At 42.0% G+C, this 142,917-nt stretch overlaps 2 protein-coding genes across 2 annotated transcripts; both read right to left on the bottom strand.

Moving 5' to 3' along the window:
* Positions 1–32,064: 32,064 nt before the first annotated feature.
* Positions 32,065–96,007, bottom strand: LOC145397151 (glutamate receptor ionotropic, delta-1-like). The gene is made up of 10 exons (XM_080270348.1): positions 95,970–96,007; positions 95,477–95,599; positions 94,869–95,043; positions 85,099–85,251; positions 58,064–58,149; positions 57,404–57,588; positions 56,108–56,344; positions 45,011–45,189; positions 41,981–42,119; positions 32,065–32,187 (listed from the first exon to the last, which is right to left on the bottom strand). The coding sequence occupies exons 2-10, from the start codon at positions 95,595–95,597 to the stop codon at positions 32,065–32,067; spliced, it is 1,398 nt and encodes a 465-aa protein (XP_080126474.1). The 5' UTR covers positions 95,598–95,599; positions 95,970–96,007.
* A 23-nt stretch (positions 96,008–96,030) lies between these two features.
* LOC145397152 (uncharacterized) lies at positions 96,031–118,667 on the bottom strand (the record flags this gene model as incomplete). Its single annotated transcript, XM_080270349.1, has 3 exons — positions 118,483–118,667; positions 98,785–98,931; positions 96,031–96,160 (listed from the first exon to the last, which is right to left on the bottom strand). Coding segments are annotated over exons 1-3 (462 nt in total), but the record flags the coding sequence as incomplete, so codon positions are not given.
* Positions 118,668–142,917: the final 24,250 nt, after the last annotated feature.

Genomic DNA, 142,917 nt, shown 5'->3' on the forward strand with positions numbered 1-142,917 from the left:
CAGTAGTACAAAGGTAAAGTATGCTAGTTGTAGCTAGAGGGTGGTGGTACTGATAGACAATACCAGCTGGAGCCTGCTTGCCCGCGGTTATTCAAAATTTACTAGAATCGCAAACGCGACGACCCGCCATTATGTCCTTTTCGCCGAGCGTCTCAAACGCAACGATCCACGTTTAAGGGGTTAATCGGGTGGTGATCCCGAGTATCTATACAATGCTCAACCAGATCAGTGCACCTCAGGTTCTCCCGTGGAAAGGACATCGGCAGACTTCATCAGCAGCTGCCTCAACCTCAGCACTTGTGAGCCATCCAGACATTGGCAACTCCTTGAAAACAGGTCTTGTAAGTGGTCGGGCAGATACCCACCTTCTTTGACTACACTCCTTTTACAGGCCTTCCTCTGATGCCACTCAGGGTCCACCACCTGGCACAGTCCCACAATTTTTCCCTCGTTGATCTTCTGTGGCTCACGGGAGAAACAAGCCACCACAACCGGCACTTCACCTGCAACTGTTTCCACCAGAGTTCTCCCCACCATCACTCCAGCCTTTGTCTTGCACCGTACATTAGGCTCCACTACCCCTAGATAGCTCTCGAAAGAGCCACTCATCTTGCACTGGAGCAATAGTTCTGATTTTGAGTGATCACTGTAGAGCAAAGTGCCTACCTCACCACCAGAACTAGTATGTCTCACTGTTGTGACAGGAACCGACTTTCCCTGAACTTTCAACTATATGGAGCAGAAGTCCAGCTCTTATCTCATGGACATCAGATGGTCCAAACCAAGAAGCCAAGGATTCTCCATCTCGGCTACACAGACTGGAAGCGTGGCCTCTTGCCCTGCCACTTCAATCTGGACATCCAAAGGTCCTCTCAGTTCTGCGCAGTGCTCAGTTATGCCACACAGTTGTCCTAATGACACAAGCAGACACCAATGATGTAACACATCAGCCCTCAAAAAAGTTTGCTCTGAGGCGTAATCAATCACCAGGGAACACTTATTTCCATCTATTATTCCATCTGCTGGCACACTGTCGATTGCAGTTGTTTTGCATTTTCTCGGTGATGGGGCTACTTGGGAAAAGCCGGCTAGTGGTTGCCCCTTAACACCAGCCTCCACTAGTTTTCTACCTCATTCTGGGCTTCTGCAACCTTCTACTTATCCTCCTTTTCCTTCTTTGGACACTCAGAACTGAAGTGTCCCACCTCACTACATGTCCAACATGCTTTTGTTACAATTGAAGATTTCCTTGCACTACTTTGTTCTTGCTCCTTCTTCCATTTGTAACAATCCTCCTTCGCACTTCATCATTTCGCACTCGATCCATACGCGTCACTCCACACATACTCCTCAGACACCTCATCTCCATTACATTCAAACTTTTCCTCTCTGCTATACCCATATTCCATGTTTCAGCCCCATATAACGCAGTTGGTACCACAACACCCTCATACAGCCTTCTCTTTACATCCATTCTAAGTGAACGACATCTAAACACTTTCTTCATTCCTCCCAGCACCTTACCTACTTCATTCATGCTAAACTTCACTTCTGCATCTATTCTTCCATCCACAGCAACATGTGACCCTAAATATTTAAAACACTCTGCCTCCTCAAGCAACTCACCATTCAAAACTATATTCATCCCCCTACCATCTACCATCCTCGTACACTTCATCACTTTATTCTTATTCTCATTTACTTTCAATTTCCTCCTTTCACACACCCTTCCAAACTCCTCTACTAACTGTCTCAATCTCTCCTCTGAATCAGCTACCCCGTGCAGTATCATCTGCAAACAGCAGTTGCATCAGATTCCACTCTCCACCATCAACATTCACCAGACTCAGACCTCTTGCATTCACCTCCCTTACAACACCATCCATATAAATATTAAACAACCAAGGCGACATCACACATCCCTGTTGCAGCCCCACTCTCACAGGAAACCAATCACTCACAGCATTACCCACTCTTACACACGCTCTACTATTTACATAAAAACTTTTCACCCCTTTTAGTAACCTACCATCAAGTCCATACAATCTTAAAACAGTCCACAAAGCCTCCCTATCAATGCTATCTTATGCTTTCTCTAAATCCATGAATGCCCAAAACACATCCCTGCCTTTCGCTAAATACTTTTCACACACTTGTCTCACAGTGAACACCTGATCCACACATCCCCTCCCTCTCCTAAAGCCACACTGCTCATCATGAATCACTCCCTCTGTACCCTCTCTAACACTCATAATTAACACTCTGCCATACACCTTACCTACAACACTCAACAGACTTATACCCCTAAAGCTAGTACATTCATACTTATCACCCTTGCCTTTATACAACGGGACCATACAAGCACTTGCCCAGTCAATTGGCACCATACCTTTCACAAAGCACACATTCAACAATCTTACTAACCAGTCAACAATAGTCACTCCACCACCTTTCAGGCATTCCACAGCACACCCATCCATACCTGCAGCTTTACCTGTTTTCATCTCCTTTACTGCCTTCTCCACTTCCTCCTTCGTGATCCAAGAATCATTCAACTCTCCCAACACATTTATTCCTTGCATCCTTCCATCCACCACAATCTTAGCCACCCTTTCCTCCTCTACATTTAACAATCTTTCAAAATACTCTGCCCATCTCTCCCATACTGCATCAATCTCAATTAACATCCTTCCATCCTCTGCTTTTACTCTCTCTTCCTTCCCAGACTCTCCCTTTCGCACCCTTTTCACCTCCTTCCAGAACATTTTCTTATTCTGTCGAAAATTCTCAGTCAGTCGCCTACCCCACCTTTCATCTGCTGCCACTTTAGCACCACGCACAGCCCTTCTCGCCCTATTCCTCATTTCCTTATACCTCTCATATGACACCTCATCCTTCCTCTGCAGCCACACTTCATATGCATGTCTCTTCTCAGCCACAGCCATACTTACTTCCTCACACCACCATTCACTTCCCTTTCTTACACCACCACCCACACGTCTCACACAACCAGCTCTTGACAGTATTCTCTCCAACCCCCCTCCGTCTCCCCGATCATCACGCTGATGCAGAGGTGAAGAGGTCACAAGATGCCTTGCCAGTAGTTTAACAAAATATTGATGCAAACAATCTTCCAATTTCTATGACGAACCAACGAGCTACAACCATCCACGATCAACTACAAGTAACAAGTCTACAAGACATCTCCACAATCTTCTACATGCACCTACAAGTAGTGGCAGTCTTCATCCCACAACGAGTAAATCACAAGAGGAAAGGACCGAGAATACATTGAGAAAGTAAAACAAAACAAGCAAACGAAAAGCAAGACAAAGCAACAAGAACTAGAACCCCAATGCTCTCTCCTACCGCTCCCCAACCTCCACCGCTAACACAGGAGTGCGAGGTCAAAACGACGACAGCAAATACCAAACCCATATTCACAACTCATCTTACCCACTCATCTTCACTCAAGTTACTCATCGCTACTCATTTACTCACCACAGCTACCAGTGTGGGAAGTCGACGTCACCATGTGTATTTGCTGAGACGACGCCACGTCAATCAACTCGTGTGTGACACCACCACTCACACCATTCCCACCATGGTAAAAACTAGTGAGTTACATAGTTACTTCATTTATACAATACACAGTGATAGACAACACATTTTGCACAAACACATAAAACGTGCTGTATAGTTACAACTTACGTACACATACTTACTTCAGTTATCTGCATAATTCAATCACTAAATAATCACCAGCGATAAATATTCCGCACTGTATATACTCATTCATTTATTATAGCATTTATTTACTACCAATGAGTGTTATCATTTATATCTACATAAAATACGTGTTTCATACATACAACTATACATTCACAAAGTAATACAGAAAATATACTATCACAGTTACTTTGTGAACGATTAAAAGAACTGTATTAAACATTTATTAATTAAAGTTACCTAGTGGAAACAGACAAATTAAGTTACAAGGAAAACTAGAAAAAAAACAAAAAAAAAATGGCCAACACAAATGACGTTAGCAAGAATGAATAACATCTTCCACACAATCGTGAAGACAAAGATTTCCACACAATGCTGACACATATACTGTCCACGATAGGTACAAGTGAACAACAAGTCAGTGTATATAGTTAATACTGTATATAGTGTATATATATATTTTTATATAAAGTAACAAAATATGTGGCTATATAACATCATTTTCAGTAATATCTGTGCAATATAAACTAAACCTTAAAAAATGGTCCCAAGGGAATTAGCCAGCAATCATGCAACCAAGGACAATACCGAAAAAAAGTAGACAAACGAAGAAAAACATACTACAGAAAATCAATATATATATATATATATATATATATATATATATATATATATATATATATATATATATATATATATATATATATATATATATACACACACACACACACACACACACACACACATATATATATATATATATATATATATATATATATATATATAGAGAGAGAGAGAGAGAGAGAGAGAGAGACCGAGGATGAGATGGAGGGATGGGGTGGAGAGGTATATGAGAGAGGGGGGTGTGAGTTGGGAGCAGGGCAGTGAAATGGCGGGGGACAGGGCGACTTGGAGGCGATTTGTTTGTGGCCACCCCAAACGGGATTGAGGCGTCAGGCAATAGATAGATAGATAGATAGATATATAAGAAATACAGTAAGATTGCATAACAAACAAATGAAAATACCGGTAGGTGTAAGTGTTACTACAAATGCCAAAACATCACATAAACTCTTTCTATAAGTGAAAGAAAAAATAGATTATTGTTCTCCACGAGCCAGTGGCAAGACACATCATCACTATCATCGACCGGAGCATGAACGGTTTAGTAATGTCACGACTGCAATCATTACAATGATGTAACAACAAACGATACGTAACAAAAACAATACAGATATGTAACAATTCATACAATGTTACAATTATGTATTACTACAATGTTACTACAATATTATGTAACAATTCATACAATGTTACACACAATTCTGTATTACCAGAATTATCACACAAGTTAGATGAAATATTAGGCGTTACTAAAGGGATAACTCCATATGTAATGTAATTACCTAGCAATATTACCATTGCACAATTATATGAGTGTCTGTTATACATACACATCTTGCAAAATGTCATACAATAACCAATTTAACCATGTTGCATTTGTTCAATTATGTATACAACTTGTTTAAAATGTAATGTTACTGAATCATTGCAATATTAACATGAATATTATATGTGTACAATATTATAATTAATGTTATGTATTAACAGATTAGCATGTGTCAATGATGATTGCTGTCGGAGGACCGCCAGCTGCGTAAGCGAGCAATGTCACGACTCTAAAATATCTTAATAGATAATAGCTAGCAACATACATACATATAGTCTAGAGGTTAAGTCAATGTCAAACCTAGGGGCCGAAAGGAAATGATATTAGCACCTCTCCAGAATTTCTCATACCAGCACAATAGCCCACAAACAGCGCCTCGTGACCATACACACACATACACACATACAGGCTTCTAGAACAATTCACGACAGTTAAGCACACGTGACACGACCCCTGCTAAACGAGAATGTAGGAATCAGAGCTCAGAAAGGGACTGGCCATAGAACCGGCAGGTAATGGAGAGCGCAAATAAGAAGAGGCATCCGACTAGACTTAGTATATTAAGTCCCTGTATAATACATACACTGCTCAACTTAGACTTTCTTTGAAGATAATAAATCAAGATCAGCTCCCTGTATTCACCTTTAACTCCTCCTGCTCTTCATTTACCAAAATAACTTTAACCAAAACTCAAGACTCACCTATTACAAGATTAAAGAGTTACGTATGTATAAATGGTGGCTACGAAGTTCCAACACAAGAAACATCGGGAATACTCTAACTCTCCCTAACTGGAAAATCCCGCTTCTCGACGGTACTATATTATTATTGTTATTATTATTATTATTATTATTATTATTAGCACAAATAATGAGTAATAATAATAATGATAATAATAGTAATAATAGTAATAATGCTATTATTACTGTTGTTGGTGCCTAGGTTTAGTCATGCAGTAGTCATGCAGTACTATAGGGTATTGAGTGTTATTAATGGTGCCTAGGTTTAGTCGTGCAGTACTATTGTGTAATCCGTGTTGTAAGCTTGCAAGGCTTGTTGTTGGCATAACTGTAATTAGTAGTAATAATAGTATTATTAATAATAATAGTAATACCAATAATGTGAAACTCAAAGAGACATTATTCGTTTGCGTCAAGCACAAAGATTACATTACTGTTGCATTAATGTAGCGCGTTGCTACGACAGTATTAATAATATTGTAATTTGTAATGTTATTAATACTGATGCATTATTAAGGGCAGTAATACTTTGGAACATTTCACAGTGTGTGCTGAAATCATTCGGATTGTCTTCCCTCTTGTATGCATTATTATTGTTGTTGTTACTATTGTTATTATTGTTGTTATTATTATTATTATTATTATTATTACACAACTTTTAGCGATATTTATATGAGTATTACTATTATAAAGAAGGAAACGTTATTGATCTAGACAACGATTATTGGCGGAAAGCAAGTATTGCCAGAAAACGCACTTGTAACCTTTGTCATGTGAATTAGCGCTAATGTCCCTTCCACTTTCCAGATCATGGTTCACTGTTATTAAACATTTTATTCTTGTTAATATTTTTCTTTCCATCATTAATAGTGATGAAACGTCAATAACTTGTACATTAAAAATAGAAAACGCAATCAAAATTCGATCTAACTTCCAAAACCATAACAGACGTACTTAGTTATTTAATTACTAATGAATTAGTATTGGGGAGCCTCCTTACCCGACAGGAATACTATCCATCGCAAGGACAGCACGTAAATCTACCCCTACATAAGACCCTTTCATTGTAATCCACTATATTTTTTCTACTTACAGAGTATGTACCGTCCATTATCTTTCACTACAAGGACTCTACATAACTGAACCAAAAGCAACTAGAAACAGTAGGAACAAATATACAGCACTCAGAGTGATCATACTTTTGCCAGTGCTTAAAACAGACAGCTCAGATTGCCACCAAAATTTACTTAACTCATCCTTCTCCGATGATTCACATATCCACAAAACTTCATTGAAATCCATCAATAACTTTTTAAGATCTTGTGGACAAAAAGCAGTCCTGAACAAGGACTCCAACTCTAATCATCACCCCCCCTCCCCTGTGGACAGCCACCTTGTCGTGGTGGGGGGACTCGCATGCCCCTGTGATCCTACAAGCCTGCCTGTGGATGTAACAGCATCTGGCAGAGTCTCCCATGGGGTAGGGTTGTGGGTGAGGGGTCTGACTAAGTGGTGCCCGAAACGTAGGTTACCCGTATGGGTCATCGGTGCTGCCCTCCAGAGGGGTCGCCTTGGTGCTGTCCTGAGTTGGTTGGTTGGGTGTGTGGGCTGGGAGGTGTTGGGGAAGGGGGTCTTTGCACTGAGGGGAGCAAACTTTCACATCACAGGTGTCCTTTTTGGGTCACCCTCTGGGGACGAGGTATCCCACTCCCAACAGACTGCACTCAGTCCCCTCACTCCATAGTAGGCAGTTTTTCTTGGCTCCTGGTGCCATTTTATCTCTCACTAATGTACATACGGATACATTAAACACTTCTTCAACCACTCATGTGGTCAGTGACCAGCTGCACGACGTGGCATCACCTGGTCATTCTCTGGCCGATGACTCTATACCCTGCGGGTCATCTGCCAAAACTGCAAATCCAGATGTCCCTTCTATCGAGCTGTTACCTGGTGTGTTTGTGAAATACTCATACAAAATAAATAGTACTCAAAACGGTTGATGGTAGTTCTTTCTGGAACCTGAACTGTTCTCTGATTCACAGTGGTCTAGTTACAGCATGTGGATTTGCCCCCAAGGTCTCTTTGCAGAGCGACGGTTCTCTGTTGCTAGAGGCCAGGAATGAAGAGGACAGTTCGTGCATCCAGTCTCTTACTATGGTTGCCGGCTATCCAGTCGCTGCCTCTCATCACTTAGTCCTAAATCAGTCTCGTGGGGTTGTGTATTCTCATGACTTAGCCTCTTATTCTGAATCTTCCCTCTTGGAGGGGCTGGCTCCTCAGGGAGTTGTAGCAGTAGAGAGAATTATGAAGAAAGTTGATGAGGTTTTAACACCCACGCCCACTCTTATCTTCACATTTGATCGTCTTACTTTGCCAGAGGTTGTCACTGCTGCATGGTGGAAGCTTAAGGTTGAACTTTATGTTCCCCGAGCTAGAACGTGCTATTATTGTCAAAGATTTGGTCATATTTGCCATTCTTGCTGGTGGGAAGCGTCTGGCCTTCCTGAGGTCTGTGGAAATTTTGGTGTTTCCCATGGTATGGTTGATTGTTCTTAACCTTCTAAATAATTGAACTGTGAAGGAGAGCATGCGGCCTTCTCAAGGGATTGTGATGTATACAAGTTTGAGTATGAGATTATTTCTGTCTGAACGAAGGAGAAAATTTCCATTTTCTGAGGCAAAGGCCAGAGTAAGGGAGAGGTTCATTCACCCTGGGGTTACTTTTGCTGATGCCTTGTCTTGCCCTAAAGCTACCCAGCAGGTGCCCCTGCCATCACACAATGCCCCATCAAATTCTCTGAGTTCTACTTCCTGGCCTTCTCAGCCGAGGAGGGGGGGTTCACTGAGGGAGTGCAGCCTGGAAGAGGCTGTGCTTCTTCTGAGGGGGCGGCTCCTGTCTCTTAGGGTGTCACCTCTGGGGTGGTAAGTCCTGCATCTGGGAGTGCCTCCCCCATCCCAGTTCCTCCGGTTCTTCCTGTGGCAACCAACCATGTTGATGCTACGCCATGCTTTGACACATCCAGAACTCCCGATGTTCTTTCTGTGCATGGTAAGCATCGCCGTGGCTCCTCAGAGAGCTCAAAGACTGAAGCACTGTTACCAAAGACCTCTGCAGTGGAGCCCACTACTCCTCCTACTTGGGATGCTCAGGGGTCAGGGTGGGTGCAGTCTGAGGATGGCATTTCACTGACGACCCAGCCACCACGAGACAGTGGTCATTGATGCGCCTGCTCAGCTGCATGAGGCCTTTCCCTCTCAGGGTTCCAGAATTTGTGGGATGCACTACCGATCGTGCTCCTTCTTGTAGTGGCACTGCCTGCTCTATTCCAGCTAGGGCAGCTTGAAGTCCCCCTGCCAAGCCATCTCTTGCTCCACCACAGAAGACCATTGTCCTGCCCTCTTCTTGCATTTTATCTTCTGCAGGTTGGCACACTGTACACCATATCAGTGCTATGTAGTCCTTTTCTAAGGGCAGTTTTAATCAGCAGTCTAAATCTGGTTGCTTGTCAGGGGTAAGGTTGTCTCGCCCCTTAACCTGATTCTTCCTTTACTGTGGGTACTATGGCATTCTCAGCCAGTATACTACAATGGAGTTCTCATGGGCTGTGTGGTAAATGGGAAGAGCTCTGGACCCTCCTGACTCATTCCCCTTTGTGCATGTGTCTCCAGGAAACTCTTGTAGGGTTATCACTTCTCATGCTGAACTTTTTCAGTGTCTCAGTAACACAGAGAGTAGGCCAGTGTGCTCTCCAATACAAGTTTCTCTAACTATCAACACCAAACTACATGCACAGTACATGCTACATTTCCTTTTCCAAAATTTAAAAAAAGTCATGGCAGCACTACACGTGGCCTGGAGTCCCCAGGGTGGGGACCATAAATGCTCCCACCTTCCGCCCCTATCCTGGTGACAACTCGAGCTGCGTGAAACCACTGTTCGACTCTCTTCTTCTTCATTTCTGCAACATTTGCGGCCTTTCCTCTAACTTTCGCTCTGTTGAGCACCACCTCTCCTTTTCTAAACCTCACCTCCTTTTTCTAACTGAGACTCAGCTATCTGAGGCAACTGACAGCAAACCCTTTTCTGTATCCTCCTACTTTCTCTATACTCATCTCAGCGCCAAAGGTGGATGTTGCATATATGTACGCAACAACCTATCTTGTTCTCGTGTTCCTGAACTCGATTCTTCTGAATTGTCTACACTCTAGCTTCGGCTTTCCTGTCATTCTCTGACTAAATATATCTGCGCTGTTTACTTATCTCCTAGTTCTAATGACTATCAAAAATTCTTTGACTGTCTTACTTCTACGATGGAACACATTCTATCCATTTCTCCTTTCTAGGACATTCTAGGATATTTCAAAGTTCACCACCACCTTTGGCTTTCCTCTCCTTTCACTGATCCACCTGGTGAACTAGCCTACACCTTTTTTATCCTTAATGACCTAGAGCAGCTTGTACAGCACCCTACCTGTATCCCTGACCGCCTTGGAGAGAGCTTCGACATACTTGACCCCTTCCTTACTACTAATCCTTCTGCTTACACTGTTAATCTTTTCTCTCTGTTAGGCTCCTCCGATCACAACCTTATCACCTTAACCTGTCCTATCACTCCGGTACGGCTTGTGGACCCTCCAAAGAAACGACGTCTCTGGCACTTTGGAGATGCGGATTGGGAGGCCCTCAGGCAGTACTTCTTTGATTTTCCCTGGAATGATTATTGCTTCCATGGCCGGGAGCCATCTGGGTGTGCCTTGCTCATTACGGAGGTTATTCTTTCGGGCATGGAAGCATACATTCCTTTCTCATATACTCTGACTAATGCAAGAAAGCCTTGGTTTAACCCGCCCAGTCCCGGCCACTTTTCGACCACTGGTACCCCCCAATCCCGGGCAATTTTCGACCTTTTTTTTTTTTGCTTAAACTTTCGCTTTTGGTGAGAAACATCGAAAATTCATAGAGAAATCGCTCACCTGAGGTTTAAAATACTCATTACAGGTAGGAGAGCCTCCTTACCTTACTGGGTTTTCTATCAGGCTGGCACCAAAGAAAACGAGTTCTATGGGAGGATAACTATTTCACACCACTCATAAACGGTATTTATTTATTTACTGTTACGAATTTATATGTAGTACAAGAGTATATTGGTTTTCAAGCAGTAATATAGGCATTGTAAGCATTGTTTCACTCACTAATACCTGACCTTTTTTTGCCACATTACCTGATCATCATTTCTAACTGTTTCTTTCTCTAATGCTATGTAAAGTTTGTCCTCCACATTGTCATTGATTGGGGAATCACTCTGGCCCTGAATTTCGTACCGTGGCATGACATGGCTATACTGGCCAGGTCACTGATAACAGGTGAATTGCTGAGAAAAGGGCATGCAAGGGGGGGGAGGAGGTCATGCTGGGTAAGGCATTGTCTCTGCCTGGCATCTTGTTGAGGCAGGTGTCCCGTGTATACGTACCAAAAATGACTCGCGAAAATTGAAAATTGTGGAAATTATGAACCTTGCAATTGCAGGACGTTGAAGTACGTCCTCGGGATTAGCTGTGACAAAACGTGAGGACGTGGAAGTACGTCCTCGGGACGGCGCGGGTTAATCATGCTTGACTTAATGCTGTCCACAATAAGGAGAGGGCCTATAAAAGGTACCAGAGCCAACCCACCCCTGAATCACATCTTTTATATATTTCTGCCCGGAATCGTGCTAAGTCTGTTCTTCGCTCTGCTAAAAATGATTTCATCCATACTAAATGCTCTCAACTCTCCAACTCGAATTCTTCCCGCTCCTTCTGGCACCTTGCCAAAAACATTTCAAACAACTTTACCTCGTCATCCTTCCCTCTTCTTTTCTACTCTGATGGCTCTGTAGCTATTTTCTTTACTGATAAAGCAGATCTCTTTGCTCAGACTTTCTCCTCCAATTCCACCTTAGACGATTCCGGTGCTGTTCCTCCATCACTTCCCCCCTCTGACTTCCTTATGGCTGACATTAAAATTTCTTTAGCTGATGTATTTTCTGCCATCACTGGCCTCAATACTAGCAAGGCATATGGGCTGATGGAGTACCTCCTGTTGTTCTCAAGAACTGTGCTTCTGTGCTTACACCTTGCCTAGGCAAACTCTTTCACCTTTGTCTATCAACTCATACCTTTCCTTCTTGCTTGAAGTATGCTATCATTCAGGCAGTCCCCAAAAAGGGTGACCATTCCCAACCCTCTAACTATCGTCCAATTACTTTAACATCCTGTATCTCAAAAGTTTTCGAGTCAATTCTTAATAGAAACATTTTAAAGCATCTTTCCTATCACATCCTTCTTTCTGATCATCAGTATTGGTTCCATCAGGGATGCTCCACTGGCGATCTTCTCACGTACCTTTCAGACTCCTGGTCATCCTCCTTTCGGGACTTTGGTGAAAGCTTTGCCATTGCACTTGACATCTCAAAGGATTTTGATCGAGTCTGGCATAAATCTTTAATTTCTAAACTGCCCTCTTACAGTTTCTATCCTTCTATGTGTGCCTTCATCTCTAGCTTCCTTCTGGTCATTCTATAGCCGCTGTTGTAGACGGCCTTCGTTCTTCTCCTAGATCTATCAACAGTGGTGTTCCTCAGGGCTCTGTCCTATCACCAACTCTCTTCCTTTGATTTATCAATGACCTTCTAAGCTGTACATCTAACCCTATCCACTCATATGCTGATGACTCCACCCTTCACCTATCCATTCGGTTCCCACAACGTCCATCTCAGCAGTTACTTCAATAAGACGAGGCTATGGCACATATAATGTCTGACTTGGCTCGTATCTTTGATTGGGGTAAAAATAATCTGGTTGTTTTTAATGCATCAAAGACTCAGTTCTTACACCTATGAACCCGACAAATATTCCTCAGGTATACCCACTAATGTTTAATAATATTCAGCTAAATCCTGCATCATCCCTGAGCATGCTTGGGGTTTCATTTACTCAGGACTTGTCTTGGAAAGATCATATTACATCTCTTGTAAAATCTGCTTCCAAGAGATTAGGTGTGCTAAGCCGCCTCCGTTCCTCGTTTGCCCCTGCACAATTGTTGGCTCTATACAGGGGTTTTATCCGCCCCTGTGTGGAGTACAACTCTCATGTGTGGGGAGGCTCCCCACATACAGCCCTTCTCAATAGGGTGGAGTCAAAGGCTTTTCGTCTCATTAACTCTCCTCCTCTTACTGACTCCCTTCAACCTCTGTCTCTTCGTCACACTGTTGCATCTTTATCTCTTTTCTATCGCTCCTTCAATGGTCACTGCTCCTCTGAACTGTCTGCATGCATTCCTCCACCTCTACGACGGGCGCGTAGCACCCGTCTAGCAGCAAACTCTCATCCCTCGTCTGTCCAACTCTCTAATGCAAGAGTTAACTGTTACTCTCAGTCTTTCATTTATGCAACAGGTCAACTCTGGAATTCTGTCTGTATTTCCTGCTTCTTAAGATCTCCAGTCTTTCAAACGCAGTGTGTCCACGCATCTTGAAGTAATTGGATCTTGAATTTGGCTGTCTCTTGTTTTTGTTTTTTTCTCTTGGATGGAACAATAATTGCGGGCTTGCAGCCTTTGGTTCCTTCTTCCTCGCATAAAAAAAAAAAAAACTGGGTACAATGCTTTTTACTCAGCACCAGCCCAGGGTCCTGTTGGAGGTGGTGCTGTTTTGGCGAGGGCTGACATCCGTCATCGGCCAGTCCACCTCCAGTCTGACTTCCAGTGTGTTGCTGTGCAGTTGTATGCGCACCGTTGGTATTCAGTTTGTTCCATGTATTTACCGCCCAACACAGCAGTCGGTAGGGTGGAACTTGAGAACCTTCATGGTCAGTTCCTTACACCCTTTCTTCTTTTGGGGGACTTTAATGGTCACCACCATTTGTGGGGTGACTGTCATATTAACCAATGTGGGAGTTTGTTGGTGTCCTTACTGCAGGATGAGGATCTTGCCCTATTCAATACTGTACTGGGGCGTTTATGCATTTTCATCCCCAGTCAGGTTCATTTACTGCAATTGACCTCTCTGTCTGCTCTCCTGACTGTCTCCTGGACTATACCTGGAAGGTTATGGAGGATCTCCATGGAAGTTATCATTTTCCCATCCTCCTTAGTGCAGCAGTATCTAGTCCCTGTTCCCGTCTACTGAGGTGGAGATTGGATTAGGCAGACTGGTCTCTTTTCTCTTCTCTGATCTCTGTTGAAGTCTCAATTGAAGACTTTCCTCATATTGATGAGGCTGTTTCGTTCTTTACTTCCGTTCTGCATTCTGCTGCCCTTCATGCTGTTCCTAAAACCTCTGGCAAGTATCACTATCGACCTATCCTATGGTGGAACGAAAATTGCAGTGTTGCTGTACGTGATAAGAAGTTAGCTTTCTCCCGTTATTGTAGATGCAGGACAGAACATTATCTTGTCAAGTTCAGAAGGGCGCAGGCTAAGGCTCTTTGAGTACTGAAACAAGCTAGGCAGGACTCTTGGATGACTTATGTCTCATCTGTAAACTCAAAGATACCAGTGTGGAAGAGGGTGCAAAAGATCTCAGGAACATTAACTCAAGGCAGGTCCCCCATGCTGATGTCTAATGGTGAGCCTGCTGGTAACCCTGCAGCTGTGGCCGATATTTTTGTGCCTGCCTTTGTGGCTGTCAGTCACAGAGATACTAGCTCACCAACTTTTGCCAGACAACGGGAGATAGAGGAAGCAAGGGTGCTGGACTTCCGTTCAGGCAATGTGGAGTCCTACAACCTCCCTATCTCTTATTATGAACTCTAATCCGCTCTTTCCCTCTGTCATGACACCTGGATGATGATGCACTGCCTTTTCTCCTCAGTCTTTTTTTTTTAAATCTGGCGGGAATCTTCTCTTCCCACTTCTTGGCATGAGGCTATTGTCCTGCCATTCCAGAAGCCGGGGAAGGCAGGTTACAGTCCCCTGGAGTATCGGCCAATTGCCTTAACATCATGCTTATGCAAACTATTTGAGAAAATGGTCAACATGCCCCTAATGTGTTTCCTAGAATGGAATGAACGTATCTCTCAGTGTCAGTCTGGTTTCAAAAATGTCAGTCAACAACAGATGCACTTGTCCATCTTGAGGCTGCAGCATGTGATGCTTTTGCTAGACAGCAGCTTCTGGTGTGCACTTTCTTTGACCTAGAAAAGACATATGATACTACATGGCGGTTTGGAATCTTCCAACTCCAATCTTCTGGTTCACGTGGCAGGCTACCCCTATTTATATTAAATTTTCTGCATGACCATTCATTCAGGGTTAAGGTTGGTGTCACCCTGTCTCCTTTGTACCCTCAGGAGGAAGGGGTGCCTCAAGGAAGTGTCCTCATGTGACCCTTTTTGCAATAGCTTTGGACAGTATTGTGTCCTCTATTCCAGAAGGGATGTCGATCTCACTGTATATCGATGATTTGGCTCTATGGTATGGTCCTTCCCGAATGTCCTTGGCTGAACATCGCATGCAGCTTGCTCTAGACAGGGTCACTCGGTAGGTCACCATGCACGGCTTCCGTTTCTCCCCCAACAAAGACAGTGGCCTAGCATTTCTGCCGCTTGAGAGGAGCTCACCCTGACCCAGACCTCCAGCTTTATGGCCACACGGTGCGATGTGTGGACGAGACAAGGTTTCTTGGACTTGTTTTTGACAGGAGACTGACGTGGGTACCTCATATCCATTCATTATGACTATTTATCATGCCTCCGTGCCCTGTCTCTCTTACAGACCTTATCTCACTTGTCTTGGGGTGCTGACAGAACCATCCTACTCCACATAGTAAGGAGCAAAATGGGCTATGGGTGTGTGCTGTACTCTTCTGCTACTGAGGCACAGCTGTGGCCACTAAATTCGGTCCATCATGCTGGGATTCGTCTCTCAACTGGGGCTTACCGGTCTTCCCCAAATGAAAGTCTGTTGGTTGATGCAAACAAACCACCACTAGATCTTTGCCGGCAGTCCTTGATGGTGCATTGTTGCCATAGCCTTCACCACCTTCCGGCCTCACTGAGTTGTAAGGCTGTCTCTGTGCTCGCTCTTCTCCATTTTTATGACACCCACCCTTGCTATCCACACCGGTTTGGGTACAGAGAGAGGGCTGCCACAGGGGAGTTGAATGTCTAGTCCTCCCCTGTTAGCCCTATGCATGTCCCCCAAGTGACTCCCTGGCATCTCCCAGAGGTACAATCATGTGATTACTTCCTTGAGAGGAAGGCCTCTCTTTCCTCACAGGCAGCTTTGTGTTACTTTTTAGAACATGCATCTGCTAACAGTGACTCGATCCCTGTATATTGTGATGGCTCTGAATCCCATGTGGGGACAGGTTTTGGTGTCATTTTTTGTGATTATAGCCGTGGTGGAAGTCTTCCTCTTTCTACATCAGTTTTTACCACTGAACTTACCGCCATTTTAGTTACAGTTGAATTGATTTTTAGTTTTCCTCCAGCTTCTTTTACCATTTTTAGTGACTCAGTCAGTGCCCTATAAGCTTTGTCTCGTGGCCACCCATCACATCCCTTAGTCCTGTCTGTCTCGGAGTGGCACTTCTTATTATGTAGGCAAGGATACTCTGTACAAGTGTGTTGGGTCCCTGCACATGTGGGGATTGTGGGCAATGAGAGTGCTGACTCTTTGGCTAGAGCTGTTGCCTTTTGCCCTTCCTCTTCACATTACCATGTCCCATCCGAGGATTTATGTGCAGCTTCTGGGGAGGCTGTCCATTTCTGCTGGCAGAGGAGGTGGGACGCAGCAGGGGCAAACAAACTCCACAGCATTCGTCGGAACCTGGGTGATGGGGGTATGTGGGACTGGCCTGACAGTGGGAAACAGCTTTGGCCTGTCTCCGGATTGGCCACATTAGGCTGACTCATAGTTCTTTAATGGAGAGGGCACCCCCTCCCTATTGTGATGGATGTCTGGTTCCTTTGACTGTGCAGCATCTCCTTGTTGCATGCCCCAGTCTTGGGAACCTTCGTCGGTGGTACCTTTCCGGGTGCCGAGCTGGCAACAGATCGTACCTTCTCTCCTTTGTGCTTGGGGAAGATGCTTGTGGTATGGGGGGAGGCACCTGCTCCTTTGTGTTGAGTTCTGGCCTTCTCCACAAGCTGTAGGGCTTTACCATATTTTAGTTTGTGTTTTAACGATAATGTTCTAGTTTTAACCTCAGTCTTTCCACCATGTTTTTAGTTTTGGTTGTTTCTTTTATACTGTTGGTTTGTTTTATGCATCTTTTTTCTCTTTGCTTTTTATCGTTTTTTTAAAATATATTTTTACTTTCTTTTAATGCTTGTGTTCGGCGGCATATGACCTCTGGTGTTGTGCTGCCATGTCACATTTTCGTTCATTCATTCATTCATTCATTCTGATCATCACCATTTATTAATCAACTCCTCCTTGACCCATGACCAACATATCCACACAATTTCATTGAAATCCGTCAATAATTTTTTAAAGACAAATAGATTGAAAGCATAACCTCCTCCATTTTTCGTTGACGGAGGTAACAGATTAATCAATTTGCAATCGGACTAGTTTTTTTTTTTTTTTTTTTTTTGGGGGGGAAGGGGGTACGATTAAGCGTTAATTAATTCCTTGTCTCTTTAGATTATTTTAACACTGGTAAACATCTTTCAAAATCAATGGGTTAATTATTTGGTACACTCATAATCACTAATCTCTGACCAGAGAGTTAGCCAAAGTCGTGGCCAGGCGTAGGCTGCACAGTCAGACACACTCCACCGTCGTTTCAGAAAGGTTTAGTGCTTCAATGAACAATTATCTAAGCGTCACTGAAGCACTTTTGTTTCACAGATATATTACTTTCTCAAGTAATATATGCATGGTAAGAAATAGAGAAATTTGGTCCTAGCTGTTATTTTTAGTCTATAATGAGTGCGTGATATTTGAATTTCATACACTGTTTTATTCATCTGTTTATTATTTCACTGACCTATTTCTTGAGGCGAGCCCTTAACCGACCTGTTAGTCTGTGCTATCCACGATTGCCACAGCAGCTGGCATTCACGCGACATATTCTAAGTAAGAGTGCTTTATAATACTTATATCGTTGACAGAAATTTACTATTACTACTACTTTGAATTGGATGTTTTTCTCTAGTGATAACAGGCCCCGTTGCCCATAGATATAAATAAGCCTAGATGCCACATGACACTACTTTAGATGCGTCGCGCGGCCGACATCTTGGAACGGTCGAGGCAGACGATGTGTTCCTGGCGATGATCAAAGCTGACCACTATTTACCTAAAAATGCAACAGAACTGTGCTGCTTTTGGATGTAGAAAGCGTCGGAATATATCTATGGTGACACCGATAGCACGTGCGACTCAACTGTCTGGTTATGCAAATGTCCCTCAGCTGCTTCTCTATGGTGTGTTGCAGAAGGGAAATTTAAGCCTGCAGTCCACCGATTTCACGTTTCAGATGAACCAGGAACCACAACCACAACCACCACAACAACATCCACCACCATAACAGCCACCACCACAACCACCAGCACACCCACCACAACAGCAACAACATCCACATCCACCACCATAACAACATTCACCAACACAACAACAATCACCACCACAACCACCACCATCACAACAACAACCACCACCATCACAACAACAACCAGCACATCAACCACCACCATCACAACAACAACCACCACCATCACAACAACGACCAGCACATCAACCACCACCATCACAACAACAACCACCACCATCACAACAACAACCAGCACATCAACCACCTCCATCACAACAATAACCACCACCACAACAACAGCCACAAAAACCACCACCACAACAACAACCACAAAAACCACCACCACAACAACAACCACAGAAACCACCACCACAACAACAACCACAAAAACCACCACCACAACAACAACCACAGAAACCACCACCACAACAACAACCACCACAAGAAAAACCACCACAACAACAACTACCACCACTACAACAATTACCACTACCACCACCACCAACACAAGCACCATCACAATAACCACCACCACAACAATAACCATCACCACAATAATAACCATCACAACAACAACAACCGCAAAAACAACCACCACCATCACAACAACCACCATCACTACAACACCACCACCACAACAACCACCATCACAGGAACAACCACAACAATAACCACCACATCAGCAACTACAACAACAACCACCACAACAATAACACCACCACAACAACAACCACCATCACGACAACCACCAGCACAATAACAGCCACGACAACAACCACAACAACAAACACCACAACAATAACGACCACCATAACAACAACAACAACAACCAACACAACCACAACCACCACCACCACCACAACAGCAACAACGACAAAAACCATAAAAAAACATCACCGCAACGAGCACCACCACCACTACAACCATCACCACAACCACCGCCACAACAAAAACAACAGCAGCAACAACTATAACCACAATCACATCAATGACCACCACAACAACCACCACCACAACAACTACAACATCCACCGCCACCACCACCACAACCACCACAACAGCAACAACAACCACAATCACCACCACAACAGCAACAACAACCACAATCACCACCACAACAGCAACAACAACCACAATCACCACCACAACAGCCACCATTATAACCACCATCAAAACAACCACCACCACCACAACAACCACCAGTAACACAACAACAACCACAATTAACACAACAACAACCACAATTAACACAATAACCACCACCGTCACCACAACAACAAAAAACACTATCACCACCAACACAACAACCACAACAAAAACCACCATCACCACCACCACCACCACAGCAACAACCACCAATACCACTACAATAACCACCATCACCACCTCCACAACGACAACATTCATTTTCATAGTATGAATTCGCTCTAAAAATAAAAACCCCACTATTACATGCTTGGCCGCTCCAACATGGCGGCCGCAAAGACGCATTGCCGCTGTACTGAAGAATGGGCGAAGCGGCATCTAGTCTTATTTATATCCATGCCGTTGCCATCCAGTGGGAATGGTTACCCTAATCCTACGCGACGTCTTAGCTGCATGCCCTTCTGGTCAAAATGTACCAGTTAATGCCGTTAATTCATAAATAATTAGTACGGTATATATGATGCCAGTACCCACTTATTGTGGCACATGTTTTTTTTACTTCTTGGAAACTTCTAAATTGCAGATTGATTGAAGAAATGTCGGCCCCTGTCCATAAACACAGATTATTATATTATGGAGGAGAAACCATAAGAATATGGTAATATCAATGATATGAGGAGTAGTACGCTTCAGATCACCGGGTTACAGTTCTTTGCCCCGCCCACTAGTGCGGAGGCTGTGTTCGAATGCGTGGCTCGTGTGTGGTCATAACACTGCCCGCCACGCGTCCCTGGTCAGAGATTAGTAATCATGAGTGTACATGCAATCCTCCACTTCAAAAGATCTCTTAAACTGAATAAAATAGTCATTGTAATGCACGGTTTAAATTTTAATTATGGTAGAGAGAAGACGAAGGGGAGCTGCTACGCTTGGTGGATGAGTTTGGGAAAGTATGTAAGAAACGGAATCTAAAGGTTAATGTAGGGAAGGGTAAAGTTATGGTCGTCGAGAGACGTGAAGTCACTGAGTGTACAGTGAGGTTGGATGGGGAGGAAATGGAAAATGTGAGTGCATTTAAGTACTTGGGTAGTGTGATGAGTAAGGATGGAAGTTTATATGGTGAAGAGCTTGAAAAGGTACAACGAAGATGAAAGGTTGCTGGTCCTTGGAAGCAGTGATAAGAAACAGGGAAGTGAATAAGTTACTACATGATAGTATTGTGATACCAACTCTAACGTATGGAAGTGAAGCTTGGACCTTGTTGGAGGGACAAGAGTGAGAGCTGTGGAAATGAGTTACCTGAGAGGAGCATGTGGAGTCACATGGGGAGACAGACTGACAAATGAGGAAGTGAAGAAGCGTTGTGGTGTGGGTGTGATAGGTAGCGTTAGGTGGTTTGGCCATATGGAGAGGATGGAGAGTGAGAGACTGAGGAAGAGAGTGTATGTGAGTGAGGTGAAGGTGAGAGAGGGGGGGGAGGCCAAGGATGAGATGGAGGGATGGAGTATAGAGGCATATGAGAGGGGTGTGTGGGCTGGGGGGAGGACAGTGAAATGGCAGGGGACAGGGCGGCTTGGAGGCGATTTGTTTGTGGCCACCCATTTCGGGATTAAGGCGTCTGGCGATAGATAGATAAACAGATGATAGAAAACGGATTTTAAACTAAATGTAATTAACGGAAAGGCAGAGCACAGGAACACCTTATATGTCGTCTATAGATTGTGCATCATTTATACTTTCTGGAGCTTATAATATGCATGAGGTTGCCTCTTTTTTCCTTTACCTTCACTCATACAGCTACTTCGTAGTTCAGAATCAGAGGGCATACTGAAGAGGAACAATGCTGTCAAAGAACATTAACTGTGATAATGACTAATTGCAATGGAGACATGTTAATCGCAAACATTAATTAACCCGTGCTGCCCAAAGCATCTTGTTGATTTTATTCATGCTATCTACCAGCGAATTACTTTCAGCTTTGTGAAATCTGAATAAAACGTTTTGAAAATCACCACCATCACTCCATCACTACCATTGAGGGTCTATTAACCACGTAAATCGAGGAGATGTTATTTTAGTTTGTTTGTGCTGCTACCAGACGACTGTATTTACCTTAGGAATACTCTCCCATTGAACGGATATGTTAAAGTATTATAAAATCCCTGTTCTTTGAAAGTCAGTCCCAGGGTAAATTAAATCGTCAGAAGATGGCACGAATAAAACTAAAAAAACACACTCCTTCAGGTCAGTGGGTTCAACTGAATGATAATGTCCAATGTCATTTATACTGAATGGGATTGATGCCCTTTGGCGGAAGAGGCTAATATCAGTTATGAACACTGTCACCGGCACAGTCTTGAGTCACAGTTTCTTCTCACCCATTAAAGCCCCTGTCACACATACGCGACTCAAGGGCCGACCGCGGAGACTCAAGGTCGCGTCCTAGTTGGCTCCCACGCATCCCGATTGACCCCAAATCTGCTCTGCCCATGGCTGCCTAACGACCGTGTCAGGACTGCCGCACAACAGGTTGTGACGTCCTCAAGAATGCAACAAGATCACGAGACGACCACAAGGCAACAGAGCTATGAGTCTTCAGATTTGAAATTTAATGAATTTTTGTCAGCCACAACCGTGACACAACGGCCCACGAACAAGACGACTGCATGACGCGTTTGGGGAATGCACCCCTACCCCCCCACAACATCCCCACGTCCCCCCCACGACCGACCCATAGGGCAGGGCATCACACCTAGACTACCAGTGACACCCAGCGAGGGGTGGAACATCACACCTAGACCACCAATAACACCCAGTGCATCACCATGGACCTTCCCTATATCTAGTCAGTTGATGAGGGACATGCAGTCATAACGGTTTTTTTGCTGGCAACAGCATCACGACGGGCAATGATCACATCGCAACACATCCAACTGAGTTAAGACTGTTTCACAACCGATGTACACTTCCGACTGCAACGCAATTGTGACATGACTTTTGGCAAGTCGTGAGGTGGCCACGATTTTTTAACCCATGCGTTAAAAAATCGTGGCCACCTCACGACTTGCCAAAAGTTGTGTCACAGCTGCACTGCAGTCGGAAGTGTTGTACATTGGTCGTGAAGCAGTCTCAGCTCAATTGGATGCATCTTGATGCTGTCACCAACAAAAAAACCGTTATGACTGCATGTCCCTCATCAAGTGATTAGATGCAGGAGAGGTCCATGGTGATGCTCTGGGTGTCATTGGTGGTTCAGGTGTGACGCCCCGCCCCATGGGTCAGTCGTAGGGGGGTCGTGGGGGTGTCCTGGGGGGTCGGGGTGCATTCCCCAAACACATCATGCAGTCGTCTTACACTCGTGCGTGGTCGTGTCTCGGTCGTGGCTAACAAGAATTTGTTTAATTTCGAATTTGAAGACTCATAGCTCTGTTGCCTCGCAGTCACCTCATGATCTTGTCTCGTTCTTGTGGACGTCACGACTGGTCGTGAGGCATTCCTGACGCGGTCGTTACCCAGTCATGAGCAGAGCAGATTTGGGGCCAGTCAGGAGGCGTGGGAGCCAATTAGGACACGACCTTGAGTCGTGCCGCGGTCGGCCCTTGAGTCATGAATGCGTGACAGGAGCTTAAGGTTGCTTTCACACGAGCGGTTCTTGCATGGTATAGAAATAAAATTAGTCTAATGGGACAGTTGATACAAGGCAGGAGTGGCAAAATAGCCGCAGCGGCAGCCACCACTGACAGCCTGGATCGCTAGATTGCAGTGGCCGTAAAGCAGCCAGGCGGGCACATGAGCGGTTTTGCCCACGGTGGAAGTAAGGTTTCATCTCTGGGACAGACAACACCCAACCAACTGCTCTGCAGTATCAATACCTGGCATGTACTACAATCGTGCAAATATATATATATATATATATATATATATATATATATATATATATATATATATATATATATATTTTGCCAGATGCCTCAATCCCATTTGGAGTGTTCACAAACAAATCGCCTCCACGTCGCCCTATCCCCTGGCATTTCACTGCCCTGCTCCCAACTCACACCCCCCTCTCTCATATACTTCTCCACCCCATCCCTCCATCTCATCCTCGGCCTCCCCCTCCCTCTTCCCCCCTCCACCTCATTCACATACACTCTCTTCATCAGTCTTTCACCCTCCATCCTCTCCACATGGCCAAACCACCTCAGTGTATTCCTCCTAACGCTTCCTGTCACATCCACATCCACACCACAATGCTCCTTTATATCCTCACTTGTCAGTCTGTCTCTCCATGTGACTCCACAGGCTTCTCTTAAATAACTCATTTCCACTCCTCTCACTCTTGACTTGTGTCCTTCCAGCAACGTTCAAGCTTCACTTCCATACGTTAGAGTTGGTGTCACAATACTGTCATGTAGTAACTTTTTCACTTCCATGCTCACTTCCCTGCTTCTTATCACTGCTTTCAAGGAACCAGCAACCTTTCTTCCCTGCTGTACCCTTTCAAGCACTTCACCCTCCAAACCTCCATCCTTACTCATCACCCTACCCAAGTACTTAAACGTACTCACATTTTCCAATTCCTCACCATCGAACCTCGCTGTACATTCACTGACTTCACCTCTCTCAAAGACCATCACTTTACTCTTCCCTACATTCACCTTTAGATTCCGTTTCTTACACACTCTCTCAAACTCATCCACCAAGCCTTGCAGCTCTCCTTCGTCTTCACTCAACAACATAGTATCATCTGCAAACAACAGTACAGGGAGTATCCAAACACTACCCTCTCTCACCAGGGCCACTTCAACATCCACTACCCTACCTTGTACCTCTTTTATTACCCCATCCACGTACAGATTGAACAACCATGGAAACATGACACATCCCTGTTTCAACCCAACCTTCAAAGAGAAAAATTCACTCAGTTCACCATCCACACGCACTGCAGCCTTAGCACCATCATACACACTCTTCACAGCATTCAACTTCCCATCTACTCCATATATTCTTAATACTATTCACCCTGTCATATGTTTTCTCCAAATCCATGAAAGCCGCATACAACTTCTTTCCCTTCTCTAGAAACTTTTCCACTAAGGATCCAAGAATGATTATCTGATCTACACAACCTTTTCCCTTCATAAAGCCTCCCTGTTCTTCTCCAACTAATTCCTCTGTTCTTTCTCTAACTCTGTCAATAAGTATCGTACCATATATATATATATATATATATATATATACTGTGTATGTTATACATACAGTAGATCATCTTCATCATCATCATCATCAGCCATTACAAGTCCACTGGTGAACAAAGGCTCCCCCCAACCTTCTCCAAGAATTCCTTGACTGAGCCAATCTTTCCCATGTTTTCCCTGCAAATTTCTCTGTCTATCATTCCACATCCTGTCTGGCCTTTTTCTGCTTCGCCTAGAATCTCTTGGTGTTCAGTCAGTCAGTTGCTTGCTCCATCGGTTATCTCTTATTCTTGCTACTTGGCCTGCCCACTTCCATGTCTGTTCTTTTACAACTTCTATAATATCTTCGATTTAAGTCTGCTCTTTCACCCAAGTCGATCTTTTCCTGTCTCTTGAAGATATTCCCAACACTGACCTTTTCATTGCTCTCTGAGAAAGAATTAATTAATTTTCCATCGATTTTGTCAGTTTCCAGGTCTCACAACCATACGTCATAGTCCCAATTATGCATTTGTTATATAATTTTTGTTTAATACAAATTGGCAAGCTACTTTTCATAGTGTCCCTATGTACACCGAAAGCTTTCCATCCAATTGTAATGCGTCTTTTGATTTCGCTATCATGATCTTTCGTTAACTTTAGTATGTGCCCCAAGTAATTGTACTCCTCGACTTGTTCCAGAATTTCTTCGCTTATTCTGATGACGCTCTTTGGTGCTTGTGGATTAAACATTAGTTTTTCCCCGGTACATCTTTAGCCCTACTTGGAGACTTTCTCTGTTCAGGTCATTTAACTTTCCTTGCAATGTCTCTGCTGTTTCTGAGATTAGGACAACTTCATCTGCAAATCTTAAATGGTTTAGCTTATCTACATCTATGCTCACTCCTTTGTTATCCCAGTCTAGCTTTCTGAAAATACTTTCTTGACATGCTGTAAATAATTTGTGGTGAAATTGTATCTCCCTGACGCACGCCCCTCTCAATCATAATTTTTTCCGAGTCCTTATGTAATTTAACTGTAGCAGTTCCCTCTTTATATATGTTTTCGAGCAGTTATACAATGTTCTCATTCACTCCTTGTGCTCGCAATGAATATTAATTGCTATGTGCTCCACTGCGTTGAAAGGCTTTTCGTAATCAACAGAACCTAAGCACAGTGTTTTTATTTTTTTTTTTACATTATGTAATTTTCTCAGTTAGCTGATTCATTTGTGTGTAGATGATCGGTAGTAGAATACCTGCTTCGGATTCCTACCTGTTCACGAGGTTAGTTTTCCTCCAGATTTGTTGTTATTCTGTTCGTAAGGACTTCAGTGAAGAGTTTGTAAATGGCTGATTATGAGCTAATGGGTCGATCTTTTGAGTCACCTTTTTTATAGAGTAAAATAACTATTGCATTACATCATGTTTTGTGAATTTTCTTCTGTTTTATACAGTGGGTAAATAAGTGAGCAAGCCTATTTTGTACTTCTACTCCTGCACCCAACAGTAAATCTGTTACTATTCCATCTTCTCCCGGAGCCTTCCCTCTTTTCATATTTTTAAGACAAATTTTTACTTCGTCTGGTGTTACCTCAGGTATTTCACTTGTGTCAATTGAAAAGTGAGCTATTGGTACTGCTGTCTTTGATGCATACAGTTCTTTGTAAAATTCTTCATCTCTCCTCACCATCTTATCTGCATTTAATGATGTCACCGTTCTTGTCTTTCAGTGATGTAATTTGTTGCTTTCCTAGTGTCATTTTACTTCGGACCTGTTTCAGACTTTTTCCTTTTTTGATGGTTTTCTTGATCTGATCCATATTTCTCTTTTATTTTTCTTCTCTTTGCCTCTTGTTGATAAGCTTAATTCCGCTCGTTCTGTTTCATCTTTCTTTGGTTTTACTTTCATTTCCTTTATTTTTTTCATAAGCTCGATTGTCTTTTCTGAAAATTTCTTGGCTTTGGCTGTAGTAGATTATCATACTACCTCCGGTGCTGATTCTCTTAGCACATTTGTTAGTCTGTCATTTAGCTCATCAATGTCACATTCAACAATACTTACAGCCTGAAATCTGTTCCTTAATTCCAACTGAAAGGCTGCTTTGTTTTCGTTTACTTTTTTGGGGCATATCTTTTTATCTTGAATCATCTTTCTTTCACTTCTGAATTTGATTCTGTTGTGCAACCCACCATTCTATGGTCACTTTCTATATTTACTTTGTTGATAACTGTGACATTTGTGCTCGTGTTATTCTTATCTGCTATAATGAAGTCGATTTCATTCTTTATTGCTCCATTTGGGTTCTCCAGGTCAACTTTCTCCCTGTTCTTTTGTGAAAGAATGTGTTCATTATTTGCATAACTTCATATTGAAAATGTACTACTGTATATAATTACAGGCTTATTAACCTTGTAGCTCTATGTTTTATGAACACTGATGACTTTAAATTGCAGAACTGTCATGACATGATCAGCTTTCGGATCTTCATGCAGAGTGTAAATTGCACCGTGCAGGAGTTGACTACTGTTCAAGGGATGGATCCAGAATTTCCGATTTTTTTTTTCCTGACCTTGTTCATTAAATAAACTCATACAACTCTTTTTCCTCACGTCCTCCATCATGAAGAGACACTAGTAAACTGACACGCATTGGTTAAAACCGCCTGTGTGAAAGGCTGACCAAAATCGCACATCCAAGCGAGAGGGTAAAACTGCCGTGACAGAAACTGCTCGTGTGAAAGCAGCCTATGCCTGGCGCTGGGGAAGAGTCAACACGTGCTTTCGCTGTCTCTCGGATGGAGCTTCGGCGTCCACCCGGGAGACAAACTTCCTCATACTTCCTTCAACTCGCCGTGGGAAGGACCCTGGTCCAACCCTGGTCAAGCTGTGTCTACCAGAAGGGGGCGCAGGATCCCTACATGCCATATGTATGGTACTGTATATGTAGGACGGTCCCACATAAGCGGTTGCTTACCTGTGGTTGATGGGCCTGCTCAGCCAGACAGACCAAGGTTAAGCAACAACAAGAACACAGCAACCCTGCCCCTGGCTCTTTGAAAGTCGTAGCCACGGTTCATATTATACGACGACCTGTTGTGCAACAGTACGTGGTTGTTATGACATTGCTAAACACTACAGGAGTAATTTGCGACGATAATGCTACTCATGCCGTTGTACTTAACCAATAATAGGACTTTGTTCTGCGGGAAAAGGTGGGTGCGAATTTCACTCAGGGATAATATTATAGGGTGAGCAAATAATATGACTAGTGAATATGGCCGTACTAAATCCGTAGACACCCATTACCTGATTTATTGCAGTAGACAGAACAGCATTCACCATGACAGTTACGTCCTAAGTGACTAATCATGGGTTTTAAACTTTAGGCGTTAGAGGGTAAGATTAGAGGGTTAGCAAATACTGTAACGTAGGAGAGTACGTGAACAAAATATCTGATCACTTCCCTAACCTTGAACATTGCAGTAATTAGAACAGCAGTTAGCACGAGAGTTACGTCTAAGTGGTTGGTCATCGGTTTGACGAAGCGCCTGATATGTTGGCGGTAGAAGGGTAAAATTCGAGAGTTAGCAGCTAATATACATCGCAAGTGTACGTCTGTCCTGTAACTCTTATATAATGCAGTGAACAGGACACCAGTTACCACAAAAGTTATATCTTGAGTGCCAGACTTTTGGTACTGTGGAAAGTCTTTTATGTAGGAAGTAGAAGGACAAGATAACAGGCACAGCAAACACCATGGCTCAAGGGTAACTCCCCTCACCTTATAGATTGCGGCGGCCAGAACTGCAGACACCGTGGGAGCTAGGTATGGAGTGAAAGTCACTGGTGCTGTGGAGCGTCTTTTAAGCACTGCAGCCTGGGGAGTCAACACGCGGTCGCACAAACAATGTCACGCCCCGTACAGCGATTCAATTATGTAAACACCCGACCTTTCTCACTAGTACATGGAACTATTTTGGCGGGGTAGTTCTTGTATTGATTTATGTGATTTGGTAGCTTACATAACGATCTCTCTCTCTCTCTCTCTCTCTCGATCTCTCTCTTTCAGTTATTTTTCACGATTGCCAAATATACTGTGCAAACATCAGCACGCTATGGAGCTGAACTTGGACTGATAAACACCAGAGTCTCCGCCTCCAGGATACGGTATGCCAAGACGGAACCCAGGAACAACAAGTAGACTATACTATAGTCGGGGCTCACGGCTGAGGTTGTCATTATCGTACCCTGGCAACCCACTAGTCAACAGTGCGTCCGATTTCGTACTATATTATACATGAATCATATTGTTATACACGAATGTATTATACACAAATATTATCATACAAAAACATATTATACACGAATCACATGTGTATCCTATTGTACACGAAATCTGATGCACGGTTGACGAATAGGCTGCAAAGGGTACGACAGTGACAATCTCAGAATCGTTCACCGCGACTATAGGGAAGGTGATGAAAGCTACACGCAAAAATTCTATTTCGAGAAGACTTCCTTAATAAATATTATGTGGCCGATTTCAACCGCACAGCCATTAGGAAATTCATCAGCAGCCCATGGTAAGACGAGCTTTGAACTTACTTGCAAAAATAAAACAGCATTCATTTGGTTGTATTGGTAATTCTGAATGTTTCGTCCATATGTCCAACAGTATCACATCACAAAGGTACCAAATAATTGTCTGGAGAGTGTGCAGTCTGCATCAAAAGTCATGTAACTTCTGCTCTCTCTCTCTCTCTCTCTCTCTCTCTCTCTCTCTCTCTCTCCGCGGACTTGGAAAATCAGTGTGGTGGACTTGCACCAAACGACGCTCATGACACAGAGCAGCCATCAGTTACTGCGGATTCACCGCACCGATTTCACAGCGCGTGGAAAAAAACTCAGGAGAGGCGACAGAAGAAGAAGAAGAAGACGAAGAAGAGGACGACGACAACGACCACAACGACGACGACGACGACGACGACGAAGAAGAAGAAGAAGAAGAAGAAGAAGAAGAAAAAGAAGGAGCCGATGAAGAAGAAAAAGAAGATGGAAAACGAGATGAATAAGCGATGTGAATGTGTGTTTATTAATTCTGTGATCGTTTGCGTTTCTTTGTGTGTGTGTGTGTGTGTGTGTGTGTGTGTGTGTGTGTGTGTGTGTGTGTGTGTGTGTGCGTTAATTTTCTATTGTGCATGTGTGCGTGTTTACGTTTATTTGTGTGTTTACCTTTATTTGCGTGTGTATTTGTATGTATGTGTTTGTAAGTTTATGTTTATGTGTGTTTGTTTATTGTGTTTGTGCCTGGTTATTTGTGTTTTTTATATTTACAGGTGTTTGTGCTTTATTGTGTGTGCGAATTTGTCTTTATTTCATTTGCGGGTGGTAATGGTTTTTGTGTGTGTCTCTGTGTTTACATGTGTGAATGTTTTTGTGTTTATTCATGTGTGTATATGTGTGTGCTTGTGCGTGTGCGTGAATCTGGGTGTGTTTGGGTTTTTGTGCGTGTGTGTGTATTAGTTTATTTGTGTGTATTTGTGTTCATTCTGTGTGTTTGTGTGTCTGTATTTGTTGATGTGTGTGTGCTGGTGTTTTTTGTGCGTATGTGATTGTTAATTTGTGTGTGTATGTGTTATTGTTTATTTGTGTGTGTGTGTGTTTACTTGTGTATGTATGAGTATGTGTGTGTTTGTCTGTGTTTGTCTGTATGTTTATTATATTGGTGTATGTATGTCTTTATTAGCGTGTGTTTGTGTTAACGCGTGTGTGCTTGTGTTTTTTGTGCGTATGGGTTTGTGTTTCTGTGTGTGTGTGTGTGTGTGTGTGTGTGTGTGTGTGTGTGTGCGTGTGTTGAATTGAGTGTTTAATTCTGAGTGTATGTGTTTGTGCTTTTTTATTCGTGTTTATGTTTATGTTTGTGTTTGTATTTATGTGTACTTTCTTTATTTGCGTGTTTTTGTTTATTTGTCTATTTGTTTTTTGTTAATTTGTTTGTGTTTTTGTTTGTATGTGTGCCTCTTTGTTTATTTGTTCTTTTTTTTTATAATTTTGTACGCTCTCTAGTGGGTAGGAGTCCTCAGTCAAGAGAAATCAACTTCATTCTTCTGTCTTTCCATCCTACTACGTCACTCCTTTCTTACCTTGCCATTTGTCTTTTTAAACTCATGTTACGTCAAATATACGCCTTCAGAACTTCAGTATCAGATCTTTGGTTCATATGCAGTTCTAAACAATTATCGCCGATTCTTTCTATGGGTCACCAGCATCATTAGACGATAAACTGGTTTAATCAGTCTCGACAGAATACAGTCGTCATCAAACTTGATATAATTTTACCACTTTTCCTGTGCATCATTATATAGAACAAAGTTAGTGTGTAACTGTAGGCCATCAACATCATCATCATCTGCAATGTTGTCGTCATCGTCGTCGATCTCATCGTCATTATTAAACTGATGATCTATTAAACAGTTATATTGCAATTGCCATCATGATCACCTTCACCCCAACCCACTTCGGTTAATTAATGGCCAGAGTTTCTACAAGACCTGTTGCTGTTGTAGAGTAATCCCGATATATCTGGCCTACCAGACCCATTAACCGCAGGCAAGCACCTCTCCCTGCCGGGCCTTCCCGTGCAGTGAATCGATGTTCTCTTGCGGTGGACACTGGACAGCACCTCGCCACAGCGAGACGCGAGGAAGAGTACTCAGTTTTGGTTTCCGGATGGACAGCGCAACTGCGTCTCTCCGTCCAATAAGCAGGGGCAGCATAGTAGGCTCCACATTACAGCGTTATTTGGTTATATGGTTACCACCCAGTGTTGTAAAGGGTTTCCTGTGTTCCAGGAAATCATTAGACTTTTCATTAAGCGTACAGCCACCTACTGTGACAGGAATGATGGAAGAAATAAGAAAAGAGGTGGATAGACACAGAAAAAACAATATTAAGGTGAAGAAAGAAGCAAGTAGCACTACATCAAGTGAGTAGATAAGCCAGGCATCAGGTCAGAATCTAAAGAATATAAACGCAGGACAATTTTTTTTTTTCTCGCACATTCCTTTTAAAAATTAAAGAGAATTATACAATAGCAGTGTGTCGAGAAAAAGGGGTCATAACTGAGTCGGGACAGAAACACTAAGAGGTGCGTTTTGCGAGGCCACCCCCCACCGGATGCGGCGTCAGGCAATAGAATGACAGGCAGAAGATCCATGTCACAGATCGACAGCCATATTATCCACAGTGTCGACCAAACAACAGCACAAAGGCAAAGATGAATCGACTTCACTGTTGGGTCTAGTGTATATGAGCCAGGATCTCAGCCAGCAGGGTGAGGGTGGCCAGCGTTGAGCCCAGGATCAGCAGGTAGAAGGCGCCCTGCAGGTGGTTCAGGCCCAAAGGCTGCTCTCGAGACTCTACCTGAGGTAAAACAAAATATTAATAATAATTATAAGAACAATCTAACGGTGAATGTAGGGAAGAGTAAGGATGTGGTCTTTGAGAGAAATGAAGTCACTGAATGCACTGTGAGGCTGAATGGTGAGGAAATGAAAATTGTGAGTACAGTTAAGTACCTCGGTAGTGTGAGACGTAAGGATGGAAGTTTAGAGGATGAAGTGCTCGAAAACGTACAGCAGGAAGAAAGGTTGCTGGTTCTCTGACAGCAATGATAAGAAATTTAGAAGTGAACGTGGAAGAAAAAAAGGTGGCTGAATAATAATACTGATACCAACTCTAACGTATGGAAGTGAAGCTTGGAGCCTGCTGGAAGGACACAAGTCAAGAGTTGGAGCAGAGGAAATGAGGTATTTGAGAGGAGCAGGTGGAGTAACACGGAAAGAGAGACTGACAAATGAGGAAGCGAAAGACAGTTGTGGTGTGGATGTGGATGTGATAGGAACCGTTAGGAGAAATACAATGAGGTCGTTTGGCTATGTGGAGAGGATGAAGGGCAAGAGACTCACGAGAAAAGTGCATGTGAATGAGGTGGAGGAGGGGAGAGGGAGGGGGAGACCGAGGATGAGATGCAGCGACGGAGTGGAGTAGTAAATGAGAGAGGGAGGTGTGCACTGGGGGTAGAGCAGTGAAATGGTGGGGGACAGGGCGACATGAATGCGATTTATTTGTGGCCATCTCTTACGAAATTAAGGTGTCTGCCTATAGATGATGATGATGATTATGATGATGATGACGATGATGATGATGATGATGATAATAATAATAATAATAATAATTATAATAATAATAATAATAATAATAATAATAATAATGGTGGCAGGTGGGGGCACACACCATCCACTCACTCCATGTAGTGCTGCTTTAGGTGTCTGCCCTTTCCTCTCGTCCTTCCTTCCTCTTCTGTCGATCTTTCTTTCATTCTATCCCTATCCTTCTGCCTACGGGTAACTTTACATTCCCTCTTGTTTTTTTGTTTTTGTTTTTTTTCATTCTTTCCCCTTCCTTCAGCCTATGGGCGACTCTACACTGAGTAACAACTCAAATGGTTTCCTGTACACCAGGAAAACAATTTACTACGCTGGAGGATAACGATATAACCAAATTATGGCGCCTGGCGGTTTGGTGAGTTATTAAGGCGCTTCAGTCGGATTGACCCTGTGTAGGTTTATATCTAAGGATTGGTTGGGGTTAATTGCTCACGTATTGTTACTCAGGGATGAGTAAGGCTGGTCACTCTCATCTTAAATGTCAGGACCAACTTTCCTAACCCAGGCCTCCTTCGCTCTTCACAGGGCACCATAGGACTGGATGATAATATTCCTCTCTTTTAGTAAACAAAAGTACCAGTTCTACAGGAATTCACTTACACTCGAAACCACCAACGCTGATGAGGAAGGTACAGTACAAGTAGTGGCGCTGTGTACCTTGATTGGGGCACAGCTTCCTCATAGTTTCCTGCACCTCGCCGTGGGAAGGACCGTGATCCTACCCTGGTTAGGCGCTGTCTGCCACAAGAAGACGTCGGATCCCTACACAGTGTTTGTATTATACTGTACATGTATTGCGGCCCCACAGAAGCAGTTGCTTACCTTTGGTCGAAGGGTCTGCTCAACCAATATTAATAGGTTTAAGGAACAACAAGAAGTTTGCACCTATGCAATAACAAAAGGTATCTGCAGAAGTGATAACAATATTATAAGCAAATTATGGGCAGATCATTAAGGTTTGACAAGATGCAGGGGTTTTGAGTGAGTGATGAAAGTTTGTCTAATTTCAGTTGATCTGTTGTTCATTTGTTCATAAATCTGCAGAGTCGTACTTTCCCTTTCCTTTTTTTTGGATTCTACCCTACCACATCTCATCGTCAGGTGGGAAATTTTCTCTGTATTATGATGCTATAATACAATGAAGAAATCCAGAAAACCTGAAAACTGTGTCGTTATCACTACAGACTAATGATTTTATTAATATCCTTGATGAATTCCAGAAAACTGTATATAGCACATTAATTATAAATCTCTTGAATCAGATGACACTTTTGAGCTGTTGATTAGGACGCCCTCAGGAAGTACTTCTTTGATTTTCCCTGGAATGTTTATTGCTTCCATGGCCGGGACCCATCTGAGTGTGCCTTGCGCATTACGGAGATTATTCTCTTGGGCGTGGAAGCATACATTCCTTTCTCATATCCTTTGACTAACGCAAGCAAGCCTGGGTTTAATCACGCTTGTTCTAATGCTGTCCACAACAAGGAGAGGGCCTATAAAAGGTACTAGAGTCAAGGCACCCCTGAATCACAACTTTTTTATGTTTCTGCCCGGAATCATGCTGTCTGTTTTTCGGTCTGCTAAAAATAATTTCATCCGAACTAAATGCTCTCAACTCTCCAACTCGAGTTCTTCCTGCTCCTTCTGGCACCGTCCCAAAAACCTTTTTAACAACTTTACTTCATCATCCTTCCCTCCTCTTTCCTACCCTCATGGCTCTGTGGCTATTTCTTCTGCTGATAAAGTAGATCTCTTCGCTCAGGCTTTCTCCTCCAATTCCACCTTAGACAATTCTGGTGCTGTTCCTCTATCATTTCCCACCTCTGACTTCTACATGGCTGACATTAAAATTTCTTCAACTGATGTATTTTCTGCCATCACTGGCCTCAATACTAACGAGGCATATGGGCCTGATGGAGTCCCTCCTGTTGTCCTCAAGAACTGTGCTTCTCTGCTTACACCCTGCCTAGGTAAACTCTTTCGCCTTTGTGTATCAACTTGTACCTTTCCTTCTTGCTGGAAGTTTGCTTTCATTCAGCCAGTCCCAAAGAAGGGTGACCATTCCCAGCCTTCTGACTATCACCCAATTGCCTGAGCATACTGTGTCTCAAAAGTTTTGGCGTTTATTCTTATGAGATAAATTTTGTAGCATCTTTCCTATCACAACCTTCTTTCTGATCGTCAGTATGGGTTCCGTCAGGGACGCTTCACTGGCGATCTTCTCACCTACCTTAAGACCCAGGGTCATCCTCCTTTCTGGAGTTTGGCGAAAGCTTTGCCATTGCACTTGACATCTCAAAAACTTTCGATCGAGTCTGGCATAAATCTTTTATTTCCAAACTGCACTCTTACGGTCTATCCCTCTATCTGTGCCTTTATCTTTAGCTTCCTTTCTGGTCGTTCTATTGCTGCTGTTGTAGGCAGCCATCGTTCTTCTCCTAAATCTATCAACAGTGGTGTTCCTCAGGGCTCTGTCCTATCACTAACTCTCTTCCTTTTATTCATCAATGGCCTTCTAAGCTGTACAGTTGGCCACAATGAAAACATTACACATTTTTCAGAAGTTGTGGATGGTTGCGACTTACGGCAACTCCCACTTAGTATCTCCCACCCCCTGTTGTATGAGCTTGTAACAGAGTTGGTGATTGGCTGACACACAAGCAGCCGTTTCTGTTATTTATTTCGACATTTGGTATTATGATTACATCTCCACGCTAAAGTTTACGTCTAATAATCAAAATCGAATTGATTAATACACAACATAAGATGGATACAGTGAAAAAACTGCATACTATATGCAGCAAACTCCATATTGGAATAAAATATTCGTCGGCACCAACACTGCCTGCCCCATACCTGAGGATCAGCTGATCGATAACTGGAGCCTCGAACTCAGTAATGACACTTGATGCTATAAATGCAGAGAGTCTTTGATAAATGTGTTTTTAGCATTATCAGTATTACAGCATGTGATATTAAAATAATCAGTAACTTTAATAAGCTCACTGAAAACTTTGTTCTTGAGAGTGTTGGTGCATTAAGTGTTCGTACTGACGTCTACAAGGACAGAAGGAAATGGAACTATAAAATCATACTGGTGTGTCCTTTATTTCGACTAATATCGTTCTTTTTAAATAAAAACTTGTCATGGAATACGACTTTTGTATGTAACAAGATCTATATAACATTGTGTATGTGAAGGATTTGGCTTGTATGACGATCTGTGAAGTGTTAGAAATTGATATGTCGACCCCATTTGTGTAAACCAGTTTGGTCATCACGTGCTCCATCCAATGTTTTTTCACCAATTTCGTCAGGACTATTCCTTTCCAATATTCCTCCTACTCTTCCCTCTATGCATGGCACCCTCTAACCCTTATCAAGCCTGTTGTCGCTCACTGACCCGTGATACCATCATTACGATAGTGCGTTTGTGGTATCCTGCTATTTTGTAATGAATTATTCTTGATGTAGATAGCTAATCTAACTCAGAATAGGCGGACGCCCAATTACTCAGGTTATTAACGTTTCCTTCCTGCCGTCTGCTTCCGAAGACGAATGTTTTGATGAGAAAAGAACATTAGTCAATCTTTATCGTATTTGGTCATGGTTAGAATATGATAAATATTGAAAGACTGATAAATTATTATGACAGTGAAAATTAGCACCAGGTCGGAATTGAACCATCTGGCACTGAAACACCGTAGTGTCTCGGGGATCATTAGACGGGAGAAAAGAAGGTGGTCGGAGACACTAAATAAGGGGTAAAAGGCGGGTATATTTTGATATATTAACCTGTTATATTACAGTTAATATGGGTATGCTTATCCCTTTTCTATCTCGTTTTTTCATCAAAACAATTTGCATAATTATGTATCGGCTACAGATGTTGCAGTAATTTATTTCACTGATATTCGGTGGTCAGTATGGCTCAATCTGCACAGCGTCTTGATCATTCAGACTTATTCATTATCAGCTGTGACGCAGTGTAGTAGTCTATAATTCCCTATTATCTCATAAATGTTCACCAATAATTTTTCAGTAGCTGAACACGGTCACATGGTATTATTTTACGTAGAAAGTGGGGTAATAATAATATCCTTAAAAAATATAACTCCACTAACTTTTTTAAAGATGATCATGAAAAATGATGGCAAAAATACAGGTATGCTTTGTAATTTTCGGATTTTATTCATCAAAATTGTATTCCCTACACCAACAAAAACAATTAGATTACATCAAAGCAAGGCAGTAGGCATGATGGAAACTGATGGAATCATAGCAAGGGACTCTGAATATATCGCCCGACTGTTTATCACCGATAAGGTGACCCATATCAGGTGGCAAGAAACACAGCTGTAACTTTCACCAACGCTGTGGCAGTAAGAGAGGAGCTGCAACTTGAAGTGTCGGCTGCGACCGTGAGACGAAGGATGCACAAGATGGGGTATCACCACCGGTCACCGGCCAAGTAGCTGACGTTAACCGACAGACATCGCCAACAACGCCTTCGGTTTGCCCACCAACACGTGAACACTGGACTTGAATTTTGGGGCGCAGTCATATTCTCTGACCAGTTGCCTAGTATCGTGTTCATCCACCGATGTTGTAAATGACGCTCTGTTCCCACTGTGGTAACGAGGCAACATGGTTATATATTAGTTGAGGCTTCCTTTTCATCATCTTCCACTCGTTCACCATGTGAAGCATTAATTGTTGGGATGTTCTCTCTTGTGCCAGCTCCCACACGTGGACGATGTTAGCCCATATATTTTCAATGGGGTTGAGGTCACACTGTTACTGGGCCAGTCGAGTAGATCGATGTGTCTCTGTTCCTCAAACCATCTTCTTACAGCCCTGCCAGTATGAACTGGACAGTTGTCTTGCATGAACAAAATTCTCTCAAGGAAAGGAAGTGCATACACCTGCACACTGGGTACCATCACTTCTTCCAGGATTTCTAAGTGCTGGTCCATGTTAAACCTTCCCTCAATCTTAGTCACTTTTCCAGTGCCATACAGTCCAATCCAACCCCAGACGTTGCATGTAACGTGACCACTTCTCACTTTCTCGTAGATGTTTTCTCTAGCATATCTGAGAGGCGAAATACTATTGAAAATATTAGAAAAATCTTAAATACTATGAATGTGTTGACAAATAGAACGAGTCAATAAATTATAGATTTTTACTGGAAACCTCTCTATTGAACCACTTCAACTTATGTGAACGAATGAATCACTCATTTATGGAACATAAGTAATGAACACTGAGCACATTTCCACCACAGGTCATTGACATTCTCATTACCGATCATAGGCTGCGAATCTGACGTGTGACTACTGTAGTTGACAACCTGCTACAACTGGATTGGAGTTAGCAGGCAGTGAAACCGGTATTCAAATGAAGACAACCCAACACTTTACTTTTTTATTACATGTTGATTTCAGAATAGCAAAGGGTTGGGTTTTCTTCAGAGTACCGCATTCGCTCCCTACATCTCCAATACAATAATCGCAGGTTGTCATTAGTCAGGATCGTGGGTTATGATCGGTAGTGAAGGTGTCCACGACCTGTGGTGAAAGTGTGCTCAATCGTCACTATACAGCATATGCACAAGAAATGAGCAAATCATCCATCACTTTATGTTGAAGTGGGCTGATAGAAAGATGGGTTTGTGATAAAAGTATGGTCCTAGATGTTTTTTATAGATAAATAAAAAGGGAGGGCAGGACTACCCACTTGTGGATGTGTCGGGAAAAAATGAGGCATAATATTAAGTGGTTACCCTCTATATAACATCTTTATTAACAATTATTCGGGGAAGTAATGTGTATGAGCCTAAAGGGGGGCTACAAACAGCAAAAGGTCATGACACAGTTCTGCAGTTGAGATTAGAATATATTATTTTTCATGATGTGCTAGCCTGGGTTTTGAGTAATTCATTCACCTGTGAGTGTTTACTGACAAATTACGCGAGTTAATAAAGTTAATAGAATTTGTCACCTTGTGTTGTTCAGTGTCCAGCAATGAACTTTCCCATGTGATGTAGACGAGTAACTTTTCTCGTCGGTGAATATCACTGTGCCCCAGAAGTCATGTCCAGCGTTCCCGTGTTGCTGGGCAAACTGAAAGTGAAGCTGGTGATGTCGGTCGGTTAACTTCGGCTTATTGGCCGGTGTCTGGTGGTGATACCCCATCTTGTGCATCCTTCGTCTCACAGTCGCAGCCGACACCTCAAGCTGCAGCTCCTCTCTTACTGCCACAGCATTGGTGAAGGGATTGTTAATGATAGCAGTCTTTATCCTCTGATCATCCTCAGGAGTTCTTTCTCTTGCAATCCCTGCTCTTGGCTGATCTTTCAGGTCTCCTTCCTCTTCCCACCCACTCAACCATTAGTAAACAGTAGTACGAGGGATTCCGAGTTCCCTTGCAATGTCGGTGGGTAACAGACCACTCTCCTTCATCCCTACTATTCTTCCCCGTAAAGCTAATTTGTCGTGTATATCCATGGTCAATATCTTCGTGTGTTGTGTCTGTGCTGGGGTGAAATGGGCTAGTGAAGCAACCTCCCAGCACCATCCTTCACTATGCCTCGTTTCATTCATATCAGTGAATACCAACACTCGGGATTGAATACTGGAATCTGTGAATACAAATCACAGCTTTGATGACGTGTCGTATCACAAATGTAAACTGCGTGATGATTGGATTTTCCAGCGAATATAATTGTAAAATTTTTATTTATAGGTAATTATTCATAATACTGCAGATGATGTCCTATACTACTGTATGACTACGATGATTCCATGCATTTCATAATTTTGAGTTATGAGTCATTGTAAATTAGATACATAATTTGCTAATTTTTAACATTAATATTAATGGAGAAAAACAGTATTAAGCACAGTCTGGTTTCGTAACGCATCAAGGTATGGGTGTTAGTGATGTGGCGGGGAAGGCTGGCACCTCAAGGATTGACAGCACTATCATTCACATGTTTTAGAGGCAACAGTTAACTTTACGCTACCATGGGCAATGTTAGTACTGTCATTGCTGTGGGCAGTAACTTAACTGCAATCCATTAACATGCTAATGATAGAAGGGAATCCGTGAAGTATTTTTCTCTACATAAGATCGTTAATCCTGTATGAGCTATAAGGTGTGGAATCAGGCGCTTTGGGGTGTGTGGAGGGGGTGGAGGGCAGATCTTTACGCAATACACACGAACCAGAATATTAATCCTCGAAAGATACTTCATATTCTGTAGGAGAGACTGTCTAGGTTTTCGTATCAATGACTTTTCCCCTTTAATGAGCAAAGTTTTCAATGATCTTATGAATATTAGTGATTCTTATGAGCAAAGTTTTCAGTGAGCTTATGAATGTTAGTGATACTTTTAATGTCACATACTGTAATACTGATAATGCTAAAAACACACTTATCAGAGACTCTCTCCATTTATAGCATCAAGTGTCATCACTGAGTTCGAGGCTCCAGTTTTCGATCAGCTGATCCTCAGGTATGGGGCAGGCAGTGTTGGTGCCGACGAATATTTTATTCCAATATGGAGTTTGCTACATATAGTATGCAATTTTTTCACTGTATCCATCTTATGTTGTGTATTAATCAATTCCATTTTGATTATTAGATGTAAAGTTTAGCGTGGAGATGTAATCATAATACCAAATGTCGAAATAAATAACAGAAACGGCTGCTTGTTTGTCAATCACCATCTCTGTTACAAGTTCATACAACAGGGGGTGAGAGATACTAAGTGGGAGTTGCCGTAAGTTGCAACTATCCACAATTTCTGAAAAATGTGTAATGCTTTCATTGTGGCCAACTGTACATCTAACCCTATCCACACGTACGCTGATGATTCCACCTTTCACCTTTCCATTCGGTTCCCGCAACATCCATCTCAGCAGTTACCTCAACAAAAACAAAAGAAGAGGCTCTGGCACACCTAACGTCTGACGTGGTTCGTATCTCTGACTGGGGTAAAAATAATCTTGTTGTTTATAATGCATCAAAGACTCAGTTCTTACACCTATTAACCTGACAAAATCTTCCACAGGTATACCCACTAATGTTTAATAATATCCAGCTTAATCCTGCATCATCCTTAAACATACTTGGGGTTTCATTCTCTCGGACTTATCTTGGAAAGATCATATTACATCTCTAGTAAAATCTGCTTCCAAGAGATTAGGTGTGCTAAGCCGACTCCGTACCTTCTTTACCCCTGCACGTTGTTGACTTTGTACACGGGTTTTATTCTCCCCTGTGTAAAGTACAACTCTCATGTATGTGGAGGCTCCCCACATAATGCTCTTCTCAATAGGGTGGAGTCAAAGGCTTTTCATCTGATTAACTCACCTCCTCTTACTGGCTCCTTTCAACCTCTGTCTCTTCGTCGCACTGTTGCATCTTTATCTCTTTTATCTCGCTACTTCGCTGGTCACTGCTCTTCTGAGTTGTCTGCTTGCATCCTTCCACCTCTATGACAAGAGCTACAACAAAATCTCATCCCTTTTCTGTCAAACTCTCTAGTACAAGAGTTAACCGTTGCTCCCAGTCCTTCATTTGTGCAACAGATCAACTCTGGAACTGTCTCACTCTGTCTGTATTTCCAACTTCCTATGATCTCCGGTCTTTCAAACACTGTGTGTCCAGGCATCTCGAAATGAACGGATCTTGAAGTTGGCTCTTTTTTGTATTGCTTTTATTTTTTTCTTGGAAGGAACGGTTTGCGGGCTCCTGGCCTTTGGTTCCTTCTTACTTGCATAAAAAAAAAATCGGTTGTTCTTGTTACTTCCCAGTGATATTATTAACACAGGAAAGACATCTTTGTACTGAACGCATATTGAGGCTGTATCCAACTCCACTACTAATATAAACAGAATTACAGAAGGAATGTCACAAGATAACCATTAACTTACTGGAGAGGTAAATTATTCAGTACTTACAGTAATATCCTCAGCAACAACAGGAGCCAAGTCAGCACTCTGCCTGTTCTCCTTCACACGCTGATCAATCACCTCCTCTGTCCAGTACTCTATAATACCAGCGTCTTCCAATCGGCGCATCAGTGTTTGGAATGGAGAGAAGAATGGTGCACCTTTTCTAGGGAAGGCCAAACATTAACAATATAATTATCACTGAGGCCTTCGAGTGTGTGTGTGTGTGTGTGTGTGTGTGTGTGTGTGTGTGTGTGTGTGTGTGTGTGTGTGTGTCAATTCTAGATCATTTTTCTTTAGAGTAGGAGAGACTTCCAGACTTAAAATCTCTAGATATAACCTTCATTAGCTATTCATTACCACAAATTCTTCATAATATAAATTCATTCACCCATATGTAGCAAGACTCAGCACACAGAAATAAATCCTCGCCGTTCAAGAATTACAGTGGAAAACTGTATATATACCGCGTCAAGTTTTTATTTTATCATTCAAGTCAACAATCATGATCAGCTATCTGACCATTTTGTTCTGTTTCGGGTCAGGATTTGACTGTTACGTGTTGTATTAAGTGAGAAGACTGAGCCTTAGCAATAGCTGGTTGTCACAGTGACCCTCGTGTGGGGACTGAAATGTCATTACTGCTGATGGTATGTACCGGGAGACCCAAAAGATTATTCAGAAACTCGAGGAAGTTATTTCAGCGCCAGACTGAAGCAAAAAATGAGTCAAAATCTCGGTCGTAATGGAGCAGACTTACTGATGACCTTATGCTTTGATTACGAAGGAAACCTTTTTATCCCAGCGATCATCACTAATTATGGTTCTGTAACTCTTTGAGAAATGGTCCTCTGTGATTTTCCTCTTATGGAATAAACACTCCTTGCAGGTTCTACCTTCCATCATTGCAATTACTTCCTGGCATTGTATTGGTGTGGTAAGACTTCCAACATAGCAACTGAGCAGGCAACACATCGGAAACTGAACTATTCCTACCACAGCAGCTAAGGTTGTGGGCCAGGTGAGGTGGTACCACATCCGGAAGGGCTCCGGCTTCCAGACTAGCCGGGACATGGAGCTGAATGTGTTTCCACACTGCTCCTCCATCCTGGCCCCCAACCTTGCCCACCCTTTGCCTTCTACTGCTGCTGGCGAGGTGGTGGAATTAATTATGAAGGAGGGTGCCATGGGTCCTCCAGCTGCCTCTGTCACCGGTTTTGCACGCCAAGTGGTGCAGGGCTCTCACCTCGCCCTCCCCTGTCATCGGCGTCGGAGTCAGCCTCTGTCTGCTGCACCTGCCTCCTTCCTTGCCTCCTCTGCCTCTGCCATTGTCACATTGTCACCATGTGTATGGAAGTTGCCAAGGCCTTCTCGGGGGAAGATTTGGCAGTTTCGTTCAGCGACTGCCTATCATTTTCCAGGTCAACGGACTCACTGCCATCTCCATTCCCGAGTCTTTTCCTCCTCATCCATGGTGCAGAGGAGGCCTGGGAGGAGGACTCCTCCTCGTCGTCCTGGGCCCTCTGCGACCCTCACCGCCCTGGTCCTGAGGATGCTGCAGTTGCAGCCCTCGACTCTCCCAGCGAGGATGAAGTTGCTGGGGCGTGCTATTTCCCGCAGGTCTGTCTCTCAGCCCCCACCTGAAGTGCCAATGGAGGTTGGGCAATGCCCTCGTCACCACCTGCACATGCACCTGCCACCCCTGTGTCTCCTGTGGTGCCTACTGTCGTGGCTCATATTCCTCCTGTGGGGCAGGCATTGCAGGGTCCCAAGCCCTCTAGCTCAGCCTGACGACTCTCCTGGGGCGATTTTGCCCCACTATCCCAGTCTGGCCTCAACTGTTTGGAGACCCAGTTGTGCCATAATTTAGATTCTGCGCCTCTGGAATATAGCAAGGAGTACAGCAAGGGGGACTTACAGCTATGCCCTCCTTAACTGAGCTTCAATGGGGGTTCCTCCAGGATGTCACCGACCCTGAAGTGTAATTGATCCTTAATTACACTCTTGAGGTCATGCAGTCTTTGTTCTCCAATCACGACTCAGACTCTGCCTTCACCTCAACTCATGATTAAGCCAGCCTTCAGCCATCAGTCTCCTTGCCATTGTTTCCGGTTCTGTCATCTATTGTGTTTCCTGTACCCCTGATTTGTGTTTTATATATATATATATATATATATATATATATATATATATATATATATATGGACCTTTTTTTCTCTCTCTCTTCATGGACTCTTTGGCTTAATGGTCACATTATGGCCGATAGCCAAAAACACCAGCCAAACAAAGCAAAATGACCTCTGTTGTACTTTTTAAAACCCAAAATTATTCCTAGAATAACCTGAAGTTCCTCAAAAATTTAGCGGGACATTTTGTATAATATTCTACCTTTCAGTTAATCAAAAGTGCCTGTTTACTTACTACACATTACTCCCATGCCATCATTTACTACTGACCCTTTCAGCCCATGTCTGTCATTATAATCTGCCATCAAACAACATTTTAATGGGAGTGAATCATGGAAGCCTGGGACTTTTAATACTGTGACTATTATTTCTGTCGTAGTCTTGCCAGTTATTCCATTTTATTCTAGCTAACGTCAAATGATTTTTGTTCATCTGAAATCGAGCTATTCGAGCCTGAGTGTTTAAAAGTATCCCCTCTCCTGAATAATATCGCACATAGGCATCAAGAATAAATTATAACAGAATATCCTATAGGCTGTCATTCATTTTGTAACCCTGAGCTCATCTGGACGTGAACCCAGTGGACTGCAGGTTACTGGTCAGTTCAACCGGTCGCTCCCACAGGTCTTTCGCTAAGGTTATGTTGAAGGACTATTTTGTGGAGTGATTCTGTCATGCATGAAGTGAATATGTGTGTGTGTGGGGGGGGGGGCGGCGTTGCAGTAATGTGGGCATAGTCCGTGAGTCCTGTTTTATAATGAATTTGTAGCAGGGAAGGGTGGCAAAGGGATATATGTGCTTGGACTGTCCATGAATTCTGTTTTGGGTTGGCTTTGTAGCAGAGGAGTGGTGAAGGAATATGTGTACTTACCTTATTGCCCACATAAAGGCAGGGAATACTGATATATCATTGTTGCTGATGTAATAAGGTGTGTTGCCTTTGGAGTCTGTGTATCTGGAGCCCACGACGACTTTAATGTAATTCTTAGTGGCAATCAGGGAAAAGCCTCCATGTTTCATCTCCTGCAGTGCTGTATCTGCCACCATGACCTGGATAATGGGAAACTTTTTTGGTACTGTGACTGATCCATTGTGGCGTGTGGATCTTTTAGGTGTGAAGGAGATACAGGATAGACCTTTAAGTCCTTATTTTCTCTAATGTTTCTAATGGAGACATTATAGTCCCAAATAGAAGGGATGATAATGAATTCAAGCTCTATCCGATTTGCTCTCCCACCCAATTTATTCAAGTTCTATTCTGTGTTCATCTCCAATTCAGCTTATTCAAGCTCTATCCCGTGCCCCTGTCTCACTTAACTTATTCTTTCGGTATTTTTCTTTGACCCTTTTCTTAACCCAAGATAGACAACCTAACCAACCATGACACTCTACATAACCTGCGGAAGGATATACCCCGGAAAGAAAAAAAAAAATGTTATGCATTTAATGAGCCGCAAAATTACAGGGAAAGCTTACAACCATTAAGCTTTCTTATGAACCTAACACTGAATATCAGATCATTTTCTAAGTATGAAAAAATCTATACAGTATGTAATTTGTACAAAAACTTAAGAAATTATTTTGCAGACATTGCAATTGTAAGAGGGAGCTGAATCACGTCGTTGCTGGTGGTGTCGCTGAGATTCAGAAGGGGTCTTGCAGCAGACAGAGCTAAGCTCTCAAAGACACACAGGAACATCTGCACAAGAAATAAAAATTACGCATTACGAGAAAATGGATGTTTCTCGTGTTACACAGTGTGATATTGTAAGCACTTTATGTCCTAAAAATCTTCATGAAAATATGTGTGAACGTTTCCTTGTGATATATGATAGATAAGATCTGAAATAAGATACATATTTGTTCTCACCTAACCCTCCTGGCAGTTCAAGAAGGTCAAGTGGCTTTGCACCTCACAGACAGGCTGTTGGTAGACGTGACAGGGGTTGCGTGTCTTCTCTTGTCTCCCCTGGCACATGAAGCATTTCTTGTAGCTAGTGGAGGGTGACGTAAGAGTACCAGGACAGCTGGAGCGTGCCTCAATATTGTACCCTGCATATTGTGGAGGCAATGCTTCTCAGTGTTGTTGGGAAACTCATACGTTTTTCGGCCCATGGCCTGACGAGAGCTGGGGCATGGTCCTTCATGAACTCTCTTCTTGATGGACATGGCATATTCAAGTTGGTCTTTGTGTCCTTTTCCTACTACAGGAGTAAGTGCCACACATTTGGTCTAACATATCGACTCCTTTGATATGATTCTAACTATCTATCTATTGCCAGACGCCTTAATCTCATAAAGGGTGGCCACAAACAAAACACTTCCATGTTGCCCTGTCCCCCATCATTTCACTGCCCTGCTCCAAGTTCACACCCTCCTCTCTCATATACCTCTCCACTCTATCCCTCCATCTTAACCTTGGCCTCCCCCTCCCTCTCCCCCCTTCCACCTCACTCACATACACTCTCCTACTCAGTGTCTCACTCTCCATCCTCTCCACATGGCCAAACCACCTCAGTGTGTTCCTCATAACGCTTCCTATCACATCCACATCCACACCACAACGCTCCCTGACTTCCTCATTTGTCAGTCTGTCCCTCCATGTGACTCCACATGCTCCTCACAAATAACTAATTTTCACTGTGTTCACTGTTGACTTCTGTCCCTCCAACAAGGTTCAAGCTTCACTTCCATACGTTAGAGTTGGTATCACAATACTGTCATATAGTAACTTTTTCACTTCCATGCCCACTTCCCTGTTTCTAATCACTGCTTTCAAGAAACCAGCAACCTTTCTACCTTGTTGTACCCTTTCAAGCACTTCACCCTCTAAATATCCATCCTTACCCATCACACTACCCAAGTACTTAAGCACTCACATTTTCCATTTCCTCCTCATCCAGCCTCACTGTATATTCACTGACTTCACCTCTCTCGAAGACCATAACTTTACTCTTCCCTACATTCACCTTTAGATTCTGTTTCATATGCACTCTCCCAAACTCATCCACCAAGCCTTGCAGCTCCTCTGCGTCTTCACTTAGCAACACAGTATCATCTGCAAACAACAGTACAGGGAGTTTCCAAACACTGCCCTCTCTCATTAGGGTTGCTCCAACATCCACTGCCCTACCTTGTATCTCTTTTATAACCTCATCCATATACAGATTGAACAGCCATGGAGATATGACACATCCTTGTTTCAATCCAACCTTCAAACAGAAAAATTCACTCGGTTCACAATCCACATGCACTGCATCTTTAGCACCCTCATACATACTCTTCACGGCATTCAACAGCTTCCCATCTACTCCATATATTCTTAATACTTTCCACATTCCTTGTCTGTCCATCCTGTCATATGCCTTCTCGAAATCCATGAAGGCTGCATACAACTTCTTTCCCTTCTCTAGAAACTTTTTCACTAAAGATCTAAGAATAAATATCTGACCTACACAACCTCTTCCCTTCCTAAAACCTCCCTGTTTTTCTCCAACTAATTCCTCTGATATTTCCCTAACTCTGTCAATAAGTATCCTGCCATATACTTTTCCTATTACACTAAGAAGACAGATGCCCCTATGATTACCACATACTTTTCCTTTGTACATGGGAATAGTTATACCTGACTTCCAATCCTCGGGATTCTTCCTTCCTCCCAGGCCAATCTGCACATCTTCCACATCCATTCTACCACTATCTCTCCCACATGCTTCAGCATTTCACTACACAGTCCATCTATTCCTGGGGCTTTCCCCATTTTAACTTTCTTCAATGCTTCCACAACTTCCATCCTACTGATTTCTTCCTCTTTTCTCTCATCCCTCCGTCTCCCAGCCATTCTCCAGCCACTTATACTTGCATTACTTTCATTCTATTTTCAATAATTCCTTAAACTGTTCTCCCAATCTACCCACTTTTTATCCCATCTCCACTAGTAACCTACCATTTTTATCTTTCACTCCCCAATTAACTTCTTTGGCACCCTGTCTAACACTCTTTACCTCTTTCCAGAACATTATCTTACATTCCCTCCACTTGACACTCAAATTCCTTCCAAATTCCTCATCCACTCTCTTCTTACTCTCTCTTACTAATCTTTTCACCTCTCTCTTCCTCTCTACATATACCTTTTTCTTCTGTCCCTCAACTTCTTCCATGCTGCTGTTTCTCATCCACTCACTATATTCTTTCTTCTTTGTGCCACAGCCTCTCTCACCTCTTCATTCCACCATGCTGTTCCCTGCACTCCTTTTCGTCTTCTCTTCACCCCACACACCACCTCACAAGCTGCACAGGTTCCTTCTGTGAATATCTTGCACAGACCTTCCACGTCCCACATCTGCTCCAGTCCATATTTACCCAATCGCTCCTTCATTTCCCTCTTATATTCTGTCCTTTTTCCATCCTCTTTCCACCCTCCTTGTATGAGCTACTTCCTTTTGTCCTTCTGTTTTTCTATTTCTCCATTTCATTTGGACATTGATTCTGACCACCACCAAGTGGTGGTCAGAAAGTCCACTCCTCCACCCTCTGTATACTGTACTCTTGCATCCATTACACACCTTCTCATCCTGTCATCCACAAACACATAATCAGTCATTGCCTTCCATTCATTCAGTTCATCATCCACCCTTCTCATCACTTGCCATGTATACCTATGGATCATTCTTTGCCCGAAGAGGGTATTGGCTATCACCAACCCCCTCCCGGCACAAATGTCCACTAAAGCACTGCAGTTCTCATCCATCTCTGTAGGCACACCCCATTCACCAACTACTCCATCCACCTTCACATTCCCTACTTTTCCATTCATATCTCCAATCAAAAACACTCACATTCCTTTTAAACTTTTCCATGCACACTTTCACATTTGTCCAGAACTCTCCTCTCACTCTGCTTGCATGATCTTGCATTGGCGCATACATGTACACAATCGTCCACGTTTGTAGTCCAACTTTCAGTCTTCCCCACACAATCCTTGAGCCAACTGATCCATACCCTCTTATATTCTCCTTCCATTTGTTACTCACAACAATACACACTCCTTCTTTTCCCCTCTGATTCTCACCTACTCCCGTTCATATATCCCATCCATACTCGTATTCTCTCACTCTTTCTTCTCCATTTAGTTTCAGTTAGTCCACATACATCGATCTTCGCACCCTCAAGCACCTGGACAATCTCTCTTTCTTTCACCTAATCATTTGCACCCTTTACATTGTATGTACCTATCCATGCCATGTTCTTTGTTCGGTCCACAAAAACAGGAAAACAAACTTGTTTTCCTGTTTTGGTGGTCTGTTGGAGCACAGTGTAACATCCTTCTGGAAGAAAAAAAGCAGATGAACCACTGGGGATGACTTGTTTATCAATCATGAGAGGTTGAATGTAAGGCTTGTTTGCTCAGTGTGTTCCCACTAGTATCATTCCATAACTGTCCCTTAGGTCAGTCCTTGTCCGAAGCTTCTTGGTCGTATTTTTAGTAGGTTGTTTTCCGGGGAGGGGCACTAACCCTCCACCAATCCACTTGTTGTCATGCAGGGAACACTTGTTGGTTGGCTATAAGGTTACCACCCAGCGTTGTAAATGCTTTCCTGGTTTACAGGAAATCATTTGGCTTGCCACTCAATGTAAAGTTACCCTAAAAAACAAAGAGTACCACTACACTAAGTGTGTGGATGATGGGTGCCCCACCTGGTGTGATTGTTGAAGAGATCATTCTCTGTCCCTCTAGTTCAGGAGGAAGGTTGCACAGGGAAGTGTGCTAAGTGTTCCTTTATTTGCTGCAGCCATCAGTGGCATAAATAATTCCCTGCCAGAGGGGGTCTCTTCTTTCTTTTATGTGGATGACCAAGCAATATGGTTTGCTACTCCTGGATATAGGCTGCTGAGCGGAGGATTCAGCTAGCACTGAATAGGGTCATCAACTGGGCGAACCAGTGAGGTTCCAGTTCTTCTACCACCAACACCTTAGCTATGCAGTTTTGTAGATTCAAAGAGGTTCATCCAGACCCTTACTTAATTATATGTGGGCGCCGACTGTGGTGCATGAAGAAGACAATGTTTCTTGACTTAAAGTTTGACTACTGACTTACTTGGGTTTCACATTTTAAAATTCTTTGAGTGCAATGCATGCAAGCAATGAATTTGTCGAGGGTATTATCTCACACGTCGTAGGATGCTGTTCAGGGGACGCTCGTACACATATACCAAGTCTTAGTAGGATGTAAACTTACCCACGGTTGCAACTCCTCCGCTACTGTACCGCTGTTTAGTGTTCTCGGTCATGTGCATCCTGCTGGTTTGCGTCTTGATACTGGTACTGTCAGATCCTCCCTGATTCCTAGCTTAAATCATTTGTTGCTGGAACCGAGTGAGGTATATGCCAGATTCGCTTACTGCTGTTTGGGTATCACGGCAGTCATATTTCCAGTATTACATTTCTCATCTTTGCACTCCACATCCTCTTGGGTAAAGGGTCAGGCAAATTATCGAGGATTCAGATCTCTCAGTGGACTCTGTCTGCCCCATCCGGCTCCTAAAAATCACTCCATGGTACCTTCCAGAGGTACAGTTATGCAGGAGTTTCTAGGTTACCAGGTCTACTGTCTCTTCCCTGGCTCTCCATCCGTTATTTTTGGATCATTCGTCTGTTCACAGAGGCACCATTCCTTTATATACAGATTATTCATAGTCAGTCACTGGTGTCGGGTTAGGGGTGGTTTTCCCAAACTTTGTGAGGAGATGAAGTCTTCCTTTAGATTCCTACATTTTAATGCACAATTGAAGTTTTTTATTATGTGAGGAAGAAGGAACCAAAGGGCACGAGCCTGCAAAAGCGTACCTTTCAACAGAAAAACAAAATACAAGGGAGAGCCAAATTCAAGGTCTGATCATTTCGTGATACCTGGACACACTGCATTTGAAAGACTGGAGATCATAGGAAGCAGGAAATACAGACAGAGGGAGACAGTTCCAGAGTTGACCTGTTGCATAAATGAAGGACTGGGAGTAACGGTTAACTTTTGCATTAGAGTTGGACAGAAAAGGGATGAGAGTTTGCTACTAGACGGGTGCTACTCGCCCATCGTAGAGGTGGAGGAATACATGCAGACAGTTCAGAGGAGCAGTGACCATTGAAGCCATTGAAGTAGCGATAGAAGAGATATAAAGATGCAACAGTGCGGCGAAGAGACAGAGGTTGAAGGGAGTCAGTAAGAGGAGGAGAGTTAATGAGACAAAAAGCCTTTAACTCCACCCTATTGAGAAGAGCTGTATGTGGGGAACCTCCCCACACATGAGAGTTGTACTCCACACAGGGGCGGATAAAACCCGTGTTTAGATTCAACAACTGTGAAAAGGTAAAGAAGGAATGGAGTCAGCTTAGCACACCTAATCTCTTAGAAGCAAATTTTACAAGAGATGTAATATGATCTTTCCAAGACAAGTCCCGAGTAAATGAAACCCCAAGCAAGTTCAAGGATGATGCAGGATTAATCTGAATATTATTAAACATTAGTGGGCACACCTTTGGAGGATTTTGTCAGGTTGATAGGTATAAGAAGTGAGTCTTTGATGCATTAACCCTTTAAACGCGGATCGTCGCATTTGCGACGCTCAGAGAAAAGGACATAACGGCGGAGTGTTACGTTTGCGATTCTAGTAAATTTTGAATAACCGCGGGCAGGCAGGCTCCAGCTGGTATTGTCTATCAGTACCACCACCCTTTAGCTACAATTAGCATAATTTACCTTTGTACTACTGACCTCCGTTGTTGCCAAGTATCGCGTTTTTCCCCCCTCCCCCCCCACCACGGCCCGGCCAGCCTGGCTGTGATACATGGCAGCGCTCTGACTGCTCAGAACTGTAAATCTGCGCTCTCCTCTCACAAGCAGTTTATGCTAATAGGAAATGCTTGTTTCTCCAGTTGTAACACTAGCTTTTTCTCGCACGGTTTGCCCCTGTCTAGCGTCAGTTTACTGCAGGCTTTCAAAGTGACATTATGGCGAGATCTAGCTCTTCCGAGTCAGTGCAAGCAGCCGACAGGAACGAGAATAAAGTGACAGGCGTAAGGCAGAATAAAAAGCGCGCCGTGGTGATCTTTTGGGAAGTAATATGATTGAAAATAATGTAGTATACATGTTTTTAGCTGTGAAAATGGAAATATTTGTTGAGTGACGGGAAGACCGCCGCCGCGCTGCATGTCGGCCGTACGCTCCGTTGATTTTAGCCTTATTTTCAGTGCTTATTGTACAAATATGGATTCCAAACTACCTTTACGTTGTAGTATAAAGTTTACTGTGACAGAATGAGGCTGTGGTAGAGGGGAAACCGGGTTGCTGGAGGTGTGAAAGTGAAGATTTGGTTACCCAACGTTGCAAGTCTCCACAAGTCCTTGGGTAGTCCACGAAGGCTCAACACCTGTCTCTGGGGTAAGCTGAATGTAAGTACTATCTGCCATACCAAGTACAATGTTCTAGGGTTAATCTCTGATTTTTGGCTATTTTCCTACAGGTACTCAGACCGCAATACAACCCCGCCACTCGGGGGGGTTCGACTGTTCACGGCCGCGTTTAAGGGGTTAAAAACAACAAGATTATTTTTACCCCAGTCAGAGATAGAGCCAAGTCAGACATTAGGTGTTCCATAGCCTCATCCCTTGTTTGTTGAAGTAACTGCTGAGATGGATATTGCGGGAACCGAATGGAAAGGTGAAAGTTGGAGTCATCAGCATATGAGTGGATAGGGTTAGATGTACAGCTTAGAAGGTCATTGATGAATAAAAGGAAGAGAGTTGGTAATAGGACAGAGCCCTGAGGAACATCACTGTTGATAGATCTAGCAGAAGAATGATGGCCGTCTACAACAGCGGCTATAGAACGACCAGAAAGGAAGCTAGAGATGAAGGCACAGATAGAAGGATAGAAACTGTAAGAGGGCAGTTTGGAAATTAAAGATTTATGCCAGACTCGATCAAAAGCCTTTGAGATGTCAAGTGCAATACCAAAGCTTTTGCCAAAGTTCCGAAAGGAGGATGACCAGGAGTCTGAAAGATAGGTGAGAAGATCGCCAGTGGAGCGTACCTGACGGAACACATACTGACAATCAGAAAGAAGGTTGTGATAGGAAAGATGCTTTAAAATTTTTCTATTAACCCGCCCCATCCCAACCACTTTTCCACCACTGACTCCCCCCAATCCCGACCATTTTTGGAATTTTTTTTGTTTTGGCTCAAACCTCAGCTTTTGGTGAGAAACATCGAAAATTCATAGAGAAATCGCTCACCTGAGGTTTAAAATACTCGATCCAGGTACCAGTACCTCCTTACCTTACTGGGTTTTCTAACAGGCTGGCACCAAAGAAAACGAGTTCTATGGGAGGATAACTATTTCACACCACTCATAAATGGTATTTATTTATTTACTTGGTACGAATTTATATGTAGTACAAGAGTATATTGGTTTTCAAACAGTAATATAGGCATTATAAGCATTGTTTCACTCACTAACTCATCACCATACCTGACCTTTTTTTGCCACATTACCTGATCATCATTTCTGACTGTTTCTTCCTCTAATGCTATGTGAAGTTTGTCCTCCACATTGTCATCAATTGGGGAATCACTCTGGCCCTGAATTTCGTACCGTGGCATGACATGGCTTTACTGGCCAGGTCACTAATAACAGGTGAATTGCTGAGACAATGGCATGCAGAGGGGGGGAGGTCATGCTGGGTAAGGCATTGTCCCTGCCTGGTATCTTGTAGAGGAAGGTGTCCCGTGTATACGTACCAGAAATCACTCGCGAAAATTGAAAATTGTGCAAATTAGGGACCTTGCAATTGATTCGTGTTTATGTACGTCGATGGGATTGGCAGTGACAAAACGTGTGGACGTTAATTCACGTCGACGGGACGCCGCGGGTTAAGAATTGACCCAAAAACTTTTGAGATACAGGATGTTAAAGCAACTGGACGATAGTAGAGGGTTGGGAATAGTCACCCTTCTTTGGGACTGGCTGAATAAGAGAAAACTTTTAGCAAGAAGGAAAGGTACAAGTTGATAGACAAAGGCGAAAGAGTTTGCCTAGGCAGGGTGTAAGCACAGAAGCACAGTTCTTGAGAAAAACAGGAGGGACTCCATCAGGCCCATATGCCTTGTTAGTTATGAGGCCTGTGATGGCAGAAAATACATCAGTTGAAGAAATTTTAATGTCAGCCATGAGGAAGTCAGAGGGGGGATGTGATGGAGGAACAGTACCGGAATCGTCTAAGGTGGAATTGGAGGAGAAAGTCTGAGCGAAGAGACCTGCTTTATCAGTAGAAGAAATAGCTACAGAGCCATCAGAGTAGAAAAGAAGAGGGAAGGATGATGAGGTAAAGTTGTTAGAAAGGTTTTTGGAAAGGTGCCAGAAGGAGCGGAAAGTGTTCAAGTCGGAGAGTTGAGAGCATTTAGTATGGATGAAATTATTTTTAGCAGAGCGAAGAACAGACTTAGCACGATTCAGGGTAGAAACATATAAAAGATGTGATTCAGGGGTGGGTTGGCTCCTGTACCTTTTGTAGGTCCTCTCCTTGTTGCGGACAGCATTAGAACAAGTGTGATTAAACCAAGGGTTTCTTGCATTAGTCAGAGGATATGAGAAAGGAATGTATGCTTCCATTCCCGAGAGAATAACCTCTTTAATGCGCAAGGCACACTCAGATGGCTCACGGACATGGAGGCAATAATCATTCCAAGGGAAATCAAAGAAGTACTGCCTGAGGGCCTCCCAGTCTGCAGCTCCAAAGTGCCATAGATGACGTATGTTTGGAGGGTCCACAGGCCGTACTGGAGCGATAGGACAGGTTAAGGTGATAAGGTTGTGATTGGAGGAGCCCAACGGAGAGAAAAGATTAACATTGTAAGGAGAAGGATTAGTAGTAAGGAAGAGGTCAAGTATGTCGGAGCTCTCTCCAAGGCTGTCAGGGATACGGGTAGGGTGCTGTACAAGCTGCTCTAGGTCATTGAGGATAGAAAAGATGTAGGCTGCGGTTTTAGCTCTAAAGCTGATTTGGACACAAGAGGAGGTTTCTATTAGTTTTTAGTGGTTTGGAAGCATTCATTTGTCCCTAATCTTTTAATTCAGCTTATCCCTTTGTCTTTGCCATTCTCGAGTGACTTTTCTTTATTCAGAGAACAGGTAAACTAGTTTGGGCGTGTGTGTTGTTAAGGGCAATGAGACAGTGGATACATTAGCTAATGCTGCGTCTTCTTGACACCACTCTAGCAACCACCCACTTTCTGCTTTTGATATGGCATCTTCCTTGAAGTCTGCGATTTATACTTGGCAGAGGCAATGGGAGGTTGTCATTAATAATAAATTAAAGGAGATTTTTCAGAAGGTGCTTGTACCAAGGGTTCTCTCTTCCATGGCTCACCGATTGGAGGTGGCTGCTGACTGCCTTAGCATTGGACGCTCACTTCTTACTAATGGGTTCCTGATGTGTGGTGGGACTCAGCTGTTTTGTGATGACTGCCTGGTTTCCCTTACTCTTTGTCACTTGTGGTCAAGTGTCCGAGTCTGGGGGACCTGTGTTGGAAGTGTCTCCACAGACATACGGAAACGGATGGAGTCTGCTCTCTGTCCTTTATGCTTGGAGGAGCCATTGGCTATCCAGCTGATATTTTTAGCTTTCTTAAGGATGCGAGTTTCCCACACCTTCAATAGTTGACTGGTATTAATTATTTTGTTGCCATTTTTAGTTTTAATTATTCCTAGATGGAGATATTGATTTTATTTTAGTACTCAGGTTTTAACATGTATTCGGCGCCATATAACAGACTTATTGCGGTGCTACGATTTTTTCTAACAATTGAATTCAATTCAATATGGATCGCTACGAAGTAAGCACCAAAAACATTTTATACTGCGAGAATGCAGGCCTTCTACTCAAGGATGTAAATAGCTTCTTTGTTCCGCCTTACCTCCATACCACGGTAGATTTCATTGACCACAGAGTCAGTATGTTTGGCAAAGTACTCGAGAACTGCACCAGTGTAAAACCAGGGTTCTATACACCACCTCCAGTTCTCATGGTTCACAAGGTCTTGGTATGTGTCTAGGGTTGAGGATTTGCCCTGCACTGTGAGATGGGCAATGAGGGAGGATTTGAACCCAGTGGAGATGATCAGAGAGAACACCAGCCACCAACCCATCAGCATCTGTAAAGCATAAGGGACGTGTTATGTTTATTCCTGCTACCTTCAGTAGATGTGTGTTCATTTTTAAGGGAGATATTCATGGGTCATATTAAACATGGCCTGCATCATCTTCTTTAATCCCAAGGTGCAAAAAGGATTGTAAAAGTTAAGAAATTAGTTCAGTCACGAGAAATAAAAGTAAGTAACCACATTGTTTAGTTGCATTATATGGCTTCGTTTTTACCGAGATTCTTATGGGTGGATTAAGGTGATATTTAATTGCCTTTTCATTGGTAGAGTGGTAATCCATACACTGAAAGAAATTAGAAGGTACACTATATCCTCGCAAGTATAAACACATCTGGCCTATGATGGTCCCTAATACGTTGAATAAAATCACCTGGAAGAAGAAAAATTTTAACAGACATCCCTGAGGAAAGCATTTTAACACTCTGGATCGCATATTAACTGCTTTAAAGAGCTGATTGACCCAGAAGATAATAAAGCCCATATTCTCGAAGGATAAGGAAGCTCCCTAACACCTTTCTCTCGGCGATTTGGTTTGCTTGTTGCCCCGTACTGTCTTGTTATGTTATGTAAATTCTTCTAGTGTCGTCTCACTTTACATACATAACGTCCAAATGGATATTAATAAGCCATATCTACAAAAAATGTTTAAGGAAGATATGTTAGGGAGCCTCCTTAACCAACGAAAGAACCTGACTTACTGATGAGACGCCTTTGCTGTACATTACTTGGGTAAGTTACCAATCAGCCTTCATTTATGGACTGTGGTGGGACAATGAAGGTGTCAGAAATCGAAGTACCAATAACCTCCTACAAACTATTCAGGATAACTAAAAAATACGCTATATCAACATTTTCGAACCTGACTTAATATTTTGCTAACATATATTTTACATACAACTATGGTGAGTCTGATCCCAAGGAAGTTACATATGATGATGATGGTGACGATGACGATGATGATGATGATGATATTATTATTATTATTATTATTATTATTATTATTATTACTATTATTATTGCGAATACGGCTGTAAGTGATGTGTTCAGTACCTGCCCAGATGCACTGACTGATGGGTCTGGTGGCGGCCGTTCCAGAAGGGCGCCCCAGCCATACAGGAGGGTAGTGCTGAACTCAGCTACACGTCCACCGGCCGCCCACTCCCACGCCCGCTGCAGCACCCACACCGTCAATCCCCACGCCACCATGCCCACCAGTAAACTTAGCCACACTTCACCTAAAAGTAGGTTTGGTGAGAAAAAGAATATCTGTTTCAGACATAAAGTAACATATGATGTAATCAAGAAGCAGATCGAGATGGTGATGTTACAAAACTGTAGTGAATTATGAACACAGTAATTATTAAAAAGGAAAATAAAAAAAGCAATTGGAATCAAGAATTTCAAGGAATTTGGTGAGTGGATGGTTATACTGTATGGTCCATACCCAAAGAACACAGTCAATGGCATGTCTGCTTTCGTTCTTCCTTTTCCTGTGGTGATCGAGTGGTTAGCATTGCTAGTTATGACAGTGCCGTCCTAATAGTGTGTGGATTTGAATAATAGTCAATGCATCTGGCGTCATTCAACTAGTGTGCATCCATTCTTTATAGTTTGTTAAGTAAAAAGAGTAGCAAGGGTAACACCTAGGGGAGTAACATGGTAACTGGGTAATGCAGTGGCCCTGTATCCAAAGATAGTGGAATGACTCACCAGAGAAGGGTCTTACGAGTGCGAGGTGCGAAGGTAGAAGTGCGGGCTTCAGTGACGTGATGACGAAGACGTCTGGAGGATACGTTCTGGGGAAGCAAGAAATATCATGATTGTGAGTGAATTTTAGAAATACTTCCTTTTTTTTTTTTTTTCAATATTCTAAAGAATTGGTGGTAAGTTGGGGTGATCTTCATCTACTCACTTGATTTATGTTGCCTTCAGGTGACTCCACACTAGGGTGGGTCGAATTCCTACGAACTTAGAGTTGCTAGTTTGAAACATGGTGGGAAAAATGCTCCATCATGGTCACTACGCCACTGCACAAACGGTTTTTTATATTATGTATGCTCACTCCAGCAACTATCACTCCAAAATTGAGGAAATGATGACAAAAATGAAGAATTTGAATGATACGTGTTAGAGAATTTCTCGCACGATTTAGCTTTGAACGAACCATAAAATCATCTGCTTGCCTGTATTCAATATATACAAACAGTATTCTGCCAACATATAGAAAAAACTGCAAATTACATATGTATATGAAACACCAAACAGTGACAAACGACTTAACACATTCCCAATCTTTTCCTTAGGAAACGTAATCACGAGCCGGACACATATGTTCTGATCAGAAGTCTTGTTTACTCTAACGCCTCAGGAAATCTTTTCGAGACCCCTTACATTGCAGAAACATGCCATGTGGAGCCTGGTGCCTGTAGACTTTTTGTGTGGTCGATGTAACATCTTTGATGCAACGCTCCACACCTTGAGAGTGACATGAGTAGCGCTGGTCCAAGATTGTGAGTTGGCTGTCGTCCACTGTGACGTTCTTGTAAAGTGTAGAGATTTTGACAGACAATTTGTCTAGCTGCACCTGCTCGGTGTAGTTCTTGGCCTTGAAATCTGTCTTCAAAGTAGATTTGTCAAACAGTCTGATAAAGTCGCTGCTGTTCTCCAGCACTCGCTGAATGAGTGCAACAGCCATGCAACGTACGTGTGTATCTTTATCAGTAACAGCCGACAGCAGGATATTTTCAGAGTGACAGAAGTAACTGTTATTGCTGAGTTTTGGGCGAATGCTGCCCTGATCTTCTCGTGGCAATTCTCGCAACAGTTCCATCATACAGAAGATATTTTTGGTGCCATCCTGACACGAACTGTTTGCTCTCACTTTGAACCAAGCTGGCGCGTAAAAGTTGAGAATGAATGAAACAAGTGGTTTCAATACTGGACATGGCTCTTCTGACAACATGTACAACCACAGTGTATGTTTGGCTTTGGTTAGCCATCTGGAATGGTTCAGTGACCTTGCTGCACAGATGGTTTCAGAACTGCGTCTTTGGCTCCTCCAACCTGCACTGCCAGACATGCATGGTGCAAGTATCACTGTTCTTTGCTGAGATCTTTCTCAACTTCATCTGGTAAAGTGCAAGTTCTTCCATACACCCGTTCATAGTCCACAATTGTCAGATCCATTACCTACTCCCCCTCTTGAGCCAGTTGGACCCATCGTTACACTGTCAGTGGCTTCAAAATACCGTCTGAAAACTACTTCGATGAGATGTAACAAGCAGACAAGTCATTAAAATGGTCTTTCCAGCTGGGTTTCCAGCATATGAATTACCACAATCTTCTTGCCAGTGTTTACATTCGTGCCATCACAAACAATAACTCGCAGTGATTCTGCTGAATCGTTCTCATGGACAACCGACATCATCTCCTTGGCGATATCCACTGCTTTTCTACTTTCAGGGGAGACTTGACCTTTGTAAGCTGCATCAGGGAAGCCAGTACTGAGTAGTGGTCTTCCTTGACGATGACCCTTTCACCATAAGGGGTTTTCCTCAGAGTCTTGTCACTTTTACCATCAAAACCCTGACAAAATACCTTTGTTATGGTGCTTTGATGCTGTTGAATGGCAATATCCCTCCAGTATCTTCTTTGACACCGAAGTTTGCTAGGATCAAGTTGGTTTTCTTCAGCAAGAATACCCATGTCCTTCAGTGCAGCATTCACTTTGGAGCATATATCTATTGCTCATTTGGCATTGGTCTGATACACGATATAGTTCTATATGCCGATCTATTCTAACCCTGCTTGCCTATCACTGCATCATCAGTACCATCATCATCATATTGATCATCAGATACATCACAGGGGCACACCGAGAAATTGAGTCATGGAGGTTTCCGAAATACTGACAAGTCGTTGTGAGTGAAGCAAACCAATACAGCTGTGGTCCCAAGGGAGGGGTACTGCATGCCCCCAGGATTTTTTTTTTTTTTTTTTTTAGCTAACGAATTATTGATGAATTGATCACTGCACTAAAATAATTCAGTCAGTGGCAATAGTGATAGTGGGGCTGCAACTACAGTAAACATGTAAATCAACTATTTGCCACAAGGTGCAATGGTACCAAGAACTAAATGTTCGATGGAAAAACAGAGGAAGTTAATTTTCAATATCTGAAACTGTATGGCAGTGCTGACTTGCATTCAAATGATTCAGGTGTATGAAAGCTATCATGGCGTGGGATGAAGTCTTACTGTCGGAATAGGCCTAGTCGGACTGCAAGGGGGTTTCCGGGCACCCCCTTGGGTGCGCCCCTGCATCACAACTAGTATCATCAATATCATCCCTACATGCTGTTCCTGCATCTTCATAATGCATGGCTTCCTGAACTGAATATTCATGAAGCTTTCTTTTAATTTGTTTGTTTGAAACAAGTTCATTTTTTGCCATCTACTTTGCCAATGTACGTTTCCTACAACTGGTTTTGTCCATGCAAAAGGGCCACTCTTCAGGAGGTATCTTGAAAGCCCTGGCACAATGACACTCAGACCTCTCTCGAGCATCAAGTTGCAGCATTTACAACAGCAGATATCAAATAGTACATCATAGCTGGCCAACTTCCTCCAAGTAGGTGCTTGAAGTCCTTTTCATTGCAGAGTATTTTCATACCTACTGAGATTTTGTTATCGAACATTTCACACAGATGACGATGCTCTTGTAGTCAGTTATTTGAAATGATGCCTTCTCATATATTTCTACCACTTGGTCAGCAATAGTTTCAGCATGGGCTTGTGTGCTTGGCAATAGATGTTATTTTGTGCTCTAAGTATTTTCTTATGACATCTTTGCATGTAGGTATCTGATGCACTGGACGACTACAAGGTAAACCAAATACAGAATCTTTGACTTTTCCGCTCATGCTGAAGGTAGCCATCATTCCAACGCAGGGTTTAAATGAATGCAAAAAGCTAAAACAAACAACTGACAAGCACAGTGTAAGTAGATGCAGCCGAGGGGTGTACTTATCCAGGGAAGGTTATCTGGCTACCAATCTCGATAGCATGGTTTTAGGTACTTGTAGTGAGATAGGGCACTTGATTATGGATCGTTAAGCTCAGCCAGAATTAAGTAGTGAGACGTAGTGTCAACGAGGTGAGTTACAGTACTCTTGGGTTACAAAGTTTATTGCACAAAGTTATAAAAAAGATGTGTTACAGTTAAGTAGAGTGTGATACTAATGTCGGACCTTTTCACTAGCCCTTCTCTCCCTTTTCTCTGTCTAACCCCCTTCTCACTGTATCTGACCCTCGTGTTAATGGGCCTACTCTCCAACACCTTTTCCTGATCTAAAGGGAATCTCTCTGACATTAAATAGAGCATGGGGAGGATGTGTATGGTAAATTTCCTATCACGTGGACTAACTGACTAGGGCTGGTTACTCCACGTGTTTGGATATGTCATGAAATTCTTGTTCGTCTGGCCTACGAGGAAGTTTGAGATACATCATATAGTTAAGAATTCTTGATGGTCTGGGACAACAAAGGTTGTGGATATACATTAAGTGAAATGAACATTCTTGGTTCGTCTAGGCAAGGGGATGTGTTCTCTAATTCTTCCTAGAGGACTCAGACCTGTTTTACATATTCTTATCGATAGCTATATAGTTACATGTAGGATTGTGTTATATTATGCCTTCATATCGCTCGGTCATGTGAAACTAGCATACCATCGACAGTAAATAGTCATAACATATTAATACATATTATATACAAGTTACAGTGAACTTATGAGCTAATTAATCCTCTCGTGCACGATAAGTTTCTGTAAGTTTTCCGGCGCACAATTTTATCTGCGAAGCCGCCTGGCCCAGCTGCCCGCACGCGGCAAATAACACGTATTCTCTCCTTATTTTAGCAACCCAAACATCAATATACTGCCATGAAATTTATGACATCTTATTCGTCGATGTTTTTTCTAGCTGATAAGCACCACAAAAAAAAACCGGAAAACACGAATAAAACAACATCAGGCGGCCGTGAATAAACATTTCGCTACATCACGTTCACTTCCCAATATCACCATTCGAATGTTTTCCATCATACAGGAAAATGTTATAAAATGATTTGATAGAGAATTTCATCAGCTTTCTAAAGAGAAAAATCCGGTTGTGATACGATTTGAAATTTTCGAGAAAATAACCAAGAACTGAAAGCCATTTTTGAAAAAATAAAGGAGCTCTAATTCTGAACTTTTCTCACACATGTTATGTTTTTATTGCATAATATTATGCAGAATTTCACGAGCTTTCTAATGACCTAAAATGGTTTCGATACGCCTCATAGTATTCGAGTAAATCGCCAAAAACGATTGGAAACTCAAGTCCGTACGTCACTTTCATGATGTGTGCATAGCATATGCAATATTCCCGCCTACATAACAACGAATTCGTATCATAGATATTACATTGTTATGTCTTGTACATACGTAGAAATTACTACTCTTTGTCAAGGTTCTTACAGGAAATCGATACGTCCAATAATTTTTGAGTAATTGGCCGACAAAGTGAGATTACTCCTCCGAGCACTTTCGACTTTACCAAAACAGTCTGTTCCCCCAACTTTTCCAACAGAAAATGCTCCCAAAGGCTTATATTCTGCAAGTGAACATATGTAGAATTTACTGCTCTTTATCATGGTTCTATGGGAAATCTATACGTCCAATAGTTTTGGAGTAACTGGACAACAAACACAGAATACTCCTCCTCACCTACTGTACATGCGAGATAAAAAACATTCTTTCCACACCTCACCCACGGCTACATATTTTCCCTCGTTACGTTTTATTTTTTAATTATTTTTACTCAAAGTATACACGTAAAATATCATAACGTTTTTGATAGTGCTGTCAAAAACTTGACAGGACCACTAGTCTTTTTGCTAGGTTCTGATACTGAAACTGAACTTTCTTCCATCTCATATGTGTGTGTGCAAAAAACATTACTTATTTGTATAAAAATGATTGAACTATAGAAATAGGTCAATATACAAATCAACAAAATACGGGTAACTCACTTCATCCAGAGGTGTTGAGATGCTGGCAGTAGCTTGAAGATGAGGAGTTATGTAGTGTGTGAGCATGCGCGTGTGTGGGTGAGTGTGTGTGTGGGGGGGGGGTGGCTGGGTGTGGGTGAGTGTGTGTGCGTGTGTGTGCGTGTGTGTCTGTGGCTGTGGCACATTTTCTTCTCTCCTTGTGATACATTTGCCTAAAACACATGCGATGCACACAATAGATTTCTCCATGATCATTCGCTGCACAACATACGTATGTATATGTGGCTGTGGCATATTTCTTGTCTCTGATACTTGCACTATGTTTCAGCTAAGTCAGTCAATGCATGAAATATTTCTCTGTGAACACTCGCTGCACTATTTTATATGTATATTTCACACTAAACCATACGAAATTTAAAACACTATCACATGATTCCATCTCAACCTCGTCTATTATTCCCGACTTTATGGCGTACTTGACTGCCTGTTTCCTTAGCGACTGTTGCATATCTCTATGGCTTGCATAATGCCTGCTATGGTAGGTCAGTTATTTCACCAATCCAGGCACTCTATGTTTCACAAATATAAGTATTGGCTTCACTATATAAAGGTAAAATATTCACATCATTTATTGGCTGGGGTGATGCAGAGTGGAAACCCCATTATAACAAACCACACTCCTGCCTGTAGGCTTAATGGCTGATAACGGGCCCCAATGATTTACAGACAATGTATCTATGTTCCATAGACACAGTCACTTCACATTATAGTAAAAAACACTGTACAATCACAATATTTCAATAATGGCTTCTGCCTCGGGTGGGAGGGGGAAAATGGCGGGTTTAAAGGGATGCTGACAGTTGCGCTACTCCTCCTGCCTGGCTGGTCGTGAGATACTGAGATATTTCTGCTATGCATTGTCTCATCAGAGCAGTTACTGTGTTGCCAAATGCTTACCTCGGAAAAGAGATGCACACACCAGAACGCACTAAAATTTGATGGTAATTGGCCGAAAACTTTTCTTTTGATGGCGTTTTTTCTGCTTAGGAACGCTATTCACGTGACTGTGCTTCTTTGTAACAAACTGCATGGAACGCGAATCATGTGACTATGCCTGAGAGGGTTAAGTGAAATACATAATATTCTAAAAGTAACATAATTGTCTGAATATTGTATAATTGCAGTTACATCGTGTTAATGCTATTGTAGTTGCATCATTTTAATGCAACTGTTATGCAAGTGTGACTGTAACATAACATTGTGTTACTGCAACTGTTGCCATAAAATTGTAGTTACATTTGGTTAATGCAACTGATACATAATTGTGTTGGTCATAAAATTGTGGTTACATTTTGTTAAGGCAACTATTACATATTTGTGTTGGCCATAAAATTGTGGTTACGTTTTGTTAACCCGCCCCATCCCGACGTTTTCTGGGCAGTGGTATGCCCCAGTCCCAACATTTTTGGACCTTTTTTATTTTTGGCTCAAACATCTGCTTTATGTGAGAAACATCGAAAATTCATAGAGAAATCGCTCACCTGAAGTTTAAAATACTCGATCCAGGTAGGAGTACCTCCTTACCTTACAGGGTTTTCTATCAGGCTGGCTGCAAAGAAAACGAGTTCTATGGGAGGATAACTATTCTACACCACTCATAAACGGTATTTATTTATTTATTTGGTACGAATTTATATGTAGTATGAGAGTATATTGGTTTTCAAACGGTAATATAGGGATTATAAGCATAGTTTCACTCACTAACTCATCACCATTCCTGACCTTTCGTTGCCTCATTACCTGATCATCATTTCTGACTGTTTCTTCCTCCAATGTTTGTCCTCCACATTGTCATCGATTGGGGAATCACTCTGGCCCTGAATTTCGTACCGTGGCATGACATGGCTTTACTGGCCAGGTCACTGATAACAGGTGAATTGCTGAGAAAAGGTCATGCAGGGGGGGGGAGGAGGTCATGCTGGGTAAGGCATTGTCCCTGCCTGGCATCTTGTAGAGGAAGGTGTCCCGTGTATACGTGCCAAAAATCACTCGCGAAAGTTGTGCAAATTAGGGACCTTGCAATGTTGCCGCGTTAATTTACATCTCCGGGATATGAGTGCACATCATGTGAGGACGTGAATTCACGTCTCCAGGACAAGGCGGGTTAATGCACCTGTTACGTATTTGTGTTGGCCTTAAAACTGTATGTTAGGACTCCATATTATAATTACAAATCATAATAGACAGATAAATAGATAGATAGAGAGACAGATAGAAGCAGGAAGTCAGATGATGAGAAGGTACTGTGTCTGCGAGAATCGAGCAATGCTAAACATGCTTACACACTCTTAACTCAAGGACTGCTTTATAGGCACACAACAGCGCCTCGTGACCATACACACACACACACACACATACTCACACACAGGCTTCTAGAACTTTCCAACCACAGTGAACACACTTGACACGACTCCTGCTACACCAGAATTTAGGAAAGAGAGCTCAGATGGAGGCTAGCCATAGAACAGGCAGGTCGTAGGGAGAAGGGCTTAGCAACATGGAGAGAGAGAGAGAGAGAGAGAGAGAGCGAGACAGGAGGTAGCTAGCGGGACTCTACTTTATACTTCACTCGTGTGAGAGATTTTGTTAATATTTCCAAGACAAATAAAAGTAGTCCCATACTATTCTTTACCTCTCCTGTCATTGCATGACAAATGGGAACCAAGATTATCAACGTACAAACAACTCAAGTATAACAACCGCTCGTCCACAAGTCTAATATATATAACTTCTCTACAAGTAACTACAAAGTCTTTTTATGACAACTGTAGTTACATTTTGTTAACCCGCCGCGTCCTGGAGACGTGAATTCACATCCTCACATGATGTACACTCATATCCCGGAGACGTAAATTAATGCGGCAACATTGCAAGGTCCCTAATTTGCACAATTTTCAATTTTCGCAAGTGATTTTTGGCACGTATACATGGGACACCTTCCTCTACAAGATGCCAGGCAGGGACAATGCCTTACCCAGCACGACCTCCTTCCCCCCCCTGCATGACCTTTTCTCAGCAATTCACCTGTTATCAGTGACCTGGCCAGTAAAGCCATGTCATGCCACAGTACGAAATTCAGGGCCAGAGTGATTTCCCAATCGATGACAATGTGGAGGACAAACATTGGAGGAAGAAACAGTCAGAAATGATGATCAGGTAATGTGGCAAAAAAAGGTCAGGAATGGTGATGAGTTAGTGAGTGAAACAATGCTTATAATCCCTATATTACCATTTGAAAACCAATATACTCTCGTACTACATATAAATTCGTACCAAATAAATAAATAAATACCGTTTATGAGTGGTGTAGAATAGTTATCCTCCCATAGAACTCGTTTTCTTTGCAGCCAGCCTGATAGAAAACCCTGTAAGGTAAGGAGGTACTCCTACCTGGATCGAGTATTTTAAACCTCAGGTGAGCGATTTCTCTATGAAATTTCGATGTTTCTCACCAAAAGCGGATGTTTGAGCCAAAAAAAAAAAAAAGGTCCGAAAATGTCGGGACTGGGGCGTACCACTGCCCAGAAAACGTCGGGATTGGGCGGGTTAATGCAATTGTAACATAATTGTTTTGGCCATAATTGAAGTTAAAGTTACTTAAAAGTTACGTCTTGTTTATGCACCTGTTACATAGTTGTGTTGGCCCTAAAATTGTAGTTACATATTGTTAATGCAACTGTTACAAAATTGTGCTGGCTATAATTGTAGTAATGCTATCGTTTGTAGTTACATAATTGTAGCAACTGTAATTGCAGTAAAGCAAGGTAATGCAAGCGTCTGTAGTTACATAATTGTAACAAGTGTAACATAATTGTAGGAATCACAAGTGTGGTCATTGTAGCTATATAACTGATACATATATATAAAATTAATACAATAATAGCAATACAGTCATCTTATGTATCAACCATATATGATGTGCTTATTTATTTGAGACACCATGGGCATATTGGCTTAGTTATATGAGACACCATAGGTGTATTGGCTAAGTTATGTGAGACACCACAGGTGTATTAGCTTAGTTATGTTGCACAGTTTATTTTAGACATCATAGGTGTATTAGCTTAGTTATGTGAGACACCATAGGTGTATTAGCTTAGTTATGTGAGACACCATAGGAGTATTAGCTTAGTTATGTGAGACACCATAGTGTATTATCTTAGTTATGTGAGACACCATAGGTGTATTAGCTTAGTTATGTGAGACACCATAGGTGTTTTAGCTTAGTTATGTTGCACAGTTTATTTGCGACACCATGGGTGTATTGGCTTAACTACGTTGCACAGTTTATATGAGACACCATGGGTGTATTGACTTAGGTAAGTTACACAGTTTGAATTAAGATGATATATGTAATCCATAATTTGTTATTTCATATAAAATTATATATACAGTATTTACAATATGTTCAGTGTTCACTAAGTGAACACTGAACATTTGACACTATGGCCCTCCAAAGGTTGTGAAGTCACTTGATAATGTTTCCCTATTTTAAAATTCATCTTTAGGTATTGGTTGCAAGTACTAAAGTGTGTGGCTGAGTATAGTACACTGTTGCTAGCTCCATTTTTGTTAGTCATTTTCACTTGATTTTCCTTGTCACTGTAATATGAATAATACATGTGTACTTATATTTTGATTCTCTGGTCTTGCTTGTTTTTCATATGTATGTATCATACGTTTGAGTAAGGATCTTGTCTATCACTGTGTATTTATGTAGGGTTGTATATAAATGAAGTAGTACTATTAAACTAATAGAGTAAATGTTTGACTCACTGATATTAACTGTGGTGGGAATACTGGGTAGGATGCTGCTGATGATGATTGTGATGATGGCTGAAGGATGTAGGTAGGGTTGATTGAAGTAGGTCAGGGACCTGGTATGTCTGCATCGGCACTCGGTGTCGTTGTCCCCATTCAGCTGATGGTGACCCCACTGCTGAGTAGCTGTCTCGCTCTGGTAGTTGTGGTGGAGATGGTGGTGGTGGTAGTGTTGGAAAAGGTGAAGGTTGTGGTGGAGGGTAGTGGAGGTTCAAGGAGGGAGAAAATGTGCCGATGCTACATCACCATGTTGGTTCAACACAGAGATGCACTTCCTCCTTTCTCTTTTCTTGTTGTTGTTTGTTGTTCTTTTTAAATTGTAGTGTTTGATTTTCCTTACTCATTGAGATTAACTTGTAGGCTTGTAGAGTTGTTGATCGACGTAGTTTATTGTTGATATTGTTTCTCGCAATAGTGGAGTTGTGGTTTAGGAGCGATTAGGAACGAAGTTAAGCTGTGTTGATGCGTCGCTGGCTCTCACACTCTGCTTTACTTGTTTGTTTTTTGTCTGATTGTGTGAAGTCGCCAAATAGAGCGTAGTCGTAGATTGCTGTGATTGAAACATTAATCAGCTTCATTTGCAGCTCGCAAATGTCTTAGTATAAATTCGTAAGGCATAGCTTGATTGTGGTTCGTTTTCACCGCTCGCCACCAGTCTCGAGTGGCGTAGTTTATCGTAGTTGGTTCGTTATTACCGCTGCTCACCAATGTAATTGAGGGTAGTACTTTCGTTTTTACTGCTGCTCACCAATGTAAGTAGACGTAGCCAAGGGGTGTAAATAAGCAGGGAAAGTTATCCGGCCAGCAATCTCGATAGCGTGGTTTTAGGTACTTGTAGTGAGATAGGGCACTTGATTATGGATCGTTAAGCTCAGCCAGAATTAAGTAGTGAGACATAGTGTCAATGAGGTGAGTTACAGCACTCTTGGGTTACAAGTTTTTTTTATTGCACAAACTTATAAAAAGGGTGAGCTACAGTTTAGTAGAGCATGATACTAATGTCAGACCTTTTCACCAGCCTTCTCTCCCCTTTCATTCTCTAACCCCCCTCTCACTGTACCGGTATCTGACCCTCGTGTTAATGGACCTACTCTCCAACCCCTTTTTCTGATCAGAAGGGAATCTCTCCAACATTATATAGAGCATGGGGAGGACGTGTATGGTAAATTTCCTATCACGTGGACTAACCGACTAGGGCTGGTTACTCCATGTGTTTGGATACGTCATGACATTCTTGTTTGTCTGGCCTATGAGGAAGTTTGAAATACTTCGTATGGTTAAGAATTCTTGGTCTGGGACAACAAAGTCGTGGATATATATTATGTGAATGGACATTCCTGGTTCGTCTAGGCAAGGGGATGTGTTCTCTAACTCTCTCTGGAGGACTCAGACATAACTACTACCTGTTTTACATTTTGTTACCTATAGCTATATAGTTACATGCAATATTGTGTTATATTATGCTTGTGTGTTTGATAATATGTCATTTTGTGTTCCAAGTATTCTCTACTGACATCTTTGCATGTAGGTAGTTGATGCAGTGCAGGACTACTGGGTAAACCAAATACAGAATCTTTGACTATTTCTCTCGTGCTGCAGATAGCCATCATTCCAACACAGGGTATAAATGAATGCAAAAAGTTAAAACTAACAACTGACAAGCACAGCTCGTTTGTGTAACCGGTAACAAAGCTGACAAAATCAGTATCGTCAATGTCAAAGCTGCCAGAGTTTGTATTATTGCTAAATTATTACTGCACTCATTCGGTGCAAGCATAATGTTGCTGGAGGATCGTTGGCCAATTTTCAATAATACTGAACAGTTATGATATGTGAATATGGTGTTTGGGACATCAGAATATCCATGTTTGTTGAATTCAAATTTTTTGACAAACCCTACTCTACACTGTATGAAAAACCAAATGATTTCTAGTAGACCAGGAAACCATGTACTCCATTGGGTAGCAGCCATATAGCCACAGGATGCCCTTTTTTTAGGGTTATGGCATTTCAGCCGGATGTGGTCAGTAAGAGCTAAATCCGAACAGTAGCTTTGGTTTATTGCTCAAATAATGCCACTGAGGGAAGAACAACAAGTAAATCATCCCTTGAATACAAGGACTACGAAGCCTAGGTTAGGACTCTTACTCTCCTGACGGGGCAGTAAAGGATTAGATGAGAGATTCCAAACAGTCATTAGCACAAAGTGGTGGATCAGTGGTAGTGAACCCATTTTGTAGTGCGCGTGCCCCAATATTACAGTTTAACCCAAGGCATCCCATCGATGAATGGGTACGTCGCAACATTTTGTCATAGCTAGACCCATCGACGTACTGGTACGTCGCGCAATTGGAAGGTTCATAATTTGCACAATTTTCAATTTTTGTGCATGATTTTTTGGTACGTATACATGAGACATCTTCCTCTATTCCTCTACAAGATGCCAGGCAGGGATAATGCCTTACCCAGCATGACCTCCCCCCCCCCCGCATGCCATTGTCTTGGCAATTCACCTGTTACTAGTGACCTGGCCAATAAAGACATTCAGGGCCAGAGTGATTTCCCAATCGATAACAATGTGCAGGACAAAGTTTACATAGCATCAGAGGAAGAAACAGTTAGAAATGATGATCAGGTAATGTCGCCAAAAAAGGTCAAGTATATTGATGAGTTAGTGAGTGAAACAATGCTTATAATGCCCATATTACTGTTTGAAAACCAATATACTGTCGTACTACATATAAATTCGTACCAAATAAATAAATAATTACCGTTTATGAGTGGTGTGGAATAGTAACCCTCCCATAGAACTCGTTTTCTTTGGAGCCAGCCTGATAGAAAACCCAGTACAGTAAGGTAAGGAGGCACTGCTACCTGTATCGAGCATTTTAAACCTCAGGTGAGCGATTTCTCTATGAATTTTCGATGTTTCTCACCAAAAGCGGAGGTTTGAGCCAAAAATTTTTTTTTCAAAATTGGTCGGGACTGGGGGGAGTCAGTGGTAGAAAATCGGTCAGGACGTGACGGGTTAAGCTCAGGCCGGGCATTTGTGTCCTTTCACGTGCCTCCTTATGTTCAAACCTGTCAGTTCTCTGGATGACATAATCACAAATAAATAGAAGCAGAACAATACAGTGAGTCCTTGAAATAAAAAACTTGAAGTATGAATTTCCGATGGTACGAAAGCGATAAATGTAGGACATTTTCCACATTACGAAAGTATCTGTCTCGATGGTACGAAAAATGATACGAGAGGAAATACGTAAAATTCAGAATGGGCCCTCTGCACAGCGCTGTGCTTGCTTGTGGCGAGAAAACGAACCAACCCCTCTCTGGTAAACACATTTTCACGTGCTTCCCAGTCGAGTCACGTCCGTCCTCTCCTCTCAGCTTTGCTGTGCGTTACGCTGTTTTTTGTTGTTCTTCACGTTACGTATTTTCACCATGCCTCCCCAGCGCCCTGCATCATCTCCAGGATCTGAGGAACCAGGTGCAAAGAAGAAACAGCATCGTACTCTCACTCTTGAGAGGAAATTGGAAATACAGTAGTTCGATTGATTTATTTTCTGGTAAATGTACAATGAAAGACACAACTATCTTCCCAGTTCAGTCTGAAGAAAATTTACGCCAGGCAAAATACAATGAAAACCCTGTTTCTACTAGTGTGTGTTTCAAATGGTTCGATTTTTCCACGCTATATTCGTCAGACTTTGGGAAGATACATGTGTCTTTCATTGTACACTGGAAGCAGCAGAAAGACCTTACCAATTTAGTGCATAATCCTCCAGTTTGTTTCTGTAATTTTCTGATAACTTTCAGTTTGGCAAATTACTTTTTCTTGCTGAAAAACTTCCTCCCCGTTATTATCGTCACTTTCCCCTACGATCGTTTCGAGCACAGTGGAAGAAACTCAACGTGCTCAAAGGTGGATATCGTTTCCCAATTTCCCAACTGGAGGTTAGGATAGGTTAAAATTATTAGGTACAGATAAGCTCGGTTAGGCCAGGTTTAGTTAAACATTTAGGGAAGAACAGTCCTTGCTCCCATTATGTTAACGAAATAAACAAGAGTTGTCACACCAGAACAGCTAAAAATGATGGGGAAACAGATTTAATAAGAAACGTTTACTGTATTTACCAACCCAGAAATAATCTGAAAAATATAACAGACTATCAGGAAGAACTAATTTGGTAAGGTGCTTTTACTGCTTGAAGTAAAACGTATGTTTAGCCCCCTCAATGGCTGTGGGTTCAGATATTTGCGTGCTCCCTTCGTCGACGTGGGGACCATTTTTTCAAAGTTCTAAAATCAATTTTTTTTTCTTACATATGTGAAAAGACTCGTCTGGCACACCTGAATTTTTTTTAAATTATACTTTCCCCTAAACCCATCCTGTGATTTCCTAAGATTCGTGTAAAATTTAATAAAATTAGGATGCGTGTTACATCAGCATCTATACATCGGCCGAAAACATCTGTGACGAAGTGAACTGTGAACGCCAGACTGCTTGAAGTGGTAGAGTAGGGTCATGTAAACACACCAGTGACCCTCATTCCCTTCCCATAATTGCTCGCAGTTTTTTTTAGCTCACCCTAACTCAACGTCACTGACACCAGTATGGTAAGGCGTTATTCAAGGCCAGCAGCTATGAAAGCAATAATGGAATACATTATTGTTTGTATCAGTCCTCTCTCTTTCACTCATACACATAAGAACAAACTAAAGAATGAGCAGTAAATGTACACTAACTCTAAGGAGCAGAAATAACTGTGCTTAGTCGGTCCGAAATATGTTGGGAAGAGTGATACCGAACAAAGAATGTGGAACTGAATGCTAACCTACGAGAACATGTGGGACAAAAGAGTAACTTTTTTCTGATTACCAAATATTTTTGTTCCATATCGTCTCTTAAAATTGTACAACCCATAATCTTTCGTGTAAGCATACAGCCTAATGACCATACCGATTCAGTTCATATTCCTCTAACTTGTCTTCTATATTTTTCTGACTATTTTGAGGGTGGTAAATTATGTTCTCTTGCTGAAGCTTACTCAAAATTAGGGCGCATGTAACATAAGCATGTAAACATCGGCGTGGAGCGAAGAGAACGCCTGACTGATGGGATGGTAGAGTAAGGTCATGTACACACACCAATGACTTTCATTCCCTTCCCGTAATTGTTCGCAGTTTTTTATAATGCCCTAGCTCAATGTCATTCACACCGAAACAGTGAAGTATTGTTCAAGGCCGGCAACTATGAAGGGGTTAATGGAATACTGTATGAAAAATTCAAAATGGGCACGGTGCATAGCGCTGCACTTGCTTGCCATGAGAAAACGAACTAACCCCTCTCTGGTACACATATTTTCATGGGCTTCTCAGTTGAGTCCTCATCCCTCCTCTTCTTACAGCCTCACTGTATGTGAGGATATTTTCGCAGCCCTTCACCTTTTTGTATAGTTTCGCCATGCCTCCCAAGCACCCTGCATCATCTCCAGCATTGGGGAAGCCCGCTGCAAAGAAGCAGCTGCACCGTACTCTAATTCTGAAAAGGAAATTGGAAATTATAAGACCCCATGAGGAGGGGCAGGGAGTCTCAGAGATTGGACATGCTTTAGGCCTTGCTGTTTCCACCACTGGAACTGTGACGAAGAAAAAGAAGATGTACAAGAATATGGCCACCTCCTTCTCTACAATTGTATACAGATATTGCTTACTTTTTAATAGAGGGGGGTGAAGTTTAGGTGGGGGTCCAACGGGGTCCTGGGATGCATCCCCCCATTGATATGTGTATTTCAATGGGGAAAATCGTTCTGATATACGAAATTTCGAATTACGAAAGTTTTTTTTAGTCCCTATGCCTTTCATGTATCAAGGACTCACTGTACTTTCATGTTCATTTGCACTACATTTCCTACTACTACTCTACTACTACTACTACTACTACTACTAATGATGATGATGATAATAATAATGATTCTCCAATGCACAGTGCCACAATAAGGAAAGGTTAATTCTGGCTCTCTCTTCCTCTGAGGAGAAGCGTCGGTGCTGAAGTGGATCTAATATGGAATCATACAGAAACAGATTGTGTTTCCATGTTTTGCTTATAATGAACACCAAGTTAATCAGAAATTCCTTGAAGGTATTAAGACGAATCAAACGAAAATAACAAATTAAAGGCAGAACGTTGTTAAGCTATGTGAATATGCTTCTAATAGTACAGTTCTTCTGTGACTGACAATATTTATTAAACAAGTAGGTTGGCGACGATGGCCAGCTCTATGTGGGCCGTTGGGGTTCAGCCTGTACACATAAAGGAGGACACTTATCTCAGTAGAGTTTAAAATGCTATCTCTTGCCTCTCTTTGGACACAAACTAAACCACCCAGACAATAAAAAAAAGACTCGATACTTGCTTTAACACAATAAACGTAAAAAAATGTGAAAAAAAAAAAAATCATTTTTTAAACCTCCCAAATTATATACTGATTTTGTTCACAACACACTTATCTAGTCATTTCAGGCCATTTCAGCACCACTGATTTTTTTTTTTGGGGGGGGGGGAATATGGTTATTTCTTAGAGTTATGTTTTCTTGCTCCTCTGTTTTAGCTTTCACCTGCTTGTATGAAGTAATTTTGCGAATTTTATCTTGTTCATTGTGAAGTATGGGATAGGTTTAACCCCTTAACCCGCCTCGTCCTGGAGACGTGAATTCACGTCCTCACATGATGTGCACTCATATCCCGGAGACATAAATTAATGCGGCAACATTGCAAGGTCCCTAATTTGCACAATTTTCAATTTTCGCAAGTGATTTTTGGCACGTATACACGGGACACCTTCCTCTACAAGATGCCAGGCAGGGACAATGCGTTACCCAGCATGACCTCCTCCCTCCCCTGCATGACCTTTTCTCAGCAATTCACCTGTTATCAGTGACCTGGCCAGTAAAGCCATGTCATGCCACGGTACGAAATTCAGGGCCAGAGTGTTTCCCCAATCGATGACAATGTGGAGGACAAACATTAGAGGAAGAAACAGTCAGAAATGATGATCAGGTAATGTGGCAAAAAAAGGTCAGGAATGGTGATGAGTTAGTGAGTGAAACAATGCTTATAATCCCTATATTACCGTTTGAAAACCAATATACTCTCATACTACATATAAATTCGTACCAAATAAATAAATAATTACCGTTTATGAGTGGTGTAGAATAGTTATCCTCCTATAGAACTCGTTTTCTTTGAGCCAGCCTGATAGAAAACCCTGTAAGGTAAGGAGGTACTCCTACCTGGATCGAGTATTTTAAACCTCAGGTGAGCGATTTCTCTATGAATTTTCGATGTTTCTCACCAAAAGCGGATGTTTGAGCCAAAAAAAATAAAAAGGTCCAAAAATGTTGGGACTGGGGCTTACCACTGCCCAGAAAACGTCGGGATGGGGCGGGTTAAACGCGGGGTTGTTGGGAGTGTGTTGTGCGTGTCTCGTGGGGATATTCGCGCTCCAACTGACTTTTAAAAGATATTTGCCAAAAATCATTTATTAGTCCTAGAATATTATAATTAAATAAGCATATGGTGCATACCTTCAGCTTTCTCCTGGGATGTTTGTTGAGCCTTCTTCTTCTGCCGTAGGACTTGTGGAGACTTCTGAAGTTGGGTAACAAAGTCTCCACTTTACACTTCCCAGTTCCCCGTAATATGGTTACTACTGCCTGATATTATAACTAAAAACAGTATTCTATGAATTTCAAGTAGTTTGGAATCCATATTAAAAAAAAGAAAAACAGTGTGAAAGCAATGTAAATTACGAGCGCATTCAAGCTTTCCTCCCGTGCTGGGTTCCCCAATGTAATTCTGAGGCAGAGCTATCATTTATTATTTATAAACGCACTCACACTTTATATTCCTAGTACTTTATTACACTTATTTATATATACAATATTTATCTATAAGTTTCTTTCAGTACTAGTAGTTTATTTTCACTCCAGGCATTCATCTTCTCGTTCTGTAAACTAGCACAGAGGGCGACGCAGTCACTTTCACTTTCATTACTCCCAGTAGTTATACATGCTAGAGCGAAACTTTCACTTTCACTTTCATTACTCCTATTATTTATACTCGTATTCTTATATTACTACTTATTTACATTTCTATTTACATTCTCTATTGTATTTACATTATTTACATTTCTATTTTATTTACACTATGTTATGCACTGTCACTTGCAGTAACTTATAAAACTATTTTCCACTGTTCAGTTATATTTACATTCAGTGCTTTCACTTGCTGTTTACACATTATTTACATATTATTTACATTTCCATTTGCACTGTTTTAGGGTAATCAAAAAGATCGTAGTCATTATCCATCATTATCATTGATAAATTAGCCAGTTCACGTTCCACAGCAGAGTCGCTTAGCCCTTTACCCCCTCCCACACGAGGTTTAATAGGGGTAGAGGTCACAGGGCCCTTTGCATGGGGCTAAAAAGCGGCGGAATTGGACAGGCGCAAATCCGACGTGGTTTCACCTTGAAAGATGACAGTAAACTGAATGCTGTGGCCTAGGGGCAGTGAAGGGTTGCCAGTGTCAGCATGGTGACAGCTGCTTATATATACACTATGAAATGATTGGCAGGAAATCTAGACAATACAATAATAGATTAGGTAGTTCCAGGTGAATGTAAACATCTCTTAGGCTTCTCCCTTCCTTTCTTATATATATTTTAATTATGAGAACAGGTTGTACGGCATATTTCAAGGGGAACTAAACAGGGAAAATTACTGAACGAGTGCACGTGAGGTGTTGCCAGGTGATAATTAGCCCATTCCAGATTGATGGCAGTATCAATTACCTTTTCTCTTTCTTTTATATATTATTTGGTATAAGAATAGGGCAAAGGGCACATTTCAATGGATAAAATGAGTGGAAAAATCCGTTCAGGATTTGTGTAGCGCAGGGTAGCTGGTCAGGCGGGAGGAGAGGGTTTTTGAGGGGAGGTAAGGAGGGGAGTCAAGGACAGGAGAGAAATGGCTAAATTGTCAATAACCCCTGGGTGTAGGGGGGTTTCAAGAATACTCCCCCAGTATCCTTGCTTTTCGTACGAGGCAACTAAAAGGGTTGGTGGTGGGTTAGTGCCCCACCCCGTGAAAAAACCTAACTAAACAAGCGAATAAAGTGCCTCGGACCAGGATGGACCATACACTGATGACTAAGGAACGGACAAAGGACATTCTGAGGGTGGAAACTTGGAATGTGAGAGGAGTGAATGATGAAGTGAGAGAGAGATTGTTCAGGTGCTTGAGGATGCAAAAGTGGATATATGTGGATTGACTGAAACTAAATGGCGAGGTGAAAGGGTGAGAGAATGGGAATATGGTTTAGGTATATGTGCGGGAGTCAATGAGAATGAGAGGGCAAGACAGGGAGTATGTCTGATGATAAGCAAGAAGTGGAAGGAGAATATAAGAGAGTATGGAACAGTGGGTGCAAGGATTGTATGGGTGAGGATGAAAGTAGGTATACAAGCATGGGCGATTGTATGTGTGTATGCTCCGACAGTGGACCGAGCGGCATGAGTGAAAGATGAGTTTTGGGCAGGAGTAGAAGCATGTATGGACAAATTTGAGAGGAGCAAGAAAGTGCTTGGAGACATGAATGGCAAAGTTGGGAATGTTCGAGTGGATGGAGTGGTTGGTCAGTGGGGTGTGCCAGCTGAAGTAGATGGGAATGGTAGTGCTTTGGTGGACATCTGTGCTGGTAAGGGGTTGGGAATAGCCAACACCTACTTTCGGCATAGGATGATCCACCAGTATACATGGAGAGTAATGAGAAGGATGGATGGTGAACTTGTTGAACAAAAGGCAATAATAGACTATGTGTGTGTGGATGAGCGAATGAGAAGACAAGTGTTGGATGCAAGAGTTTGGAAAGGGCGGGGAAATGGAGTCTCGGACCATCACTTGGTGATAGCCAAGGTAAAGCTGCAAAGTAAATGGTTGAGGAGACGAAGGGGAAGACAGGAGGAAACAGCTCCTGTGAGGAAAGTGGAGAATTTGCAAGGTAGTGAGACAATGGCAGAGTATAAGAGCATAGTGGAAGAAAGATTGAGAAGGTATGAGCTAGAGCAGATGGAAGGGGTGGAAGACGTATGTAAAATATTCACGGAAGAGATAGGCGCAGCGTGAGAGGTGGTTTGTGGACTGAGGAGGAGATGAAAGGGTGTGCAAGGGACAGCATGGTGGAATGATGAGGTGAAACGAGCTGTAGAACAAAAGAAGAAGGCATGTAGTGAATGGTTAGTTAGTAGAGTTAGGGGAGATGATGAGAGAGAGAAGAGAGAGGTATACTGTATGTGAGCAGGAGAAGGGAGGTGAAGAAACTGGTGAAGAAGAGTAAGAAGAAAGTGGATGAAGAGTTTGGGAGGAATCTGAGTGTGAAATGGAGGGAGAGTAAGAAATTGTTTTGGAAGGAGGTAAGAAAGTAAGCCAGTGTGAGATGGAAAATGGTAGGGGAGTGAAAGATAGGAATAATAGATTGTTGGTGGAGAAGAGAGAGAAATTGAGGAGACGGAAGGAGCACTTTGAGGACTTGTTGAATGTGGAGAGTGAGAGCAGTGCGAGTACAAGTGGTTGGGGAATGGCTGGGAGAAGAAGAGATGAGAGGAGGAAGGAAGAGATCAGTAGGGCAGAAGTAGTGGAAGCAATGAAGAAAATCAAGTTGGGAAAGGCCTCAGGAATTGATGGAGTGTGTGGTGAAATGCTAAGGTATGGGGGTGAGATTGTTGTGGAGTGGATATGGAAGTTGTGTAGATTGGCTTGGGAAGAGGGAAGGGTTCCAGAGGACTGGAAATCAGGTATAATTGTTCCTTTATACAAAGGAAAGGGGGAGAGAGAAGTATGTGGTAACTATAGGAGTATTTGCCTTCTTAGTGTGACTGGTAAAATATATGGTAGAATACTCACTGATAGGGTTAGGCATATGACACAGGAGCTAGTTGGAGAAAAACAAGGGGGATTTAGGAAGGGAAAAGGGTGTGTAGATCAGATATTTGTTCTAAGATGTTTAGTGGAGAAGTATCTAGAGAGGGGAAAGAAGGTGTATGCTGCCTTCATGGACTTGGACAAAGCTTATGACAGAATAGATAGGCAAGGTATGTGGAAGGTATTAAGAATATATGGAGTGGAGGGGAAATTGTTGAGTGCTGTGAAGAGTATGTACAAAGGAGCTAGGGCTACGGTGCGAGTGGATGGTGAGCTGAGTGAGTTCTTTGATCTCAGTGTGGGACTGAAACAGGGTTGTGTAATGTCTCCATGGCTGTTTAATATATACATGGATGGGGTTGTAAAGGAGGTGCAAGGTAGAGCAGTGGTGGGGGTGGCTTTGTTGAATGAGGGTGAGATTTGGAAGATTCCGGTGTTGCTGTTTGCTGATGATACAATATTTTTGAGTGAAGATGAATGGGAGTTGCAAGGTTTGGTGAATGAATTTGGGACAGTGTGTAGGAGGAGAAAGCTGAAAGTTAATGTAAACAAAAGTAAAATTTTGGTGTTTGAGAGGAATGAAGTCACAGAATGTACAGTAAGGTTGGATGGTGAGGATATGGAGAATGTGAGTGCATTCAAGTACTTGGGTAGTGTGATGAGTAAGGATGGAACTTTGGGGGATGAAGTGCATGAAAGGGTACAGCAGGGAAGGAAGGTTGTTGGTTCACTGAAAGCAGTGATGAGGAATAGGGAGGTGAGTATGGAAGTTAAGAAGTCACTGCATGATAGTATTGTAAACCCTACACTGACGTATGGAAGCGAGGCATGGACCCTGCAAGAGGGGAACAAGTCAAGAGTGAGAGCAGTAGAAATGAGTTACTTGAGAGGAGCCTGTGGAGCGACATGGAGGGACAGGTTGATGAATGAAGAAGTGAAGGAACGTTGTGGGGTGGATGTGGATGTGGTGGGGAAGATTAGGAGAAATACAGTGAGGTGGTTTGGACATGTAGAGAGAATGGAGAATGAAAGACTGACTAAGAGGGTGTATGTAGGTGAGGTGGAGGGAGGGAGAGGGAGGGGCAGACCGAGGATGAGGTGAAGGGATGGAGTTGAGAGGTATATGAGGGAGGGGGGGATGAGCTGGAGGGAGGGTAGTCAAATGATGGGTGACAGAGCGACTTGGAGGCGTTTTGTCTGCGGCCACCCTTTGCAAGATTAGGGCGTCGGGTTATAGATAGATAGATGGATAGGATGGGAGTACAGGTGACATTAGCAGAACTGAGTATAGCTGGAAACTGGTAGTACTGATAGATGATACAAGCCACCACTTGAAAGCCCGGGCAAATTCAAAATAACACAGAATCACAAAAGTGATGCCCCACGATATGATCCCTTGCTCCTGAGCATCTCTAAAGTGACGCCTCGCGGTTAAGGTGTTAAGAAGCTGAATGTTACTCTGCCAGATATATATATATATATATATATATATATATATATATATACTGTATATATATATATATATATATAAGTAATCTCTAATATCCGAACGCCCAATATCCGAACATCCCCACTAACCGGACATAATCATCCTGGGATCCAATATTCCCAAAATGGGCCAAAAACCGCAAAAAATTTGAAAAAAATCTGACTTTTTTCCCACCCGTAATTTGAAATTGCTGCCTGGCGCCGAATAGCTGTTACACCATGGTCCCTTCACCCCTTCCTTCCTCCCCCCTCCCCCCTCCCCTGTCAAGGTTGCCATTTGGTATTTTTCATTACCAAGTGTGGGCCAATTTGGTGATGAAAAATTCGTTTGGTAATGAATCAGAATAATGCATTACCAAATTGATTTTTCACATGTATGAGGATACACAGGATGGAGATGGTGGATTGTTTGTTCTCTCAGATTAATCTGCTACCCTACATAGCGTGAAAATAATCAACAATGGTGTTAATTATAAGGAGAGTGATTACATGTATTTCCACTTGTATATATAATTATTGAAGAATAAATGCCAGCTTTATGAATTTGGTAATGAAAAGTTAAATTTGGTAATGAAAGTTGAGGAGATTGGTAATGTGGCCATTGCGATCTGGCAACTCTGTTACCCTGCCATCATCAACAGTCACAGCTTAACTCCGATCGAGAGCAGATGCTCATAGCAGTGCAAGCCACAGGTGCTTGTTTTTTCTGAATAAACAGTGAATAAACTGCAATACCTTGCCACTAGAACACACAGGAATTTACAGTGTTGTGCAGTGTTAAGAAATTAGAATTTAGAGTGCAGAGGATTAACTGTGGACTGCAAACTGGCAGTCCAAACCAGTCCAGGTGCCAGGGACTTGTAAGTACCCAGAATGTTTAATATTGTATAAACTCACCTCTAAAACCTCATTTTATGGTTCTTTTGCATTTATTTCAGTCTTTTATGTCCCTTATTGGTGTGATTTGGGTCTTAAATAGGTGCTGTGCATGTCCAGAGGGAGTTGTATAGGTGTTTCTCTGAGTTAGGGTCCATAAATACAAGTCCATAAGCTGGGGCCCAATATCCGGACAGGACCACTATCCGGACCTGCCTATGGACCTATTACATCGGATATTGGAGGGATTACTGTATATATACTGTACATATATATATATATATATATATATATATATATATACAGTAAGCTCTGGGCTGTGAACCATGCCTTCAAGGAATGGTACCAGACGACAGGGAGGACATCCATCACCCCACAAAGACACCCAGGCTGCTTTGCACAGCCAACAATAATGGGCTTAAGCCGGTGCATGCCGTTAGCAATGGCACAACACAAAGCAGATATCCGTTGCTTGGAGAGCTTGCGGCCAGGTACATGCTTCTCCTTCTCCTCGGTTAGAGTGTTCATAGGCAAAGAGCGATAGAATAAACCAGTTTCGTCAGTGTTGTAAACTTGACTGAGAGTGAGGCCCTCCCTATTGATCAAGCCATTCACCTTGTGCCAAAACTCCTCTACTCCATCCTCATTGGCATCCAAAGCTTCACCATGAGACTTACAGTTGGTAAGGCCATGTCGTAACTTGAACGTGAAGAGCCACCCTTCGGATGCCTTGAAGTCTAGGGCATCGTGAAGCATTGCGAACTTCTCAGCAGCAGCCTTCAGCTCCGTACCATGTACCACCACACCAGCAGCACGTTGCTGTTGATACCAAATCAACGTGGAGTGGTCGACTTCAGGAAACTTGGGAGTAAACATCATCTTCCTCTCCATGTTGCGTTTGCTTTTCGACGAGAAGTCAGCCGTGTACTGCATGAGTTTGTCTCCGGATCTCTTAATATCAAACAAAGTAGATCAGGCCAGCTTGAACTCACGGAGGGGCTGATGGAAGGGTATTGTTTTCACTCGGTTTGTCTGTCTGTTTGTGTCTGTCTGTCTGTTAACAATTTTATGCAAAAACTACTCGTGCGATTTTGACTAAAATTACAGGGATGATAAGCTTTGACCTTCTGATGACCTGATTAAATTTTAGGCCCAGGCTGAAGGCCACCCCCCCCAAAAAAAAAAGTTGTTTCGCCATAACTCCTTTCAAATCCGTCATATCGACATGCAACCAAAACCTAAAGGTGAATCTTTTACATCCACATCCTGTAACATGACTCATTACCTCAGGGGGGTCACCCCTCAGCGGTAAGGGGGTCAGTGTCATGTGGGTTGGGCCTAAAATTTCAAATGGGCATAAAATCGTCAATTTACATCCGATTTACACCAAATTTGACATGTGACATATTTGGATATCCTGTTATGTTTATAAGTCAGCAACGAAATGGCTGCTGGGGATAGGTTTACTTTGCCTTGGCACCGCTTCTTGTATTTTTCATAATCAAGGGGTTAAAAATCATCTCTAGTTACTCATCCATTACAATTATGTCTTTATTATCTCTGTTCTACTAACAATGGGTGACTTTATGAAGTCTGGATATTGTCTATAGTAATGAATGGGATATAAAGTATAAAGTTATAGTTATAGTAAAACTAAGATATATATTTCAATTATTGGTGTTAGACTGTTTTTACTACAAAACAAGGGTAAATCTTTCACTACTGTATGTACATGAGTTAAACTGCTACACTTCACAGCTCACACTTGACAAGTTGACACACCAGTCCACCTCTATCCCTCGGCTCAACGCTTCTTAGTCACAGTCAGACATCTTCAACAACTGAGACAACTCCAGCATATATTATATCTATCTATCCGTCTGTCTATCTATATTGATACCACATGGGAAAGGTGGTTGTCTGGTTAGGAAAATGGTAAAATTGTGTTCAGTTTCATTTTGTATATTTCTTGTTTAATCTGTTATTTATCTACCTAATGATTTTTGTTGAGATTGAAATACTGGCACTGGCAATGCTATAAGTCTGTCATATTTGAAATCTAGACTAAAGGTCATATTCTAGGTGGACTGGGAGGCTTCATAGCACATCTTTGCACTTTTCATTTTGTTATTGGCTTCTATGCTAAACATGTCTTTCTAGTACCGATGTAGTTTACACCAATAGGATACAGTACATAATAACATCTAAAAATCAGGGAAATAAATTGATCCCTCATTAGACTTTATATTTTTCTTTATTTTTTGGGGGAAAAACATTTTTGCTGGCTTTCATCCTTCGATACTTATTTCTTACCCTCTTCCAAGAAAGCACAAAAATATCATTAAGATAATGTAGTGAGGAACCCTCCAATGTAACACTGAATATGACTTGCGATGAGGATGTTATGTTTTATTATTTAATCACGAGTACGAACGTTGCCTCCTCTTGTCTTATATCCATTTTCATTCCTTTCCTGAGAGCTTGGCATGAAGCCAGTGAATATCAAAAACAGATTCTCTCTCTCTCTCTCTCTCTCTCTCTCTCTCTCTTTGAAGGAATCGTAAAATTATCGTACAAAATGTATGATGATGAAAAATGATATAGTACATCATACCGATGATGGATTTATCATATACAATATTTACAATTTTTTTTTAACACATGGCATCAGTGCGGGAGTGGCGGCCGGCGCCTGCAAGCCGGCAACTCACCCAGACGCCTCCTGCCAGGCTAGTCCACACGCAGATGTCACGCAGATGTTCGCAGGCAGATTTGCGTTTGGAGAAGTGCTTCCGCAAGCGCAAAACTGCAAATTGCGTAGAATTTGTTGCAAATGCAAATTGGCAAATGAAATCATACTTCTATAACTGCGGAATTTGCGGTCTGCGGAAGAGTTTGCAGAAGTGCCTAGCTCGCCCTGTAGCCTACTCATTTTCTTCACAGTTGTTCACTTGAATATATTATGTGTAATATTTGATTTTTTGCACATATATTTTTATTAGACCAATTAGATTATAATAATCTAGTTAGGCTTTTGTGGTTATTTGCTGAAGTTTCACAATTTTGTGTCTATATAATATAATCCAGACAATCAGGAAATGGATGATGAGAAACAAATTGCCTCCACGTCATTATACATTATTCCACCATAGGATTCATTTCACTCGAAATCACCACCAGACAAGATAATGGGGTTGAGTTTGGGCCATGGGTCTAAATCATTGTTTGCGAATATACGCCTTCATCATTAATACAGCAAGCTTCCATCGTTTAAGTAAAATCTAAGTCAATATTCAAATAAAGTAAAGGCCCTGAGTTGGGTTCAGTAGGCTATAGAGTACTCGGTACAACTACATTGGTATTTATCTGGCGTCAGCTGGATGATGGTATGATAAGGTGTTCCCATGCCACCACGACTGACGTGGTGTACATAAACCACTAAACCTTCAAGCTCCTGACCTTAGAAAATTGATGACCTTTAGTCTGCCTGGTGTGGTACCAATAACTGTGCTGAAGTCAGTCTCCTCCCTCTGCAGCTGTCCGATAATGCCCGTGAACTGACCGCCTCTTTCATCGCCAAAGTTCCGGTCTGGCTCAGCATGAAGGTCAGGACTGTGAGTTAGGAAATCTCTCAACATGATGTTGCAGTTATCGTATTCTTGATATTGTGCCTACTTACGAGTATACTCAGCTGATGAAATCTGCTTTGAACTGGAACTGTTAACTATTATTGTACATCAACCTCTTTACTTCTATCGATTGATACTGCCTTTGAATGATTCTTTGCTTTGGATACAACTCTTATAGTGGGGTTGAAGTGATTCCTAATAAAACACTTCAGTATGGCGAGGATCTTAAATCATGATAATGACTTCCAACATTCCCGAAAGAACCCAGGATGGTCTCCACGCAGCTACAGTGCACTGACGTGCAAAGAACCTTGAGGATTAATGAACATACAAAAACGGTATCCCCAGATTTGTTTATTTGTGTGGTCATGACCCAATATATCTCCTTAAAAAAAAATAATAATAAAAATATCTGAGGGTATTTGCCCATGCAACATTGTGCCACGTTTAAACCGATTTCATGAGGAAACAGAGAAATGGCACCTAAGTGAAAAGTGTTTGAGAAAAAAAAAAAAAAAAAAGAACATTCTGAGCAAATGCGACAGGTTTCTACGCTGAGGTGTGCAGAGCGAAATATCTGATTCAGCATAGAAGAAACACCTCGCAGGAAAGAGACAAGAAACATTTTCCGATACTTGTTAGGATTTTTGGTCAGCACACAAGCATCTCGTGTGATAACTTGAATGAAATACATTCTGTTCTTGTGGACAGTCGGAAGGGGGGGGGGGACGAGGATCCTAGGCTGCATTATTTTTTTATTTTTTCCGTGTACAATCCAGTCCCTGCTCTAGAGACCCGTATACATCTTCTTAGGAAGAGACTTTGACTGGCGATTTGAGAAAGGGATACCGCCAGCTTCAAAACAGTGTTTAATGGAATTGCTAGAATCATAGCATACTGTGAGAAAATGATGGTTTTCAAAATGGCCACCACCGGGGCCTTTCAGGACTATAAAGGCTGACAATTCTAATAGAAATGTTGTGCCTGGAAGACTTTTATGGGGTTTTCACGTACGGCCGACACGATGATGCTTGCAGGAATTAAATATGATCTTGCATAGTACCCGAAATCCAAGATGGCCACCATTTGGATCCTCCCGAAACAAGAAATTCATGTATCTTTTGAAAGAAACATCATGACAGGAAAATGTTTATGTTAATTATGAGGTTTTCAGGCTCTGCCGAAACGATAGTACCTTTACTGATTCGATATCATCAAGCTTAATACCCGAAATTCACGCTGACGGTCTTCTTAAATCCGTAGCTAACAAGAAAGTTGTCTAATTTTCGATATAACTGGAATAAAGCAGTCCTCTCTAGATATTACTACAGTACTTCTTTTTTTTTTGTAAATGTCTGCTTGGCAGCATGATGTTAAGAAGACCTTGAAAGTCCATATATTTGTTCCATAATTATACTAGGTACTCTATTCTGTATCATTTACAAGTTAATTTGGAGAAAATGAACGTCAATATACAGCAACAGTATCTGGATTAGAAACAACTGAACTTCAATTTGGAACAAGTGAAAATCAATTTGGAAAAAGTGAACGTCGATTTGGACTAACAGAATGATCTCAATTTGGAAAAAGTGAATCTTAATTTGGAACTCTGGTGCGCCAAATTCAGTTTCCCGGTTTCCAAATCGATATTTACTTTCTCCGAATTGAGATTCTGTTATTCTAAATCGATGTTCGCTTTCTTCAAATTGATTTTCACTTCTTTCAAATTCAGATTCTGTTTCTCCTAATTGACGTTCATTTTCTCCAAACTGACTTGTAAATAGTATAGTCACTAACATCCACATCTCTGTCTTTTCAGGTAATGGAATCCTAATTGATGGGAATTCTGTGGTCTACTTTTGTAACAAGCCTACAGTATGGGCGAAGATACAGGAATTAACTTATGTATTTCCCAGCCAACTCCAGCCTTTCAGCCAGACAGGTGCATCATCTGCCAACAAAAAGGCAAGACCTCCGAAAAACTCTATGGGAGTGCAATAGGTGGGAAGTGTGTCCGTGAAGTAGCAGCTTTGAAGAATGATGAAGTTCATAAAAGGTTAAGATTGCTTGGACCGGATGCAGAGTTCAGATACCAAAATACCTATTCCTGCTATAAGAGTTACACTGATATAAGAAACGTACCAACCATTCCCAAAGAACCCATTGATGAAGAGATGACACAAGAATGAGACCAGACTGCTCACAAGCCATCCGCACACAGCACCATGATACCTCGTCCACGGCCCAGTACAAAAGCTGAGGTGTGTCAGTACTTGCAAGTGTTTCAGTGGATGGCTGCTACCATCAAGCATGTGATTGCCTCTGATCGAGAAGGGAATTTCCCTCTACACATGGCTGCCGTGGAAGCTTCTCTGCCAATCATCCGAGAGAGCAACAGCATCAATTACTTTTGTTATGGTATGTTCTACCCTGAATCCACGAAAGCCTAAGAAGCAACTCATTTGAATGTTTTTTCAGTGATTCATGCGTGGTCAGTTTGTCGTGAAGGATCGAGTTGATGATTACTTCAATACCATTACATCGGATATGAAACTAGAACAAAACATCCAGAGGGCATCAAAAGGTGCTGTTGGCATTGTTGCCCAAACAAAAAGTCTGAGGGCCATGGTTGAGTGGCAACTCATTTTCCGTGAAATTCTCATCATCTCAAATAACTTCAGAGATATTGTAAATGACGCATTAATGAAACACAGTGAATCAGCGAGGGTTCATCATGAACTTACTGAATGCAAAGCTCATCAGCTGAATGCAAATGTCTCAAAGCTCCTGGACTTTGTGCGAGACAGGGGTAACACCCACATCATCAGGGCTCCTGCCATCAAACTCCACAATCTAATCACTAAGCAACTGGCATTGGATGAGGTGGTAGTCCGGCTGCTCCAAAAGCAGGTGATTGACGATCAACTGGTAAGAGATATCCGGAGAAAGAGGTTTGTTAAAAAGACAAAAAAATTCTCCACCACTATATCGAAGAGAAAATTACCTCAACTTGACAGCAAACAATCCACTCATGAGAGTGCAACGTTTGCTGTTGCATTGAAAAAGGTAGCAGTGGCTCAGCGCGACACTGAAATTGTGAAAGAGCAAGGCATGGAACTTGAATCTATCTTTGCCCAAGATATCCTGCATGTTTCATCTTTATTTAAAGGAGATCTTCCTACCAAGCCCAACAAAAGTTCACTTATTGCAGATCTGGAGAAAAGCTTAACAGGTGATGAGTTCTGCTCTCATGCCGGACTTCATGTCAAAAATACATCCTTTCGAAACTTGGCTTCATTTGGAACATTCAGAAGAGCAATCCATTGTGTGCTATTAGCAGGCAGCTCTGTCTGTTCCGGTCCAGCCTCCATATCGTGTTTGACAGCTACTTAGAGTCATCTATTAAGTAAGGAGAAAGGCTACGTCTTGCCAGTGGAATTGAATCCATTGACCTCACTGAGCTCAGTGCAGGTGTCCCAATACCCCAACAAAAGAAGAACTTCTGGAACTCCTCGGTCAACAAAACTATGCTACAGCATCCCGTTTGTTATCTTGTCTCAACTCCTGAGCTGGTGAAGTTGGATGTTGCACTTGGTGGATGCATTACAGATGATGGTGTTGTGCCAGCAGAGTTGCTGCACTCTGGAGGGCCGTCTGCTCAACCACCTTCTGAAACTACAGAACCTATTTAGGCATTGACATGTGATGTAGAAGAAGCCAGTGATTACATAGTGATGCACTGTGCATGGGTGGTGGATCGAGGAAGTAGCCAGCTGCTACTTCCAGTGACAGACACAGTAGCTCGTCTACTTCATTATGTTCAACATTTTCGTAAGGGAGGCCTCCAAGAATTGTGGGTAGAGTTAGGCACAGGTGAGCGATGGTGTCATATACCATTACACACTCTCGCAGATAAGCTGGGAGAGGGAGTATCTAAAGTCCTTATACTGACTGGCAATGGTGCATTGAGTAAGATAGGAACCAAACGTGTGTCTCTGTCATGTGATCCAGAGCATTACTTGGCCGATTTTGCAGTGTCTAACACTCTCACTGATGAGATTTTGAAAACCGAGGAGTATCTCGTTCGGGTGCGGGCTGCCGTTAAGAGCAAAACCGAATCGCGAACGTTTGATCAGCTTCGGGTGGAAGTCCAACTGCGAGCTCCAACACCAAAGTCATTGGAAGCCCTGCCACCAACTTCAAGTGCCACATGGCCACATTTTACTCTGTCCATAAAGTTCTATCCCTTCTTGATGTTACCCACTCTGGCACAGACCCGACCAAATATGGATGGGTGAAAAACAGTGATACCCTACTACCCGAAAAATGCCTGAATCCATTACCACAAAGAATGATAGTTGTTTCTATGTGCACGGGCAAGTATGGCTCATTGAGATGTTTGTGCAGCAAGGCGGGTGTCAATTGTGTAAGTTTTTGTCATAAACAAGAATCAGCTTGTCAAAATAAGTGAAAATACCATCGTTCAGTCATGATAAAGTCATATTTCCATGAAATGAGCTTTATATTATGTGATAGTATGAATAGGAAATGTTCTTGAATAAATACTTTTCTATGCTTATGTTTTCATTTCTTTTTTGTGGCCATCCTGAATTTTGGGTACCAAATGTAGTGATATCGAACCACTAAAGGTACTATCCTGTTGGCAGTGCCTGAAAACCTCATAATTAACATAAAAATTAGCTAGTCACGATGTTTCTTTTAAAAGATACACAACTTTCATGCTTGGGGAGGGTCAGAATGGTGGCCATCTTGGATTTCGGGTACTATCCAAGGTCATATTTATTTCCTATAAGCACCATCGTGTCGGCTGTGCCTGAAAGCCCCATAGAAGGCTTTCAGGTACAACATTTCTATTAGAAAGTGTAAGCCTTTATAGTCCTGAAAGGCCCCGATGGTGGCCATTTTGAAAACCGTCATTTTCTCACTTATGCTATGATTCTAGCAATACCACCTGACACTGTTTTGAAGCTGGTGGTGTCCCTTACTCAAATCACCAATCAAAGTCTCTTCCTAAGAAGATGTATACTGGTCTCTAGAGCAGGGAGAGGATGAATAATTGGTCATCCAGTCATATTGGTGACATCAGAACGAATGGCTCAAGAAAAGACTTGGTAACGTCGCAACTTCGTCATCCCCTAAGACAAAGTAAGGTATTATGGTAGGTTACCCTTGTGTAAGGTCTAAGCTGGCTAGGTATAGGTTGGTTTAATGTCAAAACACGACAGTTTTTTTATCAGTCAAATTGTTTTATCTACCCCCTGGGGGTAGGGGGGATTCAAGACTACTCCCCCAGTATCCCTGCTTGTCGTATGAGGTGACTAAAAGGGTTGGTGGTAGGTTAGTGCCCCACCCCATAAAAAGAACTAAAGAAAAAATGAATGAAGTGCTTCAGACCAGGACAGACTGTACATTGACAACTAAGGAACAGACAAAGGACATTCTGAGGGTGGGGACATGGAATGTGAGAGGAGTGAATTATGAAGTGAAAGAGAGAGCGATTGTTCAGGTAACTGAGAATGCTAGAATGGATGTATGTGGACTGACTGAAACTAAATGGTGAGGTGAAAGGGTGAGAGAATGGGAATATGTGTGGGAGTTAATGAGAATGAGAGGGCAAGTGACGAAGTGTGTCTGATGATAAGTAAGAAGTGGAAGGAGAATATAAGAGAGTATGGAACAGTGGGTGCAAGGACTGTATGGGTGAGGATGAAAGTAGGTATACAAGCTTGGGCGATTGTATGTGCGTATGCACCGACAGAAGATCGAGTGGCAAGAGTGAAAGATGAGTTTTGGGCAAGTGTAGAAGCATGTATGGACAAGTTTGAGAGGAGCAATAGGGTGTTTTTGATTGAAGACATCAATGGCCAAGTTGGGAATGTGCGAATGGATGGAGTGGTTGATCAGTGGGGTGTGCCAGCTGAAGTAGATGGGCATCTGTGCTGGTAAGGGGTTGGCAATAGTCAACACCTTCTTTGGCACAAGGTGATCCACAGGTATACATGGAGAGTCATGAGGAGGATGGACGGTGAACTTGTTGAACGAAAGGCAATGATAGATTATGTGTGTGTGCATGAGCGAATGAGAAGACAAGTGTTCAATGCAAGAGTGTCGAGAGGGTGGGGGAATGGAATGTCGGACCATCACTTAGTGATAGCCAAGATAAGGCTGCAAAGAAAATGAGTGAAGAGACGAAGAGGAAGGAAGGAGGAAACAGCACCTGTGGGAAGAGTGGAGAAGTTGCAAGTTAGTGAGAATATGGCAGAGTATATGAGCATAGTGGAATAAAGATTGGGAAGGTATGAGTTAGTACAGATGGAAGGAGTGGAAGATGTTCACGGAAGAGACAGGCATAGCATGTGAGGTGGTTTGTGGAGTGAGGAGGAGATGCAGGGGTGTGCATGGGACAGCATGGTGGAACGATGAGGAGAAACGAGCTGTGGAACAAACGAAGGCATATAGTGAATGGCTAGCAAGTAGAGGTAGGGGAGAAGATGAGAGAGAGAGAAGAGAGAGATACAGTATATGTGAGCAAGTGAAGGGAGGTGGAGAGGTTGGTGAAGGATAGTAAGAGGAGAGTAGATGAAGAGTTTGGAAGAAATCTGAGTGTAAAATGGAGGGACAGTAGGAAATTGTTTTGGACGGAAGTAAAGAAAGTAAGACAGTGTGCAAGGGGAAATAGTAGAGGAGTGAAAGATGGGAATAATAGATTGTTGGTGGAGAAGAGAGAGAAACTGAGATGGAAGGAGCACTTTGAGGATTTGTTGAATGCAGAGAGTGAGAGCAGTGCGAGTACAAGTGGTTGGGGAATGGTTGGGAGAAGAAGAGATGAGAGGAGGGAGGATGAGATCAGTAGGGTGGAAGCAGTGGAAGCAATGAAGAAGATCAGATGGGAAAGGCCCCAGGAACTGAGGGAGTGTGTGGTGAAATGCTGAAGTATGGGGGTGAGATTGTTTTGGAGTGGATGTGGAAGTTGTGTAGATTGGCTTGGGAAGAGGGAAGGGTTCCAGAGGACTGGAAATCAGGTATAATTGTTCCTTTACACAAAGGAAAAGGGAAGAGAGAAGTATGTGGTAACGACAGGGGTATTTGCCTTCTTAGTGTGACTGGAAAGGTAGAATATATACTCATTGTTAAGGTTAGGCATGTAACAGAGGAGCTAGTTGGAGAAGAACAAGGGGGGTTTAGGAAGGGAAAAGAGTATGTAGATCAGATATTTATTCTAAGATGTTTAGTGGAGAAGTATCTCGGGAAGGGAAAGAAAGTGTATGCTGCCTTCATGGACTTTGAGAAACCTTATGGCAGAATAGACAGGCAAGGTATGTGGAAGGTATTTAGAATATATGGAGTGGAGGAGAAATTGCTAAGTGCTGTAAAGAGCATATACGAAGGAGCGAGGGCTACGGTGCAAGTGGATGGTGAGCTGAGTTCTTTGATCTAAATGTGGGACTGAAACAGGGTTGTGTGATGTCTCCATGGCTGTTTAATGTATACATGGATGGGGTTGTAAAGGAGGTGCAAGGTAGGGCAGTGGATGCGGGGGTGGCTCTGATGAATGAGGGTGAGATGTGGAAGATTCCGGTGTTGCTGTTTGCAGATGATACAGTATTGCTGAGTGAAGATGAATGGGAGTTGCAAGGTACGGTATTTGAATTTGGGACAGTGTGTAGGAAGAGGAAACTGAAAGTTAATGTAAACAAGAGTAAAGTTATAGTGTTTGAGAGGAATGAAGTTACAGAATGCACAGTAAGGTTGGATGGTGAGGATATGGAGAATGTGAGTGCATTCAAGTACTTGGGTAGTGTGATGAGTAAGGATGGAACTTTGGGGGATGAAGTGCTTGAAAGGGTACAGCAGGGAAGGAAGGTTGTTGGTTCACTGAAAACTGTGATGAGAAATAGGGAGGTGAGTATGGAAGTTAAGAAGTCACTACATGACAGTATTGTGATTCCTACCCTGATGTATGGCAGCGAGGCATGGACCTTGCTAGAGGGGAATAAGTCAAGAGTGCAAGCAGTGGAAATGAGTTACTTGAGAGGAGTATGTGGAGTGACATGGAGGGACAGGTTGACGAATGATTAAATGAAGGATCGTTGTGGGGTGGATGTGAATGTAGTTGAGAAAATTAGGAGAAATTCACCAAGGTGGTCTGGACATGTGGAGAGAATAGAGAATGAAAGACTGACTAAGAGGGTGTATGTAGGTGAAGTGGAGAGAGGAAGAGGGCGGAGAAGACCGAGGATGAGGTGGAGGGATGGAGTTGAGAGATATATGAGGAAGGGGGGAGTGCGATGGGGGGAGAGCTGTCAAAAGGTGAGTGACAGAGAGACTTGGAGGCGTTTTGTCTGCGGCCACCTTTTGCGGGATTAGGGAGTCGGGCTATAGATAGATAGTTTTATCTATTCGCCAACGAAGTCATGACAATGCCGAGTCATTTATTACTGAACTCACTCCGACGCTGTCAATGTGACTGGACGACTAAGTGTACCCGAGGGAAAAAACACGCTCCCAGGCTCCCCCTTTCTAAGCATATAAGGTGAAGTGTAATTAGATAGTTCATTTTATTATTATTATTATTATTATTATTATTATTATTGTTGTTGTAGTTGTTGTTGTTGTTGCTGTTATATTTACTACATTTCGTCATTTACGAGTAGAGAGTAAATAACTTTATAATATTTACCACCGATTTTTTTAAAAACCTATGTACTCTTACTCAATTAAAGCACTTCCCACGCAGCTTTATCTTAAAAACAATGACAACCAAAATTCAGCCTCTCGTCCCTCAATCACAAGTTCCAGCTGCGGCCCTGGCTCTGTCTCATGCCCTCGAGTGTTAAAAAAAGGGTCCTACAATGGAAATACAAGACGTGGACCTTATGAATGAGCTGTTGCTCTGTATGTTACATTCCAGTGAACTAACTAATAAAGATCTGATTATTTACTTAATGTTGTCACTCACAGCGATACGTAGAATAATATCGTCCACTTTCAGCTTTATTAAGCCTGTGGCAAACATTTTTTTCTTGGCTGCACGGGTATACTCAAGGATTTGTTCGTTTCTTTACTTTTTACTAGGAAAACCACCATCTCTTTCATCTGTGTGGGAATATCATACAACTAATCGTGTGTACTACTTTCCGGTCGATTCCAAATACTAACAACGATTTAGAGAGGATTCCTGCAGAATCAAAGTACATTATTTTCTTTTTTTTTTTTTACCTTGTTCCTTCCCAATCTTCGTAATATCCTACAGCAAAGATGTTTACGTACTGTACCCTCTCCCCCTCCAATCTCAGCTTAACTGTCCTCAGTACTCCCTTGGGTTATACATTTATTACAGCTTTTACATCGATTGGAAATTACTTCATGAAAAATATTAAAATTTGCATTGAAGCCCTGAAGACATTATTTTCGCTACACTTCCAGATCTAGTGTGATATAAAATTTCCAGTAGAGGAAAGGCTTACATTATGTGACTTGTAAGAACCCAAATTGTTTGATTTAACAATTTGATATCATTTAGCAGTCCCTCATTTTAAAGAGAATGGTGTCTATCAACAACACATACAGATTACGTACGAAAAGTTGAGCCTCTTTGAAAACTCTTTAATGATCCTCCAGTCTGAACAGTCTCTGGCGACCACACTGGAGTTGATTTTCAAGTCGGGTCTGCGGACGTAATCCATGTAAGGGAAATACGGTGCTGACACAACCCTAAGCGTCCGACCCATTAAGTTCCACACATCGGCTCTACCTGGAAGCAACAGATTTTTTTTTTGTAACTGTATATGGCAGCCATTGAGAATATTATCAATATACTCAATACTAATCTGAGTCAGAAATCTCGGTCCAGCTTTCTATGCTAAGAGTAAGTAACGGTCGTCATGTGTTTAATACTGCCATAATGGATTTTTTTTTTGTTATTGGAATACTCAGTTCTACAGATATGTACTAAAATATGAGTGAAATATACTTTGGCTGCTAATTCATTCCTACTTTCCTACGAATAAAAGTAATGGGATGTGTAGAGTGCGGTACGTTATGCCTTAGGTGCACAAACAGAAAAGGTTACGCTTTGTATACTGATGTAACTACCGTAGTTCATTTAGCATTATAGTAGTTTCAGAAGAGTGATTGACTTTCGGATCTTATGGGAGTAAACAGGAAAAACTAATGATAATATATACCTTTGGAAATGCTGAACACGGTTTTGAATGTCTTAGCATTCCAGTGGCCTGTTAATTGGACACTTGGATCTCCACGGCTGCAGTATAGACATTTACGGTACACCAGCATATCGTGGCTCATCGCTGTTCCAAGTAAAAACGGAATGTTATAACAAGTCAGCATTAATGTGTTGAAGAACTATTAGAAGTACTGTAGATAAAATAAAGAGTTCTTTCAATGCCAACTAGGTTTGGCAGATATATCAGGTTCAGGTTTGTTAGGCACGATTTTGTCTAGATGCTTATTTGTTATCTCAAGCTTTTGGCCCCTTGCTTCCCATGATATTGAGATGTGACAATTGACAATGACACTAGTTAACATTAACATCACATAAAGCAAGACACTGCAACAACAGAAAATTTGTATAAAGTATGATCCCAGTTATTACTTGTTTGTGCTTTGATGCCTAAGACATACTGTACTGTAAGTCCAAAATTACCAAAAATAACATACCTGATATAGTACGGTTTCGGTGAGGAAAGAAAGGGTATGATTCATGGACAGGGAGGTGTACTGCGAAGTATATGGCGTGGATGGTGTTGCGGAGGCTGGGGTGGAGCAGGACGGTCTCCACTCCTGCCTTCCCACCCACCACCATCACCCGCGTCTCAGGCAGCTTCCACAACCCACCACGCTCCACCAGCCTAAATGAAAGAGCAATGAAAATATCTGGCTTCGAATAATGTGTGTATGGCGAGAGTACTATTTCTGGGTGAAGAAAGGGAAACTGTAAATGCAATAAACACAAGTATCGCGGGACGTATCGCTTTACTAAAGTCTGATGTGTGGGACAACCATTGTTATATATGGGCAACCCTGTAATTGATGTTTCTGCACGTAGCATCCTTGGCTGTGTGTGTGTGTGTGTGTGTGTGTGTGTGTGTGTGTGTGTGTGTGTGTGTGTGTTTTCCTCATTAAGTAACAGGGACAAAACAGTCATATCCACTGAACTTGTGTGTTGACTACAAATACTGGTAAATATATGGTTATAATATATGAGAGGAGAAAGTTTGAAGTGTTTGATTTCAGGTGGGAGTATAAGGTAACCAAAGAGAAATCATGGCTGTAGAATCAAGACGGCATATGGGGTGTTGGAGGAAAATGGGCCATTTCAATTACCATGGCAGTGTAAAACAAAAATAGTGTATATACCGTCAGCACGTACGAGTACTATAGTCCATAAATTGTCCATATCTTGTCACTAATCTGTCGGAATGTAAGGTGCAGGGGGATGGGAATATCATCGTTACCAATTGCCATCCTTTATGACGTTGACTAGGATCGTACACATGGCCACGCAGTGCATCCTGGGTGGAACAGCTGCGGCGTCCACCCGAGGGTCAAACCAACTCATATATCCCTACAGGTTGCCTTGACAGTGACCGTGGACCCACCTTGGTAGGTCGCTGTCTACCTACCACGAGGGGATTCCTTACACTTGTGTGTACCGTACTATACATTCCAGGTTTAAGCAACTGCATCAGCAACAACAACAACCCTGCAAATTAATATTTAGTAAACTATGCATTGGCTTGAAAAAGGAGGTAGCCTACTGTAAAGCATGAACAGTTATAGGAGCCGTCTCCACAACACGCATAAATTCCACAGGTGAATATTTGGACTAATCTCTACATCATCAGGTGAGACAAAGGAGGAGACGGAATGGAGATTGCATAACGGATGGGAAAGGAGATTGACCAATTGTAATCTGATGTCAGAGTTAGTATTTGAACTGCCCGTTTGTTCGTGGCCGGGCCATACATTAGCCCGGTCGGTGGGGGTGAGCTTTTTCGTAGTCAGGGGTAAGTCAGCGTCCTGAGGGGCTGCCCAACACACACGCCCTGTCTTCTGCTTTTTTTTTTTTTTTTTTTTTTTTTTTTTTTTTGGTGTGTGTTGAACCGCCCAACTGGTCAACTTTCACAGCCTCTTATCAAGAAAATCTGATGACTTGGTGGTAGAAAGAAAATTTAATATGCGCTGAATTTAAGTCTATGGACAAAGGTGAGGGACACAGGTAACTTTATTGCACACAGAGATTTAATTAGTGACTGCACAAGGCCAGATAAAAACACGAAACTGTATGTACAGATTTACCAGAGCTCTCAGTTAAGCAAGTAGGACTTACACAAGAAGAAAATGTCATCTGTCAGACGTTACTATTCACTGTTGTGACTCTAAAGACTATGCATCACTAGTACGCTCAGTATGGAGGAAAGTCAGCTTTGAAAATTGAAAGAGTTGCCATAAAGACTTAGAGCACAACATTCGTAATTTTTTTTACAGTGTGATATGTGAATGAGGGGTTGCTTGGGATGTTCTTTGAAAGTTAGTGAAATAAAGAAACTGAAACTGTTTCCTGCGTAGCACTACCTGAAAGGCACTGTGAAGGCAAGTGTAAGTGTGAAGTTTTTGTGTTCTAGTCTACTGTGTCCTCTTTCAGGTGCTATTGGAAGAAGAGTTGAAATTTTTGCTCTTTTGCATTGACATCATTCACCATGATAGTCGATCAGGGTAAGTAAGGTTGACGTGACGATGCTTGGCCCTCAGTCATCATGTATCGGTGATTACAACAGACAGGTTGTCATTAGCATCCTGATGGACCGTAATGACTTGGAGAGTGTACAGCAAGTGACCCGGAGGATCACTAAAACCGAATTGGGGTCATCGTTGCAGGGATGTGTGGCTACCCAAGACATTATACTAGCCTACCACCTGCAGAAGACCATACCCTGTTATGTGTTCTGGCTGCTCGTTTTTTGCAGGAAGGTTTACCTTGTACTCGTATCTTGCCTGTCCACTCCCTTGGATTCTTAATGAGCCCCATGTAAGCTCTCATAACCCAGTTCCATTGAAAGTTATTTCCTTGGACCGTATAATTGCTTCAGTAGCTTTCTCTTTTATAAAGGTCTGCACCCCTAGTGATCTTAGGGGCAGGACTATTGGTGGCTGTTTCAGTGGATTCGTAGGCAGAGCTATTATCTGCGTTTTGGTTGACTATTCTGGTCTGGAAGCAAGCCAGTCAGCATGGTGTTGGATTTACATAGTAAAGGAAAGGTTGGGAACAAGGCTGTTCTTGATAGAATAGCTCTGTATAGGTTTTCTTGCTCCGATACAATTACTGTAGAGTTTCATGGAGATTGTTTCTGATACAGTGAGAGAAGTCTTGCTTAAAACAATGTAATAAAATCAGATAGTATTGCCAGGATTAAAATATAATATACACTTACATGGCTCTTAAGTACTATTAAATACAGCTAAAGAATATTACCCAAGTGCCATGTTGGTGGAGTTATTATTATTGCTGATATGTATGATGAGTGTCCGACAGGTGGTCCTGGGTTCCCCCCACAGCCCCTGGGGGATGTCCTGCTGCTCCACTGACCCTGCCACCACCACCACTCCAATACCCACATGCCTGAAACAGACAGTATCACACTATATAAAAGGAATTTTATTAACACTTCACTGCACTTAGCCTTTCAGCCATAGAACATTATTTTTTTCCCATCATCTAATTTTTTTCAGGGCATATCAAAATACACGCTTATTTGGAAAGTCTGTTTACTTATACTGCTTTTACCCCGAATGTCCTTTTCTTCAGCCAAAACCTCTATGCATTTAAACTACTTCTTCCACCAAGTGGTTAAATCTCTCTTGCTGCCCCTTTACGAGCATCATTTCAAGCACCATTCTTTCACGTGTCTGTCTACCAACACAAAGTCAGTAAGTCTCCCTTCTACCTATCCAGTCAATGTGCCACGTATAATTTCATTTACCTCAGACATCGTTTTTTATTATTCTATCTCCCACCTTGCATTCAAGTCCCCCACAACCATTACTAACTCTTTTTACCCAGAGCATTTTAGGTTCACTTCCATTAACCCTATCCATATTGTATCATTGATTTGAATTTTCTTCACCACATTGTCAAGAGGAACTGGTCATATCCCACCTCGTATTCATTACTGTGATCTTAGTTTACATAAATTTTGCAATCAACCTCTTAGAAACATCCCACACAAACTCCCACAACCCACCTTTTGCAGTTGGCTAATGCAACCCCTTTGTTCTTTTACTCTTTAATTCACTACATATTTTCTTTCCCTTTTTGTCACTTATTCCATTGGTGTAAAGATTAGTTTCACTTGGAGCCAGTAATTCCTCTTTCCCTGCATACTGTAGGGCAAAATTCTTAATAGAACTGAGCAGTTATACGTGCAGAAAGTGGTGCCTGGTTGAGAATGTGGTTACAGTGCTATTGTTAAGAGAAAGCATGTGCCTTTGAGGGCCTATCTGACAACTAAATACTTGAAAAAATTACATCGGTTTTTGAACCGTGTTTTGCTATGCACAAAACAAACGATGTATGCACTGACTCATGAAGCAATTGCTCCGTCAGAAATGTATGAAACCACAGAAAAGCCTCGCCGCATTTTCTGCACAGTGTAGCACAAGTGGGAACAAATATTAGGCGTCAAAGCTCCCCACTGTAAAATTTAAATCGACATAAGGTTGAAACGAGCCCATCTGTGACCCAGTTCTAACTATCCTGCCAAATTTCACTGAATTCATATTTCCGTTTGGGATGCACTACACACACACACACACACACACACACACACACACACTGAGGAAGGGTTACCTTGACTTGATGGTGGTGTGACTTGAAGCATGACTGGCAATGCCACCTACTCTGGGGGCCTGCCCACCTTTTTAGGGTCACTGGTACCAATGATGTTGCCCAACCTTGCATGTCCTCCATCTTGGCATGGCTTTTGCCTCCCCACTTGTTTGCCAACCTTGCATGTCCTCCATCTTGGCATGGCTTTTGCCTCCCCACTTGTTTGCTGTGTGTGGCCTCCCGTAATATTGGGAAATGGTTGTCCTGAGGGTTGAGGAATCCTGCATGATGCGTCCTGCAACTACTGTAGCAACACACCTCTTTGGTCACCTCTTTTGGCTAGATGAGAGGCCTGGTTGGGCCCGACCAAGTCATTCGGCCAGTCACTTGCTTGCTAAGGTCAAGTGGGCATTGGGGGGGGGGGTGCCTGGTGGCTTCTATTGTCCTAGAGTCTCTCTTGTCTAGGTTCCTTGATGGTTACCTGTCTATACTACAGTGCTTCATTAACACTTGGGTCACCAGCCATTTTATCCCTGGTATATGACCTTTCTTTTTTGGGGGGCTCCGTGGTGTGTGGGAGGGTGAGGAAGTGAAGCATTTTGTGCAGTTTATGGCTTTGCTCTGTACTAATTCTGTTGACAACTCTACTTCTGTCCGTGGATTTTTAAACTCATCACCTCTGATAGCCACTCTGGAACATTTCCAAGCCCCTGGGGATGGTCTTCATTAGCTACAGCATCCAACAGGATCTGAGGGTTAGAGTGGCACTGCAGTCAGGCTTAGACGAAACAGTGCCTGATTCATATGTGAAATACTCGTATCTAGTAGTGAGATTCTCTGTGTGTGGGTCAGTATTAGATTTTGACATTCTTAACTTGCACTGTGCCATTGTTGCTTATTGTGGCCATGAACCAAAAATCTCTTCCCAGGTGGATGGAAGCATCCTTGCTGAGATGTCCTTCCAAGTGAAGAGCTCCCATCTACAGGCTATGACCACTGTTTCTGGTAACGATATTTCTTGTGTTCCCCATGCTAACTTCAACCAGTGTAATGGTGTAATTATTTCCCGTGACCTTCGATACTCAAAGACACGATTGTTGGAGGAAGTGCGATCTTATAATGTGGTGACTGATGCCTGCAGAAGAAAATAGATGGTATTATGACCCCAATTGCAACCTTGTTCCTGAGATGCAAGTTAACGTTGCTTTCTGTGAAACTTGCGTGGCTATCACCTGTGGAGCCATACATTCCTACCCCAAAATGATGTTTCCACTGTCAAGGATATGGACATGTTAGCTTCTTTTGCAGCTGTGCGCAGGCTGGCTTTATGGGTGTCTGTCTCCTGCGGTGGCTCAAGCCATACTGGTGACTGTCCAGTACTCCTTGAATACTATCGTCAAGCGTTTCCCCATGCTGTATTTCCTTGACACTGTCTGTTACTTGGAGGAGATTTCATCCATCCATATGAGTGAGAAAGATTTGTTTCCAGAAGCAAAGAGAAGGTCCCAGACTCTCTTTTACCAGCTCGAGGTTACATATTCTTCTGTCCTTTCTGATGCTCCTATGTGCCGTCCTGTGTCTCAGACGCTGCCTCGATCTGCTCCATTGCGCACATCTTCATCTGACAATTTGAAGGATGCTGTTCCCGTGGTTAGTACTGCTTGTGGGATTGGTGTTCACTCACTTTCTTCTCTGACTGTTTCTGTCCCCACTTCGGTGGTGGAGGTTTGCCTACTTCAGTGGTGTTGGTGGATATCCACGTTGACGACACAGACAGTAATCAGAAATCAGTGAGGAGTCTCGTGGACAAGGGGCGAATGCGCCACCCCCATCAAAAATGAGTTATGCATGTTTTCCGATAGATGGAAGCACTGAAAATCTCGTGGTGAAGAGCGTTTTCCGATTCCGACCCATGTGGGTTCAGAATTCTAGGTTCAATCTCCCTTGTTTTGCACACGTGGAGGGGAGTATGAGGAGGGCGGGGAGGGTCTGCGATTTCAGAGCGGTAGGGGCGAATGTCGGCACGCGCCCAGCCAATGGGCGAGCGGCTCCCTCTGTCAGAGTTAAAGGGCCGCCTCTCAGCCTATCAGACGCGCGCTAGCACCCCCGCTAGTCATCCCGCCAAGCACGTGAGTGAAGCCTGGCTTTGTTTACACTCCGATGATGTCCTCAACTACTAACCATTAGGCCCTCCCCCCCTCTTCATCTTGGTGTGCGGTTGGAGTTGTAAATAGTTGGTGAGTATTATAACTTCATTGTGTCAGTCATTAACAATATAATGGTTATCATACACACAATAAAACAACCTGTTGCCGATAAGGAGATGAAAATATTTAATTAATAATTATAGGAAAAATATTAATTATAGGAATTTTTGGCTGAAAATTTCACAGTATCTTAGTTTCATTTACATCTAATACAGGAATGAATTTCAAGTTGATTGAACAATAATTACTATATCCTGAAAAAACACCATCGCGTGTTTTACTGTGTGTGTGTGTGTGTGTGTGTGTGTGTGTGTGTGTGTGTGTGTTTTCATTTTTTCCTGCAGTATAAATTTGCCTCTTTCAGAGGATTCTAATGATATATAATAACATGCTATTCTATAATATTCTATGTCTGCCACCTATTCCTGAACTTTAAACGCTCATAACTAAAAAAAAAAAAAAATGGCGCATTCACCCTTTGTCCACGAGACGCCTCGTATCTCCTTGTCCTACATTATCAAGCCTCCCCAAGGTTCATTGTTTACCTAGCAAGCATCACCATGGTTCTTCAGAGTTCTGTGACCCTGAAGACTGTCCACCTAATGTCTTTGTTGTGGAACCTTGTGTGGGCCTCTTTGCTGTCCCCTCTGCCCTTGAGTATTTGGAGCCTAACCAGGTGGAGGTTTATGTCGGTGTTTCGACTATGGACCTGCCCCGACTTAAAAACGGTGTTGCATGGATCGTTGGTGCTTCAGTTCTGCTGCATAGGATATCACCCTCACAGTGTTCTGGTTCTGTGGAATCTGCTCCTACCTGTGAGGCTGATGGTTCACCGAGGTGGCTTACAAGCCACGTTTCAGGCAACCTGTTCTTCTGCCTCAGAGAAAGGTTGATGGAGGACTTCCTTCTTCAACGTCCTCACATTTACCTTCAGATCACCAGCACAATGTGCAGGTTCCTGGTGCTTGGCAATCTCTTTCTAAGGGCTTTCCTAAGCATGAATCCAAACATGCTTGCTTGTCAAGGACTGTACACTTCCGCATTCAATCGTGATCCTCCCTCTGCTATAGATTCTATTATTCAGTGGAATTATCAGGGTTTTATATGCCAGGTGGTAGGACTCATGTTCCACAATTTTATCCCGTATGCACGTCCTTCTGGTTACAATGCCTTTTACTCTGATCTGGTCCGAGGCCACGTTTGTCACTGAAGGGCCACTATCTTCCATCGCCATGATGTTCCATTCACTCATCTGGACTTTTCCAGTCCCTTGCAAGCTGTTCCTGTCCGAGAGTTTCTGCATTGTCAGTGTACAGTTTGTAGTCTTTATCTTCCCCCAAGTGTGACTGTTGAAAGGGCGGCTCTGAAACACCTTCTTCATGGCCTTCCATTTTGTAGGCAACGTGAATGGTCATCATCCACTGTGGAGTGGCAATGAGGCCAGCCCTCGGGGTGTTATGTTGGCTTCCTTGGTGGAGGATGAGGAGTTGGGTGTTTTAAATTCCAATGAGATTATGTATTTCCATAACCAGACAGGGACTTTTTACTGCTAATGATATGTCCCTGTGCTCAGCTGATGCTGTTTTAGATTTTAACTGAGATATGTTGCCAGAACTGAATGGGAGCGACCATTTCCCATTACTTTCAACTGCTCCTGAGGGTGAACCTCAGCCTCGTCTTCCTCACTGGAGCCTGGACAAGGCAGACTAGTCACTTTTCAATGAATTATGCTCCGTTGACCATTCTGTCAAAGATTTTGGCTATCTTTCTGAGACGGTGTCTTATTTCACTGATGTGGTTTTCTGAGAAGGACAGGTCAGTTTCTTAAATGTCCAGTTCCTCAGTGGAACCCTGAGTGCAGTTCCACAGTGAGAGCGGAACAAGGTACCTTCTCTCAGCTTCGTCGCCACCATGGGGATCCTCAGTATTTGGTGGCTGATCAAAGGGTGCGAGCTCATGTGCAGTGGGTTTTAAAGGAGGCCGGATGTTTGTCCTGTAAGTGTTATGTTTCCTCCATCATCTCAAGGACTTCCCTCACTCAGGTGTGGAACCGGATGAGGAAAATACCTGGCAAATTTACAATTCCCTCCTCTCCTGTTCTATCTGTAGCAGGTGGAACTGTGGCTGATCCTTTTGCTGTTCCAAAGATGCTTGTTGATCATGTTCCCAGCATGTCACAGAAGGATACAGATTCACCTTCGGAATGCCACCGTTGGTGCCTAGAGTGTCGTGGTCTCAGTTTTGCCTCTTCTGCGGGAAAATCTTAGTGCACGTCCATACTTGTACTCGAACATGTGTTGACAACACAGCTCGCAACATGTTTGGATACATGTATGCAACAGTATTTGGACAGATGTATGCAAATATGTTACAGTGAAGTTTCAAACCTGGTGGAAGCAGAGAGAATGGGATAAGTGTGTCCATACGAGACAGCTGAGACTTCATCATGATGTTTTCAACATGATCTGGATGCTGCTGTTCCCAGCATGTTTGCATCTTGTTCGTTATTGTGTTGTTTACATATTGCCAGTACTTGTTCCAGTGCATGTGTGAATGTTTCCTTATACAGTAAGGCCACCTTTTCTATTTCTGAACTCCAGGCCACTTTGTCGCAGTGCCATGATTCCTCTCCTGGCTGTGATCATATTCCTTATGCCTTTTTACGTCACCTGTCCAATGAGTCTCTTCCGTTTTTATTGTCATTGTTTCTTAAGAAATACTCGCCCAGTATCCCTGCTTGTCGTAAAAGGCGACTGAAAGGGTTGGCGGAGGGTTAGTGCCCCTCCCCGGAAAACAACTAACTAAAAAAACAAACAAGAAGCCTCGGACAAGGACTGACCAAATGATGACGACCAAGGACCGGACAAAGGACTTGGTAATGGCAACTTGGAATGTAAGAGGAGCGAATGATGAGGTGAAAGAGAGAGAGATTGTCCAGGTGCTTGAGGGTGCGAAAGTGGATGTATGTGGAATAACTGAAACAAAATGGAGAGGAGAAAGTGTGAGAGAATGGGAGTATGGATGGGGTATATGTGCAGGAGTAGATGAGAATGAGAGGGCAAAGGAAGGAGTGTGTATAGTTGTGAGTAAAAGATGGAAGAAGAGCATAAGACAGTATGGATCAGTTGGGTCAAGGATTGTGTGGGTAAAGTTGAAAGTTGGAATACAAATGTGGGCGATTGTGTGTGTGTATGCGCCAACGCAAGATCGTGCTAGAAGAGTGAGAGAAGAGTTCTGGACAAATGTGGAAGTGTGCATGGAAAAGTTTGGAAGGAATGAGAGAGTGTTTTTGATTGGTGATATGAATGGTAAAGTTGGTAATGTGAAGGTGAATGGAATGGTTGGTGAGTGGGGTGTGCCTGCCGAGATAGATGAGAATGGGAGTGCGTTAGTGGACATTTGTGCTGGGAGGGGGTTGGTGATAGCCAATACCCTCTTCAGGCATAAAATGATCCACAGGTATACATGGCGAGTGATGAGAAGGGTGGGTGGTGAACTGAATGAAAGGAAGGCAATGATTGATTATGTGTGTGTGGATGAAAGGATGCAAGAGCGTATAGAGGTTGGGGGAGTGGACTTTCTGACCACTACTTGGTGGTGGCCAGAATTAGGATGCAAGTGAGATGGAGGAATAGAAGAAGGGAAAGACGAGAGGAAGGAGTAGTTGCAAGGAGAGTGGAAAGGTTACAAGAGGATGAGAAAAAGGCAGAGTATAAGAGAGAAATGGAGGAACGATTGGGCAAATATGAATTGGAGCAGATGGGAGACGTGGAAGGTGTGTGTAAGATATTTACAGAAGAAATATGTGCAGCATGTGATGTGGTGTGTGGAAGGAAGAGAAGGCGGAGGGGGGTGCAAGGAACAGCGTGGTGGACTGAAGAGGTGAAACAGGCTGTGGCACAAAAGAAGAAAGCATACAATGAATGGGTGAGAAATAGGGGCGTGGAAGAAGTTGAGAGGCGGAAGAGAGAGTTATATGTGGAAAGGAAGAGAGAGGTGAAAAGATTAGTAAGAGAGAGTAAGAAGAGAGTGGATGAGGAATTTGGAAGGAATTTGAGTGTAAAGTGGAGGGACTGTAAGAAAATGTTCTGGAGAGAAGTGAAAAGAGTAAGACAGGGTGGAAGTGAAGTTAGCAGGGGAGTGAAAGATAAAAATGGTAGATTACTAGTGGAGAAGGGAGAAAAAGTGAGCAGATGGAGAGAACACTTTAAGGAATTGTTGAACATAGAGGATTGAAGTAATGCGAGTATAAGTGGCTGGGGAATGGCTGGGAGAAGGAGGGAGGTGAGAAGACAGGAAGAAATCAGTAGGATAGAAGTTGTGGAAGCAATGAAGAAAGTTAAATCGGGGAAAGCCCCAGGAATTGATGGAGTGTGTGGTGAAATGCTGAAGCATGAGGGAGAGATAGTAGTAGAATGGATGTGGAAGATGTGCAGATTGGCCTGGGAGGAAGGTAGAGTCCCGGAGGATTGGAAGTCAGGTATAATTATTCCCTTGTACAAAGGAAAAGGGGAAAAAGAAGTGTGTGGTAATCATAGGGGCATTTGTCTTCTTAGTATAATAGGAAAAGTGTATGGTAGGATACTTATAGACAGAGTTAGAGAAAGAACAGAGAAATTAGTTGGAGAAGAACAGGGAGGCTTTAGGAAGGGAAGAGGTTGTGTAGATCAGATATTCATTCTTAGATCTTTAGTGGAAAAGTTTCTAGAGAAGGGAAAGAAGTTGTATGCGGCTTTCATGGATTTGGAGAAAGCATATGACAGGGTGGATAGACAAGGATTGTGGAAAGTGTTAAGAATATATGGAGTAGATGGGAAGTTGTTGAATGCTGTGAAGAGTATGTACGATGGTGCGAAGGCTGCAGTGCGTGTGGATGGTGAACTAAGTGAATTTTTCTCTTTGAAAGTTGTTTTGAAACAGGGATGTGTCATGTCTCCATGGTTGTTCAATCTGTACATGGATGGGGTAATAAAAGAGGTACAAGGTAGGGTAGTGGATATTGGAGTGGCCCTGGTGAGAGAGGATAGTGTTTGGAAACTCCCTGTACTGTTGTTTGCAGATGATACTGTGTTGTTGAGTGAAGACGAAGGGGAGCTGCAAGGCTTGGTGGATGAGTTTGAGAGAGTGTGTAAGAAACGGAACCTAAAGGTGAATGTAGGGAAGAGTAAAGTGATGGTCTTTGAGAGAGGTGAAGTTAGTAAATGTACAGCGAGGTTAGATGGTGATGAATTGGAAAATGTGAGTACGTTTAAGTATTTGGGTAGTGTGATGAGTAAGGATGGAGGTTTGGAGGGTGAAGTGCTTGAAAGGGTACAGCAGGGAAGAAAGGTTGCTGGTTCCTTGAAAGCAGTGATAAGAAACAGGGAAGTGAGCATGGAAGTGAAAAAGTTACTACATGACAGTATTGTGATACCAACTCTAACGTACGGAAGTGAAGTTTGGACATTGTTGGAAGGACACAAGTCAAGAGTGAGAGCAGTGGAAATGAGTTATTTAAGAGGAGCCTGTGGAGTCAGGTGGAGAGACAGGCTGACGAATGAGGATATAAAGGAGCGTTGTGGTGTGGATGTGGATGTGATAGGAAGCGTTATGAGGAACACACTGAGGTGATTTGGCCATGTGGAGAGGATGGAGGGTGAAAGACTGACGAAGAGAGTGTATGTGAGTGAGGTGGAGGGGGGAAGAGGGAGGGGGAGGCCGAGGATGAGATGGAGGGATGGGGTGGAGAGGTATATGAGAGAGGGGGGTGTGAGTTGGGAGCAGGGCAGTGAAATGGCTGGGGACAGGGCGACTTGGAGGCGATTTGTTTGTGGCCACCCCAAACGGGATTGAGGTGTCTGGCAATAGATAGATAGATAGATAGTTTCTTAAGATCATGGGTAGTTGTCAGTTTCTGGCTTGTTGGGTTGCTGCTGTAGTTAAACTCATCCCCACGTCAGGTACGGAGCACCTACAGGTGACGAATTATCAGCCTGTATCTCTGACTTCTTGTATGTGTACGGTCTTGGAAAAGATGGCCAATGGTCGGCTTGTGTGGTTTTTGGAGAGAGGTAACTTCATATCCGCTGTCCAGTGTGGTTTTAATAAAATGCGGTTTATCTCTGAAGTCCTAGTGGCCTTGGAATCTCTTGGCTGTGTGGCCTTCTCCGCTAATCAACACCAGGTCTCGTTTCTGTTTGATCTGGAGCAGGCAAATCACATTCCCTGGCATCATAACATTTTTCTTTCTTTCATGAGTTTTGTCCTCGTGGACGCATGCTTCATTTTATTCAGCAGTTTATATCTAACTATTTTTTAAGGGTCTGAGTGAGGGGAGTGAGGGTACTACCTACTGCCCATCAACAGTGTAACCAATGTACTTCCAGGTGGCTTATGTGGTTCACTGTATATGGATGACCTTTCAATTTCCCTCATTGCATCTCGATTTTCTATAGCTGAGATTAAGTTAGAGCTGGCTCTTAATAGAGTTCCTTATGATTTCCGTTTTTCATCAACAAAGGTAGTGGCTATGCATTTTTGTAATCCATGTGGGATTCATGCAAACCCTAAGCTGTATCCCCAAGGTCGCAGAATCTCTGGTGTGGAAAATATTGGGTTTCTGGGTATTTGATAGATGACTGATTATCTTTCCTCATGTGCATTATGCCAAGGCAAAATGTATTAAGGCCTTGAGTCTTCTGAGAGTTTTGGCTCATACCTTCAGGGGTGCTGACCAATGTTGCCAGATCAGAAACACAGGATTATCGTACAGAGACCATATAATAATGGAATTTTCACCAAAATTATCGTACACACACAAACACTTGATGCACACACTCACACATACACAATTTATATATATATATATATATATATATATATATATATATATATATATATATATATATATATATAGACTGACTCCTCAATCAAGTTTGGGGTGGCAACAAACAAAACGCATCCATCTCTCCCAGTCCACCGCCATATCACGGCCCTGCTCCCAACTCGCACCCACCTCTCTCATATACCTCTCCACCCCATACCTCCCTCTCATCCTCGGCCTCCCCCTCCCTCTTCCCCCTCCACCTCACTCACATACACTCTCTTCGTCAGTCTTTCACCCTCCATCCTCTCCATCTATATATATATATATATATATATATATATATATATATATATATATATATATATATCAGCCATTTTATCGTACACACACAGACACTTGATTCACACACACACACATACACAATTTTATATATATATATATATATATATATATATATATATATATATATGAGAGAGAGAGAGAGAGAGAGTTTATTTACTAAATTTGTGGTATATAACATTCACAGCATATTGATACCGCTTGGGGAGAGGCGGTTGTCTTGTAAGAAAAATGGTAAAAATGTGTTCTATTTCGTTTCATGATTTATTTTTCTTGTAAACTGCTCTTTACCTACCCAACGATTTTTGTTGACCGAAATATTGGTACAGATAATGCCATAAGTTTGACACTGACGGCAGTATTCTAGGTGGATTAGGAGGCTTCGTAGCACATCTTTAGTGATTTTCTTTGTACTTTATCTCTTATTAATTGCACGTACGCTAAACAAGTTTTTCTAGTTTCCATACAGTGTACATCAGCAATAGGACTGGTGTACTGGTACTGGTATTAGCGGGAGTACTTTTATGACATGTCGGCGGGTCACCTAGTAGATTAATCAAGGAGCCATATTTGATAAAGTGGGCTATTTTTTGAGTTCGTTCACGATGTTTTGACAAAAGCAACTACCACTATAAATTCGTTACTGGGGTCCTTGTGGTACATTTTCGGCAGATTGTCACTTTCCCAGGTGGTGCTGGGCCTCACAATAACTAAGTTCAAGGTTGCTGCAAACAGCAGAGTGGTTTTCAGTTTTTTGCAATACTCTCGCACACAGGCACGTAGACACCTGATTTCTGTGTTAAAATATGTGTTTTTTGAGTATGGCTTTCATTAAAATACCATTTAAGTACTTTTAGTAATCGCAGATGATGATTGTGTGGATATGGTGTTTCCTTTGGTTTGGTAATCAGCATTTCTTTGGTCATGAACATGTTTCATTGACATGCTGACAAATTTACATCTATTACAGTGTTATCTGAGCAAAGCATTAGAGAAATAATGCAGAATTTTATTTACTATTTTTTTTTTAATCCTTTCCTTGCAGGTGTGCATGTGAATGCATAGCCATCAGATTCATTGGACACTGCTAGTTTCGTCCTCTTGGCATGATATTCCCTGCTTGCGAGATCTTCCTCGCTGAGCAGATCTCGCATGATCCTTCCTTAACCTTCTTGGCATGATATTCCCTGTTTCTGCACGATATTCCTCGCGGAGCAAATCCTGCATGATCCTTCCTTAACCTTTTGAATTAATATGTAGTCTAACATTCAAAACTGTGGTAAAGCATAAGACATGGAATCAAACCTCCCAGAAATTGAACCGGTCGGTGTCATACCAGCAAAGAGACTAAAATGAAGCATAAATTGGAAACCCTGTATTATCTGCCAAACTTAGAGCACAAAGAAACTTTATAATGGTACTTCTAAAGGATGTGACACATACGAGAAGCATATGATGCACGTGTCACAAATGATGACACCTCAGAATGCCTCATTCACTTACAACATCATGTATCTGATCACAGAACTCATCAGTCAAAGTGGCACAAAGAATGTTATTCGTCATTCGCAAGTAAGTTGAATATACAGGGGATGGTAGAAAGATCACATAGACAGAAACCTACACAAAAACCAGAGACAGCACAACCTCTACCAGAAGCTTCTACCATCACACGTGGACGTGTACCTAATGTGGACTGGAAACAGTGTCAGACAAGGAAGACGCAAGAGGGTTTAAATCAGATCTTGACTGAGAATAGAAATCCTGTCATACATGGCCATGCTGGGTATAATTATGTTTTAAAGCGCAGAATAGGTGTGAACGACCTCACTGCATACGATGCCTATTACCATAGTTCATACAGGAGAAAAGCCGATAAGGAACCATCTTCTTCTAATGCTCCAAGCGCAGATGGCCCGAGGAAATCGTCATTTATGTCTCTCATACACATGTTAGAAGCTGACTTTAGTGCAGGACATGTCTATAGCATGGATGATGTTGTGACAAAATTCAATACTTTGCTTTCTGACACAGGTATTGACGAACATGTTCGATCACAGTATTTGAAAGAGAAGCTAAAGGTTACTTTGGTGACAAGATATGCTTCAGACGACAGAGAAACATGACACAGCCCCTTCTTTTGTTCTCTAATTTGTCATTTACCAGAATTCCTTGCACCACGTGACATCAAAGATAAACGCTGATCTTCTGTCAACACCAGGCCATCCAGGATATGACAACCTTTCCAGGGAGGCTGCAGAGAGATGCATACCTGACAGCCTGTACATTATAGTCAAATGGATCGTAGATCCACAGGAACGAGAAATTGACCTTGAGATCCCTCCAAAGCATGACCAAACTGGGAAGTACCAACAACGGATATTAAATGTTTGCCAAGCTATTGTTAATGCAGCATCCAAAGGCCGGAAGAACACTCCGAAACAAATTGGGACAGGTCTCTATGTTTATCATGCCACACGGTCAAACCATTTAGTCAACTATCTGCATGGCACTGGTGACAGTGTCAGTTATGACATGGTGGAGAGGATTACTACCTCTTTTGCTGCAAAACAACTGGAACGCTATGCAGAGAATGATAACACCTTCATACCCCAAAATGTGGTCCCTGGTCGGTTTGTATAGTTCTCTACAGACAATCTTGACTTGCTGGAAGAAACACTGGATGGAAAAGGAACTTTTCATATCACTCAAGTGGGTGCTTTCCAGCGAGGGCCTCAACTAGATGTTGCCAATGTTGATTCAACCATCGATCGTGACAGATCACTTCGAAACGTTTCAACTGAATTCCAGGAGATAATTTAGTCTAGAGCACCAGTAAAACAGGTTCCCCCACAGTTTGTTGAGCCAGTGAATCCTGCTGAATTCTTCCAATCACTCTGTGACTCTTCTGAATACAGAGCTCAAAACTTGGCTTGGATGATATCTAGATTGTATGGTAATGAAGCACAGAAGGTACCAGCATGGACAGGCTTCAAGCAGATTACATCATCGGTGTCAGTTCCAACTAGTATTATTAGTTATCTGCCTATCATCCAAACACCAGCACACCAGCTAAACATCATTTTCACTGTGTTGCTGAGGTGCAAGAAGATAGCAGCTAAGCTTGGTGAGCATGAAACAGTTGTTACCTTTATGGAGCTCTCTACTGTAAAGCAAATGAGCTGGCATGGGCTCATCCAGAACAGCTGGGTGGTGTCGTGGTAAAACTGGGCGGATTCCATATAACAAACAATTTTCTGGGTGTGATGGGAAAGCACATGGCGAAGTCTGGACCGGTTCCTGTAAAATTACTAAGCAATATGGTTTGACTTCTACTTAAGTCCCAGCCTGGAGTACTTTACTGAGTGGACTACTTAAGTGCTACCATCGATACTGCTTAGCGCTCCACTCAGCAAAGTAATGTACGAAAGTCCTAAGTGTAGTACGGCTGGATGAAAAGCAGTGCATAGCAAAATCATGATGTGTAAAACAATGAATTATTTCAAACAGAGTGAATGACCAATCAAAATTTTGTTACTAACTTCACAAGTAGGAGGTACTACAGTTTTCTGAGTATCGAGTGCAGAGTGAGATTTGAATTTGTTGGTAGTATGTCTGTCACCGACTTACCGTCGTTATACTTTGATTTGTTCCATCTCAAGACGTTTGTTCGTATTTTACTCATGTATTTTGTTTTACTGGATGGAAATGGTAAACATTTTATTACTGCTGGGTATAGCAATGTTCTCAATGAGGTTTTACGTAAGTGAAAACTCAATATCACCTACTGAAGTTTCCCTGTACAGATATGGACGTCTCCCTGATCTTTTACACATGTGTTCTGATTTACTGGATGATCAAGATAAAGAATCATCAAACTTCGTTTAGAATCTTTGGCTTCACCTAACAACGACGCCGTCAGACGGGCAGTCGTTTCTCCAGACAAAACATAGACGGTTGCCTGTGTTCAAGACATTTCCCTGGTGTTTTATAATTATACTTTACTTGATTGAATGCATGTGATAAAGAATGGTTACCATGCGCCAAAACTAGTGCTGAATATGATTACAAAATTCATTCTGAATCCCTTCACGACCTCACATTGACGAGTCGCTCGTTTCCTCGTCAAAACATGGATAGATTAGGTTAGGTTATGATCGGTTCCCCACTCTTTATGCTTGCATAACGTTTCCCAGTTATTTTGTACATGTATTCTAATTTACTGCATGTAATAAGACAGAGTAATTACCACTGAGCACAGACATAACTGAAATTTAGCACCATTGTGGATCGTTTGCATGACCTTGGCTGGTCATTTCCCCGTCAAACACTGGTTAGGTTAGGTTATGGACGGTATTCGTAAAATACATTTTCTTGTTTTTTTGCTGTTATTCTACAAGCATATTCTAATATGTTGAAGGATTATGAAACAGAATAATTACCAGGGGGCACAGCTACAGCTAAATTTTTGACACAGTTGGGTTAGGTTATGACCGCTTTTCCATTTAATGTGCTTACAAATCATTTCGCGGTTATTTTGTACATATCCACTAATTTATTGAATGAATATACTAGTAATGAAGACTCATCACCATGGGGTAGAGCTGCAGCTGAATGTTGGGACAAAATTATTTGCGAATCGCTTCCATCACATCACACAAAATTATTCTTCGGTTAGTGTGGCATACTGTTCTCCGCATCTTTTTTCCTGTAAAACAGCCACAGTATCTGCAACAGTACGACACAAGCTTTGTTATATTTGACTGATAAGTTGTGGCTGAATGGTGGAAAAACGTTCAACGGGGAAATGTTTAACAGAAATTGTTTGTACATGAGAAAAGAGTAAAAGATTATCTCCATTAAACAGCTGCATCTTTCTAATTTCTAAGTAACAAAGTATTGCAAATACTTTCATTTCTGCGCTAGTGATCTTGCATAGGTTGTTTGTGTGTGGTGTAACATCTCCAAATCTATCATTATACTGTAATATTATTTCAACTTGGTCTTATTTTTATATATTAATTCGTTAGAAACGCCATACATAGGCCTAAAATATCTTTTCTGTTATGTTTCTCTATAAATCATCACCCTTCATATTATCACTCGTTGTTTTTGTTGTGCGGGCATCTTGACTGAGTAAAATGAGAAGCACTTAAGTAACCTCATCGGGCATACTTAAGTTTGTCGTCTACAAAGTGTACTTAAGATCAGTAAGTAGTTTGGTAGGTATCACTTAAGTATTCTGCCCAGACTTAAGTGCAACTCGTGAAAAATTTCGTCTGCTAAGTGTACTTAGCGATACTAATTATTTTTGGTGGTACGGGTGGTCTGGCTGATGCCCTAGTTGAGAATGGTGTTTACAGAGTACTGTTAATAACATATTGTCAGGTAAATCGTGGAATCGAGCTGTGCGTGCTCATAAGCTTACCCTCGAAGCTCTTATGAGGATACTACTAATGAGTTTCAGAAATTGGCAAGAAGCATGTGGTAAGAGCAACTATGATACGTTGGCATATGCAGCTTCCAGACTTGCAGCAACATTCAGTGGAGATGTATTGAAAAACAGCACAGACAGTCAGGAAACACTTCAAGCAATTTGGTGTTCTTGTACCTGTCCTCACTTGGTTACCTTCTGATACAAAAGTGTGTCCTGAACTAGCCACCTGCTCCTGCCAAAGTTTTAAGTGCAACTCCTCCACATGTACTTGTAGCAAAAAATCAGATGAGTTGCTCACTAGCATGTGTATGTGTGAGATCCTGCCAAAACCCCAACAATGCCTTGGTCAGTGAAGCAGTAAATGACAGCGACGAAACAGACATCGATGAGGATATTTGAAAATTTATGGTTGAAAGTGTTTCATATGTCTTTGATTCATTCCTTAGTTTTTTTTTCTTGTGGGTTTTCATATTAGTATGGAAGTACGGAGCCAAATTTTCAAGTTATGTTCAGTTATATTTTACAATATCAACTTCCGAAATAATGCTGGGGCTGAAGGAGATGGATATTATGATGTTTATGCTTTTTTGGTCAAAAACTAATGTAGCTACGGAAACAAATGTCAGACTTGTAATGATGAGTAACTGTAGAAATTTTGTACATATTATGAGAGCATTTTTCTTTTATAAGTCACTCACAGTTGGAGGTTTTGTACAGCTCGCAAATTATCTTTTCCCAAATTTTGTACTCGATACTTGTAAATGAGTCAAAATATTGCAGTAATAGCAAGAGAAATATTGCTATAAAACTACATATTCAAATTGCCTACTGTCTTAGGAAGGAGTTGGTGTATTTTTGTCCATTTATCTTTTTTTGTATTGAAGATATGGAGACATTAGTAAAATAAAGTAACTATTAAGAATGAATACGTGAAATCCTGAAAAAAAGTTGTGATTTCTTAGCTCAGCCCCCTCACAGAAGGTGACAACCTGGTAATATAGGTGTCTCTCAGTCTAATTAGATGAGTTACGTTGGTTGTCACTTCTGGTAAAACGTCAGGAACGAAAAGTTAAAATTGGTGGTCTGGCTCCTGGACTAAATCAGAAAAGTCTGCTTTTTGAGAAATTCAAGTCCTTGAACTGTTCCCTGCCCCGGCCGGGGTTCGAACCTGCGTCTATTAGGACTGCAGGCCGCATCTGCCAATTCTGCCACTCTTATGTAAAGTAAAATGCGACTTTCTATGATGATATTATGCCTTTTCTTTAATCACTAGCATCAACGATGCCTCCTCTCGGTATACTTGACTTATACATCTTTTCGTTCATTTCTTGAGGGCTTAATACAACACCAGTGAATATAAAAAAAGATGAACTTGGTTCTCTCTCTCTCTCTCTCTCTCTCTCTCTCTCTCTCTCTCTCTCTCTCTCTCGTTTTCATTCGTTTTTGGAGATATCGTAAAATTATTGTCCTACGGTAATGAGAAAGGCTTTAGTACCGAAGATTAATTTATCATATATGTACGATAATTATCGTACAAATTGCAACACTGGAGCTAACCGTCAGAACCTACTCCCTTATTCTTTCTGAACTTGACTAAGTATGTTAGGTCTACTCCTTAGCTACAGATGCCCATCCCCAGGTCATAATTCGGTGCATCATGCTGGTGTGCTTTTGGCAACTGGGGCATTCGGGTCATCCCCGATTTTGAATTTGTTGATGGATGCTTATGTCCCTCTTTTCGATTCACGTCGCCAGTCGATGATGATGCTGTGTTGGTATTGTCTTCACCGGTTTCTAGACTCAGTGCCTTGTGTCTTGATGTACCAGGTTTCCCAATCTTCTGATTATGACACTCATCCCAGTGTGCTGAAGCCCTTTGGTTACAGGGTCCGGTCTGTTATGTCAGCCTTCTCTGTTCTTACAGTAGACTGGCAGTTTATCCACATCGAATCCCATGGGTCGGTTTTTTGGCTACTCCCTTGTGTGACATTCTGTAGGTCCCTGATTGTAAAGAGAGCTCATTTCCCTCTCAGGTGTCTCCCTCTCTCTCTTTTAGTATGTACCTCCTATCATGAGGGCTCTGTCCCTGTCCATACTGACGAATCGAAGACTGATACTGGAATAGGCTTTGGTGTCATCTTCTCTTCTTTCAGTCATGGTGTTAGCCCTCCTGCTTTTTATTCAGTGTAGACGATGGAACCGACTGTAATTTTATTTGCTCTCCGAATCACTTTCACTCTCCCCCAACCTGTTTTTTGTTATTTCTAGTGACTCCCGTAGTGATCTCTCTGAACTGGAGTCTTTTAATGCATTTCATCCACTGGCTTTATCAATTACATCTTTTTTTTTTTTAACCATTGTTGCCGTTGTGTGGGCTTTTGTTGGGTCCCAGGCCACGTGGTGGTGTCCGGGAATGAGCGGGCTGATCTGTTGGCTTAGGCAACATCGGCTCGCTCTCCTGCTTCTGTGGGATCACATCCTCCTCTGCAGCAGCTGGCTGTATATGATTTTTACCCTTTTATTGCTGAACGTATTCGGAGTTGTTGGTAGTACCGCTGGGATATGGTGGGGTCTAACAAGATGCGTGCTATTTATGATGAGCTGGGCTCCTTGACTTACCGAGGCTTGTCTTGTCGGTGGGAGACTGCTGTATGCTGATTATGAATTTGCCATATCCGGTTCTCTTATGGATTTTTAATCGAGGGCTCTCTCTCTCCATCCTGTGGGGATTGTTTGGTTCTCCTGACTATTCGGCACTTGGTGGAGTGCCGCTGTTAGTTTGGGATTGACGCCGTCAGTACCTCTCTGAGCTCCAGGGGAATGACGGCTCACATTATCTTGCAATGGTGCATTGGTAGGTGGCCTGTTGTGGAAGGGAGGACCTTTAACTGCTGCATAAGATTTAGTACTCGGTGTATTGTTTTGGTTTCATTGCATCTTTTTGGTGTTTTAGTAATTTTAATGTGTGTTTTTCTGTTCTATTGTTAATATTTCTACTTCTGCTTTTGAGTATTGTCTGCTTTTGTCCTCTGTTGGTGTCTTTTACATTGATATCCGGCGGTGTATGACCCTGGCAGTTTTGCTGCCATTTTTTTTTTATTTAATTAATCAATCAAGAAATCAACCAGGCGGGTGGTAGCTTATACCCTATTTCGTCGGTGCTTGGGAAGGTTACCTGTTTAGTGCTATATGGGAGCGGCAATCCTCAGCCATATAGAGGCAGCTGGACCGCTTCAACGAATTAGTATTCGGTGTTTTGTTGTTGGCGTTTAGTGCTTCTTTTTAGTGTTTTTACTGGGTTTGGTGTTTTTATGTGTTACATTTATAATTGTGGCTTAGATTCTGGTTTGCTTTTTTTGTGTCGTCTTTTGCCTTGATGTCTAACGGCGTATGACCTTGGGAGTTGCGCTGGTAGTGTTCTGTTTAGTTCAATCAGTCAGTCCACACACACACACACACACACACACACACACACACGTGATATTGCTATATGATTACATATAGCAGTATGACAACCAACTAACAGTAAATTATATTATCAACAATGTAATGATTACCTGATGAGTGCTGATACGATAGGTGAGTGTGGTGTGGTGGTAAGGAGCACCAGGTGACAGCTGGTGAGGTGCTGCTCCACCACCTGACCCACCATCTCACTCATTTGCTCCACGCCCACCTCATCAACGCCCACAGCCACATCATGCTCATTCACGCTAACTGCCTTCACCACCATAATAGACATCGCTACCATATGCCACCACACTCGATTACGACAGTATTCCATTTATGTCTGAAAAGAAAAAAAAAGTATCTATCTATCTATATACTTAGGCTGCTTCCCCCAAGAAAAGTGAAACGTAATTGAGATGGATGCAAGTGAATGGACATGAGTCACACCTTTTTTTTTTTTTTTTTATGCTCTTCCATGTATATGGCCGCGGCTTACAGTGTTGGTCATGGCCGTCCTTCTGTCCTTCATTTCATCCGTCCCGTTTTGCGTCTAGCTATTTTCCGAAGAAACTGTTAAAGGTACCTTCATTAAACCTTATACACAGATACATAATGGTGAGAGCATTTCAGCCATGCCAACCTTGAAGACCTTGACCTTCCTTATGACCTTGACCTTACATTTCTTGATTCTCTGTTTTGCGCATTGTCTTCATAATCCACTGCGGGGCATTCATACCCTATCGAAATATATATATATATATATATATATATATATATATATATATATATATATATATATATATATATATATATATATATATATATATTCTTTCTTTTTTTTAAGAAGTCTCTAAAGTATATAAAATAAATCGTAGCATGAAGATACTGTTGTGAATTGTAGAGATAAAATGAGTAACTTAGTGCTGGACCTGGCAACACCAGAAATTCGTGATACGTCACTGTCTTGTATACGAGTAGCCTAATGGACACACCTGCGCCATGCAGCAGTGGCCGTGGAAGCTGAAATGTCGTCACCATCATGAAAAAAGAGTGTTTGATGTGCATTGCATTACGTTATTGATGTGGATTGGCAACATTGTTCTTTCTTATAGAACTAATATATACACTCACGCACACTGTGTGTGTGTGTGTGTGTGTGTGTGTGTGTGTGTGTGTGTGTGTGTGTGTGTGTGTGTGTGTGTGTGTGTGTGTGTGTGAGTTTAAAACAAGTATTCGCACGGAAGAAGACGTATCTCATCTCCCTATCCTCTAACATCGTGGCTGTCAGCCTGTTGTAACTACTCTTGCTGAATCAGCAAATCTCATATCTGTTCCCTTTTACCTCCTTCCTTTCTTTCCAGATTTAGGTTTCCACTCGGTTATTGCGGTTGACCATGTAATGTCTGAGCTGCGAAGTCTGCTTCCTTCTCACCCGCGTTTTCACTGTGATACTTAAATCCATCTTTGTTTGTTCCATTGTTCAAGAAGTTCTCTTATCTCCACATAACACACATAATATAATCCTTCCCACTTCTCTCTAAAAAATATATGTGCACGGTTTTACTGTACTAATAGATTCCCTTCCATAAGCCAGAACAGGAAGGACGCATCAGTAATGTACCCATCTTTGCAGATAGGTCATTTTTAAAACTTTCATTAAATTACTGTAATTCATTTCAAATTAACTCTTACATTATACATCAGCATTTAGCTGAACTACCTCGTAGAGGACCTGGGCCTCCTGACATGCCTGCCTTAGATATGTATTCTATAATAAATAATAGTTTTTCATCCTTTTCCAGTAGAAGTAACTAAATATCTGTTAAGCATAACCTCATTCATGTTACTCGTTAAACCTTTTTTCAGGTCCTGTTCCGCTAATTTATTATTTTTTGTAGTTCCCCTGTAGATGCTGTTTTTTTTTTTCCCAGATTTAAGAAGACATGTGCCATCCCAATCTAAAATTTTTAAAATGTTCTCTTCCTCATGTAATGATTATGCAGGGTAAAACTGTGTAACATTCTCTAGCACCTTGTTTCATTTGGATTTTCTTATTGTGATGAAATACTATACAGTAGTAGGCCTAGTAGTTCTGCTTCATTGAATATCTCTTTCCATTTGTGCATATTTTTTTCCTACACTTTCTCTTCGAGTTGTTCACAGACTATTCTTGTTTTAACTGAATCATAAAATTCTTAGTCAGTGAAAGTCAAGCACATAGTTCTCTTATAGTATTAAACTTTCTCAGTCACTGGTCTGATGATTTGTTTAGGGTCTATTGCCTCGTTACCGTTTTAGGAATCAGCTCTCTTTGCTGGTTTGTATATAGTGAAGGTTGTATTCATTTTAGTCCTTTTGAGAAAAAATTGTACATAGCTGGAAAAAGACGCACTGGCGATTTTTTAAGGGTATAATGGTCTTCCGTTGGAGAGGGGAACCCATCTAATATGCGTATTTTTCAATGACTGCGGTATTGCTTTGACTTTTAAGCGCTGTGGAATAGTTTTGCTAGTTTGCTTTTTACAATGCCACATACATCCTTATAAAGGTCGATGATGAGACCATCATCACCTCCTTTACTTCCAAAACTCATTCCTTTCAGTAATAATGCTGGGAATCACTTTATCTCCTCTTCTCCTTATCCTGAACTGATTCTTCGATAATTATATTGTAACTAAAGTCTTGTTTAGAATTTATCTGTTATCTTATTATTTGTTAGTGAGTTGGCTTCTTTGTCCACTAAGCTTGCACATAGCTGACATCGTGAAGCCATGTTAAGCTTTCACATATAATTTTTTTTTATTTGTTTATGGTTTTCTTTAGTTTTTCTGCTTCTGTTTGATTTGTCCTCATTCTTATGGTTACTATATATACCTTATTTTCTGTAGAATTAAATTTGTACTTCTTGGAAATGTAACTCTTTTCGGGTTACCAGCCTCAAACTTCTTGAGTTGTTTTATTTACTGCTCTCGAGACGCTCTATTACATTTGATTTGGGTCTGTCATTTAATATTTCCATCAACTGCAAATACTTACATTGCCTCTCGCTGACGGTACAAGATTTAGCTGTTTCCTTTTTCTCCCTTTCTGTTCTGAGATAAAGTACGACCTGACTTCCCTCCATTTGGTGATCACTTTTTTATACTTTTACTCCATTCAGTGCAGTTGCATTTCACTGTACCAGAATGTGTTTTGTCAGTGAGACTGGTATTAATTTCATTGAATGTTTCACCTTTTGCCTCTTTCCTGATCCTATTACTACACTGTTAGTTTCACCATTGGCTCCTTTTTACAATTCCCCCTTTTTTTTTTTTTTTTAATTATTCATCACCATAATGCAGTTCTTTTCTGCAAATTCTGCAAGCATTTTAGTGTTATTCTTCTAATTCCTAATTCCAGTGTCATAGTATTCTTGCCTACTTATTCACTAACGATTCAAATCACAACTCTCTCTCTCTCTCTCTCTCTCTCTCTCTCTCTCTCTCTCTCACACACACACACACACACACACACACATTTAAGTCCTTAAAAATAAAAAAAAATCCCTCTTCATTTTGTGGTATGGCATTGTATATCTAAATTATCTTCATCTTGCATTTCTTATTCATTCTTTTTTGTAGATTTTCATTTACTAAATATATACAAAAACCATGACGTTTTAATATTGTCTGCCTTTTAGTGAAATAATCCATTAGACAGTGTTTGGAATGCCTTACCGAATCTTACACTACAGCCTATGATATCCTACTTCCCATCTCTTCGGTTTTCAGGAAGAACAGACAGTTTGCCCTCTGCAGGAAATGTTAAAGCATTACAAATTAAAAGATACTTTTTCCAGAGTTGGCTACATAGTTATGCTCAGAAATTCACAACATGGTCCTGTCACGTCAATTTTGTTCAGTACAGGCCGGGTCAGGTCACCATATGAAGTCGTGTCACAAAAGTCAGCTCTCCCATTTTTTTTTTTTTTTTTTTAAGATTCATCAGGTGATGTTTTTCACGTCCTTTCAAGTCCCTTAAAGCCCCTCACATTGATCCAGGCAGAATCAGGTTAGAGTAGATCATACCTACGAGGATGTTTGCCAATTATTTCCTCATTTTGCACTGGGTTTTCAAGATATTGATTCATGTGTTAAAGGAAAGTTTTCAGAAGTAATCGCTCAAGACCAGCTCTAGAAACACGTGTATGAGATCCTCAGTGATCAACGACGAGACGTTAATGCTGCTACGGGTTTTCATAAAAGGTAACATTGACAAAAACATCACTTTTTGATAATTTGGCTTTACGTTTATTCTTATATTACATACTATAATACAGCATTGCATTCTATACACACACACACACACAAACACACACACACACACAACACACACACACATATATATATATATATATATATATATATAAGTAATCCCTGTAATATCCAGACGCCCAGTATCCGGAGTTCCCAATGTCCGAACACTTTTGCCCCGGGCCTTCGGAACCCAAAAGTGACAAGAAAAGGTAAAAAAAAAGCAAAAAAATCCGACATTTTTTCACCCGTAATTTGAACTTGGTGCGAGGTGCTGACCAGCCGTGTTTTGCCATGTAGTTCCGTCGACGTCCGGCAGGGCGACACTGCCTCCCCATTTTCTGCCTACCCATCATTGTGAGTGCACGCTCTTCACCATGGCCGCCCACATGCTCGAATTTGTGGTGCTGCCCTACCTCCCGCAGGCTTTGTTGTTCCTCTGCTGCCTCTTCCTTGTATATGTGATGATGGCCCCGCTGCCCGAGAAGAGGAAACGAGTGGTTCTGACACTGGAGAAGAAGAGGGAGATATTGAAGAAGGTGGACATGGTATGGTCGATGTCACGCATCCTCTGTGAATTCAACCTGGCCTGCTCTACCTTGTTTGATATTTAGAAATTCCGGTACAAGCTCACCCAGTACACAGCTAACTTCACATCGAAGACCAAATGCAACGTGGAGAGGAAGCTTATGTACACTCCCAGGTTTGCAGAAGTCAATTGCTCCACGCTGATTTGGTATTGACAACATGCTGCTGGTGTGTTGGTGAATGGTATGGAACTTAAGACTGCCGCTGAGATGTTCGCAAGGTTACACGACACCCCAGACATCAAGGCATCCGAGGGTTGGCTCTTCACTCTCAAGTTACAGTGTGGCCTTACCAAACGTAAGGCCCATTGCGAAGCTCTGGATGCCAACGAGGAGGGATTAGAGGAATTTCAACGGAAGGCGAAGGGTTTGATTGACATGGAGGGCCTCACTCTCGGTCAAGTCTACAATGCTGACGAAACTTGTCCATTCTATCACTCACTGCTAATGACTACTCTAGCCCAGGAGACAAGTGCGTACCTTCCCGCAAGCTCTCAAAGCAACAGATATTTGTTTTGTGTTGCACCAATGCTAATGGCATGCACCAACTCAAGGCCATTATTGCTGGCCATGCAAAGCATCCTCGGTGCCTTCATGGGATGATGGATATCCTTTCTGTCGTGTGGTACCATTCTGTGAAGGCTTGGTTCACAGACAAGATCCTCAAAGACTGGTTTCACGAGCAGTTCGTCAAGGAGGTCATCCATTATCAGACGAAGAAACTGGGAATCCCGACGACCAGGTAGAGGCCCTCCTTCTTCTGGACAATGAACCTGCACATCCATCTGACAGGGAGTTGGTGGCTGAGAATGGCCAAATTAGGTGCATGTTTTTGCCACCTAATATGACTGCTCTCATCCGACCAATGGACCAAGGAGTGACCATGGCAATGAAGACACTGTACCGTCGGAAGTTCCTGGACTAGGTGATAGTTGTTCTCGAGGATGAGGATGAACGCAGGGAGAGACGGGACATGCAAGGCCAGCGGACTTTGGAAAGCCTTCGCCACTACAACATTAAGTCAGCCATTTACAACTGGGCCAGTGCATGGAAGGAAGTCTCTGTCAAGACTCTGGAAAGTGGTTGATCTCGTCTGGTTCTCGGAGCTGATGTGGTGCTCGACTTTCTAGGTTTTGACGTGGATGACTTCCATCCACGTCTTCATGCGACTGGTGATGACATTGATGTGGCAAAAGTGCGTGAGTGGTTGGATGACGATAAGGGCGACCCTGGGAATCAGATTATGTGTGATATCGAGATCGCGTCTTCAGTTGCTGGTACAAGTACCCAGCTTGAAGATTCCAATGAGGACAGCGATGATGATGTGGACTCCTCTCAGCGCGCCACTACTCCAGGCATCCCCAAGCTGAGCGCACTCTGGGAGCTCATCGAGTTCGTTCTTGACTACCTAGAACACCCGGACTGCGACAGGGAGATGGGGCCCCTGGGACTTGTGGAGGAAGTGCGCGCTTTCAGGCAGCGCATCATCAGTCGCCAGAATCGTCATTCCTTACGTCCGTCAATCAACCACTGACAGTTTCTTTAGACCCCTGACACCCACCATGCTCAGCCCTAGCTCCACACCACTGCCTCCCCAAGACCTCCGAGCCACAGCCCAGCACGTCGACCGTGGTGGAGTCGCCACCAGATGTGAGTTTGCGTCTGTCTTCAGAGTCGTCTGCAGGGGGTAGTCCATCACCATGTCCCAGCAACATGCACCTCGGCCACCTGCAACACCTAATCTCAGACTCTGACAGTGAATATACAGCAAAAACCCGCCACTAGACCACACAGGAATTTACAGTGTTGTGCAGTGTAAAGAACATAATGTACAGTACAGTATTAACAAATTAGAATTCAGAGTGCAAAGGCTTAAGTGCAGAGTGCAACAGTGGTGAATTTCAAGTACAGTAGAGTGCAAGTGGGAAAAGAATGTGCAGCATTAAGAAATTAGAATTCAGAGTGCCAAGGTTTAACCCGCCCCATCCCGACGTTTTCTGGGCAGTGGTTCGCCCCAGTCCCGACATTTTTGGACTTTTTCTTTTAGGCTCAGACATTCGCTTTTGGTGAGAAACATCGAAAATTCATAGAGAAATCGCTCACCTGAGGTTTAAAATACTTGATATAGGTACAAGTACCTCCTTACCTGACTGGGTTTTCTAACAGGCTAGCACCAAAGAAAACGAGTTCTATGGGAGGGTAACTATTTTATCCACTCATAAACAGTATTTATTTATTTACTTGGTATGAATTTATATGTAGTACAAGAGTATATTGGTTTTCAAACAATAATATAGGCATTATAAGCATTGTTTCACTCACTAACTCATCACCATTCATGACCTTTTTTTCCCACATTACCTGATCATCATTTCTGACTGTTTCTTCCTCTAATGCTATGTAAACTTTGTCCTCCACATTGTCATCGATTGGGGAATCACTCTGGCCCTGAATGTCTTTATTGGCCAGGTCACTTGTAACAGGTGAATTGCCAAGACAATGGCGTGCAGGTGGGGGGGGAAGAGGTTATGCGGTGTAAGGCATTGTCCCTGCTTGGCATCTTGTAGAGGAATAGAGGAAGGTGTCCCGTGTATACGTGCCAAAAATCACTCGTGAAATCACTCGCGAAAATTGAAAATTGTGCAAATTAGGGACCTTGCAATGTTGCCGCGTTAATTTATGTCTCTGGGATATGAGTGCACATCATGTGAGGACGTGAATTCACGCCTCTGGGACGGGGCGGGTTAAGTGCAGAGTGCAACTGTGGTGAATTCAAGAACTGTAGAGCACAAGTGAGAAAAGAATGCACAGTGTTAAGAAATTAGAATTCAGGGTGGAAAGTGCAGTGCAACACTGGATTACTGTAGGTGTTTCATGTGCACCTTATTACTGTCAGAGTCTGAGAGGAGGTGGGTTATTCATCGCGATGGCCAAGGATTTGGTGTAAGTACCCTGAATACTGCTAAATATTTTCCATACTCACCTCTAAATCCTTATTCTCTGGTCATTTTCATTTATTTCTTGCTTTCTGTCCCTTATTAACGTGAATAGGGGCTTAAATAGGTTCTATGAATGTCCAGTAGGGAGTTATGTAGGTGGTTTTCTGAGTTAGGCTGGGTTAGGGTCCATAAGTACCAGTCCAGGAGGCAGGGTCCCAGTATCTGGACAAACCCACTTCCCGGCCATGCTTTTGGCTGTATTACATTGGATATTAAAGGGATTACTATATATATATATATATATATATATATATATATATATATATATATATATATATATATATATTATACATAAAGATAAATGATAAAACTTCTTGCTGTATTTACTTACAGAGTAAAATTTGGGAATCATGTATAATAGGTTTCTAACTTATCCAAGCTGAGACATCTGTGCTACCGTGAATAAAGTAACTGATTATCAGCCAAGCATTAACACTCATTAAGATCGGGCACGCTATCAGGGAGATAATTTATTTAAACAACTTTTTGCCTCAGGCTTGAAAGACTAGAGTAACATTTTCAAAATTTTGCTGAAAAGTTTTTGAATTTTTTACTTCAAATTATAACACCACTTTTGTCGCATCACTCTCCTGAGTGGTAACCATTCCTGAAAGTTTGCATGTAATTTATCAAGGTTCATCCTCCCGAGCCCAGACGCCAAAGCAACAGGGCCAGACAATAAGCTAACAGTGAGGAGATCAAGAGAGTGTTAAGTATTGATAATGTACCATATGTTTATGTCAGACTTCTTTACCGCACTGTATATTCTATATCTTTTTGTGACTGAACATCCTATAATCCTGTATCACAGTCACATTCAAGAGCAATGTATCTCGTTAACCCCTCCACTACAAGGTCTGTCAGTAGAATCAAATAACTTGAAGGTAGCGATAACAGTATAAATGATGTCATCAGAGTGAAACAGTGTCAGACTGGTAGCGATTATAGTTATCTCTTGTAGATATCCGGGTGCCTTCCCATTTTATGATCATGAATCTTTTGCTCAGGAATAAATACGGGATGTGAGTAGAGCTTAGCTGTCGTATCCCTATAGTGTTCTGTATAGTCACTGGCTCCAAAACTTAGTATATGCAAAAGGAACATATTGCTGAGAACCGTCTGGTGGAGTCGCTCTACAAGGTGGTATGGAAGTTCATGGTGTAGTTTGGTTCTGGGACGGCCACGGTAAGGCCTTGTCTCTGCCGTGACCACCCCCTGCCACCGCCTGATCCACCGGTACACTGTTGATACACTCGCTCGAGATTTCTTTGAAATATCTCTTGCAGAAAACCCATTCAGCCACAACCACACAATTTTGGCACGATCAGCTGGAGAGATCTGATTGCTCACTGGTTTCGTTTCCATCTTCTTTTTTATATCCTCTTCGTAGTCAAGCCTCAGGTTTCTAAGCCTCGTAATGGGTAGGTTAATTTGGGACTGCTAGAACCTTTCACCTGTATGCATCAAAAGAATGGAGCAACAGTGTTTCAATAAAGGGCCATCGATTGAAATACATGAGTATATCTTTACTTATCTAAAGCAATGAAAATATGATCACAGCATGTGCGGTGGTTTGTGGAGTGAGGAGGAGATGCAAGGGTGTGCAAGGGACAGCATGGTGGAATGATGTGGTGAAACGAGCTGTAGAACAAAAGAAGAAGGCATATAGTGAATGGTTAGCGAGTAGAGGTAGGAGAGAAGATGAGAGAGAGAAGAGAGAGGTATACGTGGGCAGGAGAAGGGAGGTGAAGAGAATGGTGAAGAAGAGTAAGAAGAAAGTGGATGAAGAAGAGTAAGAAGAAAGTAGATGAAGAGTTTGGGAGGAATCTGAGTGTGAAATGGAGGGAGAGTAAGAAATTGTTTTGGAAGGAGGTAAAGAAAGTAAGGCAGTGTGAAAGGGGAAATAGTAGGGGAGTGAATGACAGGAATAATAGATTGTTGGTGGAGAAGAGAGAGAAATTGAGGAGATGGAAGGAGCACTTTGAGGATTTGTTGAATGTAGAGAGTGAGAGCAGTGTGAGTGTAAGTGGTTGGGGAATGGCTGGGAAAAGAAGAGATGAGAGGAGGGAGGAAGAGATCAGTAGGGAAGAAGTAGTGGAAGCAATGAAGATCAAGTTAGGAAAAGCCCCAGGAATTGATGGAGTGTGTGGTGAAATGCTGAGGTATGGGGGTGAGATTGTTGTGGAGTGGATATGGATGTTGTGTAGATTGGCTTGGGAAGAGGGAAGTGTTCCAGAGGACTAGAAATCAGAATATAATTGTTCCTTTACACAAAGGAAAGGGGGAGAGAGAAGTATGTGGTAACCATAGGGGTATTTGCCTTTTTAGTGTGGCTGGTAAAATATATGGTAGAATACTCATTGATAGGGTTAGGTATATGACAGAGGAGCTAGTTGGAAAAGAACAAGGGGGATTTAGGAAGGGAAAAGGGTGTGTAGATCAGACATTTGTTCTAAGATGTTTAGTGGAGAAGTATCTAGAGAAGGAAAAGAAAGTGTATGCTGCCTTCATGGACTTGGAGAACGCTTATGACAGAATAGATAGGCAAGGTATGTGGAAGGTATTAAGAATATATGGAGTGGAGGGGAAATTATTGAGAGTTGTGAAGAGTATGTACGAAGGAGCTAGGGCTACGGTGCGAGTGGATGGTGTGCTAAGTGGGTTCTTTTATCTCAATGTGGGACTGAAACAGGGTTGTGTGATGTTTCCATGGCTGTTCAATATATACATGGATGGGGTTGTAAAGGAGGTGCAAGGTAGGACAGTGGATGTGAGGGTGGCTCTGATGAATGAGGGTGAGATTTGGAAGTTTCCGGTGTTGCTGTTTGCTGATGATACGGTATTGTTGAGTGAAGATGAATGGAAGTTGCAAGGTTTGGTGAATGAATTTGGGACAGTGTGTAGGAGGAGGAAGCTGAAAGTTAATGTAAACAAGAGTAACGTTATGGTGTTTGAGAGGAATGAAGTCACAGAATGCACAGTAATGTTGGATGGTGAGGATATGGAGAATGTGAGTGCATTCAAGTAGTTGGGTAGTGTGATGAGTAAGGATGGAACTTTGGGGGATGAAGTGCATGAAAGGGTACAGCAGGGAAGGAAGGTTGTTGGTTCACTGAAAGCAGTGATCAGGAATAGGGAGGTGAGTATGGAAGTTAAGAAGTCACTGCATGATAATATTGTGATCCGTACCCTGACGTATGGAAGCGAGGCGTGGACCCTGCAAGAGGGGAACAAGTCAAGAGTGAGAGCAGTAGAAATGAGTTACTTGAGAGGAGCATGTGGAGTGACGTGGAGGGACAGGTTGACGAATGAAGAAGTGAAGGAACGTTGTGGGGTGGATGTGGATGTGGTTGAGAAGATTAGGAGAAATACACTGAGGTGGTTTGGACATGTGGAGAGAATGGAGAATGAAAGACTGACTAAGAGGGTGTATGTAGGTGAGGTGGAGGGAGGGAGAGGGAGGGGTAGACCGAGGATGAGGGGGAGGGATGGAGTTGAGAGGTGTATGAGGGAGGGGGGGTGAGTTGGGGGGAGGGTAGTCAAATGGTGGGTGACAGAGCGACTTGGAGGCGTTTTGTCTACGGCCACCCTTTGCGGGATTTGGGCGTCGGGCTATAGATAGATAGGTAGATAGAACTGTTAACGTACAGTTGAGGTCATGATTCCCTAGGCACATCTGGAGGTATCTGAAATTCCCTTAATACACGACGTACAATTAATCTGTGAATGAAGGCGACGGGTTGTGTCGTGGCCGCAGATTGGTTACAGAGGCTCAGTTCCATTGGTTACCAGTGTGAGAATAAAAAATCACATTCTAAGCATCTCTAGGATGTATTGTGTGATATTGTCAGTATAATGATAGTGATACCACATAGTTCAGTCATACTGGGTAGATGGATCAGCATTATTTACATATATCTACAGTTGGTTAAACGGTAATAACATGAGGAGCAGGAGCCAATGCAAATTAATACCTCTAGCTGGATTCGCTTCAAAGGATCGAAACAGAATTCATATTGACAGAATTAAGTTACAGTAGCGTTTCTTTGTAGCTTTTTTTTTTTTTTTTTTATGCTAGGATGAAAGACCCAAAGGCCACGAGCGAACAATATTGTTGCTTCCAAGAGAAAAACAAAGTACATGAGAGAGCCAAATTCAAGATCCAATAATTTCGAGATGCCTGGACACACTGTGTTTGAAAGACTGGTGATCATAGCTACCAGGAAATACAGACAGAGGGAGACAGTTCCAGAGTTGACTTGTTGTATAAATGAAGGACTGGGAGTAACGGTTAACTCTTGCATTAAAGACTTGGACAGATAAGGGATGAGAGTTTGCTGCTAGATGGGTGCTACGTGCCCGTCGTAGAGGTGGAGGGATGCAAGCAGACAGTTCAGAGGAGCAGTGATCATTGAAGTAGCGATAGAAAAGAGATAAAGATGCAACAGTGCAGCGAAGAGACAGAGGTTGAAGGGAACCAGTAAGAGGAGGAGGGTTAATGAGATGAAAAGCCTTTGACTCCACCCTATTAAGAAGAGCTGTATCTGGGGAGCCTCACCATGCATAAGAGTTGTACTCCAAACAGGGGTGGATAAAACCTGTGTATAAAATCAACAACTGTTCAGAGGTAAAGAAGGAACAGAGTCGACTTAGCACATCTAATCTCTTGGAAGCAGATTTTACAAGAGATGTAATATGATCTTTCCAAGACAGGTCCTGAGCGAATGAAACCCCAAGCATGTTCAAGGATGATGCAGGATTAAGCTGAGTATTATTAAACATTAGTGGGTACTCCCATGGAAGATTTTGTTGGGTTGATAGGTGTAAGAACTGAGTCTTTGATGCATTAAAAACAACATGATTATTTTTACCCCACTCAGAGATACGAGCCAAGTCAGACATTAGGTGTGCCATAGCCTCATCCCTTGTTTGTTGACGTAACTGCTGAGAAGGAAGTTGCGGGAACTGAATGGAAAAGTGAAGGATGGAGTCATCAGTGTACGATTGGATAGGGTTAGATATACAGCTTAGAAGGTCGCTGATGAATAAAAGTAAGAGAGTTGGTGATAGGACAGAGCCCTGAGGAACACCACTGTTGATAGATCTAGGAGAACGATGGCTGTCTACAACAGCGGCTATAGAACGACCAGAAAGGAAGCTAGACATGAGGACACAGACAAAAGGATATAAACCATAAGACGGCAATTTGGAAATTAAAGATTTATGCCAGACTCGATCGAAAGCCTTTGAGATGTCAAGTGCAATGGCAAAGCTTTCGCCAATGTCCCGAAAGGAGGATGACCAGGAGTCTGAAAGGTAGGTGAGAAATCGTCAGTGGAGCATCCCAGACGGAACCCATACTGACGATCAGAAAGAAGGTTTTGATAGGAAAGATGCTTTAAAATTGTTCTATTAAGAATAGACTCGAAAACTTTTGAGACACAGGATGTTAAAGCAATTGGACGATAGTTACAGGGTTGGGAATGGTCACCCTTCGTTGGGACTGGCTGAATGAGAGCAAACTTCCGGCAAGATGGAAAGGTACAAGTTGATAGACAAAGGCAAAAAAGTGTACCTAGGCAGGGTATAAGCACAGCACAGTTCTTGAGGACAACGGGAGGGACTCCAGCAGGACCATATGCATTGTTAGTAATGAGGCCTGTGATGGCAGAAAATATATCAGCTGAAGAAATTTAATGTCAGCCATGAGGAAGTCAGAGGGGGAAGTGATGGAGGAACAGCACTGGAATCGTCTAAGATGGAATTGGAGGAGAAAGTCTGACCAGAGATCTGCTTTATCAGTAGAAGAAACAGCTACCAAACCATCAGAGTAGAAAAGAAGGGGGAAGGATGATGAGGTAAAGTTGTTAGAAAGGTTTTTGGAAATGTGCTAGAAGAAGCAGGAAGAATTCGAGTTGGAAAGTTGACAGCATTTAGTACGGATGAAATTATTTTTAACACAATGATGAACAGACTTCGCACGATTCCAGGCAGAAACATATAAAAGACGTATTTCAGGGGTGGGTTGGCTCTCGTACCTTTTATAGGCCCTCTCCTTGTTGCGGACAGCATTAGAACAAGCGCGATTAAACCAAGGCTTTCTTGCATTAGTCAAAGGATATGAGAATGGAATGTATGCTTCCATGCCTGAGAGAATAACCTATAATCATTCCATGGAAAATCAAAGAAGTACTGCCTGAGGGCCTTCCAATCCGCAGCTCCAAAGTACCACAGTCGACATTTCTTTGGAGGGTCCACAGACCATACCAGAGTGATAGGACAGGTTAAGGTAATAAGGTTGTGATCGGAGGAGCCCAGCGGAGAGGAAAGATTAACAGTGTAAGCAGAAGGCTTAGCTGTAAGAAAGAGGTCAAGTATGTTGGAGCTCTCTCCAAGGCAGGGATACGGGTAGGGTCCTGTACAAGCTGCTGTAGGTCATTAAGGATAGAAAAGATGTATGCTTGTTCACCAGGTGGATCAGTGAAAGGAGAGGAGAGCCAAAACAGGTGGTGAACATTGAAATCTCCTAGAGTGGAGATTTCAGAGAAAGGAGAAATGGATAGAATGTGTTCCATCGTAGACGTAAGATAGTCAAAGAATTTTTCATAGTCAGTAACATTAGAGGATAAGTAAACTGCACAGATATATTTAGTCAGAGAATGACAGGAAAGCCGAAGCCAGATTGTAGAGAATTCAGAAGAATCAAGTTCAAGAACACTAGAGCAAGATGTCATTTTGTATATATATACACAACAGCCACCTATGACTTTGAAATAAGTATAAAGAAAGTAGGAGGATACAGAAAAGGGTTCGCTGTGAGTTGCCTCAGACAGCTGAGTCTCAGAAAAAAAAAAAAAGAAGATGAGGTTTAGCGGAGAGGTGGTGCTCAACAGAGCGATAGTTAGAGGAAAGGCCGCGAATGCTGCAGAAATGAAGAAGAGGTGAGACAGACAGTGGTTCCAGGCAGCTTGAGTCGTCACCAGGAGAGGGGCGGATGGTGTGCGGCATTAACCCTGGAATAGTAGCGTTGTCAGCATCACGTGCCTACTAGCGATGTCCGGAATCCCGGACAATTTTGGGGGCAGAAATATACATATAGGAATGGTACAGTTCATTTCAAAAAAATTTCACTTAAATTAGATGCTAATCTTAACTCTAGGAACTATGAACTAAGTGTATTTAACTAAAACAACATTATAAAAAAAATAAAGCAAAAAATGTGTAAAAATTACAAATAATGCTACATCCTTGTAATCTTTTCACCACTGCCAGCCACAGTGTTGCCTGATGGTGATGACTTGTGCCAATCATGAAGTCCAGACGTCCCCCGATATGCTCCAGCCTCCCTAGACAAAATTCGAATTTTACAGTATGTTTCGTAGGCACACTCACAAGGTCCTATTTTAACAGCGTTGTACGGAATACCGGACAATTGGCTACAGCAGATGAGAAAAAAACGGGAGCAACACGAACACACCTCACACACACAGGACAGAGTACAAACTGAAATGTCATGGCAGCTGAGCGCCGTAGGCCTTGGAGCGTCTCCTCAATGCAAAGTAGGCCTAAATTCGGAATCCCGGACGACGCTATTGAACTAGGGTTAATGTTCCCCCCCCCCCGGGGGACTCCGAGGCTATGTTTAGGGATGCCATAATTTGTTTGAATTTTGGGAAAGGAAGTGTAGTGTGTACTGTGCATGTACTTTGGTGTTGTTAAAAGAAGTTTGTATTAGAGAGCATGCTCGCCTACTCTCTGTTACTGAGACACTGAAAAAGTTCAGCAAAGGGGGATGGTCAGGAACTAGTCCCGTGGGCTGATGAAACGGGAGCTCCAGCTCTCCCTGTCATCAGCTTTCCATCCACCTTGAGAGTACTGCCCTGCTCGACTGGTGCTACAGTCTACTAAATTGATGTGTAACGTCTGATATTTTTGTCTGACGGTGCCTCAGTCCTTCGTTATGTGTCCTAATAGTGTTTGACCTAAGGAGCATTGCATCATTTCATACAGTCACTGTACAGCGGAACCCCGTGTGTGTGTGTGTGTGTGTGTGTGTGTGTGTGTGTGTGTGTGTGTGTGTGTGTGTGCTGGAATTTCACGGAAGGAAGCGTCAGTTAATTTCACACTACCTTTACTATAATTTGATTCATAATCGTAAAAATTACTACCTATTTTCCATGGGCAGTGATCTAATATGTTAAAAAAAAAAAAAAAAAATTGAGCATACATTATAAGCAATGGGATTTAGATAACGTGGGCGGCACTTGAACAGTTTTTCTCCTGTACCTGCGCAACAGTCTGGTACTTTATTTCAGGATAATAGTAATTCTTTGCATTCAAATTATATTTTTACGTTCTGCATTCAATACTGATCGGAGACCTCTAATGTAACACACAGTAAGAAACAAGATATAGAGATGCCTACCTCTCCCAGGTTAGGGTCAGAAAGCCCACGTTATAAGTTATACAGGGTTATACTGGTAATGAATAATTACTAAATAAAGACCAGTAGGCCTATATAATATCTGCTGGTGCTAATCAAACGCTCATCCATGACGCCACAAGAACGCAGGAACCTGTCAGTTACTCTCGTAATATATATAATATATATATATATATGCTTGTATGTTTGCGTAGATGGTGTTGTTTAAACGTTTAATTTTAATTTAAAAAAAAAAAAGGTTTGATATTCTCCTCCATTCATTTACGTTCGAGGCAGTGTTTGAATTTTCCTACCACAATAACGGCAGGATAACTGTCAAACAGCGTTGGGATGCTTGTAACTATTATCGATATAGGCACCGAGGCCATATTGTGATGTTCGTTTACGTGATGTTGGGAACTACCCCACCTGTAGGTTATTGCGCCGGTTACCGTGATCATATCCTTGACATTAAGATAAAAGGGTCTTAATGTTACATCAGTCGCCCCATTATAATAATGGTAGTGTGAAAAGAACCGACGCTTCCTTCTGTGAAGTTCCAACACACACACACACACACACACACACACACACACACACGGTTCCGTTACACCGTGGCTCAGGAACGATGCAATGCTCTTTAGGTCAACAGTATCAGGACACATCAACGAAAGACTGAGGCACCGTCAGACCAAAATAATCAGATGTTAAACATCAATTGGCTACGAAGAAACACTACTGTAATTTAATTTGGTCAATATGAATTCTGTTTCGATCCTTTGAAGCGAATCCAGCCAGAGGTAATAGTTTGCATTGGCTCCTGCTCCTCATATTATTACCGTTTAACCAACTGTAGATATATGTAAATAATGCTGATCCATCTACCCAGTATGACTGAACTATGTGGTATCACTACCATTATACTGACAATATCACACAATACATTCTAGAGATGCTTAGAATGTGATTTTTTATTCTCACACTGGTAACCAATGGAACTGAGCCTCTGTAACCAATCGTCGGCCACGACACAACCCGTCGCCTTCATTCACAGATTAATAGTACGACGTGTCTAGGGTATCCACTCAACTGTACATGTTTGCTTATCCACGTACTCAGTGATTTCAGTTAAGTTGCTTTCCACATGATGCGCATGAAACCGATGGTCTTCACTGCCAGACTGTAAAGAGGCAAAATGTTATCAATATTATAGGCCATCCATATACCTCAGTAAGCCATGCCCCTTTTCCCCGGCGCCTCAGTTATCGTACGGCTGGCTGGGCCACAGAGCTGCTAAGATCTCATAACAACATTAATCGCGAGATATAAGAATGTTTTAATAACCTGTAGATCTGCAGTTATTTGTGCCACGTAATTTTTTCTTACACCACTATACTCCTGAATGTTTTGTCTATGGAAATTAATTTCCAAAAGGTAAAGAGATACTACAGTAGTAAAATTAGAGCGAGAAGAAGAATGGTTGAAAAATGTTTATACCACGCTTTACTTATCATTGATATTTACAGCAACTCTCCGATCAGTTTAAGAATAAAGCGAGAATTCTCAGAAAGAAAATTATTTTGATTACGATAATCACTTCAAATTTTATGAAAAGTATGGCAGAGCTGAGGTAGAAAATATTTTATGCAAAATATTTGCGAGTGCATGGACATGTATGCCTCAATGGCATGATTTGGGCGCCATTTCGTGGTGCCAACCGTTGCTCAGCGCAACTCGGCCTCAGATGCCTGTACACCACTGTACATTACGAGAGAGAGAGAGAGAGAGAGAGAGAGAGAGAGAGAGAAGGGGGGGGGGGGAGAGGACTGCTGTACACAGAGACAAGGGAGGGAGAGGTAGTAAGGCACACCACCCAAACATGTAAGTCCATACGCTCGCAAATCTTTTGCATAAGAAATTCTTTACTTCAGCGCTGCCATACTTTTCATAAAATTTGAAGAGACCATGGTAATCAAGATAATTTTCTTTCTGAGAATTCATCGTTTATTCTTGAATTGATTCTATAGTTGCTGTTTAAATCAATGATAAGCAAAAAGTGATGTAAACATTTTTCAGCCATTCTTCAACTTATTCATGCTCTAATTTTACTACTGTAGCCTCTCTTTACCATCTGGAAATAAATTTGCATAGACAAAACATTCACGAGTATAGTGGTGTAAGGGAAAATTATGTAGCACAAATAACTGCAGATCTACAGGTATTAAAACTTTCTTATATCGCACGATGAATGTCATTATGAGATCTTAGCAGCTCCGTGGCCAGACAGTGAGTGACAGCCTATAGCCGAGCCCGAGTCGGCAGCACAACTTAGGCGCCGGGGAATGGGGGCGTGGCTTAGAGAGAGATCCAGATTGGATAGCCCATGGTTTGGTATATTCATTGTTCCATTAACAGATACCCCGGTGGTTATTCTAATATATTTATTACATACGATGTACGATATCAGTTTAACAACAGAAATGAACATTGAAATTATGTAAAATTCACTGGAGCTCCAAATATATCTGAATGACTTTTATGTTACAACGGAATACAATTGGGAAGAAACTTAAGCACTAGAGGGAGTAACTTATGGATTTTAAGTTCATAAGTCCCATACCTTTTATCAGCATAGCAGAGCCTCATGCTGTCGTTTTTCTAGGCCATCTGCATGTCAGTCAAGAGAACATATTTACACAGGGAACCAGTTAAGAAATAACTTACAGTAATCTGAGTTTTATTATTAATATTTCTCTTTAACGAGGAAAAGTGAGATACATACAAAAGTTAGGCTGACTTTTTTTTTTTTTTAATTGCCTTAAAAATATGATATAGTATTTTACTTGTCAACGGCCATGGCTCCTTTATATTTTTTCCCACAGTTCATCTTCGTAGCATTATTGCTATTGTATGAGATCTCTTTTGTACTAAGTGATTAACGTGTATATCCTGACTAAGATGCTTAGTGTTTTAATCGTCTCATTACACTGACCGAAATATGCCGGGTAATATGATATGTACGATTAAGTAAGAAGATATTTAGTAACAAGTCACAGTAAAGGAAAGAACAGCTGCCGTGTAAACAGAAGTGCAGTACCTGCCGCTCCAATTAGCAAGCTTTGTGTATGATGACAGTGGCACCAGACCACCAAACAAAACCAGTAAAGTCACACATAATCTTTCATAAAATTATTGTTTCTGTACCTATGTATCTATTGCCAGACGTTTTAATCCCGTAAGGGATGGCCACAAACAAATCGCCTCCATGTCACCCGGTTCCCTGCCATTTCACTGCCTTGGTACTAGCTCAGACACCCCTCTCTCATATACCTCTCCACTTCATCCCTCCATCTCATTCTTAGCCTCACCTTCCCTTTCCCCCCCTTCCACCTCACTCACATATACTAACCTCGTTAGTCTCTCGCTCTCCATCCCCTCCACATGACCAAACCACTCATGGTACTTCTAACGATTTATGTCACATCCACATCCACATCATAACACTACTTAATTTCCTCATTTGTCAGCCTGTCGCCTCATGTAACTCCACATGGTCCTCTCAGATAACTCATTTCCACTACTCTTACTCTTGATTTGTGTCCTTCGAACATGGTCCAAGCTTCACTTCCATACGATAGAGTCAGTATGATTAAACTGTCATGCAGCGACTTTTTTACTTCCATGATCACTTCCTCTTTCTTATCACTGCTTTCAAAGACCCAGCAACTTTTCTTCCTTGTTGTACCCTTTCAAGCACTTCTCTCTCCAAACTTCCATCCTTACTCATCACACTACCCAAATACTTAAATGCACTCACATTTTCAATTTCTTCATCATCCAAACCTGACTATACATCCAGTGACTTCATTTCTCTCGAAAACCATAACTTTACTCTTCCCTACATTTACCGTTTCTTACATACACTTCCCAACTCATTCACCAAACTCTGCAGGTCCCCTTCGTCTTCACGTAACAACACACTATCATCTGCAAACAACAGCACAGGGAATTTCCAAACGCTGCTCTCACTCATTAGAGATGCTCCAACATCCACTGCCTTGCCTTGTATCTCTTTTATAACCCCATCCATATACGGATTGAACAACCATGGAGACATGACACATCCCTGTTTCAATATAACCTTCAGGTAGAAAAATTCTCTCAGTTCACTATACACACGCACAGGAGCCTTAGCCCCTCATACATACTCTTCACCGCATTTAACAACTTCTCATTTATTCCATATATTCTTAATATTTTCCACATTCCTTCTCTGTCCACAATGCCACATGCTTTCTCCAAGTCCATGAAGGCCACATACATTTTCTTTCTCTTCTCCAGGAAATTTTCCACTAAAGACCTAAGAATGAATAACTGATCTACGCAACCTCTTCCTTTCCTAAAACCTATCTATTCTTCACCAACTAATTCCTCTGTTATTTCCCTAACTGTCAATAAGTATCCTACCATACGCTTCTCCTGTCACACTAAGACAAATGCCCCTATGATTACCATACACTTCTTTTTTTTCCCTTTTTCACCTTCGTCCCAGCCCAATCTACACATCTCCCATATATATTCTACTACTATCTCTCCTCCATGTTTCAGCATTTCACCACACACTTCATCTATGACTGAAGCTTTCCCATTGTATCTTTCTTCATTGCTTCTACTACTTCCATCCTACTGATTTCTTCCTCTCTTCTCACCTCCCTCCCCAGCCATTCCCCAGCCACATCCTCGCATCACTCTCACTCTCTATGTTTAACAGTTCCTGAAAGTGTTCTCTCCATCTTCTCACTTTTTCTCCCTTCTCCATTAGCAATCTACCACTTTTATCTCTCACTCTGCGACTAACTTCTTTATCACCCAGTCTTACTCTTCTTACCTCTTTCCAGGACATTTTCTTACATTCTCTCCACTTTGCACTCAAATTCCTTCCAAAATTCTCCTCTCCTCTCTGCTTTCTCGCTTTTACTAATTTTTTCACCTCTCTCATCCTCTCTATACATATCTGTCCCTTCCTCAGCGCCTCTGTTTCCCATCTACTCACTATATGATACTAATTTTCATTATTTAAGTGGCAAATTTTATAAGGATGCCCGATCAAATGAACTAACTAATAAATCCTAACTTCAGTAGGTTCAGTGTCATAACAATTATAGAAATGCATTTGGCATTTGTAAACAACTTGTAATTTGAAAAAAACTTGTGCGTAGTCATACCACTTTTTCTTGATGGTAAATGTAAAAGTCATATCCAGAAGTTCAGTATTTCCACAAACTCGCGCGAATAAAGGCTGCCCTAATTTACACCAGGCCTGTCCCCTCCGGCTCACCCTAACATCAATCTTTGTGTATATGTTTCAGCGAGTGAAAGAAAGACAATAAAATCTGCATCATATGCACATGAAATACGCACATATACATTTATCTACACCGTATGTTCTTCCCTTAAAAAAAAAAAAAAAAAAAACGCGAGAGCAGGAATGATATTTTTTAAGATGCTTTTTCAGCCAAGGAGATAACAGTGCCTTATCTAACTCTTTCACTCCGAGAGGTCTCTTTGAAGTGGAAAAGAATGACCTTGTGGTAGTAAAAGAGAATAAAAACAACACGGTAACATGAGATAAAGCATTTATAAATCACCTTCACTTCCCGATTAAATTAAAGAAGCTGGGTTTGAAGTAATATTGTGTGACACAATACTGACTAAAATATGCAGACTCACAATGATAGAGAAAAGGTGCTAGAAAGACTCATTGACAGGCAATGGCCCATAGTCTTGTCGGTTAAGGAAGCTGCTTAACACATTTCTCTAAGCGATTTGGTTTGCTTAATACACCTTGCTGTCCTATTCTGTGTTTTGTTAATCCTTCAGACATCGCCATACATAAGTAAAGTACAAGAGGATATTACGTTCTCGTATACAAAAAGTATATCGCTAAGGAGGAGGTACTAAGGAACATCCTTACCGACGAGAATACTAGCCATCACAAGAACACCACTTAAATCTACCCCCTATAAAATGCCATTTCAATATAATCCATTAAGAGTAGTAACATCGTAAATTGGTTTACCCTTCTTGTCAACAAAATATCTTACAGAGAACATTTCTCTCAGTACAATATAACTATTTTTTTTTTCTCATGCTTGTATTCCGTAGAGAACAAACTTCAGATTTATGGAGACTTTTCAAAATTAGGATTCATAGACTTTTATCACCATTACAACAAGGACGTTCTGCCAACTTTAAAAGGGTGAGCAAAAATAAAGTGAACCATATGTCTTCACATATGGGGAGGTAATGATTGCTGTCTTTCAGTAACAGGGGTGGGAACTATCTCCATGAATCTTTCCAGTATACAGACACTTTATTTTCATATTTTCTTGTTAACTTTGCAAACTGATATTAATGACGGTAGAAATGACTTTTACTAAATAGCTGGGTTAGAAACAAACCTTCCAGTACAATGACATTATCTATCTATTCACAGCCAGGTTCGTTATCTCGGAGTGTGGCCACAGACGAATTGCAATGCCATTTTATCATTTATCACCAGGTTACCTTCTCTCCACACACACATTTCTATCATACAGCTCTTACTTTTTTTCTAATTATTATTCACCCTCGGTATTCCCCTTCTCTCTCCCCCACCTGCCTCGATACATTCTCCTAGTCAGTGTGCCTTTCATATATTGCTTTTACCTCAAAATTATTTTATTCATTATAAATTAGGCATATTGCACAACCCATCAATGTCCTATGATTCATAAATACCTTATGGTGATCCTTTCTGAACTAATATTTGACTGTACTTTCCAGTAGTTTCATTTATTGGTTTTCCTCTGCAATCACTTCTGTCCGATTATGCCGTTTCTCACACTGTTTTTTATACTTTCAGTGTAGTTACGTATTCCCACCATTATCCTTCACTACAGGGAAGCTCTGCCTAACCGAACAAAATCGACTAGAAACAGTAGCAACAAGTCGACGGCACTTAAAGAGATCATACCTCCGTCAGTGTCTGTACCAGACAGCTCAGGTCGCCACCAAAATTTAAGCAACTCTTTCTTTAGCCAATGACCAAGAAAAGCAAGAAATTTCATCGAAATCCATTAAAAACGTTTTGAGTTTTTATGGCCAAACAAAAAACGTCCTGAGGCGGGACTCGAACTCAAATTATCACCAGTATTAAATCAACTCATCCTTGTCCCAAATACCCACAAAATTTCATAGAAATACATCGATAGTTTTTAGATCCCTTGTGGACAAACAGACATACAAAGGTGAATACATTACTCCCCCAGTTGTCGTTGGCGGAGGTAGCAAATTAAGCATTGTTTATTCAGCATGGAGCTTTTTTTTATTTTTTTTTTCATTCTTTCTTAACGTGAAACGTTAATACATTCTTTGTGTCTTCAGATTATTTTAATATTGGTAAACATCGTTTAAAATCAATGGGATAATTATTTGGTTCATGTAATCCTTCACTTCGAAAGCCTCTTAAACTGAATAAAATAGTCATTATTGTGTTCAATCTTAATTACGACAGAAAATGGACTGTAAACTGACAGTAAGTAGAGCAAAGACAAAAATTTTCCTTTTTCCCTCTGCTGTAATAATAAACCAAAGTTACGTCCGGTTTATATACAGTCAGCGCATCAAATAATTCTAGAGCTTATACTGTGCATGGCTTTGTCTGTTTATTTCTTCACCATGACTCATAAAGCTATATAGTAATTCAGAGTCAGAGTGAATACTGAAGTGCAAGAATATTATCAAATAAAATTAACTGTGATTTTGACTAACTACAGTACAGACCTGTTAATTGCAAACATTAACTCCTTCAGCCCGAAAGCGTCTTGTTTATATTGTTCATGCAATCTACAGGCGAATTACTTTTAGTTTTGTGAGACTCTGAATAAGAGGTTTTAGAAATCGCCAACATCACTACCAATAAGGATCTAGTAACCACGTTAATCCAGGAGGTGTTATTTTAGTTCATTCGTGTTGCTACTAGACGATTGAATTTAACTTTGAAAAGACCTCTCATTGACCGGGAATGTTAAAGCAATATCAAATCCCTGTAGTTTGAAATCATCAGGAGAAAGTAAGAATAAAACAAAAAAGCTCTCCCCCAGGTCAAAGGGTTCAAATGAATAATATTGTCTAACGTCGGTTAAGGAAAATGCGTTTGTGAAAGAGGTTAATATCAGCCATCAGCACTGTCATAATATAC

This window comes from Coenobita brevimanus, chromosome 40 (assembly GCF_032717465.1).
Source record: "Coenobita brevimanus isolate Jiangsu-jjx chromosome 40, ASM3271746v2, whole genome shotgun sequence".
NCBI classification, from domain to species: domain Eukaryota; kingdom Metazoa; phylum Arthropoda; class Malacostraca; order Decapoda; family Coenobitidae; genus Coenobita; species Coenobita brevimanus.

Bases quoted from the DNA above. Each gene is read 5' to 3' on its own strand.
- LOC145397151 (XM_080270348.1), bottom strand. From the start codon at position 95,597: ATGAGCCACGATATGCTGGTGTACCGTAAATGTCTATACTGCAGCCGT. The intron at 57,589-58,063 runs GTGAGTCATTCC...ACCTACTTTTAG, and splicing joins ACTCGTAAGACCCTTCTCTG to GTGAAGTGTGGCTAAGTTTA. The intron at 56,345-57,403 runs GTACTGAACACA...TATGCTTTACAG, and splicing joins CAGTCAGTGCATCTGGGCAG to ATGCTGATGGGTTGGTGGCT.